Here is a 141418-nt window from a genome sequence, read left to right on the forward strand (position 1 = left end):
ACAAAAGTATACTCATGGCAGAAGGCACCCGTCTGTCACAGCTGCAGGAGAGTTTCACCTCTCTAAAGAAAACTTCTGAATCCCAGTTCAAGAGCTTGGAGATAGAAATGCTGGCCTTGAAGAGACAACTTTCCTTGCTCACTGTGGAGTTGCAGAAGAAGCATCAGGAGGAAGTTAAATCTTCACATGCACCAAAGGGGCAGCAGGACCTCCAACTAGTTCAGATGGGAGAAGTGCAAACCCGTTTGGTACGACTTGACTTCCCTATGTTTACTGGTGATGATCCCACGGGCTGGCTGTACAAGGTACATCAGTTTTTTAAGTTTCAAAATACTCTGCCACAACACAAGTTAAGGTTAGGATCATTTCATATGTAGGGTAGGGCATTGGTGTGGTTCCAGGAGATGCATGAGACTGGGCAGTTGGTTGATTGGGAGTGGTTTGTGAAAGCCTTACTTATTAGGTTTGGTCCAAGTTGTTATGATGATCTTATGGAGGCCTTAACCAGGCTTAGGCAATTTGGTTCAATAGAGGACTACAAAACTCAATTTGAGTCCCTCTCTAATTGGCTGAGGGGTCTATCCGATAACTATAAACTAAGTTGTTTTGAGTGGGCTTAGGGATGACATTCGTCTTCCAGTACGCATGTTCAATCCTACATTCCTTATTTCAGCCTACAGTTTGGCCAAATTCCAAGAGGAAAACTTGTCCCTCACTAGAAGAATCCATAAACCATTCACTTCCTATTCTACTGAAACCACCCTACCCAGAATTAGCCAACCACAACCACAACCTGAGAACCAGAAAACCTATCCAAAACTCACCTTACCAGTACAAAAAATTAGCTAAACACAAATCAAGGACAGTAGGGATAAGGGTCTGTGCTATTACTATGAGGCAAGATGGACACCGAGGCATAAGTGTCAAAAGCCTTGATTATATTTGATTGAAGAGATTTGTGAGGTGCCTGATGAGGAAGGGGCTGTGATGGGGGATTTGCTTGAGAAGGAAAATGAGCCTGAATAGAGGCTGGTGGAAGTGATTAAAACAAAAGGGGGTCCAAAACTATCACTCCATGCTATCACTGGTTCAATCAACACTAAGCCCATGAGAGTCAAAGGAAAAATTGGAGACTGCTGGATAGTCATTCTCATTGACTTTGGTAGCACCCATAACTTAGTTGACCCAACAATAGTCCATAAGACCAGGTTGCGAGTCAATAGGGAGGAAACAATCCAGGTTAAAGTGGCGAATGGGGAATTAGTCTCTAGTGTGGGGAAAGTGAAAGACATATCACTGGTAATTCAAAATGTTCCATTTTTGGGTGAAGCCTATGTGTTGTTGTTGGCGGAATGTGATATGGTCTTAGGAGTGGTTTGGCTCCAAACCTTGGGGTCTATCTTGTGGAATTTCAAATAGCTAAAAATGCAATTTTCAGTGGCAGGGCGACAAGTGCTACTTAGAGGCCTGACCAACTCTAAATTGGTGGAAGAGGGCAGTTTACCTAACCCTAGCAGCATGGGCAGCAAAGGGGTATTATTGCAATATTTAGAGCCTGAGCTAGAAACCCCAACTTTCCTTTTAAAAATAATCAACCAGTTCTCAGATATTTTTGCTGAACCCAGAGAGCTTCCACCACAAAAGTCCCATGACCATTCCATTCCCCTACTTCCTAGAACAAGCCCAATTTCATTAAGACCCTATAGGCATCTCTACTACCAAAAAGACAAAATAGAAAAGATAGTGAAGGAGCTACTGGGTACAAGGGTTATTCAGCCAAGTCAAAGCCCATATTCCTCACCAGTGTTGTTGGTTAGGAAGGCTGATGGGTCTTGGCGCCTTTGTATGAATTATGGGCCTTAAACAAGGTCACAGTGAAGGACCGATACCCCATACCAGTGGTGGAAGAACTTTTGGATGAACTTTGTGGTTCTACTATTTTCTCTAAGTTGGATTTTCGATTGGGTTATCACCAGATAAGGGTCAAAGTTGAAGATATTCCAAAGACAGCCTTTCGTACCCACGAAGGCCACTATGAATTTTTAGTCATGTCTTTTGGCTTCACTAATGCTCCATCAACTTTCCAAAGATTGATGAACCAAATTTTTAAACCCTTTCTAAGACATTTCATACTTGTGTTTTTTTATGACATTTTGATCTACAGTAAAAATGAGGAGGAGCATGGGCAGCATTTGGAGATTACACTGCAGATACTCAGACAACATCAACTCTTTGCAAAAGGCTCCAAGTGCATGTTTGGTTGCTCAGAAATGGCTTACCTAAGGCATTTAATCTCAGCTCAAGGAGTTAAGCAGATCCTAAGAAGCTTAAGGCCATGGGGGAATGGCCCATGGCCCCATACCGACTACTGTGAGGTCCTTAAGAGGCTTTTTGGGGCTAAGTAGATATTACAGAAGGTTCATCCAAGGGTATGGAGGAGTAGCTACCCCCCTTACAAAGTTGCTAAAAAAATATGGGTTTAAGTGGACAGCTACTGCAGAAACAGCATTCCACGCACTCAAGGAGGCAGTGACTAAACCTCCAATTCTAGCCCTTCCTAATTTTTCATTCCCATTCGAAATTGAATGTGATGCTTCAGGGAAGGTTGTGGGGGCAATTCTTATGCAAAAGGGACATCCCATTGCATTTTATAGCCAGACTCTGAAGGGTAGAGCCTTGGATATGTCAACCTATGAGAATGAGCTCTTTGCACTGGTTTCTGCAGTACAACGATAGAGGCATTACCTCTTCGTTGTGAAGACAGACCATCAGAGTTTGAAGTTTTTATTAGACCAGAAGGTCGGCACTACTATGCAACAAAAGTGGATCAGCAAACTTCTAGGTTATGATTTCCTGGTGGAGTACAAAAGAGGGTCTGAGAATAGGGCAGCAGATGTCCTATCTAGGAGGGATGAAGATGAGAGTCCTATAGTACTCTCCATTATTTCAGTTCCCACTTGGAACTTGCTGGAAGAAGTGAAACAGAAGAGCGAAAGGAATCCTGAAGTGAAACTACTATTGCAAAAGGTGGAGAGTGGAGAAACAAAAGACAATAATTCCAGCTTTTTGAAATGGAGCCACTCGACTACATAGCACCACGGAACATCTACTGGCCAATTGGAAGAGCTGCAACTCAAGATGCATGAGCTACATTAGCATAATAAGACATCAACAAGCACTAGGAAGGGGAGGGGGAGGGGGAGGGCGAGGGGGAGAGAGAGAGAGAGAGAGAGAGAGCCATTAGCTTACAAGCACTTACATGTTCTTCGAGTTCGCTATCAAGAACATAAACAAGGCTGGTACCATCAGTAATCAAGGCCACTGGAGTTGAACCAGCTTCAGAACTTCCTCCAACATCACCTGCAACCCCAGCAATGACATGACAATGGCATCTTCCAAACTCCTTCTACATGACTCTTTAGAACTGCTATTAATTATTATCTGGGTCATCTTGCTTGTCAGGAGCTTAGAGGAGTAGCCAATTGATATGGCAGTTTCTTGCTTGTCCCCTGTCAAAACCCATACTTTGATACCTGAGGTTCTCAGAGATTCTATAGCTTCTGGCACCCCTTGTTGCAGTTTATCTTCAATACCAGAGGCACCTAGTATGCATAGATTGTTTTCAACACTGCTAGCAACCTTTCGAAGCAGAGCCGCTCTACCAATTAAAGCAGTGCTTGCAGCCTCAAAGGAAGAGTGTCATTGTTCAAATTCTGAAGCACACAGTTCCCGCATCCTAACAACAAGGGTTCTCAAACCAAGTGAGGAATAAGTTTGAAGATGGGCTTCAGTTGCCCGTATTATGCTCGTGTTCAAATATTTATCCACCACGCTGAACATGGTTGAGTCAGCACCTTTTACAAAGACTCTCACAGTCTTGTCAGGGCACCCCAATATTACTAACATCCTCTTTTGGTCACTATCAAACTCATGCAAACCCATTACATCAAACCTGCAATGCCAATTATGAGGGAATTCATCAATAAGAAGAGATTCTAAAGCTCACATCTTTTGAAAGAAGCCACATATAAAGATGATAGGTAGTCATTTGGAGTAATCAAGTATGACTACTCGACCCACTGCAACTACATTACCCAACAGTTTCGTAACTGATACTTTAAAACTATTAAGTATAAATTAACTCAAAATTATTCAAACCATTACAAGCCACCTATTACTTCTGTTTGTATATTGATTGATTATGACAAAGGAAAAATAATTGAATGTCAATTGTTACTGAATCTGAAAAGAACGTACAGGGATAGGGATAGGGATATGGATAGAGGGGGAGAGAGAGGGAGAGAGAGTTCTAAGAATTCTGAAACCACTATAGACTAACCAAAATTTCCTTCTACTAGTAAAAAACAAATCCAGCAAGAACAGTTGTAGCCACTCTGTCAAAGTTGTTCTAACAATGGTGTGGTCATCATAAATTCGTAATAGTCCTAGTTAGATAGAGAAGTGGTGATGCAGAGGAAGGGGAAAATGAACAATAGCACGTCTAATTACCTTTGCCTCTCTCCTTGAATATCAATAACTATATGGCTAGAGGTTCGTTCTATAAGCATAAAACCATAGGTGGCAGAAGCATACACCAATGCTTGTTCATCTGGAGACTCCCCTTGGTAATTTATTATCTTCACACTAGGATCAGATGTGTCGACAAGCAGAGGCACTATTGTATTGCAAGCTGCCAACGCAAGGAAGAAATCACCGACATGTTTACCTTCCTTTGTGCCATTTCCGCACTTTGATATTTGTAAAAGCTCCGAGTCAGGCTTTACCTTCATTTTTGGCCTTAGAACTTTCCCCTCCACTGATACCAAGTAAGGCAACATAAGATGAAAACGTTATGCCAAGTAAAAACAAATTCAGAAACATTATAGATTATATTACAAGATAACAAAATGGTATTACCTTGAACAAAGTATCCTACTTGCTCAATTTTTGAATTCCCACAACTATAATCTTCTCCCCGTACGCTTGCTCATTGGAATTCCATCTTGTTCTCTGTAAGCATGCCAGTTTTATCTGAGAATACATACTTTACTTACCCTAAATCTTCGTTTATATTCAATGTTCTGCGCTGAAATCTCGAATGCAATGCCTCATCATACATTTGGGTATCTCCGATCATGAAGTAAGCCTAACCAACCCGAACAAGCTCCATGGAAATGTACAGAGAAATGGGGATCATGATCTGGAAAACAATAACTGGCATGAGGAATGCGAATAACGTCTCCATTCCCCACTCGTAATAGTTAAAGTCTTTCCGTCCTCCCTTGGAGAAGTCTTGTTTTCTATAATAAGGCAAGTAATCCAACTCTTCCCTGTGGTTCAGCAACCAAATGAGGGCACAGATAGAAACAACCACGCATAGAGCAACAAGAAACATAGAAAGTATGATGATCTCGGAGTTCATATGGGTCTCAAGCCGACTCCTCTTAGATGGAGCTCCTGAGTTGTTGAGCATGGCTTTGGTGTCACGACCAGCATACACTATAACCCCAATTGCCCAATTAGTATTCTTCAGCTGACAGCCTCGAAGGACAATATTGGAGGGTCCAAGTGACAGCTTTTTTCCATCAATTTCCATGTTTGCATGAAACCCATAGATATTCCTATTTGGTTTTCACACTTGATCAACCCACTAACTTTTCCTTCATTAGGCATCTTCAAGAGGGTCTCTTGTTTCGCATAGCGAGTTTTCAAATTTGACTCCCCATCCAAAGTAATCGTCTGCACATATGCGACCCCAGTTGGGTCGCTAGTCAAGAGCAGCACCATATCACAAGGAAGTGTTTCCTTTGCTTGACTTCTGATCATTTCACCAACTTGGAGGTCCTTCCATTTTTTTGGTTGGAACTGATCATTAACCAAAACTGATGCCAACATGTTGTTCTCAATTCGGTCTAACCGGTGCCACCTATAGTCCTCATGTGCATCCTTCACAGCTGTAACTAACAGCACAAAGTGATGGGCACCAAGATGGACCTAATCTTAAAGATGTTTTGCAAGTTTCAGATGGGTCAATTACAAGGTCAAGAGCCAAGAAGATCAATGAAGCAATGCAAGGATTGGTGCAATCCACTTGAGACGAGTCTAGCAAGAGCCGAATATTCAAGATGGGCTTTAGAGAATGAAATCTAGTGACCATCCATGTGATACAAGCTATGGAAGAGCTTAACATAAACTAGGGCCTATTATTATGATTATGTGATTAAAGGTCTTGGACTTGTTTATTTCATTAAATGAGCTTATGTTATTAGTTATAGGAATTAGTCTAGAATAATTGGGTTTGAAGACGTTTGGTCCCCATACGTCTTATTTCTTATGAATTATGGATTTTGTACAGGCTTTGTATTTTGGCCAATGGCTTATTTGAAAAGTTATTTTTTAGGAACTAGGGTTTCAAAATGTTACTGTAGCCGAGTTACTGTAGTGTTGTACTGCAGCTGCGACACTGTTCACTCAGATGTATTTTTGGAAGATAGGGCATTATTTTGGCTAAGATTTTAATTAGGTTTTGGTTTAAATACTCTTTGTAGCCTCATTTTAACAAGTTTATAAAATTTAATGAATTTATTCATTGTGAGTTAAGTTTTACTCTTCTTATTCTTGATTGAACTTTTGTACTTATTAAAGGTAAATCACAATATCTGTGGCTTTCCTCCTTGTAATCTGGGTTCTTGAGACGGGTTCTTCAACGGGTCTAGATTTTAATATAATCTAGATTCTTGAAACGAGTTTTTATCGGGTCTAGATTCTCCATCTATTGACTTGATTTTAGCTTTCTTGGATGAATTTTTAAATTAATTGTGAATTTAAGAGATTTCATTCTTGCAGGTTGATATCACTAAGGCTAACAGCAAAATTGAAACTCCCCGGCCAAAAACGGCCAGCTGTGGGAGCTGATTCAGCACAACAATTACAAGAAAATATCTATGAAATTGTTCAAACAAATTTCATGGCAAAAATGAAATAATCGAATCCTTTGCAGTTCTTAAGAGTTTCCCGCAAACTCATACCTCTCATTTGTCTTCGCAGGATCATTTATATAAGGAAAATGCTACATGCCCCGCTGGGGGCTCCCGCTGGGAGCTCCCACTGGGCATGTAACATTTTTTTATCTATTTATTTTAGTTTTTTTAATATAAATATTATTAATAATTTTAAATATTTTAAAAAATAAAATAAAAATTATAATATTATTAAAAATATTTTTTTAATCAAGAAATAGAATAAAAAATAATATTTATTTTACTTCGTGATTAAGGAAGTATTTTTTAATAATTTTTTTTTACTTTCTGATTAAGAAAGTGTTTTTAAATGATATTTTAAATTTATTTTATTTTTTAAAAGTGTAAAAAAAATCTATATAAAAAATAAATTAAAAAAATACACATAAAAGAGTACATATTAAGCCCAGCAGGAACCCCAACGAAGCTGTAGCATGTCCATTTTAAATATTTAAAAAAATCATAATATTATTAAAAATATTTTCTTAATCATGAAGTAAAATAAAAAATTATAAAAAAATATTTTTTATTTTACTTCGTAATTAAGAAAATATATATTTTTTTACTTTTTGATTAAAAAAATATTTTCTTAATAATATTTTAAATTTATTATTTTTTTAAAATATTAAAAAATGTTAAAAAATTTAGATAAAAAATTATTTAAATAAAAAATATATAAAATAACCTACAGCCCCCAGCGGAGCTCCCAGCGGGAGCCCCCAGCGGGGGCTGTAGCATCACCCTTTATATAAATCAACCTCGCATCCTCATCACTGATTTGCTTCTGGGACATGCTAAGCAGCTCGGAATCAGCCCCTCTGGACCCATATCTCACGGGCTTCGACCCCAAATCACCAAAACTCACTTCCCTGATAGAATTCCCCGCCGACTTGGACTGAATGGAAAAAACACTTCGTTGGGATGAGGAATTGAAATTTGGTTCCACATTAGAGGAACTCTCAAATGGGTTTTTCGATTCCATCTCGGAAAAAGAACCTGGGCGGCCAGAATTTGGTTTAGCTAGATCTAACAAGACAAGTGCAGTATATATGTCTCGGGAATTTGGAATTCTCGGATATGGGATCAAAAGGGGACGCTCAGAGGCCATGATCTGACAATTTGAGGCCTCTTGAACAGCACAGAGTTAACGATCACCAAAGTCATGAAATACCAGAAAGGTTATTTCGTTTTTTCATTCTATTTTCGATAAGTAAATAGCTCGAGGTGATTCGACCAATTGCCACGAAAGTTTACAACAACAACAGAAATTTAAGACAAGCAGCAAACCCAGGACGAATAGGAAAAGATCGGCCTAGTTAAATATTTAGCTGGAGATGCTAGTATTTGTTTCATTTGTGGATTTTTATTGATTAATAAAGAAAAAGAGATGTTGTCCTCTTCTGTTAAAGAAAATACAATATTTGATAAATATTTTTTAAGAAATTCTACTTGAAACATCCATTATCGACACGACAAACAATCAAACCAATCATTTTTGTAATTGATATGATAGGCATATACATATTTATCAAGTCAATAATATTACAAGAATATACACTTGGGTGACGAAAATAGCAAAACTCATATTTTTTAGATTGAATAAGATGGATAAAGACTTATTTAAACACTAGCTAGCATTTAATAAAATCTCAGTTTTTTATTTTGGCTTTAAGTTAAACATATATAGAGTTTTGATTCCATCAAGGTTCATCCCCATCGAAAAGTGACAAAGTGATGGCATCTTATGTAATTAAGGATATTAAAACAGAAGGATATTTTTTCTCAGTTTCAAAATGCCATATTATGGTTTACATACAAAGATTTTTTGTGTATTTATAACTTTATATATATATATATAGAAAAATAATAGTTACAGTTGTGAGTGCGCAAGTACTGTATAATTATTTTAAAAAAAGTGAATAAATACGAGATCCACATGAAAAGAAATTAATTTTTTAATAATAGACCACAATATTTTTCAAAGCGACTGTACCGCGCTTGTATATTCACGACTGTATATAGCATTACTCATATATATATAGGTACGAGATGACCCAAATTATCGCAATTTTAGTGAATTCTTGTTATTTTTTATTAGTATAATTACCCCTCTTTTTGAAACTATTAGTGACTTTTGCTTGTATGCATTATGATACAATTGTTTATATCCCATTAGAAAAAACATGAATTATTTGGACTTAAAACGCACAACACACACCTGATATGCATTCCACTTATTGAACATGATTAGGTTTTGATATAATCAAAAACATGGCAAAGGGCTTACCGACTTCATAAATATGACTAATGTTAAATACAGTTTTAGAGTGTACAAGTCTGAAGCATTTATTTGAAATATATGAATGAAATTTTTCATATTTATTCTAAATTTGACTATTATTAAAAAGGTAATGCGCTCGCTTTTATTTGTATAAATTATTTTTTCATAAAAATATCTATAAAATGTTTTGTCATGTTATTTTTTTTATTTTATCAACTAGCATTTAAAATATAGTGAAATAATCTCGTGACTACATAATGGGTTAGGTTTACTAATTAGATTGGTGCGTGATTCGAATGCACGTAGAATAAGTTATTTATCTTTTATTTGAACAAATAATAATGGGTTTTTCAATGAAGAGGATCTTTTATTTTTGAATTAATGATAGGGAAGAATCGTTTAGCTTTCTTTAATAAATGATTCGTATCTTTCCCACGTACATAAGACAAAAAGTACTTAGATAATTAACCTAATACACTAATTAAAGGAAAAATAAATTACATTTTTATATGATTAAATGAGACAACCATTGTTTAGGAATACAATTGTTCTAAGATATTTTCAGACTACTTTATTATTATTCACTACTATTCATAAATCAATAAAGACGATTTTAATATCTAAACGGAACCATAATGTCTACCATATAGTTCCATAGAAAATTTCGAAAATGAAAAATATTATTCTTTATTCTAAATCTCATCGTTCTCAATTATATCAATTGATGTGTCATATTTCAAGTGACATTTTATTCAAATTGCATAATTATAAAATCGTCTAAATGAAAAATAGCAATGCCATATATATATATATATATATATACACACTAGCGGTTGGGCAATGTGCGAGGCACATTTGCCCGGTTGAAAAATAACTTATTTTGTAAAATATAAATATGTTTTGGGTTAAAAAAAAAAACGTAATCATTAGTAAAATAAGTAGTATATAGAGAATTTTTTATGAATTTAATTTCTGCACCTAACAAGTGAAAAGAGATGTAGAGAATTTTTGTGATAGTGATAGTACTTCACTGCATAAATCGAAACAATCCAACCGAAGAAAAAAAATGAGAAGTGGTAAAATGAAGGGTTGGATTTAAATCTTAAAAATTTTAATGTACCAACAGCAGCCTCGTCCTTCAAAAAACAACACACGTAGACATCATATCCTTAGATATGATTTGGATCGATGTATTAATAGTAGTGATATGGTTTATGAATAGTAATATATAAAATTATTTGGATTAAGATGTTTTATTTGATTTTAGAAAATGACAGAAAAAAAAATTAAAATAAAAATATTATAAAAGTTAAAATATTATTGGAATATAATTTTTTAATGTAGTTTTTGTTTTAAAATTTAAAAAATTTATATTTAAGAAAATTGTAATGATTAGATTAACAAATTAAAAAATATTTTATATTTAAATAATATTTTAAAAAATATATAAAAGTTTCTGAAAACCTAAGAATCTATTAATCTCTTCCTCGAACTCAATAATTTTGTTTGGGAAGAAATAGATTGTCAATTCCCTCCTGACCCAATGATGTTGTAAATTTTTTATTTTTTTAAAAATGTTTATGATGATTAAAAAAATACATGAAAAAAAGAAAAGAAAAATAAAAAAATGAAATACATATTCATGACATATTTTCAGGTTACTTTTTTATTAGTTGTAGCAGTTCTCTTTAGTTAATTAAGAATATTATCATATTTAAATTATGTTAAAACTCTAATTATTTATATAGTTATACTTTTTTAAAAATATTTAACAAAATTTCATTATTTATTTAATGATGAAATATTAGTATTTTATAAATGGCTTGGTTATTTTGAAATTAGTGGTACTTGTATAAAATCCTGTATGGCGTAAGATTTTTTAATTGATAAAAAAAAGCAAGTTTGCCACATCTGTCAAATTGAAGAAAAAAATAAAGTGTAATTTCAAATATTAAAATAGTCTAATGTATAAGAATAAAATTATTATTTATTTATGTTCATCATTTATTATGAAATTTAAATTATATTAAAAATTCAAATTAATTAGATAGTTTTTTTCTCTTAAAAATGTACAGTAAAATTTTATCATTTATTTAATGATAAAAAATTAGTATTTTATAAATTAAAATTGATTTTTAGTGTATGATATAATAAACAGTAATAGGATATGCGAAAAAAACATGCGAAGAAAAAAAAACAGCTTCTTTATTGATCATTTAAAACTCAAAAATCAATATTTTTTCCACTTTTTCTTTCTTCCTCTTTCTCATTCCCTACGCACGATTGTGGTATTACGTCGCACATTGGCATTCACACAGACAAAAACAAAAAACAAAAAAAAATCTTTACTGTTCATTAATGTTCATCATACTGTCGATGAACAGTAATAAGATATGAAAAAAAAAACGGCTGATTTAGATTTACTATTCACGATGAATAGTAATGAACAATAACGTTATAGGCGCATTTAAGTAATAGGCAGATATATATCAACTTCAATTCTCTTGGATGGAAGACGTGTTTATACATATGTGCATGTATGTATAAACAAGTCTTCAATTCAAGAGAATCAAAGTTGATGGAAGGTAAGAACAATTGCACTTAAAACACGTTTTATGTGCATCTACAAAATAATGCTCAAGGCAAAAGGGTATGGACAAAGCTTGATTATTCTATTGCATCATTATTTGGAGGAGAAGGAGATCAACTTTGACCATTTCAAAGAAAGGATAACGTGTTGTTAAGGTGTTGATCTGACCGACTCTGACCACATCTCTGTAAATAAATATGTTTTGAGTGCCTCCACAGTAAGTATTTCAATTCCCCACAATAAAGCTATTATTTCAATTTCCCACAATATTTAGGTTGTGTTTAGATGTTGAATTGAGTTAAGTTGAGATGATAAAATATTATTAGAATATTATTTTTTAATAATATTATTATTTTGAAATTTGAAAAAATTAAATTATTTATTATATTTTGTATTGAGATTTAAAAAAATTGTAATGATGAATTGAGATGAATTGAGATGAGTTTGAGATCCAAACGAAGCCTTATTATTGTCCATTCCATATCTCATCTCATTTAATATAATAAAGACATAATTTACTACCATCTTAATTACAATAAATTAATAAAATAAAATGAATATCATGATCTCTAATATAATATTATAATTTCATACAATAGTTCAAAGTTACAAGAGTGCAGTCAAGAATCTGATGGCAGACGGCTCCATTTTTTTTATTTATTGATTAAGAAAGTGATTTTAAGTGTATTAATATATTTTTTTATTTTTTAAATATATTAAAAAAATGTGAAAAGAAAAATGAAAAAAAAATAGAAAAGTAACTAGCGGTCAAAGTGAGCAAACTACTCTGGACGGCAGAGTAGCCCGACTCTTTCTTCAAATGTAAAACATGAGTAACTCACTCCCCCATTGTGTTAAAAAAAAAAACTACAATAGTGTAGATATAAAAGCCAATAATTGTCAAAGGTCTGTGGCCTGGTTGGCATAATCCTCGGCTTTGAACTTTCAAAATAAAAGTCTAAAATTCGAAACTCCAGTCCCAGATTAAAAAAAAAAAAAAAAACCAATAATTCTGTCTAGTGGAAAATGAAGTATGCTAATTAGAAAGAATATCCAAAGTAATCAAGAACATATTGCTTAAATGACACTCTTATTTAATTCTCTATCATATGCCATTCTCAAAATCATATCCCACGAACAAAAATATTATTTATCATCATCCTATTAATATAAAAATATGATAATAAATAATTTTCTAATTATTAAAAATCAGATAATAATTTAAAAAAATTGATAAATATCACTTCAAGCCCACTTTGAAAGTTTGATCTGGTCTAACCTATAGCCCTGTTATAGAATTCATTGTTAGTGGATTGGATTTAATTAAATCTTCCAGTTGGGCTTGATTTCATGCCCATACCCAAATTCATGAACAGGGTTTTATTTTTATTTGGTGTTTTTGTTAAAAAGAGAGAACAGAAATGTGAAATCCCTTGCTTGATTCCTTCTCTAACGCTTTTGCAAACCTACTTTGAGTCCATGGAAGGGAAGGGAAGGGAAGGGAGAAGAACGAGGAGAACAAAGTAAAGCATAAAATGGACATATATAGCAATTTAATACCCATCATCTCTGATGTAATCTGTCAAAAAGTTGCTTGCAAAAATGTTTCAGTTACCGTACAATGTGACCTCTGAGTCTCTCAAAATGGAGCTTATGCAAATTCCCCAGGCCCACCTGCTCAGGATAGCCATTGCTCTATCTTTGGTGGCCATACCTGCTGCCTACTTATATTTCACCAAAAAACCCAAAGGTATGATTAAGTCTCTTCTAATTATCCATAGATTGATAAAAAAAATAAATATAAAGTTGTTATAATGTTCTAACAAAGTAAGTATTAGGTACTATCACAAAATGTCATCTAAATTAAATCTGTTTATATAAATTAAAAGTGGTACTTACATAAGTAATTTTAATTATATGTAATAATATATGCATGTAGACATTTCTCATTACATCTTGGCTCAATGATAAAGTTGATTCCCTAGAGGTGTGGATAGGAGGTGATGGGTTCAATTCTATCCACCAACTTATAGTTTGAAACTCCAAACTCCCAGGAAGGGAAGTGTTTATTTCATAGATATTACTTGCACTCAGGTTATTTACTAAAGAGAAATGATAGTTGCAGTCGTGAGTCCGCAAGTGACGCGCAATCACTTTGAAAAAAATGAATAAATACGGGATCTACAGGAAAAAAAATAATTTTTTAATAGTAGACCCCACTCTTTTTCAACCCGACTGCACTGCACTTGCGCACTACACGACTGCATGTAGCATTACTCTTTACTAAAACAGGAAATTATCAATTTATCATTACCTCTCTAATACCTACAAATTGGCAACCATTTCATATGTAAAACAACAAACCTCCATTAATCATTTTTCCTAAAACTTGTCACTCCACTTCACCTATCCCTACAAGATGTCAAGTGTCAACATCTAACCACTACTTTGAATTAGTTTACCAACACCACCAACATTACTTACCTCCTTTTCTAAAATATTGTTATATATGGAAAGAAATGGATATCAAATTTCTGAAATATATTTTCGTGCACGTAGAAATTGTCAATCATGAAGGATCCATGCATTTGTCAACTTAACTGAAATTTGATTATTCCTGATACTTGATGATCAATAAAAAATGCATGTGAACTTCTTTATCAAGCAAGTTTTTAGGAAAACTACTCTCGAATTATCATTGCTTTTCAACTTGCATGCTAAAATATCAAAATTGTCAATGTACACGATAAATTGTCAAATTTTAACAAATTGCATACTCATTATGATCTAACTGTTAAGATTGTGCTATACATGTACTATTTTTCATCGAAGTGACTGGTCAGATTTTGAACAAACGTGTAAATTATCAAGATTTGATGGTCTAAGGCTGAGATTTGACAATTTTGGTAGTTTAGGATGCAATTGAGATAGCGGTAGTAATTCAGATGTGCAAAACATAATTTCTTGTTTTTGTTTTTCAAGTTTTCTTATGGTCTTAAATTCCTTATTTGCCTGCCATATGACTGTTTTGGTGATGTCTGTTCAGGTTGTTTAAATCCTGACAAGTTCAACGAATTCAAACTTGTTAAGAAAACTCAGCTAAGCCCGGATACTGCAAGGTTTAGATTTAGTCTTCCTACACCCACTTCAGTATTGGGCCTTCCCGTCGGACAACATATAATTTGCAGGTTCAAGTAACTGATTCTATCGGTGTCAATGATTTCAGAATTGCAATGCATTTGTCTTCTGCATAACTCTGATGTTTTGTTGTTGTGGATAAACACTTCAAAAGTTCTCTGAGGCTTTGAAACCTTCTTGAAATATAGATTATGGGTGCATAATGTCTTAACTACCTTTTGATAAATTGAGTTATTTGTTTGCTCATTTTGTTAATTTCTCCAGTTAAGCTTATTGAATATGATTGTTCCAACAGTTTTTTGAACTCTCTTTATGTTGCTTTTATCAATTCCCCCAAAACTAAGTTGTCTGTATATACAATTAATGGACATCTAGTTGATGCGACAAGTGACAAGAACTGAAACCTAACAAGTGTTCCCTGGTTAAGCAGAGGAAAGGATTACCAAGGTGAAGAAGTGACTAGACCATATACACCAATTACTTTGGACTCTGATGTGGGTTACTTTGAACTGGTTGTAAAGGTATATCCCATCATCCCCCTTTCATATCTAAGAACATGTCTTTGCTCATTCATTTCAGTTTTATTCAGCAGAACTCGGTTTCTCATTTTGATTTTTCCTGTAAAAGATGTATCCCATGGGAAAGATGTCCCACCATTTTAGAGAGATGCGAGAAGGCGATTACCTGCCTGTGAAGGGCCCCAAGGTACATATTCTATCTTATGGGGGATACCCACTTGATACACGTGGATGTTGGTCTCTATTACAGATATTAGTGTTAGCCATGGAAATGCTGATAGATTGTTTAGAACTTCTGTTATGTACATGGGCTTGGCACCTTGAAGTTGGTGATAATATTAGGTATGAACTCCAGTTACCCTTCATTGCAGATTCCTGTAAAATATGGTTGCGAGGACTATGCAAATCATTGCAAAACCTTTCATAATCACACTGTTGACTATTGAAGTGGAACTCTTACCATATGTAGGTTTTAAACAACTAGTAGTGATGAGTTTGCCTTCAAAATGTTGTGAACAAAATCATTTAAGCTACCCATTTTGGACCATGTCCACTTCGGTTCTACATTAGATCCTACCCTATTATCTTAAGCAACAGTGGGAGCTATAAATGTATGCCGAAATCAGTTGGTATTATGTATTGCATACTCATTAGAACCAAGATTTCCAAATTCTCTGTTTTTTCATTTTATGACTTAAAATTTTCGTGCTTAAAAGGGGCGCTTTAAATACAAACCTGGCCAAGCTCGAGCTTTTGGAATGCTTGCAGGTGGCTCTGGCATAACCCCAATGTTTCAGGTACATATGTGAGCATTTAAAAAGCAGAACTTCTTCTTCTTCTTCTTCTTCTTCCTGTTTAGTGTTCTAATTGGTATTATTTGATCTTATCAAGCCTTTTGTGATTGCAAGGTTCTTATTTCTACTTCTCTCTTTCTTTGTTTCTTTGTCATTCTTTTTGTTTCCAGCTCATTCGAGCCATACTAGAAAACCGGAAAGATAAGACCAATGTGCATCTTATCTATGCCAATGTCACCCTAGATGACATTCTGTTGAAGGTAATTTGCTTGCTTCATTTTTTTCCCTTATAGATGAGTGTGTAGTGCACTAGTTTTTCTTTACTGGATGAATTAGAAAAAAATTGTTCAACCAAACAGATAGTGCACCTGTCAGAATCATTTACAAGACCTTTGTACTAGGGCACTCCAAACGGCATAAACATAAATAAGACAAAGCAAATTACACAGAGAAAGACATCAATGGAAACAAACTAAACTTTTCTGCAATTCTTGCATATAAAAAGAGGATGTACCACATATAAAAAGAAATAATACGGGTCACGGAGTTTCACTTTAAGTTACATATGATAGACATGAGGGTCCTTATCATTCTACCATTTTTTCAATATCAGACACATCAATCTCTTTCTCCAAGTCTCTTAAGTTAACTGTCTCTTGATTCATTATTTTCTCTGATGTAGTAATGATGAGAGTGCATTTTTTTGTGGACTTTCTGCAGGAAGAGCTAGATGCCTTTGCTAGAAATTTCCCTAATCGTTTCAAAGTCTTCTATGTCTTGAATCAGGTCAGTTCCTTTGGTATAACATTTCCTTCAAATTTCTCTCTTTTTAGATGTGCTAAGGGAACAGTTGCAAAAGATATCCTCTTGATTTAAAAAAAAAAAAAATAGATATCCCCTTGTGTAAGTATGTGCCAAATCTTTATCACTGATGCTCACTCTATCTCATAATTGCCAGCCTCCTGTGCCATGGAATGGTGGCGTTGGGTTTATAACCAAGGAAATGATTCAAACCCATTGCCCAGCACCAGCCCCAGATGTTAAGGTTAGTTCCCCAATTTTTATATTTATTTCAAACGAAAACTTGCACATTCTCATGACACTTGCTCTCTAACTTGCACTCCTCACTCGGCTAAAACATTTGCAGATTCTGAGGTGCGGTCCACCAGCCATGAACAAGGCCATGAAAGCTCACCTTGATGCACTTGAATACACATCAGACATGCAGTTCGAGTTCTGATTTACTGCCCTTCCTTTGTTCTTTCGTTTTCATGTGTTCTTATGTACAACCGACACTTTAACTCGTGCTTTGTCACTAAAAAACAGCATCAAATAAAGGATTATTACTAAGTGTGAATTGAACAACTCGTGGAATAAGTTTGCAATCAGATAAAACTGTTTCTGATTGGAAAAATACACTGTGCTCGATTGGCACAGGCGACAAAGGGAAAAAACAATACCAATTCTGATGTTTTCTGTTAATTATATTCCAAGGGATGATTGACTAGAAAATCTAAATCTACTTGGTTAAGTCAGCAAACATGAAAATTAAGAGGCAGTTTGAGTTCCAAACCACAAAGAAAGCCTAAAAATTATGAGAAATGATAGTTGCAGTCGTGAGTGCGCAAGCGCCGTATAATAATTTTGAAAAAAATGAATAAATACAATGAAAAGAAATTAAATTTTTAATAGTATATCCCACTCTTTTTTAAAGTGACTGTACAACACTTGTACACTTCATTGCACATTCCATGACTGTATGTAATATTACTCAACAATTATAGAAACTCCAAGTTCCAAACCACCAAGAAAGCCTAAAAATTATGAGAAATTATAGTTGCAGTCGTGAGTGCACAAGCGCCATACAATAATTTTGAAAAAAGTGAATAAATACAATGAAAAGAAATTAAATTTTTAATAGTATACCCCACTCTTTTTTAAAGTGACTGTACAACACTTGTACACTCCATTGCACATTTCATGACTGTATGTAATATTACTCAATAATTATAGAAACTCCACGAGTTGTACTTTTTCATTTTTTCCAAACCATTTCTCAGAAAATGAACAAAGGTCAAGATTCAAATGCCATCTATTACAACTTGAGCTACCCAATCGACTTGATACCAAGCAGCTCACTAGTTTTTTATACATAGAGAGAGTAATTCAAGGTCTCATCATTTCGTGAATACACAATTTTTTTATTTTTTTTTTTTGTTCTTTTTCTTGACAACGCAATATTTATATATAAAGATGCAAATGCAGCCACAACCATTGGACTATACCTCTTGATTATTCAGTTGACAAGATTGGAGCGTTCATCTTTTTTACGTTTACAGCTTTCTCGTTGAATTTAAAGAAAATAAACGCTATCAAGAGCATATATTGTCACTGGTTTGAGTCAAGATTGATGGAGCCTTTTTCAACACAAAAAAGGGAAGAAAATATGATGTTCCGTTTCAATTGGAATGCATGCTCTGAATCCTACATTGAAAACTTGATAGATATAAACTACCTAATCGTCTAGCAAAGAGATTATAAATGCTTGATAAATGTAAGATTCACACTTCTGTGTCTCTAATGTGGGAAGTAGCTTTTGATATGCAAACTCTAATTGATAAGAACCACCTCCATCCAACAATCCTATATATCGTGCAGTGACAGCGAACTTCGTGATAAAGGACACGCTGCTGATATTTTTCAAACACATACAAACACACAAGAAACGTGTCGTCTGTGCATCCATATATACACAGAAAAGGGGTAGCATTCTTGAGGCAGATTATGGGTTTGCTCCAGTGCATGCTATATTTTTTCATCCCCAGTTCTATTACATTCTTAACGGTTTAAGACAACCTGCACTGGACATATAGCAGTACCACGCTCAAGAAGGAAAAGAGTCGATTCTAGTCAATGATTTCACCCTCTTCTTCCTCGGGAATCTCAATTCCCACACCAATACTACCTTCTCTCCTAACAAAGCTGGACACTTCTTTCACTTCTGCATCAATTTTTACATCAGCATTGTTGTTGTCTTTGTTTTCATCGTCATCACTATCTTCACTCTCACCACCATCATCTTCAGCATCTTCACCATCACTCTCACCATCATCATCTTCAGCATTTTTACCCACAGCTGATGATTTCTCTTCAATTGCATCATCCTCACACCAACTTTCATTCACTATTACCAAAGGAAATTTGAGTGGCTTATCTGGCCAATCTTTGAAGAAAGAGTTCATCACCATGAACCTAAAAGCCTGCAACAAGCGGCGTTTATCTCTACCTATATCTGCACTCAGAAGCTTCTGCAGTAGCGTTGGCATTCTCTTGTTCAAAGAAGGGACGTTAGATGAATCCTTGTCTTCATTGTGAACAACAGATGAAACCTTCTCCTCTAGCCTCTGCCTCTTAGAAAGCCGATCTTTTTTGTTGCGTCTTCCCCTTTTATTAAACTTGTTTTGGAATCTCCCCTTCTTATTCAACTGCCTTTTGTTCTCTTCCCTTCCATGCTCTTGCTTCTCTGTATCTGACAGATAGTGGGATGGTACCTCTGCAACTTCAACTCCCAATTCAGCTTGCTTTGCTAAAATCTCCTTGAGTTGCTGGAAATTAATATTATAAGACATTTAATTCTATAAAGGAAACAAGTTTATAGAAATAAAACTAAAACTAATAGTAACCAGAAATAGCTGAAAACTAACAGTAACCAGAAATAAAACTGACATAGACCAATGAGAAAATGAAATGCCAAGGTAAGTAGGGATGTTTTAGACATTTCTCTCTTCTTCCTTTTCCCCCTTTCAGGGAGAGAAATATAGTTTCTCCACATTTCATGAAAAAGCAATATACATGTCATTTTCTGGGCTCTCTAATTAAATTGACATTATCAATAGAGGGGGAAAGATTACCTGGGGTCTTCAATCTGCCAAGGACCCTTAATATTACATTGTTATTAATAAAGCTATTACTTATCAAAAAAAAATCTTTATCCGTAAAATGACTATAGGTTCTACAATTTTTTAGGGAACAAAAAAAGAAAAAGCAAACAAACATTAACAGCATGGTAAGAACCTACTTCAGAGTGAGACTGGAGATTGCCAAAGGAAACCCTTCAGTATCATCTTGTGAGGCATAAAAACAAGTTCCCTGAGCACTTATGGTTTGATAATATACATACTGGTAGTGAATAATTATAAGGTATTAAAGAAACATAGCTATGATCACTATAACTCTTAAGCACATCAAGCTCCAACACCAGTAACTAGTTATTCTCCAGTTTCTTCTTTTCATGAATTTCTTTTAAGATGTTAAACTCTTTGGCCAGAGGGAAGGAAATGGAGCAGGATGCAAAGAGGGTGGAAAGGAAACTACCTTTTCTTCATGAGTTTATTGTCCGCACAAAGAATAATATTAGAGAAAGTAATTGGTGGGAATACACTAAAACAAATTTTTCTATAAGCATATATGCCAAAAGAGATTTTAAAATAAACTCTCTTCTCGCAAGCCTTTCTTTCCATCCCACCAAGACCCTTCTCTCATTTACTCATTCCATTTCCATCCAACCATAAAAGGTAAACACCTTTCTCTTCCTCACCCATTTCCCCTGTCCTTCCTCGCACTCCAACCAAATGATTACGATAGATGACACTTTGTCTGCTCAGTGTCTCATTGAATATTTTTTATTCTTTCTTTTTTTGATAAGTTGAATATATTTTATTTCTTTCAAGTAACTAGCTCTGTTTTAGTTGGCCAAAGTGTCATAAGGTTACGTTAAAAGACTGCTCAAATTTCATGCAAAGACACCAGAAGGAAAAGAACAAAAGAAAGATGAAAAGTAAGTTATTTTACCACTTTTCGTAGTTTGGCATCTCTATCAATGCCCCCAGAGTCTGATAGCTTTGCGGCCTGCTTCTGCAGATGATAAAACAAACCGTCAGAACATTGATATCAGATGGAAAAACATGGCAGGGAGGTCCTGAATTAAATTAAACCTTCTCTATGTTGGATTTTGATGGGTAATTCTTCTTTCGTGCTTCACGCCACAGCTGGACTTCTCGTTTTGAGTAGGTCCAAGAAAGAAATCTTCTTGTTTGAAACATTATGGAAAACACGCCCATGCAAAGAAATATGGTGACAAGTTAGATATTTTTTTTATCGGCACCGGGTGGGTGTCCGAGAACAACGTCCCGACTAAACCTGGGGGACAAGTTAGATATTTAAGAAACTGTATAAGTAGGAACTAATTCATTTTGTATGCCTGCCCCCCACCCCCAAAAATAAAATAAAATAAGAAACAAATAAAATGAAGGAATGTAGGGACCAGCATATGATCAAGCAGAAATTTCTTAGTAGAACCACAACCATCTACACAAGCTTAAAGTCTAGCATCTCCATATACAATAACGTCTACAACTTGAATGGCTGATTTGTAATGTGTTATATAGCAAGATGAAGCAGCAATTTACCTCTTTCGCTCCCTGGCTTGGTTGGTAGAATTAGCTATACCAAATTGTCCAGACCTCTCATTGCTCAGTCCTGGTTTTTTTTTTTTTGGTTGGGGGGGGGGAGGAGAAACAATCAGTCCATAGTAGAGAGAGAGAGAGAGAGAGAGGATGGTTGTCAAAGGCAATATAATAGATCAAAACTAGGGTTGAACAAATGCATGTGAATAAAATATTCCAAAAGCATAGAGAGAGAGAAAGCACCATAATAATAGATCAGTTTTTTTTTTTTTTTCAAATTGAGCTTCATCCAACAAGCTCTTTTGCAACCCTACTGGCACTTTTGGTGGTTTAGACTTGTCAAAGAATACATGTCAGACAACATTGCAGGGTCCAATGTTTTATTTATAATCATCCAGTTGTGGTTAACAAAATTGAAAGTCGGTCATACAAATTTCAAGATGAGATTTACTTGACAACCATAGCCACCAAAAAGCCATATGGTAAGCATACGCTAATGGCCCTATGATGTAGGAAACCAGGGCTTTGCATTGCAAAAGCCTTATTCATATGTCTAGGTGGAGCATTCGTTTGAAAAGTGCTTTTGCATGGGAAAGAAGAATCCCTCCTGAAGCACACAGCCACAAAAGGAGAGACAGGGGGGCAGGTAGGAGGGGGGAGAGATATTGATCATCTTCAATAATCTTGGACTGCCTAATATCTCTCACCTTTGGATAACAGCTTGGATTTCAAAACTGCTCTTCACATGCTTTTGCTAGTTTTCTAATATAGGCTAATTTGATAATCTCTAGATAAAGCTAATCTTGTCATCCTATGCTATTCACTTGTACCTCATAAGAATACAAAAAAAACTTAACCTTATCAAAAAGGATACAAGAAAGCTTGAACTATTCCCAACCCTAGGGGGTGTAGAGAAAATCTGAACATAATGTATAGCAGCAAGGTATAAAAGCACAAACCTTTTCCCTTGTGTTCGTAAGGAAACCCAGACTTTTTCTTTGCATTTTTCATATGATGAGACTGAGACTTGTGAGATCTGCATATATTAAATCGACACAAACTGTAAGCAACCAATCCAGGACTATGGAAGTAAAATGATGGAAAAAGGTAATCTACACAAGAAAAAAATATATATACCCCACTTGAGAGAGTCCATTTTTTGAATTCCTTGTGAATTTTTTGTTGGGTGAATGTTTCCAGTTGGAGCTCGGAATATTACTCCCACCCTTATCAGTAGGATTGCCCTATTATAATTGATAAAACTGAGTGCATTAAATATTTCAAAAAGATACCACAAAATTACTCTTGCCAAAAAATCATCCATTAATTCCTATATAGAGTGCAACATAAAGATACCTGTGACCATGTGAAAACAGGAGTTTGCAAGTTTTTAGTATGGGGTGGTTGAACCGGACATCGATTAAGTGGTGCGGACGAGTTCCCTTTCAATTGCTGAGCTGCAACAGGTCCATTCATTGTAGGTGGAGCAAAGTTTTGCTGATTCTGGTTATCTTGTTGCCCAACCTGATTACAATGTACAGGACCAAAATGCATATTCGGAAAAATAGAAGGATTTTGAGAAACTATTGCCTGGGTTGGTTGATTGAGGCCACCAAACATATGTGGAGGGCATAAAGGGATACCGTAAGGACCAACTTGAGAAGAAGCTGGCATTTGCAAGGGCACAAGTTGGTTCACATTTTGCAACATATTTGGAAAACCATACTGCCCATTCAGCAAACCCATATTTTGATTGAGTTGTTGATGTAAATTTGGAAAATTATGGATAAAAGGAGGCTGCGACGCATTGACTTGATTTGCATTCTGCATCAAATTGCAGAATTTTCCATTACCAGGAAACCCTGCAACGGGGTTCATATTGCATACGCTGTTTTGTGAAGCAAACCCCACATGGGATAGGCCCTGTTGAGAACCCAAATGGGGCATACCCAGATGATTATTTTGCAATGGAAGAACATGGCTAGGTACATTCATGAAACCAGGTTGAGTAATGGAAGGCCGCATGTTGGGGTTCAAATGGGCATTAGAATTACTCGGGGGGACTTGAATTTGAGAATTGTTCATGCCAAACTGGCGTTGAAATTGCATGGTGTTTTGCACTAAATTACCCGAATTTACAAGGGGAGGGTTTGATTGCATAACCTAATGAACGAACAAATTAAACACAAGAAAATAAAAAGAATTAGAAAAGAAGAATCAGTTTGAGATTGGATAAAAGCATTAATTTATAGATACTGTCTGAGAGCATCCCTAGAGAGCGTGATAAAGAAGGAAATAGAGTTACCTGTTGAGAAGGTGGAGTGGAGAGAGCATTAGTTTGCTGGCTTTGGTTGGGAAGGCGAGGGAAGGAATTGTAGGGAGGTAGCATCCTTGAGCATGGAGATCAAAGTAAAAGTTCACGGTATTGAAAGAGTGACTATGTTTAGGGTTTTAGGTTGTCAGTGGAATCAGGGTTTTAGGTTTTCTGATAGCGCAAAAGTCGTACGCAATAAGAGCATTCGCAATGGCATTTTATGAAGAGTAATTTTATATAAAAATACGTAAATATCATATAATTATTTAAAAATAAATAAAATTTATTATTAAAAAATTAATTTTTTTATATAAACTCACGTTATATTTATTTTTATCAAAATAATTATACGATAATTTTCACGATTATAAATATATTTTCTCTTTTATAAAATATAAATAAAATTGTCCAAAATTCCATTTCAATAGATTTTATATTTCATCTTTATTATATACTTTGCTATAATAATTCCGTTAGACGTAGAGGATATTGTTCACCATTCTAAAATATTTTAAATTAATTTTTCTCTCCTCTAAGTTTCTTTTCTCACTACTAGAGGGTTATCATATTTTCATTTTAACCTCTCATTTCATGTCATAATACTTAACATTTCATAGCATCATTGTAAAAAAATAAAAAGTAAAATCCTGCACCTTTGAGTGTAGCTACATTCTATGACTAGCGTTTTTTTCTTATTCGAATGAGAGGTGGGTACACAGTAAAATGGTTGTTTTGTGTATTATCTTTTCTTTTTTTTTAATATATTTTGAGAATATTCTCATAAATATAATCTCCTTTTTTTTAATCAATTTATATTTTAGTTTAACTTATAAAATTGGGTTAATTTAAAATAAAACATAATTATATGACATTGTATATGGAGAGACATTGCAAATATCAAAAGATATGAAAATATCATTGATAATTAAAGAAAATATTTGAAATGAATAAAAAATATTTAAATTATATAAAAAAAAAATAGATAAGCTAATATATATAGTATATTGTAAAAATTATTTGTAAAATAGAAAAAATAGATTTTGATATATATTTTAAAGGATAAAATGAAGAAACCATTGAGAATGCTCAAGGATCAAATATTTTTATTTATATTGCAAGTTGTAAAGTAATTAAAAGAAAAATATGATTTCAAAAAATATTTTGAGAATTGTAAAAAGGTATTCTATCTGTATTCTATCTGTATACTACTAATTACTAATGGGTTTGCTTAAAATCCCACAAAAACAATTACAAACTCGCTCAATTTGGTACATTTCATGAAAGGATGATAATTAAGAAAATGATAAATAGTAATTTTAATTTTTTTTAAACGTCAAAACTTTGGCCTAAAAAAATTCCAAAAGCCAATATACACACATACATTGACACACCATATGGCCTCGTTTGTTTTCAGAAAACATCTCATTTCATCTCATCTAATAATTACAACTTTTTCAATTTTTAATACAAAAAAAATAATAATAATTTAACTTTTTCAAATCCTAAAATAAAAATAATATTAAAAAATATATTTTAACAATACTTTATTCAACTTTTTAACTTTAATCTCATCTCATATCTCTAAAAACAAACGAGCCATAGTCCCGCGCAAGAAACTAATCTAAGACTTGACACTCGATATGCTTTTATCATACTAATGAGATATCACAGTATTATCAAATGCGGCAATTGAGAAAAATGAGCCATCTATCTCAATGGATATTAGTAACACAGATTCGTGCCGCTCTTAACCAGGAAGTCCCTCTATAAATCTCCAAGATGCTCTGCTTCATTTGATACATTAACCACATAGGATAAAAAATGAATATACTTCTCTGAAGAAATCACCTCCTTCCAATGTAATCATTGCTTCAAATTGCTGAGTTTTTCACTATATATCACAATAAGCAATTACAAACAAAACAGTTGCATCGCCCACTTCCCCAAGTTTCTGTAAGTTGATCAAGTTTACAGCATGTAGAAGAGGGCATTTGAGCATGAAATCCTTTCCTTTTTTTTATCTGCCCCGTCCATGGTTCGACAACCTTGTTCTATCCAATCGTTCCTAACCAGAACTTTGAAATTAACTAATTGGAACATCAAAACAAACAAAAAAAATTATGTCAGTTCCACGCAAATTCATAAAACTGAACCGGTTGTAATTTCTTTTGATTATTATTGCATATAAAATTAGTAAAGGATTGTTCGAGAAAGGGTTCCTTACCTAGAAGCAGAGGCTACCCTAACCCATGAAGCATACATACTATGATCTTTGATCCTGCAAAAATACATCAGACACGATATTAAAGAGAAATATGGGAGAAAAATAATAGTATCAAAAAGCTTCAGTGATATGACAGTGGAAAGAAATTTGACCACAAATCCTCGTCCTAACTATAATTGAAACAAAAACTCATTATTTATGAACATTCATCAAGGTGCAGCCTAGTAGTCGAAGGCCGGACTGGGGATGAGCTGTAGACTCAAATATCCTGGGTTCAATTTCACTCTAGGAATTCTCTTGGATTATCTAATACATGGTTCTCCAGGATTTACATTTTTTATCATATGCATCCAGGATTTAATACATAGGGGTGGGTCTAAAGGGCCTTGCATCAGTAAGCTTCCACGTTATAAAATATATATTTATAAGCAATAAACAGAAGATGGTAACTTAAGTTAAATAATTTAGTGAAATACCCCACTAAAGCAACTTAAGGTACAAACAACGATAAAAGGGGCCAGATCAAGAAAGTGAAATTGTGGTTTAGACAAGAATAATATAGTTTTTATCACTCAGTTTAGAAGGCTGATTGCTCAATTTTAAGGTTCTCTCAACTATTTGTTTTTTTAAGAAAGTGAGTTTATCTCACTGTTTCTAGAAATATCTGATGGAACACAATTCCACAACCATGCTAGTTTATCCTGTGTTGAACTGTGCCAGTTTATCTTTTTTTTATCAGTAACCAAAGGCATGCACACAATATACTGTAAAAGAGAAAATCAATTAAAAAATTGACTATGAGAACATGTAGGCATATTAAAAGTCAACTCAGTGTTGTGGCCATCGAGGGGACAAATAGTATCCAAGAGATGAGGAGAAAGATCATGAAACAAACTCAAAAAAGGAATATTTCACTTACAAGTAAACATCATCCGTATTGATGTCAGCGAAGAGGTTGATATAAAAGCGAAAGCCATCAGGACTTATGTCTCTGCATAGCAAACCTGCCATGTAGAATGGTCGGTTAAAGTACAACTAAAACAGTAACATCCCTGCAAATTTTTTTGCAGTAGCTTACCTTTGCTCTCAGCAGTTAGAAGATGTTCCTTTGCCATGCCAGGAGCAATTCCTAATGTCATTGCAGCATCACTTGGACTTATCCCAGTTCGGAGGGCATCCGGATTTGTCACAAGGGCCTTGATTCTTGCAAAAACCTAAATGTTATAGTACAAGTCGGTTATTTTGTCATGATATTTCAAATAGCGTCTGACATTGTGCAGAACACAATGAAAGAAAATAAATTTGATGAATTTTTTTTGCCAAGTGTGTATATTAAATACAAAAGCAGCAGTACAATTAATAAATTTGATTTTCTTGATTTGCTGCATGCCTTGTTTTGGGGAGAGGGGGGGTTCCCTTCAACATGTGTTAAGATGATATAGAAGCACATCCATTTCCATATACATTTGTCAATTACTCAGGGATTGAATTCTTAAAATAAATTTACAAAGAGAAATATTAGAAGTCTTTCGTTTGAATAAGTTATCAATGTTATAACCTTACCCACTTCCATATACTTATTTAATTTTACATGAATTTTATTGGCAGCTACCTCTGTATATAGATATGTTCAAACATCAAAGACGGAAGTGTCAGACTAACACAGAAGTACAATGGCATATCCAGAGATCAATTTATTCAACTTATGAATAGAAGTGAAGCATGGGGGTGTTCACCTCCTCGTCACTGTGGGACTTATTCTGGATGACCATGACTCCACTATCGAATTTCCGAAGCATCACCTGGCTGTGCAAGAAAGATATTTTTTATACCAAGTAAATAATTAAAATATCCAAAGTTATCTAGGAAAGGAACAGTAAGAGCTACATAAAAGAGTGTCCATTTCCCTCAGAATGTTTCGGTTGACTTGCTGACAAATTTACTTGAAATGTTTATGGATAAGTTTAAAATAAATGAAAAGGAACTCAAGGGACAACAATCTATAAAACATTCTTTCAGATTTTGCACCCTTTTCACAACCATTCAGCAGATTGCAACAAAAATAAATTCTATAAATGTTCAACATACACATCAAACTTCTCCCAGAGAGAACATGCCCGCAACAAATCCTCTGGTGAGATCAACTCTGTGAAAAAGGGAGATACAAAAACATATTTCACATTCTAAAAAGTGGACAATATATCAGTAACTTTTTAAAAAGGACCATGCTCCTAAGAAAAACAAGATACAAAAAGTACAACTAAGCAAACCTGTGCCTCGAGCACGGTTGAAGTGACAATAGACATCTATAAGATTCATCATTCCTCCAGCTCTCTCAAGTGGAATTCGGACAAAATCTGCCAACTAAGTGTTAAAAGATAAAGGTTAAAATTTTCTTTTCAAGAGAAATAAAGCAGAAGGTAACCAATATCAACACAAGAAGTTAGCAACTCAATGATAGAACACAATAATGATCTCTAATGCTCTTTACCAATGGTATACGACAAAGAAGTAGAATAGAAAGACAAAGAGAGAGAAGTAGACAGAGATCCATCTTCTGTGTTGTTTCACTTTTGTTTATCATTCTTAAAAAAATGATTTCTTCTACAATGGCATAAAAATAGAGAAGATTACATTATTTATTAAGCATCTGGTATGATTTTTTTGTCTATAAGTCACATACTACACGCAGATTGTTAACAGCAAATGGATGGACTAACATTATCCCAAAGCCCATTTTTTCATATGAGTAAAAAGTATTAATAAGTGCAAAAAGCAGAACCCAAGTACAAAGGGATAAATCCTGAGACACGTGTTCATGAGGTTTGATTAAAATAATTGAAAACTAAAGACTGCAATGAAAGAAGTCAAAGTAAGAGCAGTGTCCATACATTTCTCCCTTTCCCTTTCATTCTGTTAAAACTCGATAACAACTTTATGTAGTTTCCAGCATCAGCTCAGCTTTCAACATATATATTTATTATTTACATTCAATTCACAAAAAATGACAGGCAAGTGCTGAAGTTGACAATAGGAATGAAAAAGGAATCATATTTCTAATTTAAATCCTCGATTCTATTTGTTTATATCACACTCTTGATACCATCCTAATACAATCAGAAAGTTTTCAGATAAAAGGATACTAATAAGACTATCTACAAATAACACATAATGCAGAGAGAATACAACCTGACGGGACAGCTGTTGATGATATAGCGCACCAGCAGACTCTTTCGTAACCGGGGATATTATACCAACACTCAATAGCCAATCTTGCATCTCTTCTTTGGAACCCATCTCTTCATCATTTGTGGTGCCAGTTTGAGAATTTGAGCCAGTCAGAAGTTTTTGCCTCATTTTCTCTGCTAGCATCACCATCTCTTTAGCCTTACTCTGAAAATCCAATATGGTTCTAATACTTATAATGGAAAAAGCAAAGAAATTAAACGATATCATGGCAACAACTACTAACTGCTCCATCGCTCTTAAACTCAGAATTCGAACTATTTTCTTTTCCTGTATTTTCTCATGAATTTAGGAAAGAAAAGCATACTTGCATTATTTGGTCTCCAATAAATATTTACTGAATAATTATAATAATAACTCCACAAGAATTTTCCCACATAACCACGTCCAACAGTTTTCGTGCATTTATGCGGATTTTCTAAGCAACCAAAGAGACACATATCACAGAGTGTGACAAGCACATAAATCGTTAATCATAAATATAAACGAACAAAGACACAGAGACACATTACCATGAGAGCATTCAAATCCAGGAACGCCTCCTGCAGGCTCTTGTCCGTACTCTCCCACATCTCCTGCTCCTTCCTAAGTATCCCCGACACGCCCACCATCCTCAACGCCCCTTCCCTCGTATAAAACCCGCCAGAAACATTAGCCGATCCAGACTTAGACTGGGAATCCCCTCCCCTACCCGACCGGGTAATCTCGCTCTCGCTCTCCTTCTCCCACGCCCTCGCCCTCCAGTTCTCCCAGAACTTCCCCAGAAACGCGTCGCAGTCGCCCTTTCCCCTCATGACGATGGTGATCGCCACCGATCTCGGACCCGGGTTGAGGGAGGCCTGGAAGCGGACTCGGGGGGAGTGGAAGATGGACTTGAGAGACTTCTTGGAGGAGTGGATGTGGGAGACGGAGGAGAGAGGAAGGGAAACGGCGGATGATGGGGAGGAGGTGGAGGAATCTGGAGGCAGCCAGAGGAGGCGGTGGGTGGTGAGGATTAGGAGGCCGGACTTGAGAGAAGGGAAGTCGGAGAGCTCATCACATTCGAGGTCAACGGCGGAGACTAGGGAGCACTCAATTTCGTTTTCTAAGAAGACCGGCCGCCCGCTGCTCGTTTGCTGCACCGTCGCCAGCCACTTTCCGGCCATTGATGTAGCAGTGGACTTGCGCTCTCTCTCTCTCTCTCTCTCTCCACAGATGGCTCAAATTAAGGTGTTTTTTTATTTTTATTATTATTGTTGTACAATAAAGGCTTGATTTATTTATCTTCTTTTAATGAGGCTGTGATTATTCAAAAAATTAGAGTAAGTTATGTATTTTTAATTTAATTATTCTTTAAACAAACTCTAGATCAAGATGATCTACATATATATTGGGCGTTATTTACGATATTTTTTTAATTTATGCTACACACACGGAAAATCACTTGGGCATTAGCAATTTTGTGCCTTTGTTCACGTAGTCTTGGTGCACTTATTTTGTGCATAAAGTATTTTTATATTATTTTAGAGAAAAAATGCTAGTAGAACTCCTCAAACTTACTGCTCAATCATACCTTTCATGCATTTTAATTTTTTTATTTATTTTTTTACTTAATGATTAAGGAAATATTTATTAATAAAATTATATATTTTTTATTTTTTTCTTAATGATTAAAAATATTAGAATAATACTTAAAATAACATCAAAAGAAAAAGAAAGAAAAATTTATAATTAGCGTTACGCCTAACAATAAAAACTACCGGCCCGCTAGCATGATTATTTTTTAGATTGTTAGATACAATTTTAAAATATGTATAAGTCAAGTACGTGCTTTTAAAGAAAAAATGAGATTCCCTGTAAAATAAAGTTAATATTTTATATTGGTCTCGAGTATTTTTTATTTTTTTCAAAGATATTACACAATACATTTTAACTGAATATATATTATATTTATCTATTTTAATTTTAATTAATAATTATTAAAATTGTTAATTACGTGCTTAAGAAATAAAAGTTTGAGGAAACAAATGTCAAAAACTTCGAAAGATGCATCCCAAAATTAAAGTAATGTTAAGATATAGAAAAATCGAGAATAATTTCTTATAAAAACATCAAATCATGGTATTTGACATAGGATCCCAATTATAATCTATAAACCATTGTGGAATACGTTTTTTTTATGTGTTTTTACGCAAAATGAGAGAAAGAGAAAAAAATTATTGCCTAGTTTATTTTTATAAATGAGATGAGATGAGATGAGTTGAAATTAAAATTAAAAATTGAATAAAATATTGTTAGAATATATTTTTTATTATTATTTTTATTTTAAAATTTGAAAATGTTAAATTACTTATTTTATTTTATGTAAAAAATTAAAAAAAATTGTAATACTTAGATAAAATGAATTGAGATAAGTTGTGAAAATAAACTAAGCCTAATTTTCTACCATCTTTTGTTCGGATTGTAAATAATTTAGAAAGATTGTGAACTTTTGATTGAAGGATAATTCTTTAATTATAAAGAGATTTTAAAAAATAAATTTATAAATTAATGAGTTTGATATGGTATCTTAAATTGTAAAATTATTTTTATTATAAAAATTTAATATATTAATAAAATTATATTAATTTATAGATTTAACTTCGTTTGTTTTTACAGATGAGATGAGTTGAGATAAAAATTGAAAATTAAATAAAATATTGTTAGAATATATATTTTTTAATATTATTTTTATTTTAGAATTTGAAAAAGTTGAATTGTTTATTTATTTTGTGTGAAAATTTAAAAAAATTATAATAATTATATGAGATGAGATGAGTTGAAAAATTTTGTAATAACAAATGAATTATTACTAAACACTTCCGAAATTATATGATTTTTAATTAAATTTTCAATTATTTATATATAGAATATTAGCAGAAAATATAATGTTTAAAGCTATTTTCTTTCGTTTAATATCGTTTGTTAGCTTAATTAGCGTAATATTTTTATCAACTCCGCCGCTCATAGAAAATGAAAAGAGCTTTGAGCAAACGATGCTCCTATGTAGAGCTGCAAATGAACATAGCTGCTCGTGAACAGTTTGAGTTCGACTCGTATAAACTCGATTTGGATTCGGTTCATTTGATAAATGAGTTGTTCGCGATCATTAATATTGGTTTGAATATTAAACGAGCTAAATTTGTGTAATCTCGACTCAACTCATTGTAGGCTCGTGAACAAAATTCGTATAAACTTGACTCGATTCGTTATGAGCTTGTCACAATACTCGTAATATTTATATATATATATATATATATTCTTACACATATTATTTTATTGCATATATTTTATGTGTTATATGTATTATTTTTTATAGTTTGTATAAGTAATATATTTTGTTACTTTATGTATAAGTAACATATTTTGTTACTTTACAATAATAATGTATTAAGTGATTGAGCTGAATTATTACATATTGTATACATCTAGAACCAATATATTTCAATTATTTCATGACATTATTATTAGTTTTAGATGGATAAATGGTTAAGAGACATAAATTCGAGTTGTGACTTAAATTGGTTGATGCCATGATTTATGCTTAATTTTATAACTTGTGATTTAATTGGGTAATATTTCTTCACATGCACAACACAGATTTAATATTTTATTATTCCATTTTATTTTACCGGTTTTACTCTTTCATATAGGCTAATACTAGTAAGGGCTACCCAGTTGACCAATTTTATTATGTTTCAAATTTTTAATTATAAACAGACATAAATTTATCTCTATTTTTAGAATTTTTGTCCTATTTACAACACATATAATACACACGATTTGTATAATGTTTATAATTATAATACAACGATTTATAATAACCAAGCCACAACTATGTACATATATTTTTAAGTATAGATTACAAGAGCGATAAGTTTGAAATGAGATATTTAAACCATTCAACTTACTGTCTCGGGAGCAGCATTAACAGAGAGTACATTCAACTTGTTTTGGCACAATCGGCCGTATTCATTTATCAATGCGCCCAACATGATCATTCATTATTTAGTTGAAATTTGAGCAAATGGTATTAGTATAATAGTATTAGTATAATGATTATACTAATACTATTATATAGTTATACTAAATTAAAATCACTATAGCAAATACTAATATATAATTATATTAATAACTATAACTAATACTTATTTTATTAATAAGTTACTTACTCCTAGTTAAGATTAGTGGATTTAATATTAGGTATTCTGACAAGTTGAATTTAGTAAAGATTAGTGGATTTATTAGTATTTATATATTTTTTATTCTCTTTAAACTAAGACCAACTTTTACACACTTATGTAGCTATCAAATGTAGAATTGGCTCTTATATTCAAATGTGAAAACCAACGTATTTACATTGATTTATTTCTAATAAGAATGTTGGCTCATATGTCATATATGCATAAGAAGTGAGGTTGAAGTGAATAAGAGTTGGTGGACTTTTCAGTTTGTAAATCTGAATCTGTGATTTAGAAGTTGTTATTGTGAATCTGTGATACCTTAGAAGTTGGAATTATTTACCTATTTCAGTTTTTAACTATATTTTGGCAAGTGATGAATCATTGATTTATTTGCAATAAGAATGTTGTGAGTAAGCAATGCTATGTAATGTGTTGTTGTGCATCAAAGTGACTCAAGTGAATAAGAGTTAGAGGACTTTTTTTCTACCATTTATTTAGTTTGTTTTCCTAGTTGATGCTATAATTAGTGTTCTACTATTTGAAATTGTAATTTATTATTATACCTTATAAGTTGGAATTATGTATCTATTTGTAACTATATTGTGGCAAGTGATGAATCATTGATTTATTTGCAAAAAGATGTTGTGTAAACAATGATTTGTCATGTGTTGCTGACTGATGTGCATTAGAAATGGGGCTGATTTGGCTGAAGTCATGAATAAGAGTTGAAGAATATTCTTCTACCATTTTTTTAGTTTGTTTTCTTAATTGATGCTATAATTAGTGATCTATCATTTGAAATTGTAATTTATTGTCACGTTTTAGAAGTTGGAATTATTTAGCAATTTGTAAGTTTGTAACTATATTGATTATTGTGAATGTTCTGTATAGTTAATCTTTTCACAGGAAGTAAACGATTAAAAAAAAAGACTTATCAATCAAATGAATCTAAAGCAACCTTTGGATTAAAGTTGAAAAGATTCTATGTAGAAAAGAGAACATGAAAAGTTGTCGTTAGCAGCATTGGTTTCTCAGTACTTTCAAAGAAATAGCAGATTTTGAATCGTTGATTTATTTGCAATAAATATGCTATATAAGCAGTGTATAGTACAATCTAATATTTATTAATAAAATTATAATTAAAACTTATTAAGAGAAATAATGTTATTTATGCATCATATTTAGCTCGAGCTCGTATCAGCTCATTTATTTTTAGTATTCGAGTTCGAGTCAAGCTTGATCTTAATATATGTTAGGCGAGCCGAGTTCGATTAGAAATCTCTAATACTTTTCGAGCTCGAGTTGAGTTCGAGCAGATATATATGTTAATTGAGCTCGCGACCCCTAATTCGAATTGGACTCGACTCGATTCGTTTGCTATGTATCACTATCTATATGTCAATGGTTATTTTTATATTTTATATTTATATATATTTACATATTAATATATGTATTTAAATAAAATATAAAAATAACAAATTATATAGTGGTGTAGAAAATAATAATTAGAATCTTTCAAAGGAAAAAGGGTGTCTCAAATCCTGGTTCTGAGATTATTTATTAGCTTCAAATCTCAGGAGAAAGAATCACAAAGGACAATCAAGGAAGATCTCGAGAAGAAGGTCTTTATTACAGAACCAATGGAGGCCGAAAATACTGTAGGTTGCTCCGATTCTTCCAAAATCCTCCATTTGCTTCGCAGGTTCCTTGCAATACAGCAGCGCAGAGCCGAAGCCTACACCAAGCTCAAAAAGTACATCTCTTTTTCCCTGCTGATTTTATCTCTAAGTTACTAGAAATAGGGTTCCGATTATCTACTTTTTTTCCCTTCATGTCAATGTTTGTTTGATTTTCGACTGTTGGTTTGCTGAGTATATGGATTCTGGAAGGGAATTAGCATATCAACAACTTTGCAGTGAGATAACTGTAGAGTTCAATGACTACTCCAAACAAGTACTTGTTTTATTCACTTTTCCACTCCATGTAATTATAACAACAAATAATCTTACTGGGTTTTCAAATGCATATTTAGGTTCTTGAAATGGCATCGCTATTACTTAATCCTTATCTTTGCCGAGTTGATCTAGCTCAGTTGCTCAAAGTTGTTCAAGAACAGGAAAAGCAGAAATTGCATCTGGTATGCTCCATATCTCATTAGCTATGTCCTTCAATTGTATTTTCCTGACTCAAAAGAAAGTTTTAAATTCATAAGCAAACCCAAAACGCTCTTGCTCCCTTGCTTTATTGGTCAGGGTATATTATTTAAACAATGTGGTAGTTAGGAATTAGGAGTGAAATGCATTTCCATAGACCAAATTTTAAACGAGTCGCTCCATTCCTTTGGACTACTTTGTACTAAGATTCTTAATCTACCGATGGCCTTCTTCATTTTCCCTGTCTAGTAATAGGAAGAGCTTTATGAAGCAAGAGGAAAAAAGGGTGGGGTATAATCGTATAAAGAAGTCCCCCGTGGACCATCATGAGAACTTGTGATCCCTACTTGCTTATAATTATACTTTTACCAGTCTCTTCCAAGTCTGAAAATGTAATAATTAATGCCGATATCATACCCTAATGGAATGATAGTTTTGATCAATCCCTGATTGGGAGACGGAGATCTTCTCTTCATCTATAGCTACTTAATTGTATTGTTTTATATGGAGAAGAGAAAGTGAGGATCAAATATGTTTGGATCCCATCTAAAGGACGGATCATTGAGATTAAATCCCTCATTTCTTGGAAATGTGTTTGGGGGAAATAAAGCACCTTCATGGGGAGCAATATGACCAAATCTGTAGTGTTTATAAGCCCTCAAAAAAGGAATAAGAGAAGGAAAGGTCACATCCAGCCACAACAATATGGAGAAGAGGCATAAGTAGAGGAGATTTTCATCACATAAAGTTTAATTGAAGGCTACGTCGCCTATCTCTGGTTGTTGAGTCAGGAATGAGTCTAGGTTCTCCATCACAGTGAGAAAAAACCACTGCTTGTTACTTTTTATTTGAAAATGAACCTTGATTTCACTCACATAGTGAACTCATAATTGTAAATACTTGCGTGGGAGTACCAAGACTGGACCGAAGTTAAAATTATGATGTACCTCTAGGCTCTATTGAGCAACTCAAGTGAAGACACGTTCTTTGGACGTAGTAGCTTGGTTTTGATATTGACAGATAAAAACAATTAATGGGAAGTACCCACCCGTGGGTAGCCAAGTGGTAAGGGTGAACTTGTGTGTATGAGCCCCATGTCATAGGTTCGATTCCTCTTGGGATCAAACTGTGATTTAAGTAGGAGGCCATGACGGTGGGTTGCTGTGCTAGTCTCTCTGGGAGTTTAGGTTCTATGGGTGAGTCATAAGGACTCTGTCGTGGGGTGGTTCCCCTATCATTAAAAAAAAAAAAAAACAATTAAGGGGGAGCGAGTATGCATTTGAGATTTGATCTTGCATAATTTTAGTTTGACAACCCCTTGGAGATTTTCAAGTGACTATTAACTTTAATGTATACTTCTCCTTTTTTAAAATGAAAGGACATTTGAAAGTGTGAAGTCTTAGCCTTGTTTGGTTTCACAAACTTTTGAAATCATCTCATCCAATCCAATCTCATCTCAACATTCAAATACCATTCAAGCACAAACATTTTTTCAATTTTAAATTTTTAACTTTTTCATCTAATCATTACAACTTTTCCAAACTTTCAAACAAAAAAAAAAAAAAAACAATTCAACATTTTCAAATCTCAAAACAAAAATTATATTATAATCCTTTTTTAACTTTATAATTTTTTTATTCTACTTTTTCTCTTTCATTTTCTAAAATCTCATAAAAATCTTAACTCAAACCATTTCACTACTATTAACAAATTATCTAACTACTTTTCGCAGATTTCTCATCTCATCTCATTTGTATAACCAAATGTAGCCTTACTCTACTGATCCCTTGTTTTTTTTTCATTGCAGCTCATAATCTAGTGATGCTTATTTCTATTTTTGCTGAAAACCACAATTCTTTTTCCAGACAGCTACAATTCAAGTGTTGAAGAAGGAAAGTCGTCCCTTAGAATGTCCAGTGAGTCATGATAACTGCAGATGTGAGAAGCCAATGGAACATGAATGTATCCACGTCCATGAGATAACCGAAGCAATTGGAATTGAAGAGGCAGAAGCAAATGCTGAGTACGATAATGCTTTCAAGGAGGCCATTAGTGGTGTGCAAGATGCAATGACCGCCATAAATGAACATTTAGAAGAAGTTAGATACAAAATTGCTGCTCTCAAAGCTGAGTCATGACTAATTCACATCATTCACATGATCTTTGTTTTGCAATTGTATTGAACTTCATGTGATGAAATCTAACAGCTCCTATTTATTTGGATCAATATGAACGACAGGTCTTTTAGCCTGGTGTTGTGGTAACATGGGTGCAATTTGGCTTGCAATTGCAATTTTTTTTGTTCAAATCCTTTCAATTAAAGGAATTGGTTGGTCATTCATTAACAAGTGTATATTATAGTGTACATAGTCTTCGATGAAAGAAAGAGAACAAATTCATGAAAATAATTAGAACAATCAATATTCATGATGCAAGTATTGTTGTATCAAATCCAAAGCTTTTTCTTGACCTAGCTATAAAAATGGGACCATGTGTAATATTGAAAGAAAAACTCAAGTTCAATTTGATTCTTTTATTATACGATCGAGTTATTCATGAACATAAAATTATGATTTATTATTAAATGATACAATTTGTATAAAACTTGAAAAGTATGAGATAGTGTACATATCACTATTTTGTTTGACTATTTAATTTGTACGTGGAACATATATAAGGTTGTTTCAACATATATAATATGTATTACCATGGTTAATGATACATCTACAATTCTTTTACAACTGCTTTATGATTCATTTCATAAACAACCAATACGATAAACATGACTATAAATGAATTTTAATTTTACAAAAGTACCATTTCATTTAATATGTAGTTGTAAATTGATCATTTTACGTACTACTATATATTTATGATCAATATTATTGTTGTGTCTATGATACTCTGGTAAGTTTGGTTTAAAAGTTTGCCATAATAATAAGAATCAACATATCTATGCATGATGTGAAACTATTTTTATAAGAGTAATGTTAGATATAGTCTTAAAGTTAATAATGTTAGACCAAGACACAGAGAATGAGAGTGAGAGAGAAGAGAGAGATAAGAAAGTGGCGTGGGAGAATGAGAGAAAGGAGGAAAGCTTACTTTAGTGGTCGGTCGGATGTTGGAGATGAAGGTGGTGACTAGAGGCTAGAGCATCAGCGATGACAATAGAGAGAGAGGAAAATGGAGAGCGGGAGAACAATAGTGAAAAACAAATGAATGAAGGAATAACTTGTTTTATTAAGGATTGATTTTTGCAGTGTTATTTGATAAATTTACAATTGAATTATGTTTGAACAACAAAAAGTTTGATTACTGCATTTTTTTAGAGCAAATATTTTTAGGGACGAACTATTTTGTCTTTAGATACTACCGTTTGAACTATAAAATGGTAGTTCAAACTATATTTTCAATAATTACAGTTTTTGAGACAATGTTTACATTTTGTCTCAAAAAATTACTTTTAGAGACGAAACAAAATTTGTCTCTGAAAATCAAATTTGTTGTAGTGATAACGTTTTATAGAAAATCTATTTAGAAATCTTATTTTTTACACACTCATGCAAAACACCACTGATACTGTGGAAACTTTCTACATCAACTATACTAAGAAATTTTTGATATTTTGATTTTTTTTAAGTTATAAGGGATTAATTCACTATAAGGGGTGTGCTAGCTAACATATGACCAACTTTTCTATTTATCAAAACTCAACGTTTTATGATATTGTCTCAATCGATTATGGTGTCTGATTTTGGCATGAGATGGTTTTTGTTTTTATTTTTCCAAACAGTATACACAAAACAGATGAAGTTGAAGTAGAACATACAAAAAACATCAAAAATAAAATCAAATAATGAATTTTTATTTTTGGCCATATGTAAAAATAACCATTATATAATATTCATATTCTCAGACAAATTTGATCCTCGTCATACCAATTAGCATTAATATTACCAACTTGATCATCAATTAATCCTGCTCGATTCTTGATGATCTTCTTCAACTAAAAAAGGCCAAATTCTTTATTCAACTGCAACCCTAATTCATCTCCCAAACGAAAAAGCTTCTGCTTTTCCACCAGATCTTTGCAGCATCCAAGAGTAGGAGTAATCATGATGATCATGACCATGGCGGTGAGCTGGCCCTCTCTCAAAGAACAAGTTCTCGCCGTGCATGGTGCGTCAAAGGGTTATTCCCATCAGTAATATCCATTATCATAACATGCAACTTGTTACCACTCACTACGTGTTGGGCCATATCAAAAGTCCAGTGTCGGAAAACATGTTCTAATGTTTCTCTGTGAGAAAAGAAATATGTCCCCGCCGCCGACGACAGATGCCAGTCTCTGATTTCTATCAGAAGGGGATCAACGAGATGGTGCAGCAAAGTACTACGCGCGAGACTTGCTGGCGGCTTCTTCTTCACCGGCTTTGGTTGGAAGAAACTTGTAGTAGAAAGTTTTCTTCATGACCTACGTACGTACGTATGTAAAGCTAGGTCCTGAAATTAATGAAGGTTTTGTGAAAAATTAGGGTTTGGGGTTTTGTGATTTATAGAGAAAACCAGCTTTCAATATTGCATGATGACGATGTTGAATAATGGAAAGCTTTAGGTTTTGGAAATATCCTCGCAAAGGAGGAAAATTTGACTTGCCATATATACGTATTAATGAATAAGTTGCATGCATGCGTACGTACGGCTTGATTGATGTTGTTCCTAACACAAAATCATGATCAAGGATCTTAATTTGGTGGGTCATGGTTATTTTATCATGTCGATATTCCTCATCATCATGTAAAGGATTTTTGATTGATCAATGATGATCAATGCTTAATTACATTTTCAAAGAAAATTTTCCTTTCTCTTTTGATTTTATTTATTTATTTATTTATTTCTTGAAATTAATCGAACAAGCACGCTTGAAAAATGCAGTATGCCGAATAGTTATAATTCTTCAAGCAACTTGATAATTTATATGTATTGGTATATTTATTTTTAGAATAATTATTTTCATCAGTCACTATTTATTATCCACTCTATATTTTATAAAAGAAAAATTGTCAAGTGTGGAATGTAAAGATGAAATAATATTAGTTAATGTATAATAAAACCCATATTTTTTAAGGTAGTTTGTTTCGTGAGATTATTTAAATTTAATTAGTAATTGGTTTTAAATTAAACAGATGGGATTTTAAAACAATAATGGTTTATAACTTCTAATAACCAAACTTTGATCACATTGATATTTGCATTATCTAATACATTTTACTTTTAAAAATAAATTATTACTAATTGTTAATTTGTTGTTTATGTTATTTCAAACTTTTTTAGTGCTATATATACGTGGAGCACATGTGGACCCGTGGTAATTTGTTAAGAGTTATTCTGGGCATCAGTCCATAACCGCAGCACACCCGTGTTGTGTTTTTTTTTTTTTTCACTCAATCAGTGGAGCGTGCTGCGGCTACAGCACACAGTAGGCTGCAATATATATTTTCTCATTTGTTAAATAATTCAAATTGTTTATTGGTGTTGATGCGGTGTTTCAAATGACTTGCTAATAAAATTCTGACACAAAGTAACTGTTTGGATAGTAGGATAAAAAAATGATTTTAGATAAAAGTTAAAAATTAAATAAAATATTATTTTTTAATATTATTATTATTTTTAAATTTAAAAAAATTAAATTATTTATTATATTTTATGTAAAATTTAAAAAAATTATAATAATAAGATAAAATGAACTGAGTGTTTTTTAATCTAAACGAGTCTTAATTTCATCTTTCTTGCAATTATAAGAACTATACAATACAATTAAAAAGTATAATAAAAAGTAAATAATTATGTCTATCTAAAATTGATAAATATTCACGTCCCAACAATTTAATTTGAAATAAATTGTTGAGATTTGAAGAAATCCACCTCATCATACATTACTTTGAGAATTTTTTTTTGGGTAAGCATTACTTTGAGAATCTTATCAATGTTCTTTTTTTGAGAATCTTATCAATGTTCTTTTTCACTTATTTAATTTTTTTCAATAACAAAGTGTCCCTTAAGATGCACTTTTTTTAAAAGAAAAATTGAATTATATAAGTTTTAAATAGATAAGTTATATGTAAGTTTTTTTGTAAAAAAGTAAATTTATCTTGAAAAATTGTAAAAAAAAAATTAATTAATTTTTTAGTTGGATTCACTTTTTTACAAAAATTTTATGTGAGATTTGTCTATTTGAATTTGTATCTAGCATTTTTTTTTTTTTTTAAAAGCCCATACTTTGAACATGCTCATGAAATTCTTAGATTAACAAAGATAATTGTTTTAATAAGAAATAAACATGCATCTCACATGCTCAAATAAGAGTTTAATAAATTGATTCAACCATTAAATGTATAAAAAACAATTTAAAAAATTAAGATAATTAAATTGTCTTTATTAAATCAATGAAGTTAATTTATCTTTTAACCATTTGAGTCTAAACTCAGACAACTAATAGTCTAATTCGAGCGTTTGCTTGACGGAAGAAGAAGGGACCAATGATTCAGATATGGCGGAAAAAACAATAATAGTTCTACATTTTTGTCTTTATGTTGATTGATTTAGATCAAACCCCCCCCTTTGGATTTGCAGATTTCGAGTTTCGGATCGCATAGTTCAGTTGGTCTCATATTTGTATGATCTCGAATGGCGGTTGCGGCCTTCAAATCCTCCTCAAGAAGAGGGCACCTAACGACTACAACACACCCTGCCGGGAGAGAAAGCTCGGACAAAGAGAATCCACCAAAGAAAGCCCCAATACGAAGATCGAGGAGCGTCAGTGCTTTTCCGAGGAGGACCAACGCCGAGATTCCCTCCATCTCCGACGATTTCTTGAATAAGAGAGATAACCCTCTCTTCTGGAGCGGTGGTTCTGGCTCGCCGCTTGAATCCACGACTACGAATACTAATGCGAATGCGGATACAGGTGCTGTGAGCAATGGCGGTGTGGATAACAGGAGGGGGCGCTCGGTTGCGAGGACTGCAGGTGTTGGGAGTAACAAAGGTCCGGGAAGTGGGAAGGAGACCGCTCGGAGTCTGTCGAGGGTCTATACGGGCCGCCGCGACCGGTCGGTGTCGAGGCAGCATTTTGCGACTTCTGAGGTTAGGCCTTATTTTTTTGTAATGGAATTATGAGTTATCTTGGACTTGTTTTTTACCTATAAAAGATTATGAGCTATCTTGGACTGCTTGAGTCTTTGCATTTGTTGCTCGTATGTTGGCTGGGTTCCTTTGTTAATGAGTTTTTATCATAATGTTGGGAATAAATGAAGTAGAGATGAAAGTAAATCGGGATTTTTTTCGTTTATTGTCTGGGCAGAGTGAAGCTGAGCACGACCGTGGTTTATCAGAGGATTTCAAGATCCGGAGTGACCGGAATGTAGTCTCTAGTAATGCGAAAAAAGGCGGCTTAGTAAGAAGTGGTTCTGATATATGGTCTGGTCAGAGTGAAGCTGAGCCTTCGGACGGTTTCGCTACAACTTTGGTACAAACTGGGTAGACTCATTTTCTTTCGAGATACGATATGATGTTGCAGGAAAGGAAACACATTTCATTGATGATTTTTCCCTTTTGCATTTTTCTCTGTCAGTCCTGTTGGCAAACTCCTACAAATGAACGTGTGTCGGTGGCGAGTTCTCTATCGGAAGCTGAAGATAAAATCATTAAGCCAGTTTGTGAACAGATGAAGGTGAGGTGTGGACTGTATTTTGGTCATATATCTGGATATATATGTTAATGGAAGCTTTAACGTGGTGAACTAGTTAGCAAAAAAATGAATGCTATTGTGGAAAATAAGTTAAATGAAGATGATGAAAAGTGATGTTGCAATATAAAGTTGGTTTGTACCTCATTTGCAGTCAGTCCAAGGGGATAATGTGGAGTGTGATTCCTCTGGCGGTGGCATATATGAAACTGTTCGTGCTGAAGTGAGGCGTGCTATCTCTGAAATCCAAAATGACCTTGAAATTGTAAGTCATTTCGGCTGTGATTATGATAAAATAAGTAGTTAATATCATAGTGCTATAACTAACGAAATTATTGTCAAAACGCCTATATTTAACATAATTTATGCAGGATATGATGGAAATTTGACCTTCCCTTTCTCATATAAACTGGGTTCTCTAGTTAATAATGGCACTTGATTGCATTTGATTCCATTCAATGAGCATAATCAACAACAAACTAGTTACAGAATAGGATGCTGTATTTTCAGATTACCAGAATGTCATCTAGCCTATTCATGCTCACAAGGATAATAATCTGTGGAAAAAATCTTTGTGGAAAATGGAAATGCGAAGAAGGAAAAAGATGTAAAAAATATCCCAGAGACATTTGCAGAAGCTACACATTTTATGCATGTGTTTCCATGTTCAGATTTTCAGTCATATAGTTTTTCGATTGAAAAAATTTAGGAACTTAGACTAAGAAGAGAAGTGCTCAATGTATATTCAGCGTCTCACTTTGAAATCCCGGCATATGTCTAGTTCTTTTGGAGAGAATCATAATAACCAAGCTGATACATTTGTAAGGGAACGATAACCACCAATTTATGGGTTGTGTGTCAAGAATTCATTCACGGCTTCAATTTACCAATTTATGGGGCAGTTGTAAAATGTGGGTAGCTACAGCTGCTTGTAGAAGAGGAAGAGGAAATTGTGGACTCTGACATTAAGCAATAGCCACTTCTTTCTTTGTGTTTGAACTTGAGATATCTTGCTTATTGTTTATACACATATTGTTGTATTCATACCCACGTAAGCGCTCTATATATCTTGCAGTATCTTTGAATTTGGATTTCTAGCTTTGCTCCTACTCTTAATATTGGTTTCTTATGACAATGCCTACATGGCTAGTGTTGGTGCAGTCAATTTTGTTAACATCTTGTGCTTGTTTGATTTTAACTGGCAACCACAGTCTTTTTAGCTTGTAACTTGTTTGTTTTTTCTTTTAAGTTCAGGCTATCCGAAGGAATAATGCTACTGATATTGCAACTACCAATGTAGCTGATATCCCTCCTGACTTGGTAAACCCAGGTGCAGTTGAATTGGTTCTGAATTACAGAAGAGAATATGCCAAAAAGCTTGAGCAGGTGAGTTTTCCTTGCTCTCAGTGTAGATGAGATACAGTTTAACCAGAGTTGTCTTGTCATGCTTAGTAGTCCGGATACTCGCCACATAGCTTAGTTTATTGCCTTCATTGCTGTCCAAATTCTACACATAAGTGTCAGTTACAGATTCAGTCACTTTCTAATCCAATGTATACAACTAAATGTTGCTTTCATGCCATGAGATTTTGAAGCAATTATGATTAAAACAAAATTGGAAACTGGTCTCAATAGCCTAGTGTTTAGCTTGTCCAGTAACTTCTCTGTTGCTAATTGTTGAAGGTTGTTTTTCTTGGTCCTGTCACCTGTGTCTCGAATGCCACTTTAGAATAAAGACAATTCTGAATTGGCTTGCAAGCATTTGGTGTCTAATCATGCTTGGTTGTTAAATTTCCTATTCTGCCTTGTTTATCTCCTTTTTTTTTTTTATTATTTCTTTTCTCCATTTCATTCAAATAAGAGTAGTAATAGACCTTCACTTCAACTGGCAGTCCCTGGAACGAGCCAGAAAACTTCAAGCAGACTTGGCTGTTGAGGAGCACCGTGGACATGAGCTGAGTAGAATTCTGAAGGAAATACTGCCAGATCCTAAGACCCCTAGTGTGCAGAAGTCTCGTCCAGGGAGAAAAGTAGGTTTTTTTTTTTTTTAATCATACTCCGATGCACTTGAAACTTTTTACACAATCTGTGAGAAGTACTTGGGATTCATTTGCCTCATATGAGGTTAAGTTCATTCTTATAGAGAGAATAATTCACTAGCAAAAGTTCACCTTATGTATGGAGTTTGGAAATAAATAATTTCATTTTGTTTAGCGTGACTTCAGAATTGAGTTTATATAATCTTTATTGTCTGTACCGTAATATTGAGTGTAATCTCACATGATCCTCTCTCTCTCTCTCCATGGTAATTATCATATTTAGTTATGATCTTGTGACTTAAACAGGTTTGGTCTAGTCCATTGCCCTACTGTAAATAACGGGCTTATGCGCACAAATATGGTAGAAATAACCATTTCCTTGCAATGAACGCTGTGGCTTTTCTGTATAGTTACTGTCTAGATAGGAGTCAATTGCGCCTTTTGATTGGTCTCTCTAAAAGTTATTCCAATGACACAATGGCAGTCTAGCATTGAAAGAAGAAAGATGTCCAAACGTCTAGAAGAAGAAGCCATGGCTTATTTCGATGAGTGCATCTCACTGTCAACATTTGACAGTTCTGACTTCTCATCACCAGAGGACCCACCTCTTGATCTTGCTACCCCGGTAGGTAACAGCGTATCTCTACCCCAGGCAAGTTCAAGCGCTTCAACCACCAATTTCACAAAGAGTTCTTTCATCAATACTAAACAGGTCAATCTCCTCAAAACTAGTATTTACTTTTCCTATTATATTCTTAAACTGTTGTCTAGATATGTCAGTAACAAATAATTCTTCTACTTAATATGATCACTGATTTGAATAAGTCAAGCTGCCGCAGTGTACAGCATTTGAATGGGAATATATATGTTGAAGTTTTTAAACACAGATCCTAAGCAAGTATACTGGTTGCAGAAATACACGCCCACATATATATAGAACATTCTATATACTACTGGCACTGCGTTTCTGAAACAAAATTTCGAATTCACAGGATTCATACATGCAAGGGCAGATGATGAATGGCCGTGATGTACCAGGACTAACAGCCGGCACCAGCAGTAAGGAGCCCAACTTAGATCTAGCTAGTCCAAACAGTGCCATTGCAGAAAGGAGTTGGAAATTTCAGTTCTCCGTTGCTGGAAAGACAGCAGAAACTGTTGAGCTTCAACAGGACATCAGAAAGTACATCAGAAATTTTAAGAAACATGACTTTGACTCGGAGATTGCAAGATCAAACCGTTACGATGCAGATGAATACAATCTGCAGGCCTCAGAACAAAGCTTCTTGTGTGATAGGGTCAAGTTAAAAAACAGAATCGAGTCTGGTGGTTTGCTTTTGTGCGGTGGTGGTATCACAATTTCATGTTCTTCTCCTTTTGCTTCTATCACCTGAATGCTGTGGTTATGGGAAGTTGGGGTATCGGCTTGATCTACTTTTGTGCAGCCTGGCCGGACAATGTATCTTACTTGAAACTTCTTTCATGTTTAATACAAGGATTTCGAACCCAATTTTTGTACTCATCGAGCTAGATTTAGCCACTTGAGCTCCTTTTTTTTTTTTTCTTTTTTCTTCATAGCCACTTGAGTGTTGGCTTGATCTTATTATTATTATTATTATTTTTTTCTAGTCCTTCCTTTTGTCCATCTGGCCATCATCAATGATTATGTCAATAAAATACATCAGGGCTTCTCCATCGAAATATGAGCTTGAAATAATGAGATGAAAAATGCTTCTTTGTCCACTTAATTTGTCTCTCATTTTGACACTATGTAATTTAATTTTTTTATTTAATAGTTAAGAAAGTGACTATTAGTGTATTGATATATTTTTTTTATATATATTTTAAAATATATATATAAATTAAAAAATAAAAAATAAAATAAAAAGACTAATTTGGTCTAACGGTCACTACTTAGAGTGCTACTCAAGCGGCAGAGTAGCACCGCTCATAATGAGATATGGCACTTTCTTTTCCATCCAATCTACAGTCATGGTGATCCCGAATGAGAAATAGGTGCAAAAAATGCAAATACCCAGATGGAATCTGAATGATAATTTGCTTCAAATGGCTGGAATTTCTCAAAATTCGGCATCTCTGTCCAATAGTAAGGAGTTGGTAAATAATTTACTATAAAGATTACAACAGGATATTTACATGAATAATCTTATTAACTTGAAGCTTATTAAATGATTTCTTAGACTGACCAAAGTGAATAAGATCGAAGTCGTTAAGCACAAATTCAAGTATCATCATCTTGGGCTCTCAACAAGACCGTTGCATAGTACTCAAATTAGTTAAGACTTTCTCCCAAATCAAAGAAATTTCAACAGAGTCATACCAAACCATGGGCCGAACCAGCTGCCTCCAATTAAGGTCAGTCTGGTTTATTTTCTATCGGTTAAAATATGATTGATTTTGTTTTGTTTTTTGCTGTAATTTAGTCGAGAATTCAGGTATATTCCATTTCCACCCCACTCTTTAAGCGGCCTCCTCACACGTTCTTAAGCAATTCACAAGCCATAAAATCGCAACATAACTGACGTATCTCAAATCCAGATGTTTAGTCACAAATAGATTAAATAAAAATAAATTTATAAATTGACGTGATTTGATGTAATACGTCAAATAGTAAAATTATTTTTATTATAAAATAAAATCTAACGAATCACATAAAGTCACGTTAGCTTATGAGTTTACTTTTGTATAATCTTTTTATATCTGTATCAATTCTCAATCCAGATAAGCCAGGTAAAAAGTTTTTTTCTTTTTTTTTTAAATGAAAATATTGTAGATACAAAAGAATTACACAATAGTAAATTTATAAATTAATGTGATTTGATGTGATACGTCAAATTATAAAATTATTTTTATTATAAAATAAATCTAACGAATTCCATAAAATTAAATTAATTTATAAATTAATTTTATATAATTTTTTTATATACGTAACAATTCTCTTTTAGAAAATGAGGCGGAGAGATTTTTTTTTTTTTTTTTTAAACATAAAACTTAGAAAAGGCCAAATATGAAGCAAATCTCATTGGTGGCATGGCTGCACCTCAAAGCCAAGTGTTGGGCATTTAATCAATTCATGGTTAATTAACCAGCTTCAGCTCTAACCCAAGGTTAAACCCTGTCTTCACCCACATAATGGTTTTGCTGTTTTTTTTCTTCTTCGCCTTCTTCTTCTTCTTCTTTTTAAACTGATATCCTCCATTTCCATGCTTCTTCCTCTGTTTCTTCCTGTTTTGGTAAACCACTTTAGGTTACCAAGACGCTGCTACTCTTTCTACTACAAGTCTCCATTCATAAAGAGAAGAGATAGAGAGATATAGAGAGAGAGAGAGCAACCCCTTTTCTTCTCATCAATAAGCAAATTGATCTTTTCTGCATTGTGCTGTTATTTGTTGGGGACAGATTGAAAAAAACCCAGATGAAGAGGTCTCCTCCTACTTCTTCTTGTTCTTCTTCATCTTCCTGCGTTGGCTATGATTTCCCACACATATCAGAGAAGAAGCCCAAGGCCAAACGTACCAGAAAAAACGACAATCCAGAGAAATGCCAGGATGCCAACAGCCCAACCTCTGGCAGAAGAAGTTCAATTTACAGAGGAGTCACCAGGTCTCCTCTCTCTCTCTCTCTCTGTCTCTCATCCTTTCTCTCTCTAGCCTCCCTTTCTCAATTTTTCCTTATTGGGTATTCATCTGCATGTATGAAATTCTTGCTTTTTTGATCCAACAGGCACAGATGGACTGGGAGGTTTGAGGCTCACCTCTGGGATAAGAGTACCTGGAATAACATACAAAACAAGAAGGGACGACAAGGTAATTTCCTCTTTCCATGAAATATAATATAATATAATTAAACAAAACCAAAAAAAAAACAAAAAACTGAGATGATCAATGCCGAGATCTGCAATATTAAATTCCTCACCTTTTTTTTTTTTTTCAATTTATTTATAATTGTTCTTCTGTGTTCTGACCATGTTTCAACTTTTTATTCCTTCCTGATCATCCCCATCAACATTGCAACGTTCATTTGCACTTTTGCCACTGTTAAAAGTTTATTTGGGTAAGTCGCCATCAGTACTCCTAATCTTTGCTTTCTTTCTTAAAACTTTCTATTCTCATCTTGAATTTTCTTTTTCCGGTTAGGGAGAAGAAAAACAACAACATATTCTTTTCGATTTAAATGATGTGGTCATATTAATGCACGTAGCATTCACAGCTTGTTACAATTAATGTGTAGGGGCATATGATAATGAGGAGGCTGCTGCTCATACCTATGATCTTGCTGCTCTTAAGTATTGGGGTCCCGAGACAACCTTGAATTTTCCGGTACATTAATTTATTATTATTTTCTTTCTTTTTAATTTCATTTACTTATTAATAATGTATTTAATTTTCACATATATATATGTATATATATGTATGATATAGATAGAGACGTACACAAAGGAAGTTGAAGAAATGCAGAAAGTTTCGAAGGAAGAGTACTTGGCATCATTGAGACGGCGGAGCAGTGGGTTTTCCAGAGGAGTATCTAAATATCGTGGGGTGGCTAGGTGGGGATCATTCTACTTTGAAAATAAAAAATAAAAAAATATTACACTCATAAAATAAATAGAAAAATATTTTAACCACAAAATCATTTCACAAAAATAAATTTATAAAATAATGTGGATTGATGTGGTTAAAATTATTTTTTATTATAAAGTAGATCTAACAGATTCTATAAAACTATATCAGTTTGTAAGTTTATTTTGTATAATCTTTTTATGTCTGTAATAGTTCTTAAATAAATATTTATTAATTTTTTTTAGTTGCAAAATTAGCCCCCCATTATTGCAAAATTTTGGAAAAGTAATATTAATTGGAGAGTTGAATTTTGACAGGCATCACCATAATGGACGGTGGGAGGCAAGAATTGGAAGAGTTTTTGGCAACAAATATCTGTACCTGGGAACCTACAGTAAGCTCTATTTATTCCTTCTCCTTTTTATTATAAAAGACTGAAATTATGGAGATTATGATATACATAATTAAACTATATATGACCTTCAACCCCAATATTTCATTTAAAAATTAGTTAATAAATTAAGCTTCTTAATTAACCATTGACCGTTTCTTAATTCGTTTGAAACTTTTTTATTTGATTTTTCTCTTCCCAATCAATTCCAAAAAGAAAAAAAAGAAGAAAAGAATATTAAGTTATTACAACTTTTACTGTCATTCATGATTCACATACCAATATATATCTTCATTTATTATGATGTTAAAGTATAATATTGTGATATTTAATATGAGTAGTATTTAATATGAGTAGTGTTATATGTACTTATATTTTTAATTACAATTTTACTTAAAAGACTTATTCTGTTAGTTTTTTTTTTTAATTCAAATTTTATGATTTTCAGCATATTAATAACTGATACGTAGAAAATTAAGTTTTTTGTAATTTTTTATCAAGTACATTTAGCATTTTTCATTTAATATTAATTTTCAAAATCAAGTTTTAGGTGGGTTTTTCTTTTTTATTAAAGAAAATCAATTTTTTTTTATTCACTCCAAATCACACTACTTTAACATGAAAGAGACACAAAAATAAAAAAAGTCTGGAAGGAAAAAAAAAAAACTGGTCATGCTCACCCAATAAATTTTCATTGAAAGAGAAAATTTTCATTAAGAGTATTAAAAGTAGAAAGAATATATATATATATATATATATATTATATATATAATGCAGAAAGAAAGAAAATGTCATAAACTGGGAGCATTAGTGGTTTGAATTCAGATATGAGTTGAGATGGGTTAAAATAATTTGTGAATATTTGAATAAAAGTTAAATTATTTATTATATTTTATGTAATAATTTGATAAAATTGTTTTGAGATTTGAAAATGTTGAATTGTTTATTATATTTTATGTAGAAATTTAAAAAAGTTATAATGATGAGATGAGATGAGTTGAAGTGAGTTTTAAATGCAAACAGTGAAGACACGTGAGACCTCATGCTTGTCCATCACCAGAAAAGAGGTTGCAGATTGCAGTTTCTACTCCAACACCTTTTAGAAAGACAGAAAGTGACAAGCACGAGGGCTCGTGTGTGTGTGTGTTTTTGGCAACAAGGAGTTTCAGGGTATATGTGTCTTGCTTTCTGCTAGCTTCACGCCTGGCTAGCCGTTGAAACTAGTCATGAAGTACATGAGCCGCACCTTTTTATTGCTCATGTACAATTTCTTCACGTCTTCAACACCTTAGGCGGTGGCTGCTCATGATTATTACTCGGCCTTTGTTGGCCTTTATTCCAGGGCTAGAATCCAAAACCTTTCAAACTCGTGGACCTTTATTCTAGGGCTAGAATCCAAAACCTTTCAAACTCGTGGGATCCAAGGAGAAAAATAGACATATGCAGCATTAAAATGGTGCAATGTATACTCATTTGAGCGGCGCTGTATTTATCATAGCGCTTGGATACTAACGACTACAATTATCATTTCTCATCATTCTTTACATTAGATCATCCAATTCAAACAGGCAATTGGAAAGGATCTCAATTCTCTCGTTTTTCATATACTAAATGAACTAAATGCATATATATATATATATATATAATATAGTGCTCAAGTCATTCAATGGATTAAAAATAAGATTGGGTGCTAGTCCAAGATGTTGAAAAGTAAATTAATTTATTAGAATGAGGCAGATCAAGGCATATTGTGGTTGGTTGAGTTGGGTATGCAGCGTATGCTGTTCATTTTGATTCGATATGTTGACAATTAAAGCTACAGTTTCAGCTAAAAAACTGGGATGTAAACTTGATACCCAGACATGAAACTTGGTACACTGTCATGGACAAGTGAATTCCGATCCATCTTGAGCTTTTTTAAAGCCATCTGCTTTATTATATTCTGTGTCAAAAAGTCATGTCTTTGTTTATCTGATTAACAAATTGATTCACAGCTTATCCGATTGATCTCCCTTTTGTTTTTTAATGCTGGTTTTGAATCTTTTGCTTTCAAAGACACGCAGGAAGAGGCGGCAGCAGCATATGATATGGCAGCCTTAGAGTACAGAGGAGCAAATGCAGTGACCAACTTTGATGTCAGCAATTACATTGACCGCTTGAGGAAGAAAATCCCTGGCTTTAATCTCCACAGCTACACTCAACCAGAAGCAGCAGAACTTCCCAATTGTTGCAGCACTCAGTCAGAAGTACTAGAAGTAGATCAGCAACAACAACAACCTCAAAAAGTTGCTGCAGATCATCTTAATTTTAACCAACTCCCTCCATGCAGCATGGAAACGTCAACAATGGTGGCTCTGGACCCTGCCAACGAGCAGGATCCTTGGAGCTTCTTCGACACGGCCTTTGCTCCCCTCCGAGTTCCTGACCTCCCCCTCGAAAAACCATGCGAGTTGACAGACTTGTTTGACCACACCGTGTTTGAGGATGACATCGATCTGATATTCGAAGCAGCAGCAGCGTGCAATACTGACGCAGGCTGTGGGGCTGAGCAGGTTGTTGGGGTCTCGAGGAGAGTGGAGGGTGGGGACAATGGGGAGCAGAGGTTGTTGTCTTGTTCAACTTCTTCTCCATCTTCAACAACAACAACATCGGTTTCTTGTATCTATTGATCTGCTCAAAGATTTTGGTCTTTTGTTTCAGCATGCTGTTTGTGGGGGATTGTTGGGATTTGGTTTGAGTTTGTTGGTGGGTTCTGTTGTGGTTGGGTGGATCCAGAAAGATTCTGTGCGTCTTTCTTTGGCCTTTCTTTCTTGTTATGGTCATTTCTTTTATTCAAATGTTTTTTTTTTTAAAAAAAAGAGAATAATATAATAGAGTGGTGCTACTCTGCCACCTGCACGTGCTCTCTATGTGCCGCCTAATGTAAATTGTCTTTTTTTTTTTTTTTAAACATTTTTTAAATATGCTTAAAAAAATTTTAAAAATAAAAAAATATAAATACACTAATAGTCACTTCCTTAACTATTAAAAAAAAATTAAAAAAATAAAATGAAATGCATAAACGATGAAAATGAGATGATAAATTGAAGAGTTATAGTATCATTATTCAATTTAATATAAGGGGATACAAAGTAGTATTTTAACAACTTGCATCCAGCTCAAAAGTTTGATCATTGAAATTTGAAAGCAAGGTTTTTCAAGCTTACCAGGAGACTATTATAATTTTATTTATTTTAGGTGTCCATGATCCATACTGTTCAGTTGGGCCAAGCCCATAAGTCTATGGGCTTGGCCTGGACCTGAGGTTTAGGTCTATACAGCTGGGTTCGGCCACCTGTTTTCTGACCCTTTATGATTTTGAGACTTGAGTTGAGCTCATGGTTATTGGGTTCGGTTTTGGTGGTTGCTTTTAATTTTTAATTTTATTTTTTCTACAAGTATTGTCATGAAGAAACGAATTATTATATTTTGACCATGTTAATTACCTACAACTTCTGTGTGGCCCACCGGAAAAAAAAATCAAAATTTATTTTTCAAAATGGTAATGCTACTATATATATATATTAAATATTTTTTAAACATTTTCTTTTAAAATACTAATAAATTAATAATTATTTCTTTAACTATTAAGTAAAATAAATAAAATATATAAACATGTCAAATTGAAAGGACAAACTTAAGAGATATAGTATCATTTTTCTTTTAAAAATAATAATTTTTTTTTAATTAGAAACAAGAACAAGAAAATAAATTATTATTGTCCAACATCTCTTATGCAACCTACTGGAATTAAATTCGAGGGGTTGTAAAATCATTTCTAACAAACGATTATTTTTCATTTTAAAGGGAAATTCAATTGACAAGTCGAGTCTTGACAAGTGTCCCGTACAAAATAAATCAAAAGTTTTAAAATCGACACAAATAATTTTCTCGACACCATCTTCAAATCCGACATGATCATACAATTATTTTGTACGTGTTAAATAAAAAGATTACTCACAATTAATAGATTAATTGAGGCAAAAGTAATAATATATACAGTCTTAGATTTAAAATATAAAAATAAAAATAATGAAATTTATTATTAAAAAATAATTTTTTTATATAAATTTTAAATTTATTCAATTTTATAAAAAAAAAAATACGCGGGACTTGCAGAATTGAAAATATTATTTAGTTTCAAGACTTTAGTAGTTTTTTTTTTTTTTTTTAAATTTATTTGAAAAAAAACATGTATCCGACCCGGACTCGGTAATGAAACGATAAATACGTGTAAATAGTAAAAGTATGGTGGTGAAAACGTCAACCGAAAACGAAAAGGGAATTAACAAACGAGAATAGAGTTGTGCCTTTCTGGCTTCGCATTCCTACTACTCTCTCTCTTCATTCCTCGGCTGCTCCGTGAGATCGGAGCTCCGACCCCACAAGTCGTAAACCCTAGCACAGCTGACGTACTTACCCACAAAATACTGAACAACAAAGCAAGCGTTTCATACAAATCCCAAAACCGGGCTCAATTGCGCTCTTACCCGGCAACACGCAGGTGAGTTTTTTTTTTTTGTTTCCTGGATTTCTTGGGAGTTTGAACCCATTTTGTGTCTCGGAATCTTAGCAACTGGGATTCTTTTGTTTACTACAAGCTGAAAGACTTTGTTTTGGGCAACGCATTCGTTTTTATTCCTTTTTTCAGAACTGAAGGTAGGGGGTGGGAATTGTGCTTTTGGAAATTTTGGAAGCAGAAGAAACGCGTTTGTGAAAACAAAGACTTGGGATTAAGTGCCTTGATATTTCATTTTTCTCGTAGACTTCTTGGGGAAATCTTTTCCTAGGTGCTGTATGTTTCGACTGTCTGAAGTTACAATGTGTATGTGGAAGCATTTAACGTATTGTAATTAATTAAAGCGGAGACTCGGATAATGCTTACTTCGAACTGCTGAAAATAATTATTATCAAGTATAAATGTTCAGGCCTTGGTGCTACTGTTCATATGGTTTTGGCTTTTATCAATTTGGATCCAATTGTAATTCGAAGGTATAGAATGAAATAAGTGTGGACTTGAAATCGGTTCCTCATATTTTCATATCAGGGTCCCGATTATATATATATGTATACTTATATGTTTTTGTTGTCATTTGTTTTTTGCTCTTCCTCCTTAAAGTATATCCAAAGACAATATCAGTCATCAAAACTGATTTCTGGCCTTTTTTTCTTTAGTTATTTTTTAATTATGTCCCAATGAAAAAAATATTTCTTTGGCCAATGGTTTTCTTTACATTAATATTTTGCTTTACTTAATGGGGTACTGCAGGATGCTTAAACTTTTACCTCGTTGGGGATAATCATGAGGACATGTTTGTAGTCTTCCAGAGGAGACTACATAAGTGCTTATATTATGAACTCAACAAACATGGATATTGAAGAAGTACATATTGATGGAGAGAATGGGGTAAATCATGTTCCTGGAAATGCTGAACCCAATAAAGATGAGAAACAGAATGTAACTCGGAATTCTACAGGGATAGAAGTAATAAATCAGGATGATGATGCAATTGGTAAACCACATGTGGGCATGGAGTTTGAATCAGAAGATGCTGCAAAGACTTTGTATGATACATATGCCCGGCGCATGGGTTTCAGCACCCATGTTGGTCAGTTCAGTCGGAGTAAGCCTGATGGGCCAATTGTAACTTGGGAATTTGCATGTTCCAGGGAGGTTTTTAAAAGGAAGAATGTAGAAAGCTGCAATGCCATGCTTAGGATTGAGAGGAGGGATTCAAACAGTTGGGTGGCGACAAAATTTGTTGAGGACCATAAACATTCCATGTTGTCTCCCAGTAAGGTCCATCCCTCTAGGCCCCATAGGCATTTTGCTGGTACTACCAAGAATGTTTTTGATACGTTGGATGCTACTAGTGATGTTTACGTTTCTGCGGATGGCAATAATGCACCTTATGAACCACATCGAGTAGTTAGGAGTGCCTCCCCCGTAGAACCAAATCACCCAGCCAGGGCTTTTGGGCCTGTAAATTACATTAGACCTTCTACCAGAAGGAGGACCCTTGGTAGAGATGCTCAAAATCTTCTAAACTATTTCAAGAAGATGCAAGCTGAAAACCCCGGCTTCTATTATGCGATACAGCTTGATGATGATAACCGCATGACTAATGCCTTTTGGGCTGATGCACGATCAAGGAATGCTTATAATTACTTTGGTGATGCAGTAATTTTTGATACAATGTATAGACCAAATCAGTACCAGGTCCCATTTGCTCCCTTTACTGGTGTAAATCATCATGGCCAAATGGTGTTGTTTGGTTGCGCTTTACTTCTGGATGAGTCTGAGTCTTCCTTCACATGGCTGTTCAAAACATGGCTATCTGCTATGAATGATAAGGCTCCTGTTTCTATAATCACAGACCAAGATAGAGCAATACAAGCAGCAGTTGCTCAGGCTTTTCCAGAAACTCGGCACTGTATTTGTAAATGGCACATCTTAAGGGAAGGCCAAGAAAGGTTGGCTCATGTATACCTTGCTCATCCTTCCTTCTATGGGGAGCTGTATAGCTGCATCAACTTGTCTGAGACGATTGAGGATTTTGAGTTATCATGGGACACTCTCCTTGATAAATATGATCTGCGAAAAAATGAGTGGCTTCAGGCAGTGTATAATGCTCGCAAGCAGTGGGCCCCAGTATATTTCCGTGGCACTTTCTTTGCTTCTCTTTCTTCAAGCCAAGGTGTTAGCTCCTTTTTTGATGGTTATGTCAATCAGCAGACTACCATACCTCTTTTCTTTAATCAGTATGAAAGAGCTTTGGAACATTCATTAGAAAAAGAAATAGAAGCAGATTATGATACAATTTCCACCACACCAGTACTGAAGACACCATCACCAATGGAACAACAAGCAGCAAACCTCTATACCAGAAAAGTTTTTGCAAAGTTTCAGGATGAATTAGTTGAGACCTTTGCATACACTGCAAATAATATTGATGGTGATGGGATGGTCAATAAATACAGGGTTGCAAAATATGAGCATGATCACAAAGCATACATAGTCAATTTAGATGTTTCTGAGATGAAAGCAGGTTGCAGCTGTCAGATGTTTGAATACTCGGGCATACTCTGTAGACATATATTGACTGTCTTCACTGTAACAAATGTTCTTACCCTTCCCGTGCATTACATATTGAAGCGATGGACAATAAATGCCAAATCTGGGGCTGGATTAGATGAACATAATGCAGATCCGCAAGGTATTGAGACTCTCAGCTTGCGCTTCAACAATTTATGCCAGGAAGCCCTTAAATATGCAGAGGAAGGGTCAATTGCTGTAGAGACTTATAATGCAGCGTTGAGTGTTCTGAGGGAGGGTGGGAAAAAGATTGCTGTTGTAAAGAAAAGTGCTGCTAAAGCCGCACCTCCTAGTTCTCATGGCAGTGGATCCATACAGGAAGACAGTAGCAAGAAAACCCCCAAGTTAATTCCTGAAATGACATCATCATTATGGCCTTGGCAAGAAGCAATGCCACATCGCTTCAATCTGAATGATAAGGGAGTTCCTGTTGATGATTCGAACCAGCCCAGTATGGCTCCTGTCTCCATTCAACGGGATGGTGGAAACCCTGATAACACGGTATGAATCACCTGAGATCTACAGAATTCTTGTTTGAAAGGAACCTTTTAGTATACTCTGATGATAGGTATATTTAAATGTCAATTATTTATATAGGTGGTTCTGACTTGTTTCAAGTCCATGACTTGGGTGATAGAAACCAAGAATTCTGCACCAGCTGGTAAAGTAGCTGTCATTAACTTGAAGGTACTCTTCTCACAACTTGTTAATATATATCTGTCACGCTTACAGTCTTAGACTGAAACTGTACCTGTAAAAGATAGTTTTGGGAATTAAATGTATCCTTTAGTTTTGGAAGAGATTAGTAATCTTGAAGAAACTGTTTAATATTTTTTCGGTCTCCATTAAACCTTAAACCTTTTAATGAATATTTTTTGATTTTGCTTTCTTTACTCCAAATGCAAAATAGATGAACTATTATATGTTGCTCTTAATGTTAGTCTTTCTTTTTGTAATTTCAATTTACCTATGCATTAGTTGCAAGATTATGGCAAGAACCCTTCGGGAGAGACAGAGGTACAATTTAGGGTAACAAGGATCACACTTGAACCCATGTTGAGATCCATGGCCTACATTAGTCAGCAGCTGTCAGCACCAGCCAATAAAGTTGCCGTTATAAATTTAAAGGTACCAGTTTTTATGTTGATTTCTTTCACCACTCTGTTCTATTAAATAGAAACTCAGTATACACTATGAGTTGCAATTCGAAATTGCTTAGTTTCAAATTGCAGTGCTAACGTTCATTGAAAATGTACATGGTCTAGACAGTGGTTACAATCCTATGTTACCTAGATTGGGAATGGTAATGTAATATGCCATTTACCCCATAATATGGTACTGTTGGGATCGGTTTGTGTACAGTTTACATAGATTGTTTATTTTAGAATGTTGTAAGGTAGCCTGTAGTTATATTAACTTGAGTTGCATCTTCTTCTTCTTTTTTTTTTTCTTTTTTTTTTCCAAAGAACTTTGTAACCTTAAATGCTTTTAAATTACATTTAATATCATACCTTCAACCAAGCAAACAAAGGGAGAAGAAAACTTTCAGATGGTGAAATTTCATGTCCTGTAATGAAAATGTGTCTCATTTTAATGAGAGGATCTTGATCTGGCTCCCAATCACAATTGGCCAGGTAGTTGTGAGCTGTGGCACCACCCATACGTAATGGGATTCTAAAGCCATACAAGCTAATTGTTTCTTATACTTTGACATAATACTTGTAATCACATGTGAGAATATGTATCTTCTTGTTTAGCATTTTGCTACACATGATGAAATTAAGAAAAGAAAATTTTGGTGAATTTCACCGCTTCCAATGGGGTTGTGTATCCGTAGCTATACTTTGGTGAACTTGCAAATCAGTTAGAGGCATCATTTCCACAAAGGCACACATATTATGCCTTCTAGTGTTCTTTTATTGCTTTAGGATATACCGAGTTCATAATCTTTCACTTTCTCTAGTTGTATGTCAGACTACATTTTTTTCCATGTTTTAGAATAGTTGCATGACTTTCAAGTGCTATGTACTGTGTGAAATCTTGTTTTTGTGCTTGATCAGCTCCAAGACACAAAAACAACTTCTGGGGAAACAGAGGTGAAATTTCAAGTGTCCAAAGATACGCTAGGTTCCATGCTAAGATCAATGGCCTATATACGTGAGCAGCTTTGAATGCTGTAAGCACATTCTTCTCAGTACTCTTAGTGGTCAAATAAAGAGCATTACTGTTTAGTTGTCCCAAAGGATGCTTTGGAGTTTGTCTCTATGGCTTATTCATTTATGATATACGTAATTTTCATGAACTAAATTTATTGCTAAAAAACTAAAGTTATTAGAGAAAGATAATGAGTTCCAGAGGTGTTGGATGCATCATGTACAACATTGGGGATGACTTGATGGACATCATCAAAAAAAATTTACCAAGTTTAGCAGTTCCAGTTTTAACAAACAACACATTTTGACTCAGTGCTTCTCTAATTAGTGCCTTATATATAACATAGTGCAATGATATACTACCTGGAGCGAGCATACATCATCATACAGTATTGCAGTTTTTTTTTTCAATATTCATTTGCCATGACTTGCTTTGGATTATTGTTGGTCCATGTCACTGTTGTGCCTTCTCATTTGTTCATGAGGACTGTTTCCCAAAAAAGATCATTGTATCTATCAGATTGACCGAATGCCTCTCACCATTGTGAGAATTTCATTAAATAGAAAATTCTGGTAGCTATACATGGAAACTCTATATATGGAAAACTAGCTATACATGGAAGCTCTATATATGGAAACCTAGCTATACATGGAAACTCTAGCTATACACAACCATACAATTACAGCTATACACGGCAAAGCTAAGAAAGAAAACTAATATGTACAGCTAATGTAAATAAGGTAAGAAAGATAGAATCTTCCAATCATAAAATCTGCCGATCCCATTGACATCCCCCCTCAAATTGATGTGGGCTGATCAAGAAGCATCAATTTGCCAACTAGAAACTGATGTCGTGGTCGGGGCAAAGTTTTGGTGAAGACATCAGCAGTCTGAATAGCCATAGATATATGAGGAAGAGTAAGTATTTTCTCGTCATATGCCTCACGAATGTAGCGACAATCGACCTCTATGTGCTTGGTACATTCATGGAAGACCGGATTGCCAACAATCTAAATAGCACTAGTGTTGTTGGTATAAAGAAGAGTAGGCTCGTTCTAAGTGAAACCAAGCTCTCCCAACAACCCACGAAGCCAAACAATCTCAGAACAAGCAGAAGGCATGGCACGATACTTGGAAACCTGAGTCTATTTCTTACTTTTCCACGATATAAGTGCATTGCCAAGAAACATGCATCAACCAGTGACTAAACGACGATTATTCACACAACCCGCCCAATCAGCATCACTATAAGCCACCAACTGAATTGGTGATGCTGTAGGAAAGTAAAGACCACGATCAGAAGTACCCCTTAGGTACCGGACAATGCGACGAATAGCAGCCAAGTGTGGAAGACGAGGGAGTCTGTATAAACTGACTAACCTACTAAACTGCAAAAGAAATGCCAGGCCTAGTGATGGTCAAATAGTTCAGGCTATCGACCAATTGTCGTTAGAGAGAAGGATTGGGTAAAAGCTCGCCCTCATCCTTATGATGCTTCACATTCACCTCCATGGGAGTTTGAATAGAATTCCCTTCCTGAAAACCTGCCAATGTAATCAACTCTTGAGCATACTTGTGCTGATGTAAGAAAGTACCGGCAGGAGTAGATTTCACTTCAAGACCTAAGAAATACTGCAGAGGGCCTAAATCCTTCATATGAAAAGAGGCTTTGAGATGTTGTTGGAGCTGTGAAATCGATACGAAATCGGTCCTTGTAATAATGATATCATCAATATAAACCAAAAGCAACACAATACCACTTGCCGTCTTGCGCAGAAATAAGGAAGAATCGTACTGACTCTGGAGAAAGGAAAAATCAAGTAAAGTAGACCGGAACTTATCAAACCAAGATCGAGGAGCCTGTTTCAACCCATAGAGAGACCTTTTTAACCAGCACACATCTGAAGAAGAAGTAACAAACAAGCCTTGCGGTGGGAGTCATATAGATTTCTTCCTTAAGATCACCATGCAAAAATGTGTTCTTGACATCCATCTGCAGCACCACCCCATACTCCTGCCGGTTGCCAAGTGCCACCAACCGTGCTTTATACCTGTCTAGAGAACCATTAGACTTTAGGTTGATGGTGTATACCCATTTACACCTAATGGGCTTAACACCAAATGGACTAAGAAACAATATCCCAAGTATGGTTCTCCTACAAAGGTTGTAGCTCTTCATCCATAGCCTTTACCCAACAGGCTTGCGTAGCTACCTTAGAGTAAGAATTGGGCACATTGATCTGAGCTAAAGTCGCATTAAGCGACGTGTGGGAAAAGCTATACCTTTCGGGTGGATGAGAAGGTCAGGAGGATCACCAAGGAGCAGAAGCTTCAGGAACAGATGCCGGATCAGAGTCGGGAAGGGGTGGTGATAGAAGTGGAGGTTGCCGTCTCTGATAAACAACTCTTGGTTTAAAGCGCTCAACAGGCCGAGATACATCATCAAAATTAGCAAGCATAGCCAGATCAGAACTAGAAACAACATGATTTTGAAAGAAATATTAATTCTCAAAGAAGATTACATTCCTAGAAATGCGAATGCGATCAACTGCAGCATCAAAGCACACAACTTTTTTGAGGCACACTATATCCCAAGAAAGCACATTGAACAGATTGAGCAGCAAGTTTGTGACGTTCATGAGAAGGTAGATGAACAAAGCACACACATCCAAATGTATGCAAGGCTTGATAACTAGGATGTGAACCAAATAGACGATAATATGGTGACTCAAAGTCCAAAATATGAGATGGCAGACGATTAATTAGATATACAGCAATGGACAAAGCTTCCACCCAAAACTTGGGAGGAACAAAGGACTCTAAAAGCAAAGTCCGAACAATATCTAACAGATGACGATTCTTGCGTTCAGCCATATCATTCTGTTGAGGTATATAAGGGCAAGAACGCTGAGAAATAATGCCTTTCTGATGCAAAAATGCTTGGAAAGCATGATACATATACTCACCACCATTATATGATCTCAAAACCTTAAGACATGTAGAAAACTGGTTCTCAAGATAGGCAACAAAGGTTTGAAAAACCTGAAGCACCTCCCCTTTAGAACGGAGGAAATACACCCAAGTAAAACGGCTATAATCATCAATGAACGTCACAAAATATTTATAATGGGCATGCGAAACAATTGGTGTAATACCCCAAACATCACTATCGATAACATTGTACGAAGGTAAGTTTTGTGTAACCAAACAATGATGTTGGGCATCTTTATTTCATCTCAACCTTCTCTAACGTTCTCAACGAAGAAAAGAAACCTGACATTAGAATAGTAAAAAGTAGGGGTGGGCAGCGGGGCCCCACCCTTGCTGCCCCGCCCCGCTTCCGCTCCACCCCCGCATGGCGGGGCGGGCAACCCCGCTCCGCCCATGCCGGGGCGGGGGCCCCTAGCGGGGGCGGGTGGCAGGGAGGGCCCAACCCCGCCCCCATTTTTATATATATATATTATATACATATATGTAAACATAAATATATATTTATATTTTACAAATTGTGTATATATAAATATATATTACAATTTGTTAGACTTGTTCACAAAATATGCATTGGCAAATTTAAAAACTACATAGTTTAAAAACTAATACACTACAATTTACACAAAATATGCACTAGCAAATTTAAAAATTATATAGTTTTTAAATTATAGTCATATTTACAAAATTTAAATTTATAATTTGAATCTAAAAATATATTTTTAATTACTTTTACACTTATAAATAATTTTTAAATCAAATAAATGCAGTGTTTTTTTTTTAAGTGAAAATAGGCGGGGCGGATTCCCAATCCTCCCCACCCCCGCATCTCGGGGGACGGGGGTGAAAACCCCACCCCCTGTCCCATGCGGGGCGGGGTGCCCCCGCCCTAGCACCCCTAGTAAAAAGTAAAGTGTAAACAATGAAAAGCCACTGTCTTCACTGAGCCCGTTAGTCTCCTCTAGCATTCTTTTGTTTTTTTTTTTTCCTTCTCATTTTGAATCCACACCAAATGCCATTTTCGAACCCAGCCAACATACATTTTATTTGGAAATTCGAACCTAATTAATTTGGAAAAAAAAATCTACAACACTTTAATACATATAATTATCTATTACAATAATCAAAATTATTGTAATTTATAATTAGAATAAAAAATTCCAAATTTCCTATATATAGAAAAATAACTAGGTCATAATTAGAATAATATTCTAATTTATAATTAGAAAACACAAATTTCGAATTTCCTATATCTTAGAAAAATAAATAGCTCATAATTAGACTAATAAATTTTACAAGAGAATTTTATTTTGGGATATATAGCATAATTTCGTCCATTTTGGGATTTAAATTGAATTTTTATACATTATTTTAATACTACTCATCAATATTACTTTTTTATTAATATATTCATTATTATATAATCAATAATTATTAAATCATATCCAATCATTGGTGGGATCCACCACTTTATCAAATCCTAAAAAGTTAAAACTATCTCATCTCATCTCACTATCCAAACATACATTTTTTTACAAACTATCTCATATCATATTAACTTATCTCATCTCATTACTATTCAAAACATCTCATTTGAACTGTATAACCAAACGAGGCCTTAGTAGCGCGACTACCATGCATAGGGAAAGGAAGAATTTTGCTTTTGCCAAGTTTGCAAGAAATACAATCAATAGACAAGCCATGAGTAGAAATCTGATTTTTATTGCCCAGAAAACCATGCTTAAACAAATGATGTAAAATGAGAGAATTGGGATGGCCTAATTGCTTGTACCAAACATCACTTTGATTGCTTACAGTACTACAAGCCAAAGATAAAGCGCTAGGAATAGAAAACTGCAGAGGAAACAATCGCCCCACTTTAGATCCCCTTTGCGATCACCTTCCCCAACACCTAATCCTGCACAAGACAACCACCACGAGAAAAGGAAACGTTACAGTTATTATCCACTAGTTCTCCAACTAAAATCAAATTAGCAGATAACCCAGGAGACACAAACACGTTCTGGAAGGGAGGTCCAATATCACCAACTGCATTAATAGATAGGTGACTCCCATTTGCAATCTGAATGTATTTAGGACCATTATAACTCCGAACATTAAGCAATGATTCGACTGACCTGCAGTCATGTGATTGGAAGCTCCTGAATCAACAAACCAAGGAGATGAGACTGTCTTACCATTATTACCATTACCTTGAAGTCCAAATGCAGAAAAGGCTTAGGAGTGAGGACAGACTGACTAGTACTTGTTGTAGTGACTGTCGGAGCTACAATAGGTGAAGATTGGACAGCAGCTTGAAAGGCCTGTGTGTGCCGATTTTGAGGATGGATTGAACACTCTTTAATGATGTGCCCTGGTTTCTTGCAATAATTTCAATATGGCTTTGTGCAATTGGTAGCAATATGGTCAAATTCTTTGCAACTATAGTACTGGATTTGACCTTTTCCTCTTCCTCGGGCTGCATAGGTGACATTCACCATCTCTGAATGCAGCCTCTCTTGTCCCATTCCTGCCTGAGTAGCCAATCTCTGTTCTTCCAGCAACAACTCTCCAAGACAAGCATCCAATGTAGGAACTGGATTTCGGTTTAATAACCAGCCCGTGTAGCCTCATATTCTGGCCTCAATTTCATCAGAAATTGATCACATCTACTCTCCTCATGAACTGTCTGAAGTGCGGACAGCGCCTCCTTGGGTACCTTAGCATGTATAATACCCAAATATTTGCTCCACAAGTTCAAGAAACCAGAATAATGCTGCTCAATAGAAAGGTTACCTTGACTGAAATTTGATATCTCCAATTCCAACTGAAAACGGCATGCATTGTTGTCTTGATTATATATCCGCCCTAGATATTCCCACATCTCTTTAGCTGTAGAAAAAGACCTCAAGTTGTTCACCATACTAGGTTCAATGGAGCCCAGCAGCCAAGAGACAATGCGTGCATCCTTTGCCTCCCATGTGCCGAGTTCCTTGGGGTCTTTAGAGGCTGAAGACATCCCATCAATATGTCCCCACAACTCCTTTCCTTTCACAAACTTCTTAAACCGAAACTCCCAACTAAGATAGTTCTTGCCATTGAAACGAATAATAGAGTTTTCTCCAAACATTATGAAGACAGAAATAGCCCAAAACAAAACACCGTAAAAGAGCCTAAAAGCTGATAACAAACCTCCAAATAGTCTAAGAATATCGAGAATCAAAGATCTCCAAGAGCCCAGCAGCGAAGAATCCCAAAGAAAATTCCAAGATAGCGCCACATATGTGCTGCCACAACCACCAGAAACACAAGAACCCAAAAAAAAAATCTGGGCTAGAGTCCCAGAGCCCCTAGGGCTAAATCCGAGAAACCAAAAAAAAGGGAGGAAGCGTGTATACTCTAGGTTCAGAACACAAGCTCTGATACCATATCAGATTGACCGAATGCCTCTCACCATTGTGAGAATTTCATTAAATAGAAAAGTCTGGTAGCTATACATGGAAATCTATACATGGAAAACTAGCTATATATGGAAACTCTAGCTATACACAACTATACAATTACAGCTATACACGGCAAAGCTAAGAAAGGAAACTAATCTGTACAGCTAATGTAAATAAGGTAAGAAAGATAGAATCTTCCAATCATAAAATCTCCTGATCCCATTGACAGTATCCAGCAACATTCTGGCATAGGAATTTTGATTATTAAAATAATAATATCAGAATTTAAAAAGTGGTTACTCAAATGACGTTTGGATATTCCAATCCTAATTAGAATGGGGTGTTAGATGAGGTCTCTGGTTCAAGTTTAGCAGAGTGCTCGAGTTACTTACCAATCAAAAAGTTCTAAGCTAGTTGACTTCTCTTCTATTTTCTCGCCCAAAAGAACAGATGTGGATAAGGCTAGTTATTTTTACCCCTCTATATTAGCAGGGAATCAACAGGCCTGAGCCAATTCCAGCCCTCCAAGATGTAGTACCTTCTTTTCGATATCCCAAAAATAAGGAGTCTTGAACCCTTATGAAACACGTGTAAAAGCCTGCATTGGACCTGAAATCACTTTTATGACAATTAGAGGTTACATTACTAAGGTGGGTTTTGATAAACTATACAACAAGATTCTGCAACCATAAATGAACTGTCAGTCCAGGGAGAATAGGGAAAAAAAAAAAAAAAGACCAAGTGCATCTCTCACTCCCTCCCCCCACCCCTTACCCTTTTTTTTTTTTTTTGGGAGACTGGTGTAATTACTCTTTTCTGGTTTAGAATTATTTGAATTTGAACTACTTATATGAGCCAGTATGGAGCAGGTGCAGATCTGTTTTGCTTTGCTCGAATATCTAAATTTTTTTTTTGATAAGTAATAGCTTTATTAATAACAATGTAATAGGCATAGCCCGAGTACACAGGGAGTATACACAAGAAACACCTAATACATTCTAGAACTTAGAAAAACGAAGACAAGAACGCGTTTAATGCTCGAATATCTAAATTACCCATACTCTTAGGTCACGAGACCTTCAAACTTGATTTTTGCCTAGTTAAGCCTGTTTGGTTAGGTAGGCTGGAGTTGCCCCATAATTTGGCTGATTTAATGGTTGTGATTCGTGCCAATTCTCTTGAAGGATATCTTTTCTGCTCTTTTTCTCTTGCTTGGCAAAAATAATGTGCTTGTTTTTTATATGTGCACTCCACTCTTTAATAATATGCCTTTTCTTTGGGCCTTTTATATGTAGTTTGAAGAAGCAGGTTTTACCTGGTAAGATGACTAATTTCGTGCCATGGCTACAGTGCATCATTCCAACGGCGGCAAAATCTTCACCACGGGTCTGGAAGTTCCCTTGAGACCAATAATCATTCCAGACCTATCATTCCAGACCTATCATTCTTTGAAAATGCGGTAGAAATAGGAATGTTGAAAGTGCTCCTTGTTTATAACATTCATGTACCATGTTAATACCATCTAGGTGTTCCATTGAAGGAATTGGTTTACTTGTAGTTAGGGTTTGTTAGATCTTTTCCATTCACCACATTCGGATTTGAGTAAGTTAGGCTTAGTAAGTTATATCCCTAACTAGAAGACACACGGTTTCCATGTAAGCATGTGTTGGAAACTCACTTGTATATGTAATTATGAACATCCAGATCTTTACCCAGTGAGCATTGCATATATTCTGTATTTCGGCTGCTGGAGACTTTTTAACATGTTTTTCTCGTTGGAACGAACCTGTGATGCTTCAACTTCACTTCTTCAGATAACCTATAGCTCTAGAAGGCTTGAGATGTCAACTCTTTTATTCCAATTTTCTCAGATATATAGAAACAAACTAATGAATAGGGCATCTGTGAAGTTTGACCGAAATGCTTCGAATGCTCTAGAAAAATAATGGAATTTCAATAACTTGAAGAAGCATAGTTTATATTCAGAAAATTATATGTAAATATATCTCACAGTCAAGACTGCAACTTCCAAAAAATCAGAGTTCTCAAACAGTATTAAGGACCAGACAAATATTTGTGACGAGGAAAGTTTTAAAAAATGCACATTTAAAAAAATGTCTTTTGCGTGCACATACCCCTATGATAACTTCATTTAACGAAATTGCTGGTTTCATTGGGGGCCACTCTGAGTATGATTGGGAGTGAGTAGGACTTCGAAAGTGGTTGCCATTTACGGCTGATGTTGCTTTTGATTATTCTACCCTCTCATCTCAATTCTTCATCTGTCTCCCGACATGACACCAAAGGATTAAGGATGGGTAGAGAACTTAAAAGAGTAAAGAACCCTAGATTGTATCAATCCCACTACGCAAAAAAAATAATCACACAATATACAAAGCTCCTCCATTCACAAATATCTTCATTTCTGGCCAGACATTCACAAAAATTTTTGAATTCAACTTGTATCAACTGAAATCAACAAACCCTGCTGGTGCAATACACATTGAATAATCTATAATGTTCTTTATTTACCAGATAACATGGCAAATTAAGAAATCTAACGGCCTACAATCTGGAAAAATCTGGTAGTATATGTTAAGTCATCAGCTCAGGTCCCCAAATACTGTAAGTGAAAGTCAAAACAAACAGAAGCGATAAATTATTGGTACAAATAGGAGCTACCACTTTCAGATTGAAGCCACACAATTCTAATGTCAAAAGAAGATCACTCTATAATTCGATGAAGAGATCCCAGGTAGTCCTGCACTTGGGGGAAAAGACTAATCTACTGAGGCTTTACAAACTCCGATAGTCTATCACTGTGACTTCATCCTCTGGCGCATCCAAGTCTTGATAACTGCACCACCACCACCGCAATCATGTAAAATACAAAGAAGCACATCCTCATGGACCAAGTTACAAATCACGGGCCACAAAAAAAAAAAAAAAAATATCTATTTTTTTAAATTAATGGACTTTACCAATCTAGTGGTGCCATCCCCAAGTTCTGCACTAGATTCATTGGCAGCAACATTAAGAGCCAAGTTCTAAAAGAAGAAATCTAAAGGTGCACAAATCACCAGTAGTGGCTTCTTGCCACTGGTGGTTGACGCCAAAAAGTTGTGAGAGAACACTTTCTTCACAAGTATGAAACTGGTCTTGGCATTAATTTAATTATTATCCCCTAATCAATTAATTTTCTGACAATAACATAATACAACAAAGCATCACTTGCATTCATACAGGAGGGATTGAGCAACGAAGTTATTGGTTTTATCGGGGCTAATTGACAGCCCAGAAACATAGAAAGTCCAAAAAAATACACACCTTCGCATCCGGCGAGGATCGGGTCTAAAAGCAGGGGGAACAAGAATTGGTGTTGGCCCTCCAATACTAGGACCAGGCCGCATTTTCCTACCGCTTCCATCATACGAGGATGGGCCCCCCTGCTCCCGTAACATCTGCATTGCAACTTCTGGGGGAGCAGGAACAAAAGGTCCCAAAGGCCTGCAATAATTCGTTCGTGTAAGGTTTAAGATAAATTGCAACATTAAATATAGGTTTTTCGTAACAAGAAGGTAAAGCATTGTATCAGATGGCAACCAACCCGGCACCAGGAACAGGCATAAATACTGGTGGAGTAATATCTGAGGGAAAGGGGCCAACAGCATTCATGCCCTGCCCGCTGAATGCATCATACATTGACTCGTCATGATTCCCCACTTCGAGGATGCCAGGTTTAGACTGTCGATCACGGGAAGGGGAATTCTCAGTCCTATCAAACCGTTCGCCATCATTAACCCTATCAATCCGTTCATGATCCCTCCGATTGCCACGATCATCTCTCAGTCGACCCTCCAGACCCAATCTCCGCCTCTGTGGCTTGTCCTTCTGAAATCGTACATGTAATTCATGATATAAGGTAAAGAAGCATTTGGTCAATCACACAAGACATGAATAATATATTTGAGGTACTTTTATTGGGCCTAGATAAGAAACAGCCTGGGCAAAGGATACCTGAGGTTGCTGCATGACAGGTGTTCCACCCGGAGCATCTGGGTCACTGCATATTAATGAAGCAACATCATCTCATTGATAAAATACTGCTGACGTATAAAATCAACCTAAAAAAAAAACTTAAACTTACTTCATGTAGTTTTGGAAATAAAGATCCTCACGCACTTTTGAAGTCAATTCCATCACAAGTTCAGGGTGCTTAAGCTTCAGATGTTTATGCACAAATTCAGCAGCATGGAAAAGCTTTGTACAGCCCTTAGCTCCACAGCCATACTTCCATCCATACTTCTCATCTCTTATTTTCCTTACATGTGGATCTAAAACTTCAATAGCTGCTGCATCTATCTTCTCCTTTGCAGTCATTACTTCCAAGGGGTCCAGACCTCTCAGCCTTTCTTGCCAAAATGAGTCCAGTTTCTTTTCCCAGTCAGCCCAAGATTTAGTTGTTTCTTCATAACTCTTTCCTTCTGGCCTTACATGCCTAAAGCCCTTGGCTTCATTAGTTTCAGCCATGCCATAGTAATCTAAACCATGTATGCGCCAAAGATACGTAATGAGTGTGTCCAGAAGCTCAACACCCTCTAGGCCCTTAACAGATGCTAAGCCTCGTATAATAATAATCGGACCAACAGATCCACCGTGCGACTTATCACTGCCGGTTTTATCATGATCCATACTGCGTAACACATTCTCTTCAATTCCTTTCTCAGAATCGAGCTTGCGCACAAGGGCCTGGGCTTGTTCAATATCTGCCTGTATTCGTCTAGGCTCAGAACTGACAGGGGGGGCCTTTGGAGCAGCTGAAAAATCATTTTCTTTAACTGGTCCCCTACCATGTCTTCTTCGTTTACCACCAGCCTCTGCTTCATCATCTGAGTTCTGATCACTCGCTAGCCCTGATTTGTTTGATGACAAAGCATTAACACCAGGATTTCTGCATCACAAAACCCAAAATGTATATCATAGTTAGGAGGATGCAAAATTGCTGTTTTCTAACATTTTCTTTTCTTTTTTAAATTCTTTGAGGGGGGGAGAGAGAGTACAGGTCAAGTGTTCCACTCTGCAGATCAAGCATAAACTCCTTTGCTACCCGTCGAGCAGATTCATTCCTCCTATAAGGCATAGAAGTTAAAAGACCAAACAAGACTGTTGAATGAGTTTGCCCCGATAAATCCCTCTACAGTTATTAAGCCCACAAATTATTCCATTATAGCCAATATACATGTATGCGCATGCAAATGTTAATACCCATGCAGAGACAAAAAACCTTTACACACACATACCCTTTAACCAAACTAAGATCACTTTTTTATGTCATTCCAAGATAAATTGATGACAAAAACATTGTGCTTCTCCTTGTTCCAGTAGCACTTATAAAAAAAAAAAAAAATTTGTTCCAGTAGATAATTAGTATGACTCACCTTTCAATGACAGCAAGTAAATTCGTTGGATGATACTTGTCTTTCAACCTTCATCAAAAGATAAATTTAATTATTGAAAAAATAATTAATCTATAAACACAGTTGACATTGGAAAGCTAGTACACGGATGAACCAAAATGGTCAAAAACGAACCAGCTAAAATCAATCCCACAAAAACAGAACCTACCATTCCTCATCTTTATGAGCATCGAAGAAAGCACGTTTCTGAGTAGAAATGTACTCAGATTTATATTCTTGATACCTAAATGATACAATAAGCAAATTATTTACCGACCAAATCAACAGCCAATTAATTAGCAAGTGCTCAGATTAAAAAACCGCTTCAAACTTATTTACTTTCCAGAATATACCTACGCTCGGCTTCGGCAGGTAAGATATCATCCTCAAGCTCCTGAATGAATTGCTTATAGGACATCAACCCTTCCCTGAAACAATTTGTATGTTGTTTTTTAGGAGTAATCAAATATTTTCTTAAAAGATTAAAAGGCAGAAACAATATTTATATAGCACCATATTGATATATAAATCCGGCCAACTAAAATCTTCATTAACCTAGACCACATGAAGTGCAGGCCACCATGTTGGTTCTAGAAGTTAAAAAAATTCAGTCAGGTCTTGGGTACTCCCGCTGTTTGAGTTCAACAAAAATAATTCACAAAGTCTTTGAAGACAGGACAGACCAGAGGAAAGTGTCTTTAAAATTCCAATGCAGCTATATACTTACAGTTTTTAGGGGACAAAAAGGTTATATGCAGACAAGTTACAAGTAAAATAAAAGGTCAAATTTTCCAAAAAATAAAAAATGCAACCTGCCTGCCACCCAGTTGAGAAATCCTATCGAATGCATTACCTTAAAGCAGTGAGGGGCAGCTCAACTTCTGATATCAACCTAATCTTTTTACCATTAGAATGTTCACATCTAATGCTAGTATACAATTTCAGTACAGCTATACATTTCAACTTCCTCTTTCTGATTCCAACTAATTCAACAACTGTCTTCACATTGCTGAAGGCATGTTGCATTTGCACGGTATTCGGAGTTCCTCGTCATTGAAATTAGACTCTTGTAATGCACCCCAATACATTTGGGGCCTATGATTCTTTTTTTTTTTATGGAAAGAAATATTAAACCCTAGAAAATCATGAGAATAACTTTTTTTGACCGGTAAACAAAATTTTAATGATCATAAGAATGTGGACTATAATAACTATATAGAGGAAAGGAATATTCGGACTTCTAATAGAGCAGAGCTCACTATTTAGACGATTGCTTTCGGCTGTATTCATAGTGCTTCTCTAAAATTTGTTGTGCAATTTTTTTGTATAAAAAAAAATTTGTTGTGCAGTTTTATCTTTTAATCCTCAGGATTAATTTAGCACACATTCAGTGTGCCATATAACTCAACTTTTCCTAATAAATCTTACAAATTTTCATTATTTTTTTTTTAAAAAATAGAACAAATGATGTTGAAATCATCAACAAGTGCCTTCCTTGGTTCCTCCCCCACCCCCAAAAAGAAATGACTAATTAGGTTCCCAAGTCCCTTGTGTACTTAAGTCTAGCACCCATATATGCCAAAGTCTATGCCAACACCTTCAATAGCTCCAAACCTCTATTTAAGAATCATGCAATGCAATTTTAAGCCTGACTCGGCGGCTCAAGGTAGCCGCAAATATTTCCAGGACAATCACTAAAAAAAGCAAATAAACTAGCATAATGTGGCATTCAACCATTTTTTTTTTTATTTATCGGTATTTTTATATTTTTTTGATTGCCTCAGCCTTTCTGTCAAAACAACACAAATGGGTATAGCATGACATAGATCAATGCCAAGACTTTCTTAATACAAAGCAAAACAGGAACACATCTAATCGAGCAAAAAAAGAAACACGGGAGCTAAATGTAGTTTCACTCAATGTTTTGAATATCGTACCGGACGTCGTACCGGTCAAAGCACTGGAACGAAATATTTCGGTACCGGTATCATTTCGGGATAGCATTTCGGGATAACGTTTCGGGATAATCGATATATAAATAAATTATATATATAAATATATATATAAATTATATTCTAAAATAATAGTCTATATATAAATAAATTATATATGAATATATATATATATAAAAATTATAAATAGTCTAGTCTGAATTAGGGGTTAAAAAATAAGTTTGCAGTTTAAAAAAACGAAAAAAAAAAAAAAAAAACACCTAGGCCGAAATATCGGCCGGTACCGGCCAAAATATAGGCAGGTACGGGCCGATACAGACCGAAATTTAGTCCGATATGGCCGGTATTTTAGCCGGTACGAGACAGATATAGTACCTGTACCGGCCGGATGGCCGAAACGAAAAATTTCGGCCGTACCGGCCGGTACGGTACGAAATTTAAAACACTGGTTCCACTAATGATCAAAAGCTAACATATAGAAATCTAACCGTTGTGTACTCCCTGTGTTTGATGAATCTGCATAACCAGCACGGTTTGATTCAAAGTCTGCCCAAAAAAATAAAAGAAAGAATAACCACATAGACACACAACACAAGGACATGAGAACATAATATGATAAGCATGACAAAACAACTGATACACGCACAAAGGTTATTTCTTGGAATTTCCATAAATCCAGATTGGCTTTTTGTTCTCTACAACTTATCATTGCTTTATTTCGATATTTACACTTTAGACAGACTGCACATTTTTCATATTGGTTTTGACTTGGATATATGTGAACCAGAGATTTTCATTTTCAAGAAGATGCATAAACTACATTGATACCCAAAACTTACATACCAGAAGGTCCATTTTGATATGTGCCTACTGAACGATTCATAAACCGACCATGAGATTTTTCGTCAGCGTACCCAGGTCGTCCTCCCATCCCACGTTCATATCCACCAATATAATCATAGCCAAACCTGAACCATCATTAAAATAACCAAATAAACTTTTCAAAACATTGGTCCACTTAAATTAAATATTATTTCGTAAGCTAATTTATTAAAAGCTAATTACATGATTAAAGGCTGATTAACATTCTAAATTCTGCAAATCAATCCTGAAGAATAAATGATGAGCGCCATAAGAATAGAGAAGTTCAACTTGTCTATGGAATAAGACCTCAAATAAAAAAAATGAAGTGGGAAAATAAGAAAACAAGTGATATCACAAGATTGTAGGAAACAACTCAATTCCACTATGTGAAACACGTGAACTTTCTCAGTATACTTGAACATATACCTGAAACAAAGGGGATGAGAAAAGGGAAGATGCTTAGAACTTTCATGATTTGCTTTTAGCCCACTCTAGTTCCTAGCTTGTATTTAGGTATTTTCTCTTGTATACTTTGTGTGTACTTGGGCTATGCCTATTTACTTGTCAATAAAGTTTTCTTATTACTTATAAAAAATAACGCCCATGTCTGCTCATCTGTTGCTGTGGTCATAACCAATCTATGTTAGCAACAGTGCCTTATGGCAATGCATGTGCAAATATTCCGACCCCTCCAACCCCTTTTTTAGCTGTAAGCAGGGTTGACATTTCCAAAAGAAAGTGGAAAGCATTGTGTTGTTCTTACAGTCAATGGGCACATAATGATAGATCCTAGCTCTCACCAACCAATATGACAAGGATAATCATGAATCATAAAACGAGAATACGTTCCTACTGCCACTTTGCACAGACTGTCCGTTCCCGTCCCTAAGGACCCTGAACTGTTGTTAACATATAGCAAGTAGGCCAATGGTTGTAGCTAACGTGGCACTTCGAGCCCTTTGATATAGTATGATGGGTAATTTCTATTCAGAAGCATAACATATGCAGGAACGGAGAAAATAATCCCCAAACACGAACATTAAAAAAAGCAGCACATAATCACTCAAACAAAACGATAATCAAAAACTGAGGAAGATGAATACAAGGGAAAAAAACATTTAATGTCCTACCTATCGTCCGGTCCATAACCGCGGGGGCTCCCACGCCTCGAGCGCTTAAAAGGCGGAGGAGAACGTCGAGGAGGGGAGTACCGGCGGTCGCGGTAGGGAGTGGGGCTGGGGCTGCGGCGGCGCTTGTAGTCCCTGTCTCTCTCCCTCGGAGGAGGCGGGGGCGGGGGCGAAGACATGTTTCGGTCGTGGTAATCGCGGCGGTTCGGGGGGCGATCCAGGTCCCTCTCGTCCCTCCTGTCCCTCGAATCTCTCTCCCTTCTACGAGCCGGCGGGGGAGGCGGGGGAGGCGGCTGCTCCTCATTGGCGGAGGGCTTGGGGGACTGGTCGAGAGAGTCGTGGGGCATGTTCATGACTTCTGCCATGGATGAAGGATTTGAGGAGAGAGTCTAACCCCTAGAAAATGAATCTAATTCATTCAAAGATGAGAGGAAGGGGTCGAACTGGGAATTACAGATTTGGGTTAGGGTTTTTGGGTGAGAGAACGATTTGAGATCCTGGGGCGAGAAAGTGTCCAAAGTGATGTGAGAGCTGAGGCTTATATATAAAATTAATATAGATAAATATATAGATGTAGTTTTCACAAAATAAATTTCTTTTACGCAATAAAAATTAAAAACAACGCATTACTTCTATTTATTGATTTTTTATTTTTTTATTTCTAAACTTCAAATTTTAGATTGGACATAGAACAACAAATAAAATAAAAGGGTGTTATAACATTTATTTGTTATTAAAATACTACTTTTATTAGAAGATCTTGTATTTATTTACTTTCTTATTTTATTTTCTCGTTCTCTATAAATATACTCTCTTGTTGTTCATAATATTCATTACATATAGAAACCTATTTTTATTTATTTTCAACAAAAATAATAATAATAAATAATACTAAACACACAAGAAAACATTGAGAGAAAAAAAAAAGATTAATTTAAGGTTCATTTGGATACAAAAATCACATCACCTCACATCACTTCATCTCATATCATAATTACAACTTTTTCAAATTTTCAAGCAAAATTTAATAAATAATTTAACTTTTTTAAATATTAAAATAATATTATTATTAAAAAATAATATTCTAATAATATTTTATTCAGTTTATCTAAACTCATCTCATCTATTCTCAATATTTTATTCAGAAACACCTCACATCCTCTTCTACGAGCTTCTACGTGTCATTAGTGCTGTGATTTAGTAAGTCTTCGAGCTTCGTTGTCGTCAACGGCACCATTGCCTGAGCAACGCCGGTAAGTGGTTTTGCTGCTTCTCCCACCCCCTCGGATATATTTCACTCTGCCTCATCGTGCCTCCTCACAATATCTTTGTAACACCCCCAAAAATACTTGATAAATAAATGCATTGAAAATGATTCACTTCGAATGGAGGACCTCTAGAAAATAGAGATAGAATATGAAGATGATGGAAAAGAAAATAAGGAATTTGATTTAAGTTTTTGCCTACTGATACAAGTGCATCCTTCTACTATATATACTGACTTCCCTCTCTAGCTCTTAGGTCACAAGCCAAATTAACCAAACAGTAAAGAGTTTTGCTACTCATTATCCTCACGCACCATACACCACACTTTTTTTTTATTTTTTAATTTTTTTAAAATTTTTTATTTTATTTTATTCTTCTTAAATTTATTGAATTATTCAACTTATTATCCATATACCACACATTTGATAAGGGAGAAAAATAAAAAAAAATATAGTATTTGGTGTGTGGAATTGATGAATATAATTTTTTAACAATAAAAGTAAAGCAACTAATACAATTCCAACAAACAATAAATAGATTGATCGACTCAACAAAAACATGCAAATAAAAGAGGTGATGACTTTGGCCCACAAGCTTAACCCAACTACTAAACTCTTATTATCCAATCTAAGCCCACTATGACTTTGGCCCTACTGTCACTAATTAACAGACGTGTGACAACCTTATCTCTCTCTCTCTCTCTCTCTCTCTCTCTCTCGCATATTACCCCATTCCTTTAACTCCCTCCATTCCCTATACCTCATTGCCTCACACCCTCCTCACAAAATTATATCTTTCACGCATAGATCATCGCTCCCTTTCACCACGCCATGCATCTCCACTGTGTTAGACCCCTACGTCGAGTTACCTCTAGAGATGCCGCACATGCCTTAGTCATGGTGGGAACATACACCTTGGCTAGCCCACAACCATGCCTTGGCTCGTGGGAGGTCACGCACAGGGCGCCCAGCATGCATGCAGGCCTTGGCCAGCACGATGGCACTCACGGGGCACCCAGCATGCGGGCTAGTGAGGGTCTGCCCAGGCGCACAGCCAAGCACTACACACCCATGCGTGCGGCACAGCCCGTGCGCATAGCATAGCCCATGCGCTTGGCATGGCGCGCAACAGCGCGCCGCACGCCCACGCACATTTCGGTGCACAGGCCCGTGTGCACGCTAATGGGCCGCGTGGCCCTGCGCGCGCCCAAGTGCCGCAAGGCCATGCGCACATCCATGTGTCGCACGGCCAGCCCAGTCAGTGCGCGCGCGCACACTCCCATGCCCACCATCCAGCCGCACGCCAGCGCACACCCATGCCCACCATCCTACCGCACATCGGCGAGGTTAGTGGCATCAATGTTTTGAATACCGTACCGGATGGCGTACCGGTCAAGACACTGGAACGAAATATTTCGGTACCGGTACCGTTTCATGTACCGTTTCGGGATAGTCGATATATGAATAAATTATATATATAAATATATATAACAATTATATTCTAAAATAATAGTTTATATATGAATAAATTATATATAAATACATACATACATATAAATTATAAATAGTCTAATCCAAAATTGGGGGTCAAAAAATAAACTTGTAGTTTGAAAAAACGAAAAAAAAAAAAAAACACGGGCGAATAGTACAGAAATGCAGTCTGGCGAAATTTAGCAGAACGCAATGCAGATATCTTGGGTATATTGGCCGGTGAGTATATATCTAGTACCTGTACCGGCCGGACGGCCGAAACGAAAAATTTCGGGCGTACCGGCCGGTACGGTACGAAATTAAAAACATTGAGTGGCATGCCATCCAGTGCATGACTTCAGCCCATGCCTTGCGGAGCAAGCCAGTGGCATGCCCACCAGGCATGCCATCTAGTGCATGGCTCCAGCCCATGCCTTGCAGCCAACACCTAGGCCACCAACCTAGGCCATGCAGCTCACCGCCATGGCTCACCATCAGTAAGCCATGCCGCACCACTTGACCATGAACCAGCCCGAGACCACCATGCACCAACCTAGCTCATCATGGGCCATGCATGCCACGGCTAGACTTGGTCCATGACCACTATCATGTCATTTACTTTATTTATTTCATTTTATTTATTTATTTATTTTCAAGGGACCTATTGGGAGTTTCCAAATTGTTTTGCTTATAAATAGAACCTTATGCAATTGCCCTAGGATCTTTTGACAAAACTCTTAGTGATAGAACTATTGTTTTAGAGATAATTTTCGATGTCTTTGCACTTGGACTTTTTGGATGAAATTCGTGAATTCCAAAGAGAGGATTACACCTTGCAATTCATTGAATACGTGTAATCCATTTATCTTGTTTCTTTACAACTTTGTGAAATTCGTGAATCAAAGTTGTGTTTATCAATACATGAGGTTTATTCAATTCTTGTGCAATTCGTGAATCAAGTATTGGATTGTTATTGTTTATGCTTTTGTTCATTCAAGTTCATTACTGTTTTGCACTTTGTTCTTGAATGTTCATATTTGTTCTTGAGGTTCTTCACATTTTTGTTCTTCCAAATCCATTTTACCCTAGCGGTCGACCAACATAGGTGTTAGTCAACTTTCCATAAATTGATTGCTCATCATATGCTGCCCTAGCCGAAACCACTACTTGCCATATTAGGGTTCCTCTAATTTAGGAACTCTAGTTGACCAAGTTGCACACTCCATAGCCGGCCACCCTTTCCAAATTTGAATTCCTAGATTATAGGAATAACTTCCTAGAATCTCTCCATAGCTTGTTCGGCCAACCCTAGCCGACCACACCTCATCCAAACTTCCCAAAACCCTAAATTGAGTGTTCAAATTCTAGTCCCCACTCCAACATTTTACCCCATTGAATAAATTTAGCTTTTGACATTGTTGATGGATTACAAGGCAGTGATTTCATTTCTAGGCAGCGTATATTGCTCTCTAATTCCACTGGTCACCGCACTAAATTAGGTATAATAATTTTGAGTATTTCTTTTACACTTTGTATTGTACTGCTGTGACTGTTAGATTTGTAGGATAAATCTATGATTTATGTAAAGTTATGGTGTTTGTTTGTGGTAGTTATATCGGTGTTGGACATGAGAAAATTGTGGCTGTTTGTGTTGCTGGTTGGGTTGATTTGTTGGCTCTTTGGGTCATTATGTAACACCCAATTCCCGTATAATAGAGATATTACTAACATTCATAACATAATGTCTGATAAAGAGATTCATATCTTGAAATATCTCATTTATTGCAAAGCATCAAAATATTAAAACTAAATTGAACATGATTGTTTTGAAAACTGAACGTAAAATAAAAGAACATAAACTAATCATATGAATGACATAAAAGAAATATAATTATTGTGTGAATATCACTTAGTCCTTCCTACATCTTTGTACTAGATCTACTCCTGGTCATCCAACTCTGCGTCATCATAATCACCATCTGTAAGAATTAGACATAGAAGAAAATAGAAGACAAAAAAAAAAAAAAATCGAATATTCAGTAAGTAGTACATCATACCGTAAAATATAATTTAGCTTAGTATGAACTTACTTTCTGAAGACTCCTCACACCATATATACAACATCACAAATTCACAATCATACACCTAACATAACTTTTTGAAAAACTTTATATACATACATATACTGTCACAGATTCATATAACATATATATTCATCATTAATATGAGCAAAAACATACATAATCATGACAAACATGTAACGTGAATACATAATAACTTGTTTATCTTGTCTTAATATGGAGTAAAACATACTTGAGTCTGTGTTTTCACTTAACTGGCATAATATGGAGTAAAACACACTTGAGTCCGTGTTTCACTTAACTTGTGGTTAACCACGCTTGAGACCATGACATTATTTTAAAACTTATTATCTTTCTTAATGCATGAGAATTTATTAAGCTTCATGAACTTTTCTAATGTGACATATTGTTATTCATGACATAACATAACATGACATGTTCTTGTACAAGACATAGCATAACATGACATTTTCTTGTACATGACATAACATAATCTGAACAATCTATGACATTCCATGGCATACATGACCTGAATACTACATGAATATGACATATATGATCTAAGTACTACATGAACATGACATGCATAAGCTAAGTATTACATGAACATGACTTGCATAATCTGACTATTCTATTACATGGCATACTTGACTTGAATTACTGCAAGAGCATCTTATAGCTTCCATATGATTTTAATAATATTCAATCAATCAAACAACAAATTCATTCATTCAAGCATAATCTCATATTTCACAAAGATTGTGAAAGGGAATCTAACATTGTCTTGTCTCTCAGCGTAACGTAGAAACTATCATAAGCACATCATATTTTCATACATAACAATAATATTCATAGTACTTATACATTTATATGATTATACTATTTACCTTTTAGCGCTATTTCCTGATTTCTAATTTATAGCGCGTTATCTATACAAAATACTCGACGTTACTAATTTTCTATATAAACATGTCGTGGTTGTTTACATGATTAAAACAAAATTAGAATTTTAACATAGTAGTTTATTTTGTTTCCGTGCAAAATTAATAAATGCTTGTAATATAGTTAATAGTGACTAAATATATTAGTAGGGTAATTGGGTTTTTCTGTGAAATACGAGCTCAGATTAAACATCAGGCCCACCATTGATTCCGCCCACTCAGAAAATAAGGAGGCATTCGACCGACTGGGCTTAAGGCCCATTCCTAGATTAAGAGGTCGAAGCTCTCTGGAAGGCACAAGGCCAAGACACAAAGCTACTGATTATGGGAGGGAGTCGGGCGATAACAGGGGACTCACCGAGGGAAGGAGGCTGAGGCGACGGCGGTTCCGGGTGGCTGGAAGCGACCGGCGACGTGACTGGGTCCTCTGGCAGTGGTGCGACGCGAGAGAGAGAGTGAGGGAGTTAGACTGAGAAGTGAAAATCAAGGGAAGAGAGAGAGATCTCGTCGGGGACTTAACGAAAAGGAGTGGGTTCAACGGGGTTGGGCTGGTCGGAGATTTATGGGCAGCCGGGGTAGTGCTCCGACGTCCTAGGGTGGTCGGCGGTGGCTGGGCAGAGTATTAAGCTTATGCGAAAGTGAGGTCTTCCTCCAGGTATTTTTGTGTGTTTAAATCAGAGGGTTTCATGGGATTTTATAGACGATGGGGAGGGGAGTGGCTTGAGCCCTCAGGAGACATGCTAGTGTTTGAAGTTGGCTACACTTAGGAAATTATTCCTATGAGGATACGAACACTGAGGACTTTTGAAGAGTTTGAGTTGGAGTTTAGTTTTAAACTAGAAACCTATTTCAATATGGGAACGTAATGGATGACTATACGAAGATTTTGATAGGGAAAATCACTGTTTTAATTTATCTGTTCACATTTTCTAAAATAATGATAAATAAAATAAGAAAAATTTAATACTAAATTTAAGCCCTAAATTTGGACCCGTATGTTACACATTATGTGAATGTTCGGGTGCTGTGTTGTGGTTTGGAGTTATGTGACTGTCCGGGATTGCTTGTTGACTGTTTTGGGTTTAAATATTGGTTGTTGAGTTGACGTTGGTTGTAGGTTTATAAGTTGCTGTTGGAGTGGAGTTATATAACTGTTTGGGGTTGAATTGTTGTTGTTTGGTTGTTGGACATGTCAGGGCAAATGTAAATTGGTTATTGTTTGGGTAAATGTTACACGTCTAACCATGGGGGCTGTGAAGGTTGGTGAAGGGCGGCGGCTTGAAGAGAGAAGTGGAAGGAAGCTTGCGAAGTGGAATACCGAAATGATGTAAGCCAAGTCTAGGGTTAGAAGGATAAGATGCTGGAGTGTTTTGGGCCGTTGATCTGAGGAAAGGCTGAGATGGTGCCAGCACGATTAATTGAAGATGAAGATTAGGTTCTAGAAGATGTAATCCGGGAATAAGACGTTATTCTCTTTTAAATGCTATTGGTTGTGCCTGAGGGCTGTATTGTCTTTTTACTAGAATATTGTTATGCTTGTCAGATACTTATTCCGTTTGGGGAGTATCATTTTGGTTATGCATTTTGTTGAATGAAATTTCATCGTCTTCCTATTATTCTCTGGAGGTTCTCACCCTTGAAGTGAGTCTTTGTTTCCTTTCTGGGTTCCTGGTTGTTACAGTAAAGCGAGGGGTAATTGTTTTTGAATGTGTAGTTTGTTGACATAGGTATTGTGAACGGTGAAGTAAATCTAAGGAGAATGGGCTAAATTGTTGAGTATTGTTTGTTGGAGGTAGTTTCATGTATTTAAGAACTGAGTTATTACGATGGAGTTATACGTGCTGAAATTGTCATTCGGGTTATGGATTTTTCGTTAGTGGAAGTTAGACTTGTTCTTGTTTGGGATTAGTTCGTAGAGTTAGTTGTGGTGTTTGTTTGGTTATTAACACTTAGGGCCCGTTTGGATACAGAGGTGAGATGAAATCATCTCATCTCATCTAATTTCAACTAATAATCTCACTATTATTCATAAATTATTTCAATTCATCTCATTTTATCTCACTATCCAAACAGACCTTTAGTGAATATTTTTTGATCTAGGTGGCGAGACTATTAGAGGTCGGACTTAAGACTTAGATAATACGCTGCAAGAGTCAGGTAAGCAGGGTTCCTGTGCTAAACTTTGCATAAAAAGAAATGGACCGATATTGATTTATGAAAGTATGCACGTTTTGTTATGAAAAGAAACTTGAAACAACCTCGATTATTTTTTTGATCGGAATAAACAACCTCGATTATTTGATCTGCATTACTCATGAAATATGTATAAAAGAGAGAAGTATTTTCTATTATGAATGGTGTAGACATGAGCAAATTTTTGACATTCTGTTTTCAGTGGTATAGAAAGAGAGAATTTGAAATCTGAAAATTTGTGCACGATTATGTGAAGATGATATGATTCTGTTCAATACTCTGTTTTGATTTGATGTGGCATCTGTAAATTTTTGGCATGATATTTTGATTTTGTATATGGCTATGTTTTTGCTCTGCTTTGACCTTACCACGGGTGTAAAACTGTGGTCCCTGTTTGGGTTGGTATCAATTTCTTTGTTTGATTTGAGGTACTAGGAAGTAACTCTCCGACCCCATTCGGGTGCGGGGCATTACAAAATGAAGACATAGCCTAGTTTGTTAAAATACCCCCACCCCCCTCTCGCTCTCATCCATACTCGTGAGCATAAAGTTCTTTAGACTTTAGTGATGCAATACGAAGCTTAGGGTTGCATCAGGGTAGGTCTTAGTTTCAAATCTTCCTGAATAACAAAATGGGTTGCGGAAGTGGAAGTGGTTCCTAACTAGCTATCTTTGAAAAGGAGTTAGCAATAAAGCAGCTGTAGCTTGTAGGGTAGAGTCCACTTGCAAAGGCGATTGAATATCTTTTCCACCAACTGTGTTTGTACGTGGTGATCACACAGTACACAAAGTCTTATACCCATGTATGAAGCATTTGAGTTTTTAAGGTTTTTTATTGTGTTCTCTTTTATTCATCCTATATAACGCTTTTTTTGTGTATTTCAATTGCTTTTTATGTATTACTAGGGGCCATCCAAGAATTGTTTTTTTTTATAAGTAGGGGCCATCCAAGAATTAAGTGGGACAATGTTATCCAATTAATGCAAAGAAAAAATATGTACTTTTTTTGGAAATGAAAAACATGAAACAATCTTATGTGTGAATTGGTTGGGCCTAGGTTGGCGACTGATTCAAATGTGAATGTTGACAGTTCATGCAATGGTTGTAATTTAGGAAATATAGGTTGTTTGTGATAATACAATGAAAGGAATGCAAGGGGGTGAGATGTTGCTGGGGTATCATTTTTGTCATTTTTTGTTATTTTGTTAGAATGTTCTCGGCATTGTTAGAGGAATGTTTATTTGTTTAAATGATGTTTGGAGATAGCTTAAATCAATAACTAAACCCAGGTTAGTAAGTGATCTTGCATTGTTTTGGAGAAGAATGTTAAGAAAGTGAATATAAAGCCTCAAAAGCATACTTATATAAAAAAAAAATAAAGCCTCAAAAGCATAATTACCCCCGATCCTATCATACTATTCAAATTCACAAACTAACCCATGATGCAGATTTCCTACGTACAAACTGAGGAGTAGAGACTCAGCAGCACCAAGAAACAATGTTAGCAATAGAGAGAGCAATTCGAAGAATCCACACTGCTGTGGATGCTCCACGCCTCACTAGATTTGCTCTTCATGCTCCTAAATGTGTAAGCTTTTTCTCTTGGTGTCCCTTTTTCTTGGTCCATTTTTTTTCTAATTCCATATTGTGGTTCACGTGTTTCAATATTGTTTTACGCACAATTTAATTTTAATTTTATTATTTATTGACATGCCACACACACATTGTGATTGTTCAGTTATAACTAAAGTATATATTCAAACTTTAACTGATTTTTATAACTAAAGTCTACATGAGAAGTTTTAAGGTTACAGCAGATTCTACTGATGATTTGTGACTTTCATTTCTAGTGGCAAAAACAGGGTAGAGTTTCTGTGGACAAAAATATAACTGCGTCAGTTTTATCTGTTACAGCAAATCCTGTTTGATGTTCAGTTATTATTTTCCAGTTCGTGTGGTTTTAAAACTGTTGTGAAATTCTCCCGGTTGGTCCCGATTGATAGATACTGCAGTTGGTGTTTTGTTTTTTGCTTTCGAGGAGTTACTGGATTTAAAGAATTTTCAATAAAAAAATGAAATATTATAAAATTTTTAATTACGGACATACTTCAATGCTAGGTATCACTCTCTTGAATGATGAATTAGCAGTTTTTTTTTTTTTTTTTTCTTTTAATGTTGGGGAACCTCTCCAAGGCAGGGCCCTTCGGACCCACCCCTACAGAGTTAAAAAAGAATTCTAGATTTTATAAGATGATGTGGGAAGTTTGATAATATCTGGAGTGCTAGGCTAGGATGGCTATGCTAAATTCTCTGATGTGTTGAGGCTCGTGATGAATTATGTTACTTTCCGTTATTTAAGTTTCTGAACCTTTATTTCAGGTAGAGGTGGGATTTGCTGATGGTAGTGTGTTTAATTTGGCAGCTGAATTTCTAAGAGTTAACAGCCCAGCTGTTGACGGAAAGATCAGGTCTGTTGGGGGTGAAAAGGTGATTGTTAGTACCATCTTCATCTTTATACTTAAATTGTGTTGTTCCTTGACTAGTATAAAAAATAGAATTTGTGCTCCTCTACTGGTCTTTCCCTGTATTGGTGGAATTTTCCAAATGAAGTGGCAGTTATAATTTTACCTTCTCATTTAAAATATCTGGTGTATTAAAAAATGGGATAAACTACAATGGGTGACATCCATTTGACATGTGGGTCTCATCCATAAAAGTTATATCAAAGTGGAAGTTTCGAGTCAAACGCTCTTTTATGTGGACTATAGAGTTGCTCTAGTTTTGTCCTTGTACTTACGTGCCAACATTTAAGTCCAAGAACAAATATAATTCATACGGTTCCACTAATTCAAACCAAATTTGGAAGATGTCTATTATTTTTTATTTTAATGGTTTTGATCTATAACTAATCTCACCAATATATGTGAATATGGATGAACCCTATCAAGAGCAATGAGGTGCCAAATAATGCGGTTGATGCATTAGTCATGTCAAACTTGCTCTCTTGAAATGCATATCCTGAAGCAAGGCTCCTTTCACTGAGGGAAAGAACCTCACTTAGAAGGTCGTTTTGATATTTTCTTATGGCTTTGGAGCTAGACATTTATATGCTTTTTGGAGTGCACCACTGCAATGGAGTTTTCTTTTTACTTTATGCTGATATTTCCACACAGAAACATGGGAAATTTCCAAATGAGCTAATTCTCACATTTTATGTTTCATCCATGAATACTACTTTACCTGAACCAGGTAATATCAGGAAGGCGTCATGTGGGAATCATGTCGGCAGAACCTGTAGGAAACTATGGGGTAAGGTACTTCAAGCTTTGGCATTACTCTCTAAACTTTTTTCTTCAGAGATATATCTGTTAGCATTTTTTTCATGTTGATGATGTGATGCTTTGATAATTGGGTGGATGTTTCAGGATTGTCTTCGATGATTTGCATAAAACTGGAATATATCCGTGGGACTATTTCTATCATCTTGGGAGTAACAAGTTTACCCTCATGAAAAGTTATATCAAAATATTAAAGAAGCATGGACTCAGCCGGGATCCGCCTAGAAGAAAATAGTATACATATGTCAGACAATCCTGTCTTGTTCTTCTATTGATGCCTCCGAGGATCACAAAGTGAACTGACTTCTTATCTCAAACTTGAAGATTTCCATTGCTTCTATCAACCTGGAAAGCGTGGAGCCGGGTCTTGGGACATAGTGGATACGATTTGACTGCTTTGTATATCGATCATAAACACAGATTGATTGCTTGAGACCTTAAAAAGAACGAGTTCAAGAATTCACTAAACATAGTTGGTAACATGAGCTATTTTGTACCTGCAGTGAATTGTGTAAACCAGTTGACAACATGATCGATTTTCTTTTTTCCCCTGCAAATAGTGAAGAGTGGCCTCAAGGGAGAGCCTTTATAATATATGCATAGCAGCAGCTTTAGGTTACGTTTGGATGTTGAGTTGAGTTGAGTTGAATTGAGCTCTTTATAAATAGTAGTGAGCTGATGTGGTAGAGTATATTTTATGGAGTCCATTTAAGATAAGTTTAGATGTATTTGGATGTTAAAATGAATTTAGATATATTTATGAGAATTTAAAAAAGATTGTGGGTCTCACGTGTAAATATGTGTTAAGTTGAAAAAGATTGTAGGTTATACATGTAAAAAGGTTTGAATTGATATGAGTTTAGTGGTTTAAGAGTTGAGTGTTTGAATATTAGACTTAATTTAAAATTAGATTATACTGAATTGGTCTCAATGTAGTCCTACCAAACGGGGCCTAAAGAAAGAAAGGAAGAACATCAATGTTGATCCCGAAATTTTGCTGGTTTTTCTCTCTCTTTTTATTTTTCCTATTGAGATGTGTTCCAAAATTATTATGTATTTTCTTTTCAGATTTTTTAAAAATCTCTAAAAAAAATACATTATGCAAGGAAAAAAGAAACAATTATATATGAATTATGTTTGTGAGTTGCATATAATTTAAAAATGAAGAACAATGCCACGTGTACAAATCATCCAAGAAAAAAAAAATGGTTTCTATGTGAAGTGTCGGGGTTGGGTGATGTCTTATCGAGTGGTAAAGCTGTTAGTAACAATACAAGAAGGGGCTAATAATATTCCTAATTTGTTTGATGTGGAATATATAGAAAGGAATAAATGACTGAATTTCGGGGCAAAAAATATAAAAATCATCGAATATCTTAAAACTTTAATTTTTTTTTTTATATGTTGGATAAGAGCCAATCTCTGTCTCTCTAAGTTTTAATTTTCATAAATAAAAATTATATTAAACCCCATAAAAATACTATTTCTAATGAAAATAAGAAAAAGGGAAAGAACTGTTGACCGAATCAGTTTAGTCAAATGTCGTACGAAACGAAACGGCACAAAAACAGTTGTATTTTTGAAAAGCGAAATTATCAGCAAAGGTGGTGGTTTTCTTTTTTTTTTTTCAGCTCCACTCTCAAGCCGACACGATTTGCCGACACGCTTTCCGATTGTAAAGATAAAAATAAAAAACCCAAATTTCGCTTATCACTAAAGAAACCAACGCCGATCCTGAAGTTCGGATTCTCCGAAACTGTTCTAGTCCGATCAGTCTCTCTACTGGTTCGGTTCTTCTGCTCGTGTTCGCTTCTGGTCCTTTTGTTTCCAAGCTTGGGATCTGATGTCTCGGACGACGATTGCGATATTTCGGCACTTGAGTCTTGTACCGGTATTCGGAAATTTTCCGAGTAAGATATTGCATCGATTTCTTAGTTCATAACAACATCGAGTCATTTATTTTAGTTTAGACAAATCAGATTAAGGCAAATCCTTTTATTTGGGGTTAATTATATGACATTGTTCAGAATTTTCATTTTCTCAGGTTTTAGTAATTGGTCGAGTTTAGCTGTTGAAGAACTTATTTTTCACGCGTTGTTTGGTTTCAGAGAAAATGAGAAGGAAATTAAAGTATTAAATGTTAAAATTCTGATTTTCTTGGTACTATTGACTCACTAAATTGTGCTTAACACAATATTTGGTCTGCCTTGGATATTCTCTCTACTCACAGGAATTGAGATATACGTATATAAAGGATATTTTCTCTTTTTTTTATTTCATGTATATTGTTTATTTTTTAACATTTTCTCTGCTTTTGCTTTTCTGGTCAATAAAGCAACTAAATTCTTTGTAATGGCTGGTCAGTGCACTGCATGTAAATACATATTGACTTTTTCGCCTCACCTTACCTTAAAGAATTCTGTTTTGACTGACAAACAGAAAATAATACAGAAACACTTTGTTTCGACGGTACTATGTTGGTGGCAATATTCTGGAAGTCAAGAATCAAGCAGCTTTGAAAATACAGAACTTCAGTATTCCTGCTATGCTTTATTGGTTTATTGAAGAAAGGGAAACAGTTTGTGGATTACATTGCAAAAGAAATATGTAGGCGTATTAGAGTTGAGGTCCTATTTTACATGGTATTTTTGGTTATGGATGTTCAGGATCTTAAAGCCCTATCCAGGGCTGGATGGTTAAAGCCCGCCCCCAACTCTGCCTGTTCTGTTTGAGTTAGAGATTATGAATTACTTATGAATGCATTTACCCACATTTGCAATAATATTATACTTGTAAGAATGATCTGTCTGTTCGTTTGAATGCTCAGAGTAAATGACACAGAAAAAAAAAAAAGTAAGGTTATTTTAAGTCATTCACCGAATTGAAATGATGATATAAATGATGTATGCCTATGAACGAATTCAATAGTCAGACCCTGACTAAAGTGCAAGTGCCGCTGGGAGCACGCTGATAATGAACAAGGGTATATGCTAAGTCATAATTCTGCAGTCGACGAGTATCCCTGAAATGGCATTGTCATCCACTGTCTGGCTTAGACTTTGCTTTCCATATGCATATACATAAAAGTTCATGGTTTATCTTTGATGTGTAGTTAAATAATCTTTCAAGTTTTCTGGTTTGGACTAGCCTCCCGTATGTTCCCCCTCTCAACAATGTAATTATAACTTCCAATTCTTTATACCCTTTTGCAAATTTATTGGCTCTAGTATATTTGCTCGTTATTCATGTAAATCTGTGTTCTTGTGTTCTCATTGATTATGATTTCCAACTTTTTTGGTTTTTTGGTGACATGGAAATAGAGTATTGACAGCTGATGGTGAAAACTGAAAAGTCTTTCAGTACGTTCCCAGTTATGCAACACAAGGAAAATCAAGTATGTATTATATGTTTGCATTTCTTTCCCGGTTGTCCTATTATCAATATATTTCACAACTATATATAGATTTATTCTTTGTGTTTAACTGCTGACTGCACATATCTCTAACTAGGTTTTGGCACCTCCCCGAGCTTCTGATCCTGGTTGGGCCCATGGAATTATGGTAAATGGGGGTCGCCAAAAGATTAAGTGCAAATACTGTCACAAAATTATGCTTGGGGGTGGAATTTCTAGGCTGAAGCAACACTTAGCAGGGGAAAGAGGAAATGTAGCCCCATGTGAGGAAGTACCCGAAGATGTTAAAGTACAGATGCAACAACATCTAGGTTTTAAAGTTTTGGAAAGATTAAAGAGACAGAAAGGACTGAAAAGTAGCAAGGATTCTATGTCATACAGTCAGGATAAGGAAGAAGGAGATGATGGAGACTCAGTGCAGATTAAGAATATGGTTTCTGTTCAAGGCAGTGGTAAGAGAAGGGGAAAAGAGGTTGTGGAAAGAATCTCCAATCGATCTAAGAGACACAAGAAGCAATATTTCTCAACTGTTGCACCTGTTGTTGCTCATTCGATACACCAGAGTCTTGCTTCCCAGGAGAGCATGGATCAAGCTGACATGGCAGTTGCAAGATTTTTATATGAAGCTGGCATACAGTTCACTGCTGCCAATTCCCAGTATTTTCAAGAGATGGCTGATGCTATTGCTGCTGTTGGCCCCGGTTATAAGATGCCTTCTTATCATTCTTTGAGGGGTAAATTGCTTAACAGGAGTGTTCAAGATGTAAGTGAATATGTAGAAGAGCTAAGAAAGTCTTGGGAAGTGACAGGGTGTTCGGTAATGGTTGATAGGTGGATGGACAGAACTGGTCGTACAGTAATAAACTTCTTTGTTTATTGTCCAAAGGGTACCATGTTCCTAAAATCTGTCGATGCATCGGACATCACATCTCCTGAGACACTTCTGAATTTATTTGATGGAGTTGTTCAAGAAGTCGGGCAAAAGAATATTGTCAATTTTCTGACAGATACCTCACCAAGCTATAAAGAAGCAGGAAAACTTTTAATGGAGAAATACAAAACCTTCTTCTGCACTGCCTGTGGATCACATTGTATTGACTTAATCCTTGAGGAAATTGGAAAAATTGATCTAATAAAAGAGGTTTTGGCAAAGGCCAGACAGGTAACTCAGTTTATATATAACAATGCTTGGGTCCTCAATTTAATGAGGAAGAAAACGGGTGGAAGAGATATTATCCAGCATGCAACCACCAGGTTTGTTTCAATCTTTCTGACGCTACAAAGCATTGTATCTTTGAAGGGCCATCTCCATCAGATGTTTACTGGAACTGCTTGGATGAACTCGAATTTCTCTAAGCAAAGGGTGGGACTTGAGGTGGCAGAAATTATTGTGGACCCACTTTTCTGGTCAATAGCTGATCAGACTCTAAAGGTGACAAAGCCATTACTTTCTGTTTTACAGCTTGTGCACTCTGGAGAGAAGCCATCTGTAGGATTCATATATGGTGCAATGGAAAAAACAAAGAAAACCATCATGGTTGCTTTTGAAAACAAGGAATCTGACTACTTGCCATATTTGGAGGTTATTAATCGTATTTGGCAGGAGGAATTTCATAGTCCACTACATGCAGCTGCATACTACCTGAACCCTTCAATATTCTATAACCCCAGTTTCTCCTCTAATAAAGTCATCCAAAAGGGCTTACTTGATTGCATTGAAACCTTAGAACCTGATTTAACAGCTCAAGTTATGATTACAAGCAATGTGAATTTCTATGAGGAAGCTGTAGGGGATTTTGGTCGACCTGTGGCATTACGAGGTCGAGAGTCATTGGCTCCAGGTTACCGTCTTATCATTTATTCTTTCAAAATCTGTAGTCCTCAATTGTTCATAATTAAGAAATGACCATTCTCCTTTTGCAGCTACGTGGTGGTCACTCTATGCAGCTGATTACCCAGATTTACAACGCTTAGCTGTCAGAATTTTAAGTCAAACTTGCAGTATCAGCCGATGTGAGCGGAGTTGGAGCATGTTTGAACGTATCCATTTAAAAAAAAGGAACCGTTTGGAGCATCAAAGGTTAAATGACCTCATCTTTGTCCATTATAACTTGCGTCTTCAAGAGAGGTAATTTATCAAATCTTGGCAACCTTTTTCCAAGTATATCTGTAATACTATATGGCTGGAACTATGGACTCTATATAGTTCGCTATTCTATGTTGTATGTTCAAGGAATGAACTTTATTTGACAATGAGGCACGATTAAATTTTCAGCATTTTTCTGTATTTAGTCATTGAGCAAGTCTTGATTTGACTGATCCAAATGATACTTACAAGAATCGCCGGATTTAATTGTGCATTGTGGCTGGTCCTCTGCCATTATTCGTTTTGAGTCAGAATTTGCTTTATTTGGTAAGGGCTTTGGATTTTTGCCACGGTAAGGAACCATTGTTGGAGGATAGTGGACATGAAGTTTGGGTTGGCGTGGGATCATTGCTGCTCTGATGAAGTTAGATGCTCGCAAAGGAGTGGGTTTGTAGAAGATACATTGTTGTGATTGGGAGGAGTATCTAATATTTCGTATAAGACTGTAGGGATGTTAGTTCTGTTCAATTTTTGTGTCGAAAGGCTCCTTTGGAAATTTTGTTTCTAAAGCTTTTTCTCTACTGCAATGTACTTACGTTTTGACTGGCAAGTTGTTTGGGTTGGTCTGATGGTATTTTCATCTCACGGGAGGCTTGAAAGGAAGGTGATTAGTCACCTTTGCTGTCGTCCTATCTTGGTCTCCTATACTTTGTGAAATTTTGTGGTGATGGAAATGATAGAATGGCATGGTTGTTATCATAGACTTAAAGCTTGCATTCAGATCTTGTTATTGGGTATTGAGAGGAGATTTTGGTCCCTTGTAAAACCATCTGGCAACTCCTAGTGTAGTTCCTTCTTACACTTATTACATTAACTATCATATCCTTATGGTCCTTTGGAAATAATCATTCCGGGCTGAATTGGTAAGAACAAAAAAAGAGAGGAGCAAAGGACTCAAATGGCTCCTCCTCCCCCTGGTTAGAAAGAGGATGGAGAGCAAGGTTATTGGTTAAAGTCACTTATAGAACTTAACAAAAAAATGGTTAAAAGTCTGAAAGCTGGCTAAATCTTGAAACTCATACAACATAGATGGTGTAATCTAATTGCAAATCTTTCTCCTCCGTCTGTTTCTTATGGATCTTCTGAATTTGAGAAATCAAATTTGAGTGACTGTCCTCTGCAAATTATTCAAGCTATTATAAAAGGGAAGTAAGGCTTATAGATGAAAACTTCGTCCCTCTCCCCCTCCCAAATAAAAACAAAAATAAAATTATAAAAATCCAGTTTTGATAAGAAAAAAAGATGGTATAAACGAGACACTGTTCGATTACATTCTAATGCAAGTGTATCTTTCTTCTGTACTTTCTCCCTTCGTTATATGTAGCACTTACCATTTATGCTCTGAGCATGTTATGCTGCAAATGCTTACAACTTGTTCCTTTGGCTTTTTCTGTGCAGTAGGCGGCCAGAAGCAAGCAAAGCTAGGATTAGAAGAGGTACTCTCGACCCTATGTGCTTAGAAGCTATGGATGCCAACATGGGAGATTGGGTGGAGGACCCAGGAGTATTGGAGGGTGAAGACCTGAGCTGGATGGATGTAACCGTCCCCAGCGAGACTTCTTTCGTGAGTCACAAACTAAAAGATCTGGATGATTGTAATGACAGCACGGATGGTAGAGATAGTGATGACATGAGAGGTATGGATGACAATGATGATTTGTAGTGTGGATGTATTGCTCAAAGATATAAACTTGGCATGTCAATTGATAATTAATTGTACTTTCAAACTGCTTGGAATCGGTCGATCAACTCTCTTCTCTATATAGATCAGTATAATCTACTAATATGGACAGTCTTATATCGTTTAGCAGAATTCTGAAGTTAAAAATTTTGCCTATTTGTGTTTAAACATGAGACAGCTGGCTAATGCAGCGTGGGCTGAAATTTCTATGTGATTATACCCTTTCCATACACAAAGTTTTTGTTCTTCAACACAGAATTCAGCTAGTTCATTATCAAGCCTTCCCCCTATTAAAAGAAAATGTAGAGGATAAAAAAATGGCTTTGCACTCCACACTTATCAAATGAATGTTGGACCTTTCTTGATCAGGATCTTCTCTCGCAACAAATAATCCAAATATAGATTTTCATGTTGCTTTCCTTTGGACTTGGCTAGCATTGGCATTTTGATGGTAGTGGTTGACACGTGACACAAGGAATATCACATGTGATGATGATCCTAAATTTTATGTGTTCGAATTTTGAACTCCCTAGTTTTTGTTTAAAGAAATATACATTCTCATATGGTTGATTACATTTACATGGATAAATCATCTTTTTTTGGCATGATAATTGATTCATATCTTCTGATAAGTGATATTGCATGTAGTAAATATACCCTGTCCCATGAGGCTGTGAAAACTGGTAAGTGTCTTTTTTATTTTTTCAAGTAATTTGAAGGAGTGTGAAGAAGGTTCATCAAGTATAACCTCAAGCCCACTTTACTTTATCATCCTTGGGACTTCCCCATGGAACATCATGCATTTTTTTTTTTTTTTTTGCTAAATAATTTGAAGGAGAAAAGTGAATAAGGTCGTGGAGATCCAATAGCCAAATAAGATTCTCGCAGGCCTGTTGGCAAGACCGCGCTGGAAGGGTGCTGTATCAGGCTCAGCCTGGTTTTACTCATTTCAAATTGTGAAGTACTTGGCTTCCCTTGTTTTCCTTTTTTAGGATAACAGTTCCTAATAACATTTGAAGGCAAAAATTAGAGATGCATTATCTCCTCTCCTCATTGGATCATTTCTGATTTGTATGACATAAATGTTCAATAAAGGAAAAAAGAAGTCCAGAACTTTATTTGGAGAGTTGACAGGAAGTAGGAAAACTATAATGGGCGAAGAGAGGAGAGGACTACATCTTGGAGAGAGCTATCTCTCTGCATGGCAGCTTTGAACTCTTCAAAGGTTACTCTTCCGTCGCTGTTGGCATCCATCAGATCGAATATCTCATCCAGTTTCCCGGGCTCGGTGATATCCCCTGGAAGACAGTCATCGGGCAAAGCCTGCTCAACGGAATCAATGGGTGATGAGAGTCGAGACTACTACATTAGCAGATAGAAAAGCGAGGTACCAGGTGAAATATACTAGGATAAAAAAAGATTGAGAGCCATTACTCTAAGCATGGATGCTACTTCTTCCTTGGTGATGCATCCAGACCGATCTGTATCATACATCTGTTTGCCAAACAAACAAGAGAATGAGCTCAGTTCTAGTTTATAAGAGATCATCTGTTTAAGCATTCCTCAAGACTTTCCAAATTGCTCTATCTGTCTCTCTGAGATTTTTGTGCATTTCCCAGAAGGTAAAGGAAAACAGGAGAAAAATTGGATTTTCAAAATGTGCATTTGGGATAGTGGGTCAACCTCTGCTCCGTTGAATGCTCATGTCTACTGTGATGATGTGATATTATCCATCAACCCTTATATCTATTATTTTAGAAAATAATGAACTGTTTGAAGTAGAGGGTAATGCCATCTCGGTATGATACGATGGAAGTATGATGAGAGTGTAACATATAAAAAAAAAATGAAGGAAGTGCACCTGGAAGCAGAGACGAAGAGCATCATCCCCTTGAGAATTCCGGAGGCTGGATAAGCCACACAGTATCTCTCTCATGTCAACTGTTCCATCGCGGTTATTGTCAAATAGGTCGAAGATGCGTGGTGCTAGAGGGACTAAAGACGACATCTTCATTGCTTTCAGCACCTTCTCGAATTCAGATAGTGTGGCATTGTCACCTTTTGCACATCTGCACTTTGTCAATTACTAATGAGTAGTGCTTCTAATGTTTGTCAAAGTGTTTAATTGGGTCCACTCAAAGGTAGAAAATTTATGTGCCAAAGTGTTTTTATGGCCTTTTGTGAAAAGTAGTTTAGTTTTTTAATTGTTTGTTTTTGAGAAGAGATGGGTTAAATCTATAAATTTTATTTAAATAAATTAAAATAATGAAGTAATTTTATATAATATGTTAGATCCACGATTACTGCTATATTTACAAATAAATTATACAAAAATAATTTTACAAACTGATGTAGTTTTATCTTATTCCTTAGATTTATTTTATAATAAAAATAATTTTATAATTTAACAAATCACATCAAATCATATTAATTTATAAATTTTTTTTTATATAATTCTTTTACCGCTAGAGTATTTCTCTTTGAGAAAAACAAAAGGTCAAAGAAGGTGGATGTATGATATTGGATTAGCGAACTCACATTTTGGTAAAATGTAGTCTGAGGTTCTCGATTTCTTCCCGAGAAAGGTCATGGGACCCAAGTAAAGATCTCAGCTTTTTTGTCCTAAAGAAAAAGGTACTGGTCCACAAGCTTGCTATTGCTGCTGCACGTAGTTTTCGCCGCGCGTTGAAACTCTGCAATCGTGAAACTATCTCTGCATCCATTTGATCTTGCTTCGCTAAATCACCAACGACCCACGGATGATCCAGAAGCTGTTTTTCCATGCATTTGATTTTTTTTTTTTTTTGAAAAAATATTAATTTACATGCTGATCAGTAACGACCAAAGGAATTCAAGAATCTGATACTGTTTGGTTGCCTAGAATTATAAATCATGGGAAAAAAGCAGTAGACAGAGAGGAGTGGACCCAGAATGGTTGTAAAGTCAGCTTGTTGCTATTAGCTAGAATACTTGTAATCATATAATAGTTTCAGTAGTTCTCAAATCTGTTTGAGTGTGCAGTTACCAAACCAAAGGTGTTGGCTAAAGCTTATTAAATGAAAGGCGTTTGATGCATTTTTCGAGTGTATTGGGGCCTAAGATCAGTAATGGAAGATCCCTCTGATTGTGGTGATCTCTGCCCTTTGTGATGATCAACCAGGACAAGCATTATAGGGTGGTTCATTTATCTCGTTTCTTTTCTCTTAGTAAAATCTCATTTTTTCATTCCAAACTGATATCAAAATCTGCAGGCATGACAAGCACAATTATATATTTCCAAGCTAGGGAGGACTCAAAACTACTTATCTCACTTGGGTTTTCATTTGAGTTTAATTAGGAAGAGAGCAAAATACCTCTTGAGCACTAGGTCTCCTATGTGGATCAACTGTCAGGAGACTTGAAATCAACTGCTTTGCTGATGAAGTAATGTTCTTCCAAGTCTTCTCATAAAAACTGAAGTCTCCCTGCACACACAAGCATTTCTCTCGAGTTGGGCAAATAGATATAAAACAAAATCCCCTTGTATGTAGGTATGAGATTGCCAGGGAAAGCCACTTACAGCCATTATAATCTCTTGCTTTTGCCTATTTGACTGAGCAATGAATGGTGGATACCTAAAACATAACAGAAGAGGGTAAAAATTCCTGATTTGAAAAAAAAAAAAAAAGTCAAGAATCTGACAGGCACATATATGCACTTTAGAACGCCTGATATAATATTATTGCAGCCCCTTTTTTGAGTTGCCAAGAGAAGTCTTGTCTGTTTTTGTCTAGTTGAATGATTGAAGCTTGTTGCACGAATGTATCATATTCATGGCTATAATGTTGGATTTAGAAATGATGGTAACTAAGATCAAGATCAAGAAATAAAATTTAGTTTGGCCTGAATGCTGCAGCTAGCAGGTTGTGGTGGAGTACTGGCAGTCTTGCCATTTTCATTGAAGGAAAAGTAATTAGCAACATACCCAGAGAGCAGGATATACAAGATGACTCCCAAAGACCACATGTCACTCTTAGAAGTAATCGTGCCCTGAGAAAGGGCCTCCGGGGAGACATAATCTATGGAACCAAACAATCCAACAACTGGGTCTGTGAATTCCTCCACAGAACTTAGTCCAAAATCCATGATCTTCAAAGGGGAATCCTCACTTTTGTTCAGGAACAAGCAGTTTTCTGGCTTCAAGTCCCTGTGGACGATATTCGCATGGTGAAGAGCCCACAACCCTCTCGCAATCTGCCGCACCACGGCTGCAGCGCCAGCCTCCGTGTACCTCTCCTGGGCCACAATCCGGTCAAACAGCTCGCCACCCGAACAAAGCTCCAGCACAAGATGAACACCATTCTGATCCTCGTAGACATCGTAGAGATCGATCACGTTTGGATGAGGCGAGACGTTTTCCACTATTTTTCTCATAACCAAGATCTCGTTTGTTAGCAAAGCATCCGATACAGGAACCTGTTTCCACATTGGGAATCCCATTGAAGCGCCTAAGCTTTTCTGGCCGCCACGATTAATATTCCGTGGGATTCCTGCTGGTGTTGAACTTGACAGGCCAAACCTTTTCAGGGTTTTGATGGCTACATGGGCCTTTTCATCACCGCTTGATTTCCTTATACCCCTTCTTACAACCGAGAACCCTCCTCTCCCTAAAATATCGGATACCTCGTATTCATCTGAGAGTCTTTTTGTTTCCTGTTTCATGGTGATCAGCAATCACAAACTCGTGAACAACCGCCAAGAGCAAATAAGAGAGATGGAATATCGACAACCGAGGGAAGTTTCGGGGAAAAGGAATATATGACGGAGAATGAAGACGAGTAGGTTTAAAGTTCAATGATAGGGAAGCGGAAGTTGAATTGCAGACGGAATGACAGGGATTGACATCAGCATCTGGACAGTTTCTGCATTAGTTTATACCATAAAATATGAACGGAATTCGGATGGAAACGAGAGATAAAGTATTAAGGAAAGGCGCTGCGTGCAGAAGAAGAGACAAAGACACGATAGTCAACTAACATTTTGTGTTACTAGTTTCCAAGTCTCCAGCTTTAAATATTCCACCATAAAAATGCATGGCAGCTTTCTCTCTTCCTGATCTCCATGATCAACCTTAGCTTCTCTTATATATTCTCTGATCTCCTCATCTCAATCCAGATGATCACGGCCTTCAAACACCATCGAATTAATTATTTGAGTTTGTATTAATAATTGGAAGCTACTTCATCTAGTATTTCATGTACTGTACAGTACTTCAAGAACAGAAACTAACCCCAATGGTCAGATACGTACTGCATGTCGCCAAAAACCTCTGCCCCATAAATTAAGACCAGATCACATTAGTTTAAAACAGCTCGATCGATCGTTGGCATGCATATATATACTTTGAAGTCTCCAAAGGACATCTTTTGAACGTACGGATGACGATTTTTAAAAATTATTATTATTATTATTATTATTTTTATTTATATGAGTCTTATATTTACTCATTTTTTTAAAGAGATTGAACAGCTCTTGTACATTCTACGGTTGCAAATATCATTTCTTATAATTATAACTAAACGACACGCATGAAAATAATTCTAATTATATCAACAATTAAATATATAATTAATTGTGCATAAATACACATAATTTTATGAATTCATGAAAGATATCCCGTTAGGTTAAACCTTCACATGAACCCACCCTTCAATTTGCACGTTTAAAAGAAAAATGATTATTTGTATTGAGAATAAACTCATTTTGATAGGATCGAAATGTTTATTTTCGTCACAAATAACTGACCATATATAATCATTTTCTACTGTGTGCACCTCTATGCATGGGAGGTATTATAGGTCAAGATGAGCTGGTTTTCTTCATTAACTCGATCTTATTTCAATGCAAGATATATAATTTTTTCCATGTCTCTCTCTCTCTATATATTTCTATTAAGTTTTTGCTTCTATGAAGACACATCATCATGAACTATTCCACTACGTTTTAATTATTAAAAGTCATCTCATTATATTAAGATTATTAAATAAAAATTACTCCTATCAAACTACATCAATTGTATAAGTCTTATTAACTGAGAATAAATAATATATTCTATTAAGTTAAAATTATTGAATAAAAAAAATTAAATTACTGATTGTCTATAGTAGCGGCCTTCTAATTTTTCATAACTTGTGTCTTTTTGGTTATATAAACTTATGTATATTTAATTATGTAACCAGAGAATTTATGAACGTTATTAAATTTAACAAAAAAAAAACTTTAAATATAAAAATGAACATGAGAGGGAATATAAGTTTGAAAATCTAGTTATTGATTCATGGACTCCTTAGGGACCCAACAAAAAAGTTGAGGACCTTTTTTCGTCTAGGCCGGGCCCAATTTTCTTCAAAATTACTCGAATGAAACTAAGATTGGGCCTTTGCTACTGGGTAAGGCCCTACTAGGCACTACGGCTTATACTAGCCATGACACAATTATATTAGGGCCCGTTTGTTTTCAGAGATGAGATGAGATGAGTTGAGATTAAAGTTAAAAAGTTGAATAAAATATTGTTAAAATATATTTTTTAATATTATTGTTGTTTTGGGATTTGAAAAAGTTGAATTGTTTATTTTATTTTGTGTGGGGATTTGGGAAAGTTGTAATGATGAGGTGAGATGAGATGAGATGTTTTTGGAAAACAAACAAGGCCTTAAAGAATAATTTTTCTCATCAGCTACTATTCACTATCTCACACTTCATACCTTATGAAAAAAATACTGTCAGATATGAAATGTGGGGTTGAATAGTAGTTGATATATAGCAAAACTCATGCTACTCATCATCCGAACAAACCACACTTATTTTTATTTATTTTAAATTTTGTTTAGTTTTATTCTTCTTAAACTAATTGAGTTCTTCTACTTATCATCCATTCATCATACATTTTGTAAGAGAAAAAAATTTAAAAAAATTATATGTGCTGTGTGGTGTGAGCACTATGAGGATGATGAGTACAATTTTTTTCATATTAATATATGAGTAATGTCTCATGAACTTTGTAAAATTATACAAATCATTACTCAAACATCTCAATTTCCCAGAATTTCACTACACTCTCTCTTATTACTGTTAACATTCTAAATTATTTAAAGATACTGAAGTACTCAAAATGAAGAGTGAACATTACTCTCGTGTGACGTTTCATCTGACGGTAACTTTTAAAGATTAGTGTCATGCTTTCTTTTCCCTCGCTTCTCTATTTATTTCTTTTATATTATATATTTTTTGGGGGTGAAAGGGAATTTTAATCTGCCAGTGATTATCATGAAAAACCTATATATGGTTGATCTTGAGTTTCACCCTCCCACAGATTAGGTTCATGGTGACATGATTGATATGTAAGTACTTACCAAATGAGGGTTGGGTTAGGTTAAACGTTATTCATCAAATAAGAAAACGTCTTGTTAAAGGAAATGACAAATTAGTAATAATTTGTAATGTTATATACAGTTGTAGAGTTTACAAGCAGTATAATCGTTTTAAAAAAAATAAAATTTATTATTAAAAAATTAATATAAATATCTTATTTATTCATTTTCTTACTATTATAAATACTATTTATCTTTATTACCATATCAGTACGTAAATGTGTAACTATCATAGTGAACAACACCAAACTCATGACCTTCGTGTCAAGGTTTTGGGGTAATTAATCCTTGGAAACGGGTTTTGCAAAGTACGTTGAGGTTGAGATCAAGTAATTAATGCGATCTTTTCAAACTGATTGACAGACCAAACGCACTGCTGACATAAAAGTTTAGCATAAATTAAATATTTGTGTTTTGACTTTTTTTTTTTTTTTTTTTTTTTAAGGTCATTGGATATGTGGCAAAAAAATACATTATAGATTTTTAGTAAGAAATTTTTAGATATTTTGTGAATAATAATTAAAAAATAATAAATAATAATGAGATATTTTTAAGATATTCTATAATATATTGCCAATAACCAAATTAGGCTTAAATATAGGGACTTTGATTTGCATTGAAAATGGAAGTATCTGTTGAGAAAGTTGGAAGAACGAAATGAGAATCGACAATGACAAACACTTTCAAAGGCTGCCTAACTTCAACCGAACCACTATATTGACCACTTTCTTTTTTCAGGGTTGTCGTTTGTGCTGTAACGTATTATATATTATTATATAATTGTTCAGCATTTGTCGAGTTTTCCCCCATGCCAAACGTGGGTACCACTTTGAAAATCTAATGACCAGTCGTCAGAATATCCATAAGCATCAATAATTGCAGCAAACTTACAAAACCTTGACGAGTTTAAGGAGTCTTCCCGGTCTGTTTGACACCGATCTATCTTCACATGATGGAAAGAAACTTATCCATTTAGAAATCACAAAAAAAATATATATCTATTTCAAAAACATAATCTAAAATAAGAATTAAAGCTATATATATCTATTTTAATTTACTAAGGATCAAGAAAATATAGAAATCATTTTTTTGATAATGTTATTCTTGGATCTTATCTAATTAGGGGGAGTCACTTTCCTCTTGGCTTTAACACGATGAAACTGTTTCCACCGCTAGTTTAGGCGGCATCTGAGGCAGTTCTTATCACAAGAAGAAGCATCGAACCGCGTTGGGACGTTCTTGTCTTATTTTTCTCTCACATTTGATTGCCCGAAAACAGAGGGAACTTTCAGTACCTGGACATTGCAGGAACGTGACAAAAGTGATGGGTCCAGAGTCCAGACTTCTTGTGGGGGAGGGGGCTCTAAATGCAAGATCTTTTTTATTTTTTTTTTCCCTTTAAAGCCACATCTTTCTCATCTTTCCCAACTTCTACTACATTATCTTCCCACTGCTGGATGCTCGAGATGAGCATGAGGTTCATGCAAGCAATTTAAATTAGTATTTGAGTTAATTTCTACTTTAGATATGTAGTGAACTACCAACATGGTCGAGACAAGCTAGCCTCTGCAGCATATCCGAAGAACAATGCCCAAAACAAGCAAAATGCATCTTAATGAATTTAGCAACCAACAATCTACATATATATAAAGATCAATATGACTGTAACAATATCAACTTTTGCAACAGGAAGATGATTATGCTTCTAAACATTTCAATAGCAGTACAGTATTGGATTGGTCCTTCCCAGTTCTTTATTGGCCCTTTTCAGTACTGCACTGAAAGCATATCCTAACACCCTAGCATTGCAGAACTAGCATCAAGTTCAGGTGGGTTTTAAACGTCTCAGTAAAACAAGCTTAAATATATTACAAAACTAGAATCAGAAAAGGAAGAGGCTGCATCCATCCAGCCTGTGGAACTCAAAAGATATAAGCTCCGTCCTTCATACATCCTTCCATATCTACTAGCGGTGTCGACCAAAGAAAGCCTAAGATACAGGTTCTGATTTTTTCTTCAAAGGTACCACAGGGAGATGTCTTGCTTTGGCATTGAATCCACTGTATAATCGACAGAGGGAAGGCTAAATGGAGAGCTGAACCTGAAGTCGGCAATATTATTGGGGGGGTTGTTATCAAATGGAGGATCAAATGGCTTGCACTGATCAAACTGAACTTCTGCTGTGGGGAACACCGTGGGATGAATGGGCATGTTGGTTTCTTCAGACATGTTTCCCCCCATAATAACCCCTTGGTTGTAATAGTTATCGTCCATCTGAAGTTGAAACTTCTGCTGCTGGTTGTGATCTTCTGTAGCCTTGAGGTTCCCAGGATTCATGCTTTTACCACGCTGAAGATTAGTATCATAGAATGATATAAGCTCGGAGATCATTTTCTGCCCATCTTCTGGAAGTCCAAGTCCTGAAACACTGAAAGGAGTCTGGTTTGTCTGGTTCATAGGTGGAGTGGCTGGCTTAGGTTGAGCAAAGGGCAGAGAGAAGACCGTTGGCTTGTCATTATTGATTTGAGAGTTTGATGTTCCAAACACTTGGGCAAAATTACCACGGTATGGACAAGTCGTTTGGTGATTGTTTCTAGAGTTCCTGTCCAGAAACCCCAGGCGGTAATTGTTATATGGGCATTGGGGGTACTCACAGGTATATATCTTTTGATCCATCATGGTGTGCGGCTCATCAGCCAGCTGCTTCCTCTTTTGAGTAAAATCTGAGTTGATTTCAATGAGCTCACCCTTAATTTGGTGATCTACTGGTGCCATTATAAGCCTATCTCTTGGTCCAGCAGCCCCAATATTGAAGAGATTAACATCACAAGGCTTGCAGTCTTCCACTTCAACATTTGGTTCATCATCCACCCCTTCAACATCATAATCGCTAGCATCACTGACGACAAAAGACCCACTCCCACCAACTGATAAAGGTGGACATCTATCAGGATATAACTTTCGGGCCATAACTTCTTCCTGGTTTATAATAGCCAACCAAGTGGCACTCTCCTTGGCGGTCATCTTGTCCTGCAAGCATTTCGACTGCCTAACAAGCTTTCGGATCTTAGCAATGTCAGGGGACATGTGCTTAATCACAGCTGTGAGAACACTTACCTTCCAAGCCTTCTTCAGATCATGAGGCTTCTTGTATGGGGGAGGCCCCTGATCTTTAGGCAAACCCACTTGAGACCACCACTCTTCATTCCCAGTGGGCCACCATGGTGGTGAAACACCCTTTTCCAATGGGAAACGCCTCTGGGGTGGGTCACAGTGCTGCATCAGAGCTGACAAAAGTGACCCAAGAGTCGTGTCCTGGAGCTCCTGCAAGGTGTGGGGAGTGGATGCCACTGCTTGGCAGTCTTCATTCTTCCCATGGATCGAATGATCAGCCTGATACTTGGCAATTGCAGCAGGACCATTACGATCAAACCTGACTTTTTCCTTCCACCACGCCCGCAGATTGTCAGAGGCTCCACTCACCGGCTTGCCCTTCTCAGGAATAATCCCATACACAAAACCTTGTGCTTTACACACTTCCATCATTTTCAGCATATATTTCAGGATACCATCTTGGGCACGAGACATCTTCTTCCTTCGAGCTTGCTCCTGGGATTGGCGCTGCTTTGCATTGTCAGTCCCCTCCTTTCCTTTATTCTGTTCTTTGAGCCGCCTCAATAGCATTCTGTCTCTCCACATCCTCCTCTCTAACTCATCAACGTCCATCTCATCATCGGTGTAATCCTCCTCCACTGTCACCTCTGCTTCACGCTCAGGCACTACATCTCCTTCCCCAGGAGGAGCTGAAAGAAATTCTAGATTACCAAAAAAACCCATGTCTTCAAAGGTTCCCATTCACCACCAGCGCACAAAGATCAGTGCAGTTGTTCTCTCACTCTGTAATCAATATCCGGACTCTATGAAAATATCAGTTGAAATCCTTGGCCTTTCCAATATTGAACCGAGTCAGGCCGATGAACTCCAATCGATGTCTGCCTTGATCAAAGAAGGAATCAAAGTAAGTTGAGATAATAATAACGTCCCATACACCGCGTGCATTGAATTGGAAATAACTGAACTTAAATGGAAAGGTAATAGGGTACAAAAACATAAAATTCATTAAATAGGTGAGTACAGAAAACAAGGAACCATTTAGATTCCCAAAAAATAGACCGAAATAGCAGGAATCCTGAATTCATACAGCCACCGATTAGCATGAACAGATATCCACCAAGGCCTCGTTTCTTTTTGACATTTAAGAAGTGCAATAACTCGGGCTTCCCCAATTACAGAAACAAACCAATAAACAAACTAGGAGAAAAAATTTTCAATAATCCGATCAGATAATTACCATAAAAGCCATTAATGGAAAACCCTCATAGAGCAATTTTTGCAAAATAATAAATAAATAAACAACAAACGAAAACAAGCAGCAGCCCTCAAGATCCACAACACTAAGACTTATTTCATTGGTTCCAAAAAGCATATATTTGTAAGCCCAAGATTCAGATTTCTCCGTCAAAACGACGCCACATACGATCTGAGTTAGCTTCCAAAACAAAACTCAACCAATTTTTCTCCTACCCAAGCAAGAAAAGCTACTTTTTTTTTCCTCCTTCAAATATTCTACCGCAATATACTCATTAAAGGAACAAAAGCTGAAATCATAATCAAACAAAATTTGATTATACTTCATGGGTTTGAGCACTCGAAAGGTTCCGCAGCCGCCTTTACTAGATCCAGAGTCTCGGCCATCCACCACATCCCTTTTAGACAAATAACGATAAGACCCAAAAACAAGATAAGAACTATAAAACGCAAAAAACTGAAAGATGAACCGAACTGCCAAACGACAGGAGCAGCTCTGCGTAACCGAAATGAAAAAGAGCAGAAAACAATGCTTATCAATTTGAAACACAGCAACCCAAATCAAGACCCAAATAAAATATTCATTTGTAATCCTCTTTCTTTCGAAAAAAACTAGTACGCAGAAAAAATAAACAAAGTACTTGTACTATTTCTGTTCTTTAAGTGAAGTGAAAAAAAAATATCAGGAGAGTATTTATATTACCCGAATGTTTATTTCTTCGCGTCGGCCATTGAAGGTCCTCTGTCGTGTTAAAAACGGAGAGAGACAGAGGGAAAGAGAGAGGGAGAGTTGTGGTTTCTCTTTTCCTTTTTACCAGAAGAGAAGAGAAGAGAAGAGAGGGTGGTGGGTCTGAGATGACACCTGAGAGAGTGGAGATGGGATAGGAGGAAGGAACAGTAAAACTTTATTTTTTAGGTGGTCGCATTTAACCATGGTCAAGTTAAATACTTAACCGTGGTGAGGCTGTGGTCAAGAGTTAAGGTGCTTTCGAAAATAAGATGGAATAAAAATTTTATAGTTAATAATAAGATAATTTATAAATAGTAATAAAATTTTTGAATAATTTTTGAATTTTGAGAAATAAGATAAAAAAATTAAATAAAAAATATTATAAAATTAAAATATTATTAGAATATAAATTTATAATATTATTTTTAGAATTATGTTTTACAGAAATTTTATATTTTATATATCACTTAAAAATATGTGATTTTATTTTTTTTATCTTCATATTTTTGAAATATGAGAGTAAAAAAATAAAATTATATATTTTTGAGTGATGTGTAAAAATGTGTGACTTATATTTATAATTTTTTTATTTTTATTTAGAGATTTAAAAAAGTTCAAATATTTTTTATTTTTTATTTAAAATTTTAGATAAATTATAATAATTAAATTAAACAAATTTTAATGATTAATTTAAAAATATTTATATTTAAATTATATTTAAGAAATAAATGGAATGTATTTCCTAAATTGAGAGGGGAAAGGGGGCGGGGGGTGATTATTCTCTCCTCACCTGTCTCATAACCTCACAGTCTGTCGTTGTTCTTACGACCAACACGTGGCAACGAGGAAAGTTATTCCTGGTCATGATCTCATCATTTTCTGTGCTACCAAGGAATCTGCACATAATAAAGTTCAAATGGCCAGACATGAAAGAAAGACACATCCCACCCTCGTGGAACCACCCAACTTCTAATTTCCTCTTAATAAATTTATTCATTAATTTTTTTTAATATTCTTTCATTATCTTATAATTTAATATTAAATGATAAATTTATAAATTAAATATAATAAATAGTCTCTAATCATTTAATATCACATCATAAAATAATAAAAAATAACATAATAAAAATTAAGATGATGAATATCATTAATTTTTGACTAATTTCCTCCTTTGAACTATTCATGTGGGTGCCCTAGTTTTTTTTTTTTTTTTAAATATGTACTGTATTTAATGTTTTCTATCAAAATCTTTTTCTTATTTTTAGGGAAAATAAAAAGTAAATATATAAAGTGATTTGTCCACATTTATTAAATATATGATATTATCAAAAAGATTTTTATTCCCTCTTAGTTATTATTACATTTCTTCTCCAATTGCAATTACTTATAAGTACGTTTTAGGTAACAATCCTTCCTATCTGAAAGAAAATGATCTCGTGATCATGAATCGATCACAACTCATTTCCTGTGATTGGTATTATAAACATGTGAAGGGGTGTGAGTATTGATTGGTGGAAGAGAGCAATTAAGGAAGGAAATGAAAGCCAGAATGTGTGGAAGTCATGACTCATTTCCTGTCATATTTATTCATAGTAATGGAAAATAAGTGTTTGATTCAATACCCTTATGACCATTCAATTCCCAATTTTGTACCCAATTCCAGATATATAGAAGTAATTAAGGACTTCAAAGTCGATCTCTTTCTAGGTTTTGTAATTATTTTATTTTCATTTTTTCCAAAAAAGAGAGAGAGAGATTGCCTCGTTTGGATTGGAAATTCAATTCAACTCATCTCATTTCATTATCATAACTTTTTAAAATTCTCACGCAAAATATTATAAATAATTCAACTTTTTAAAATTTTAAAATAATAATAATATTAAAAAATAATATTTTATTCTACTATTCACAAATCATCTTAACTAATTTCTAAATTCAAATGAGACATTGTGATTTAAATCAATGTATATAAAAATGAGCACTTCGGATAATTTTTTTCAGATTTTTTAACACACGCATAAAAGAAAAAAAAAAAAAAAAAAGTCTTACCATATGAATTTATACCTTTCTTTATTTGCCTATCTATTACAAGTCTCGATAATTTTGCAAAATAATTATGTGTCCTTTAAATTGTGAATTGAAATAAAATAAATTGAGATAAAAATAAAAATAAAATAAAATATTATTTTTTAATATTATTATTATTTAAAATTTTAAAAAATTATTTATTAAATTTTATATGAAAATCGTTACTTGTGTACTTGGCATACATCTCATAAGAACAATCAAAACAAAATGAGTTTACATTAAACAAGAATAATCATGATTAGGAAGTCGAGTGTCTACTGTCTGACTTTAAACACCAAGACATAAAACAGTATAAAAATAGACATATAAAATAAATCTTACAAAATTTTGCAGTGCAATTAATAAATTTTAAAAGATTAAAAAACGGTAATAATAATAAATATTGTACAACTCACTTTACATCTTATTCATATCTTAAAAGTGATCGTGTTTAGATTTAGACATAATTTTGTCTAATTTTATCTTATTATTATAATTTTTTTAAATTTTTATATAAAATATAATAAATAATTTAAATTTTAAAATAATAATAATATTAATAAATAATATTTTATTCAATTAATTTAAAACTATCTTATCTTATCTTATTATTCAAATAAGCATTTAACACTATGGATAGACCATGGAAAACATAATTAATTTATATAATAAAACGATTAAAAAGTCAAAACTGTTCATTATCGTAATTTTAAATTATTATTTATTAATATTCCCCCCAATATTTCTAAGAATGAAACCGACTATCACTCGAAAAAAATAATTTAAAAATACTCATGAAAAGGAGTTCTCTCGCACTGCCTTTTCTTCTTTGCCGAATTATTTTACGCACGTGGGCATTAGCATCTCCCCACCTTTTTTTAGTCACTCTGGAGCCTTTGACGCAAATCAAGGGTCGTCTATTGACAACTATTTGATACACCGCCTCTTTTCTTTTTGTTATGAATTATTTTATTTTTAACTTTATGCTCATAATATGTTATTTATATAAAAAATATTCTAATCACAAAAAAATTATATAAAAATAATTTTATAAATTAAAATAGTTTAATTTAATTTATCAAATTATAAAATTATTTTTATTATAAAATAAATCTAATAAATTAAATAAAATTATATCAATTTATAAATTTATTTTTATATAATTTATTTACGAAAGTAACAATACTTTAAAGTATTGATGGGTGGGAGAGTCCGAGAATGCAGCCGCCGGGATGAGAGAGAGAGAGAGAGAGAGAGAGAGGCGTACAGTCGCAGTGCTCACCCCATGTGGTGCACCCAAATTAGTCTTCTCTGTCCAACAGCTAGCCATCTGTCCCATCGTGGGTCCCACCTCTGTCGTCACATTGTTGAGAACACGTCACCTCCATACTAAGAGAAAAGCGACGCCTCGCTTTGCTCTATCTCGTCTCCATCTTATCCTCGTCCGCCGACCCAGATGGAAAATTAAGATTTTTTTTTAGAAAAATCTTAAATATATTTACTAAAATTTATAAAAAATTTAATTTTAAATTTTAAAATTTTAAATTTTAAAAAATAAATTAATAAAAGAAATTTTATAAATAAATTTATATTTAACATATAATACTACTCTTTTTTTAACTTGAGAGTTATTAACATGATAATGATTAATCTGTAAAAGAAAATCTTTTTAATTTTTTTAATCTGACACAATAACCAAAGTTTTATTAAATAATTATTTAAGAAAATTTTCAATTATAATAAATTTTATAAAAATAAATTTATTATAAAATAGATATAATATATCGTATGAATCGATATCAATTTATAAATTTATTTTATAAAATATTTAAAATATTTTTTTAATGATTTAATTTATAAAGAGCTTTGGTACTCTACCGTATGCTTTTAACAGCTTAATATGCCATCCAGTGCATTCTATTTTTTTATTTAAAATAATTTGTAAATATATTTAAATTCTTTAAAAAAAATATACTAATAATCAATTCATTAATCATTAAGAAAAACAATTAAAAAAATATATTAACAGTTAAAATAAGAGTATAAATTAATGAGACATAATAATATTATTTATTTATAAATAATTTTATTTTAATTTGATTATTTGAAACTTTTGGTCTTTTCTAAGTTTGATTAAATTATTTAAATATTTTAAAAAAAAATTGTATGGAACTTTTGACCTTTTCGGAGTTAAATTGTGACAAGACAACACTTGTCTTAAAACTCCTAAAAACTCTGATACATCGGATCTACCCATTATGTTATCATTGCTATGCTATATCTGCAGCTCTTTGGTATCCACATTATATAGATGCTTTCTTTTCGCCAAGCTCTTCTTCTGTCTCAAACCCCCCCATATCATATCATTGCTTGCTTTCCACTTTCGTCTTACCTTTAATTATTATTAATTACTATTTTTTTCTCACACATGTGGGAACTTCTCAAGCATGTGAGATGGGTGTTATATAATCACACCAATGCCTGGATTCCGAGCTAGCATGTGTGTTTTTGGACTATGTCCATGGAATACTTCCTATCACCATTCATTTCCTTCCATTATTTGGGTTTCCATATGCATTGACATGAACGCAAATCACACACCAAAATTACTCTGCTATTAGATGTTTCTTCTTTGTTACAAAACTCGAGAGCCTAACCATTAAAGAAAGAGGAGTGATACAACTTTAAAATAATTTCGTAATCTCGTAAACTGATACGAATTTAAATATATATCTATTTTATAATAAAAATAATTTTATAATCTAACAAATTATATCAAATAACGTCATGTCAGTTTGTAAAATTATTTTTATGTAATCTCTTTATAGTTAGAGTATTTCTCTCGAAGAAGTAGAAGAAAACTTGTTAGCTAGAAGGTAAATGGTCAACGTCGGTGATGAGAGAAATGACCACAAATGACTTCAACATGTCATGTTGAACCAAGGAAGAAATGGAGTTTCATATGTGCATGTGTTGAGATTTGATTGGATTATATAATATAAGAGTTTCAAAATATGATAAATTCTCTTAAGATTTAAATCATGTGTGAACTCATGTTTTTTTTATGGAATATAACAATATATAATTAATTATTAATCATTTTCATTTGGTGATTAGAAATTCAACCCTAACCCTTCAAGTAGTCTACAAGAAAACAAGTTAGATTAATGTAAATGGTCAATGATGGAGGTGAAAGAAATAACCTAGAAATGATTTCAACATGTCTTCTTGTTAAACCAAGAAGAAATAGAGTAGTTGGTTAGCTTCCCATCTCTCGAACACTACCTTAATTCTTCATGTCCGGTCCAATTCAACACGTTAAACCGCGTGTCTATTTTTGACAGGTCAACATCTCCTACAATATTAAAAAATACTTACAAAAAATCAATAGAAAAAAATAAAAAAATTCTAGCATGACATCTACACATAATAATCATAAAACACTATTTACTTGGTGACATTAAGTCAAAATAATAGTTAATTTTAATCATTATTGTAATATTTATATCAATATCTATCACGTCAATAGTATTACATCGATATTGTTACATTGATGTTGGACACATAATTCTTAATTTCTTTGGTATCTATTTTGTGTTCAATCTCAACAAGAAGCAAACTCAACTAAATCTAGATTATTTGCGACGATAACGATTATTTGTGATAAAAATAGAACTATTTTGATAAAAAATAATCATTTTTATTAAAAATAACTAGTCACAAATAAACAACTTTTTTATGGTGCGTGATCCTTTGAAATACACAAGCAACATATTTTTTTTAAGAGAAAAAAAAAAGAAACAAAGAAAGAAGAAAATGTTACGTAGTATGTCATGCGTAGCAAAAGTCCTATTATTAGTTTTCTTCTTGTTTATGTAACCATGCACACGTTCAATGGTATATATAACAATCATATTAATTTCCTGAACCGACATCTAATTAATTTATATATATATATATATATATATATTTATATGTAAAATTTTCAACTCGGCCCACAGTATAATATTATATAGTATATACGGATTCACCTTTGACTCAGCCCACAACACGACCCATGGCCCTAATTGCTAATTACACGGATTCACATTTGTGTAATTCATGGCCTCAAAGGCTAGGAATGATTTTCACGCCCCAAATTGAGCAGTGTTTTTCTTGATTGAGAAGATGGTGAACAATTTCTGATGATAATATTCATATCATGCAGTACTTTTGAAACATAAACTCGGATACGGGTAACTTAAATTTTCTTCGAATATTTACATTTAGGATCTAAAATCTAGGGTGTATGAAAACAAATTACTACAGACAAAAAATATATATATATATATATATATATATAAGTAAACACATGATAAATTGTTGTGGCTTCCTATGATCCATTAGATCTATTTACAATAAAATTAATTTTACAATTTGAGGTATCATATCAAGATCTGCTAGTTTGTGAGTTTACTTTTATATAATCATTTTATGATTGAAGTATTTTTCTTGATGAAAATGACTAATTCGTTTTCGCTGACATGTGAGTACATGTACATATATGTGAGAAGAGTCATTCTATACAACTTCTATACTGTAGCTCAACCTCCCCACACCAGGTGACGTGGATTTTTTTTTTTTTTAAGTAAAAGGTTGAGAATTAAAACTAAGAATTTGCATTTCCTCCATCCCTTACGTTCCCCCTTCACCCAGCGTTCGCTTTTCTCCCATCCAACTCGAATCCCTTCCGTAAGGCGCACAAGCCAAACCTTTCCATAGATCCATCTCTCTCCATAAATCCACGCACATCCCGCATTCTCTTCTCACCACATGTGACAAATCACTTCTGCAAGACTTCGTCGACAAGATTTCCTTTTCTCACTACTTTTGTCTGGGTTATTTACAGATGATGAACCAATCCGCATTAAAACGTTTTTTCATCGTCTAGGATATTAACAAAAGTTAACATTAGATATTAACAAGTAGTAAGCTTTCCATTTTTTCATCGTTTGAGATATTAACAAAATCATTTAGCACCATACATTCTAATGCTTGATATTCCTACACAAAAAATTTACTCAAAATCAACCAAATAAAAAAACCCTCATGTAATCAGTGTTACCGTGAAGTGAACAGCAGATCTGGGAATATGGGTTCTTTGCTTCGTCTGGGTTTCTCTGTGGTGCTGGGGTAAGGGGTGAGGGAGAAGAGTCTGGGTCTAAGATCTAAGGTGAGGGGCATCAGGGTGATGGGAGAGGGTTCGAGTTTGAGAGTTCGTTGAGGATATGGAGGATTTGGGTGTGAGGGAGAAGAAGGAGAAAAGGGAGAAAAGAGCGTTGGGGGTGAGGCCGATGAGGGAGAAGAGGAAATCGAAAGCTGGGGTGAGGGGCATCAGTATGAGGGAAGCTCAAAGAAGAACCGTGACTTGGGCGATGAACTAGATTCGCCAAGTGAGGAGTGTGGTGTGTGATCCGCAGACCAGGGGTTGAGTAGATTTATTGATGCGAGAAAATCTAATTAACACACTTTTTTGAATGCACCCAACAAATTGTTGACAAAAAAGGTCTTTCACATCAATTTTGCTAAAAAATAATTTGTATTTTAATCTTTTTAAAGTTAATTGGTATGTTAAACACACATACTTATACGTAGCAAAACTCATATACAATGTAGCACAAGAGTTTGACTTTAAACAGGAGTCCAACCTTTTATAACGAACAAGCCATATATATTGCACAAGAGTTTAATTTATTTTTTAAACGAAAGTTTGACCATTATACTGACAACGACTATGAGAAAACATGTATTAATCAGCTTAAAAAAATAGATAATATATATTTATATATTTAGGCATATGCATAAAGGGCCTCGGGCCTGATCCGTCCAAAATACCCGACTTGTCCAACCCGTCAAAGACGGGTTCATTGGGTCAAAAATACATATCAGGTTTAAACGGCAGCCAGTTTGGCAAACCCATGAAATGGATAATTTCCTTTCAAGTCTCTTCACCCACTGCAAAAACCCTAACCGTTCTTTGTCGCCCTTCTTCGTCGCCTTTTGCCATCTCTGTCGTCGTCCTCCATCTCCGAAAATATCTCTATTGCTGATCCCCTGGCTTTCGATTCCACTCCACTAACAAATAAATTGTCCATTACCACCAAATGCAAAGTCTCTTCCAATTCTTTCTGCTTCGACCCTATCTCTGTTGTCGATATCTACAAATTTGAGTCTTGGGATTTTCCAAGTAACTCCTCTCTCTTTCTATTGTTTTATGTAGTGCTTTTATTTTTTTTTTCATTTTTTTGTTTATTTTGGATTGGTATTTTTTCAGTGCAATGAACATATAGCAGACATATAGATGTGACAAGTTGCTTTTCCTTTTATGTGGGTTTTGATGTGGATGTTTAAATTTGTAATACAGACCCAATTCCAAAATTTTGTTACAACTTTAAATTTTGCATGATGAAACTCATCTTTGGGCTTCTTGTGAGATTTTAAAGAGAACAAAAGGTGATGCAGACATCTACAAAGGCAATGAGAAGTAAGAGAGGCAAGGAAAGGGAAAGTGGGTCATTTTGTCTATACTTTTATCCCCGTGGATTAGTGGAAGATCAATGAAATAAAGTATCATCTTTTTACGAGAATTGCACGGGATGCGATGACCATTCTTATTTCTACTGTTTCTTCTGACTTAGCTTTCAGTGCAAGGTGTCGTGTGCTTGACCTATTTCGTTATTTATTATTTTCAAGAACAGTTGAGGCACTCATTCGTACTCAGAATTGGTTAAAAGATCCAATACCTATTGATCTTCGTGCCTCATTGAACAATATTAAAAGTTTTGAGACATAATTGGATAATTACTTACATATTTATTAAACTTTTTTATAATATTTATTTTTATATCATTTAATATATTTTTTTATTTTCAGAGTCGTGTCCTGGAGCTAATGCAAGGTGTGGGGAGTGGATGCCACTGCTTGGCAGTCTTCATTCTTAATTCCCATGGATTGAATGATCAGCGTGATACTTGGCATTTGCAGCAGGACCATTACGATCAAACCTGACTCTTTCCTTCCACCACGCCCGCAGATAGTCAGAGGCTCCACTCACCGGCTTGCCCTTCTCAGGAATAATCCCATACACAAAACCTTGTGCTTTAACACACTTCCATCATTTTCGGCATATATTTCAGGATACCATCTTGGGCACGAGACATCTTCTTCCTTCGAACTTGCTCCTGGGATTGGCGGCGCTGCTTTGCATTGTCGGTCCCCTGATCCTTTCCTTTATTATGTTCTTTGAGCCGTCTCTATAGCATTCTGTCTCTCCACATCCTCCACTCTAACTCGTCAACTAAAGACCCATTTTAGACAATTTTTATTTAAAGTTAAGTCAGACAGACACTCGACTTCCTAATCAGACAATTTTTATTTAAAGTTCCGTTTGGTTATTAGACTCAATTGAGATTAATTTATTTTAGTCTAATTTTAAGCTGAATTTATCATTTAAATACTAAATTCTTAAATTACTAAACTCATATCAACTCAAAATCTCTTTACACGTGAGACCCATAATATTTTTCAATTCAATATTTTTTTACACGCGAAATCCATAATCTTTTTCAACTTCTCATAAATATATCTAAACTCATCTTAATATTTAAAAACATTTAAATCCATCTTAAGTAGACACTACAAAACTCACTCTACTATTTCAATTCATTACTATTTATAAAAAATTTAACTTAATTCAACTCAAAACGCAACCTTAATATAAAAGTTTTTTTGGATTGTTCGTATGAGATGTACGCCAAGTACACAAGTAACCACACCTAACACGATCAATGGACCACGTAAAACATAATTAATTTTTTATACTAAAATGATTAAAAAGTCAAAACTGTTCATTATCGTAATTTGAAATTATTATTTATTTCCCACAATATTTCTAAGAAAGAAACCGACGAATCACTCTAAAAAAATAATTTAAAAATGAGAAAATATACTTACAACCGTGAATTGCATAACCGCCGCGTAATCATTTTGAAAAAAATAAATAAAACATGGGATCCACATGAAAAAAATTAATTTTTTAATAGTGGACCTCACTCTTTTTCAAAGCGATTACGCGATGGTTACGCACTTCACGATTGTATGTAGAATTACTCTTTAAAAATACACATGAAAAGGAGTCCTCTCGAGCTCGCACTCTAAAAAAATATTTTAAGCACGTGGGCATTAGCGCCTACCCACGTTTTTTAATCATTTTTTTAGCCTTTGACGCAAATCAAGGGTCGTCTATTGACAACTATTTGATTCTGATACATAGTCTATGACCTTTTTGTTATGATTTATTTTATTTTTTAACTTGATGCGCGGAATATACTATTTATATAGAAAATATTCTAATTATAAAAGATTATACAAAATAATTTAATAAATTAATAATTAACGTAATTTGATATGATTCGTCATACTATAAAGTTATTTTTATTAAAACTTAGATCTAACTGATTAAATAAAATCACGTTAGTTTGTAGAAATATTTTATATAATTATTTTGTGGATGTAGCAGTATTTTATTTATATTATTTAAATGACAAAACTTGATTTGTAATATTTAAAATTTAAAATTTATTTTTAAAATAAAATTATATCATGTAAATAATTTATTAAATGTGTTAGTCACACTGATCTATACATATAAATTTTCTTTTTTTCCCCATCCGTCTCTCCCAGAATATAGAAAAAAAAACTTTAAGACTTCATTTAGATAGTAAAAGTATTTTATCTCATCTCATCTCATAATTACAACTTTCTAAATTTCTACACAAAATATAATAAACAATTCAAAATTTTCAAATCCGAAAATAAAAATAATATTATCATAATATTTTATTTAACTTTCAACTTTCATCTAAAACTATCTTATTCATCTCACTATCTAAACTGTATATAAAACTCAATAAATACGGTTTAAAGCAATAAATATAATATTAAGTAATTTTTTTGAAGTAATTATTCTAACGAGGGAAAAAAAGTTGATCAAAATGGTATATTTCTTTTAATTTTCTATCTGATCAAGTTCTTTTTCCTTCCTTTTTATTTGGAAACGACACAATTGTTAGATTTTTATTCTCAATTAGAAATCGATGAATATATTAATGGCTGATTATAATAATTTTACGCGAAGCAATTAAAAGAGTATTTGGGTGTATATATTTAAGGGATGCTTTTTATTAATTTGTTGATCATTAATTAATTAATAAATAAATAATTATAATAAAGTATTGATGGGTGGGACGGGATGTAGCCTCCGGGATGGTAGAGATAGAGAGAGAGAGGTGTACAGTTGCAGAGCTCACACCGCTTGTGGTGCATCCGAATTAGCGATTTGGACAGTGAGATGAGATATGGAGATGATTTTAAAAAAAAATTAAATAAAATATTATTATTATTATTTTAAGATTTTAAAAAATTAAATTGAAATTTGAAAAAGTTAAATTATTTATTATATTTTATATTAAAATTTAAAAAAATTATAATGATGAGATAAAATGATCTCATCACACTCGAAGAGTTGCATGCATGTTGTAATTAAGTTTGTAACCCCTCGCAAGTCGCTCTTATTTTTTAGACGATTGACGACAAATATTAGAGAGGTACTACTCGTGTGTATTAATGATCACATCTTAGGCGATAATTAAATATTCTGATCACGATTGATCTTCTCTAAACACGGCGTCGTTTCCTCATGAAGGGTTGGGCTTCCAGCTGATCTGGGCTTGGGTTTCACTGTAGGCATGGGTGTTACAATAATGATCAAGCGTTAGGGGATTATCATCATCTTTGTTATATTGAATTTATTGAATACATAATAATATATATATCGTTATTTATAGAAGAATGAGATTAAAAAAATTATAAAAATACAATCAATCAATGATACTAATTAGTATTAATTGATTTATACAATAAATTAAATATAATAGAGAATAATTCATATTGTCATACTCACTAAAATATTACGAATATCTTCTAAGTTTAGGAATATTCTAACATTTAGACAGCACTACCGACTACTACGCATAGTCAATCATCTATCTCTTATAAAGAAAAAATCTGTACAATATCTTATTATTTACACAATTATTATATATTATATTTTTTTAAATTTTTATTATTTTATTATTAAATTTTAATATATAAATAATGAATTGAAGAATTACGTTTTATTAAATTAGTAGCTGCTAACTAGGGTTTTATTAAAAGTGAGCAGAAGTACCCTTAAAAGAAATAGTTTTCTAACTAGCTAGGGTTTTCTGTCTCCTAGAAATAGTAGCTCCAGAAAGCCCACTCACGTCGTTGCACCACGCAGCCACAACCACTGCCAAGTTCTCCATGCGAGCCACTTTGCGCGCTCCTCCTCGCAGCAACGCCGCGCGACCTGTCAAGCACCCTCACGATCTCTCCACTGTCGCAGCTAAACCACACCCCCTCAAGGTTGCTCTTGCACCACCACGCCACACCAGCTTCGTCTATCGCGCATCACCCATAGCCCACTGTCCAGCCGACACGAAGCCGTGGTAGCCATCCATACATACGGCTACACCACCAAAAGCCACCGTAACCCAACCGTAAGCCCACTTGGAACACCGCGGGTCATCACCGAAAGGCCCCTGTTTTCGGTTTCTCAAAACGAGGCACATTACTTCTCCACGGTAAGCACTGCAAACCACCACCACCGAGAGCTCCACCACGCGCGTCGATACCCCACAGAAACCGCCGGAGAAAACTTGCCGTCACCTCCAGTCCTCCGCACGCCACCTCAGTCTCATGGTGAGCTTCATCTCTCTTTCTCTCTCTCTCTCTCTCTCTCACGTTTTGCCTGCTCATTCCGTTACCTCTCTCTCTCTCTCTCATCACTTGGTTTCTCTCTCATCACTCTCTCTCTTTCAGTGCTCAGCCACCAGCTCTGCCCGTGTCTCCGCCACCTAGCAGCTGCTCTCACGGTGAGTCTTCGCACCAGTACCCTGGGTCTAGCGAATACCCCTTGCAAATTAACCAAATTATGTTTGTTTTTACATTAAGGCCTTTTACGTAGGAGGTAGGAAGGATTAGTTCTAGGGAATTACAATTTTGCCGTCAGTTTTAAAACATGCAATTTTAAAGTTATATTTCAGTAGGTTACTTTTACGTTGGGTCTGTATCTTATTATAGAAAACTATTTTTTTTAAGGCCAGGTACTTCTGCTCACTTCCGGCAACCTTAAAGACATCAACTCCAGTACCACAACCATCGACGGACGTACACATTTTTGTTCATGGCCATGGCTACCACATGCCAGAAAATCAAGAAAATCACTCAAGGCAGACGGAAGATTGAAATAAAGCAACTCGAAAATAAAAGCACCAAGCACGTCACATTCTCCAAGCGGCGGGCAGGCCTCTTCAAGAAGGCGAGCGAGCTGTGCGTGTTGTGCGGCGTCGATATAGCCATCATAGCTTACTCTCCTGGAGAAAAGGCCTACTCCTTCGGCCACCCCAACGTCGACACGGTCCTCAACTCTTATCTCACTGGAAACGCTCTCCCTGCATACTCAGCCGTGAATCCTTGGCCGGTGGAAGAGTTTAATAAAGAGTACGCGGAGTCGCTCAAGGAGTTGGATGACGAGAAGAAACTGTTGGCAGATATTGATCAGGATCTGACGTCGAAGAAGAAGATGGGGAACAATAATATTGGGTTCTTGTGGGACGAGCCGATCGACGAGATGGGGATAGAGGAGCTGGAGCAGTACTTGGCAGCCATGAAAGAGATGAGGGCAAAGGCAACAGATCAGTATTTGAGGATGCGAAACTCAATAAACAGATTGCAGACATCAGATTATAAGTATAATGGGGGACTGGGTTATTATAATGATCAGGGGTTAGGGGATTATAATCGTCATGAGTATGGTAATAATTGTCTGAGTGGAATTAGCGGTACTGGAGAAGATGTTGGAAGTACTAGTAGCGGTGGTTTTGGGTTAGGGATTAATAATTATCAGTTTGGTAATCCAAGTAGTGGGGGTCAAATTGGTGGTGATTTTGGAGCAAGTAGTTGTACTGGTTTTGGGTTAGGGAATTATCAGTTTTGTAGTAATCTGCAGATCAGTACTACTGCGCCTGGGAGTAGTACTGGTGGCTATGGTGTTGGTGATTATGAGCATCATGCATGTCGGAAGTAGTGGTAGTGCTGGTTATGGATTTGGAGTAGAATGAGTAGACCTGCATCAATATTGATGCAGTTTTGGTGTGGCCTAGTATTCCTTTGATAGTACTACGTACGTAGTGATCAATGATCTCTCTCTTAGAAATTGGTAGCTGTTAACTAGGGTTTGATAATGATGATCATGAACAATTTTGTACGTACGTGGCGAATGCTTTCAAGTTTCATGCATGTTGTTTTGGAAGCTAGCAATATTAATTGTGGCTTGATCTTGAGTAATTATATATATGCTCGATCGCGGAGGGATCGATGATCGATCCAAGTTACTCTTGTACGTTCGTTCGTTCGTTTTAATTTTGCATCTTTTGAATATATCCTTTCTTTCTTAATTTCTTCCTTTATTTGCACCAAAGTACTGCATGCAGTAGTCCAATTTTTTTTTTTAATTTAATTTAATTTAATTTAATTTTGCCTAAACTCGAAACAATAAAAAAAAAAAAAATTGGTTGGAAATATTTATTACAAATATTTTATAGTAATGCTTGATCAATCACATTAATTGTAAAATCCAAAATTTGGATAATAAATAAATTAAAAGGAAATTTTAATATTTGAAAGGAAGGAATTAGGAAGGAAAGTTGAAGAATCAAAAGCTAGCGTTGGGGAAGTGGCCGGTGGAGACTAGATCAGAGGACGGATATATCATAGATGATCGATGATGGCATGCATCCTAGCTAGCTGGGCAATCACAATCCCTTATTCCCATAATGATCGAGAGAGAATAATATCATATCTTATTCAGTACTCGATCGAGTACTGATCATAGCCCCTTGATGCTAATTATAACCCAGCTCTAGTACTTTAACGGCCTGTTCGTTCCCATTAATCCACGGCCTATAGCTAATTGATTCATCATATCTCTCTCATATATTCTCTCAATCGCATATATACCCGACTCCTGAGCAAAGATACCACGAGTCCACGAAACCTCCAAAGAGCTTCCATGGATCGATCCGTGCTCGTTTGTGCGGGTCCTCGTCGGCAACCTTGCCCTCAAGTTTCCCGTATCCTCCAAGCATACCCCCTTCAAATTTTCTATAATTTAGCTAAAATCTATATTTTCTAAAAGTTTTTCTTATATTTTACGTACTCATATTTCAAAAGCGCTTTTTTTTTTCTATTAAAATAATATTTTTTTATTACTTTTTTCGCTCACTTCTATTTACAAACTTAACTACTCAATATTTTTTTTTAATGTTTTGAACTATTACTCTAGTGAATATTTTAAACAAAAATTTAAATTTTGTTTTTTTTGCAGGTATTATAATATTTTTAAAATTATTTTTTTCTATTTTCGTAATTATTTAAATTATTTTTAAAATTATTATTTTAAACTATAACAAATATGAGTATGACATAAAGTATAAATGATTGGAATAATAATTTATTTTATTTATTAGAATAAAATATTGATAAAAAATGATTTAAGGGATTCGGATATAGGGGATTTTAATCAAATCCCTAAAATTTTTCACAAATTATAGGGAAAAGTCTTCTTTACAGAATCGGATGAGAATGCTCTTAGACATAGAGGTTTATTTTTTAGATTCTTTATGCCTGTTAATCTGCGATTTGTAGAGCTATTTATTTATTTGTATAATATAAGGTTATTTTACCGATCCACTTGCTCTAATATTTATTTTGGTAAAAAACATATGTTGTTGTGATTTAATAATGTAAACATGTATTGTAGATCAGGCTAAATATGGGTGGTAATGTACTTTGGTGACAATGCTCTTTTGCCACTATGATCATCACTACTATGATCATCTCTGTGCAGTTTCGGATTATTAAATATTTCCAATCATTATTATAATAATGTCTCGAACTATTTCATGCTTGCACTGCAAAATGGCATTCACGGAAGCTCTTAATTTCTTTCATCTTTAAAGAATGACAATCTTATTGAAAACAAAAGAGCATCGTAAATAAACAGAAATGAAATTTGAGATAAAATGTCAATGCAGGTGGTAACAAATCATTCTCTAGTGTGAAAGACATCAAACATAAGATGAGAAATCGGTGACTAAATAGTTTGAGTTATGATTTTTTATTAGAGTTTAGGAAATTAGAGAAAAAATTGAATAAAAATATTATAAAATTAAAATATTATTAGAATATAATTTTTTAATATTATATTTATTTTAAGATTTAAAAAAATTAAATTATTTTTTATATTTTATTTAAAAGTTTAAAAAAATTATAATGATTAGTTAGTGATTAAATAAAAAAGTTAAGTATTAAAAATTAAGAAATATTTATTTTTAAATATTTAAGAAGAAAATGAGATAAGATGATATCCCAACAATGCCTTCTTCTCCGTCCAACAGCTAGCCATCTGTCCCATCGTGGGTCCCACCTCTGTTGTCAAATTGTTGAGAACACGTCAACTCCATACAAGAGAAAGCGATGCCTCTGTTTGCTCTATCTCCTTCTTATCCTCATCCTCCGAACCAAATGGAAAATTAAATTTTTTTTTAGAAAAATGTTAAATATATTTACTAGAACTTATAAAAAATTAAAATGTTCAGATATTATTGGAACTTTGAAAATTATAAATTTTAAAATTTTAAAAAATAATAAAAATGAGTTTTACAAATAAAATTATGTATATAAATATAAATATATTTAATACTACTTTTTTTAACTTCTGAGTTATTAACATGACAATAAATAATTTGTAAAAAAAAAATAATTTAATTTTTTAATCTGACATAATAGTGGGAAATTTTGTTAAATAATTATTTAAAGAATATTTTAATTATAATTTTTTTATAAAAATAAATTTATAAATTGATATAATTTAATGTGATATATTACAATATAAATCTATTTTTTTATCATAAAATAGATCTTATATCATATGAATCTATATATATTTTTTGAATTCACTTTTAGATATATTCATAACGCTTCATTAATTATTTAATTTATAAATACTTTTATTTTAATTTGAATTATTTGAAACTTTTGGTCATTTCTAAGTTTTATTAAATAACGGTTTATAAATAGAACGGTGTTATTGTACTGCTTGCATCTGCCTGCTAGGTAAATTTTCATTTTTTTCAAATTTTTTTATTATTTAAAATATTTTTAAAAAATATAAAAATATATTAATATTCATTTTCTTAATAAAAATATTTAAAAAAAATAAATGCTCAAAATGAATAGTCAAAATGAATAGATAAAATAACATTATTTTTATAAATATTTTTTTAAAAAAATAAATAAATTGTATGGGACTTTTGACCTTTTTCTGAGTTAATTTGTGACAAGACAACACTCGTCGTAAAAGTTACTCCTAAAAACTCTGATACATCGTATCTACCCATTATATAAGGAGCTCTTTGGTACCCACGTTATGGTATAGATGCTTTTTTTTCGCCAACCTCTTCTTCTGTCTCAAACCACCCCCTGCCCACACATCATTGCTTGCTTTCCACTTTCGTCTCACCTTTAACTATTATTATTTTCTCACACATGTGGGAATTTCTGATCAAGCGTGTGAGAGGGGTGTTAAATAATCACACCAATGCTTGGATTCTTAGCTAGCATGTGTTTTTTGGACTATGTGCATGGAATAGTCCTATCACCTTTCATTTCCTTCCATTATTTGTGTTTCCATGTAAATTGACATGAACGCAAATCACACACCAAAATTAATTACTTTGCTATGAGATGTTTATTCTTTGCTACAAAATTCGAATTAAAGTAATTAAATTGAATTTATTTAGTTTATTAATCTATCTTATCATTAAAGTAACTTAATTTACAATTTAATAAATCATATATTAAATTATATCAATTTGTGAGATTATTTTTATGTAATTTTTATTTTTATAGTTACATCAGCATTTCTAGTGAAGAAGTTGAAGAAAACTTGTTAGCTAGATTAAGGTAAATGGATAACCATGGAGGTGAAAGAAATTACCACCACAAATGACTTCAACATGTCGGCCTGTTAAACCAAGGAAGCAATGGAGTTTCATACGTGCATGATGTGTTGAGATTTAATTGAATTATATAAAATTAAATTTCAAAATATGACAAATTCTCTTAAGAATTAAATCATGTGTGATCTGTTTTTCATGGAATATAACAATAATAATTATTCATTTTCATTTGGTGATTACAAATTCAACCCTAACACTTCAAGTAGTCTACAAGAAAACATGTTAGATTAATGTAAATGGTTAATGATGGAAGTGAAAGAAATACACTAGAAATGATTTCAACATGTCTTGTTGTTAAACCAAGAAGAAATAGAGTAGTCGGCTAGCTTCCCATCACTCGAACACCTTCTCATGTACCTTAATTCTTCATGTCCGGTCCAATTCAACATGTTAAACCGCGTGTATCTTTTTGACAAGTCAACATGATCTCCCACATTAAAAAATACTTATAAAAAAATCAATACCAAAAAAACAGAAAAAAGTTCTACGTACCCATGACATCTACACGTACGTAATAAATAATATTTTAGCTATAAAGGAAATACACAGAAATAATGTGACTTAATGTGATTTATCAAATTATAAAATTATTTTTATTTTAAAATAGATTTAACAGTTCAAATGATGTTACGTTAATTTGTAAAATTATTTTTAAATAATTCTTAATTTGTGGACGTAGCAACACTCTATCAATATCTATCAAGTCAATAGTCGAATTACACGGATCGATGTTGTTACATTGATGTTGGACACATAATTCTTAATTTCTTTAGTATCCATTTTGTGTTCAATTTCAACAAGAAGCAAACTCAACTAAATCCTTTGAAATATACAAGCAACATTTTTTTTTTTAGAGAAAAAAGGAAACAAATAAAGAAGAAAATATAATTAATTTACTGAACTATCTAATTAATTTATACATACATATAACATATATACACATATATATATATGTGTGTGTGTAAAATCTTCAACTCGATCGGCCCACAGTACAATATATACGGATTCACCTTCGACTCAGCAGCACATATATATATATAGCAAAACTCATATATAATATAAGATAAGAGTTTGACTTTAAACAAGAGTCCGACTTTTTATAACGAACGAGCCATATCATGTATTGCACGAAGAGTTTCTATTCTAAATGAAAGTTTGACCATTAGTATATATAATGCTGACGATCGACGACTATGATAAAACATGTATTAATCAGCTTAAAAAATAGATAATATATATATATATATTAATTAATCAGAACATAATACCGTACTAGGCTAGCTAGCTACTAGTTATTTGCTTTTTTGCCAAACTAAACATGATCCTTAGCAATATGTCTACAATATTAATTTTATCGAATTAGGTGATCAGATGAATTCATGACAGCTGGCTAGCTAGCTGAAGATGTTATTCTTTTTTCATTATATATATATATATATACACGTATATTATATCCCACCTTGTCAACCCTATTTTCTTCCTGCCTCTCTAGCTGAAATTTGATAACAATTCACAGCTGAACATATATACCGTACGTGCCTCACTAGCTCACTACTGTTCTTCTGCTGCCGCGCAGAGATCAGTTTGTTGGATAAGGTTTTGATATTATGTAAAAGTTTATAAACTGATAAAAATGGATAAATTTATTTATTTATTTTATTTTTTAATATATAAAGACGTCAATTTTTCGGAAATTGGTACTGTTATATTTAATTTATAAATAATAATGGTAATAATGATAATTTATACGTACTCGATCATGAAGAGTAAAGCCTAGGATAATGTTGATCATCATTAATTAAATAGTATTTGGTTTCTTAGAAACATGGTTGTTCATGAATCCATCCAGCCAAACGTTAGCAATTTTGTAAATGGCACCATCAAACTGTTATGTTTGGGGAATTAAGCAGGCTAATGATTCAATGAAAGCCACCAATGGAGAGCTATTCCTAGTGATCACCATATCATAACTTTTGATGTGGCGGTTAGAAGTTCAGGCAGTACAGCAGCTGCCATTTGTAGATCAGAAGATGGATCACCAATGTTTGTTCAGACTGAATTCATTCCCAGTCAAGATCATCCATGCCACGGGGAAGCCACCGCACTGCTTATAGGATTGAAGGAAGCTAAGGACAGAGACATAGGAAGAGTTGTTATGGCAAGTGACTCATTGCTCACAATCCAAGCAGTGAATGAACTACAGCACACTACTGTTCAGCCTATAATTAAGGATATTAGGACCCTCCTAAACAATTTCGCTACAGCACACTACTGTTCAGCCTATAATTAAGGATATTAGGATATTAAGATCCTCCTAAACAATTTCCAAAGTTGGCATATTAAAAAAATTAATAGAGATCATGCGCGCATTCAATTGCATAAAACAGCATCCAATAACCTTTATGGAAATATACCCCCTCGATCATCTTCATCCCTCATTGGCTTCTAAACTTTTATGGTGACAAAAATCCCCTTGGTGTTTGAATTTTTTATGGCTGTATAATATTACTAGGTTAAAGAAGTGCTATAACATGACAAGCACTCCAACGAATGAGCCTTCGAAAAGTCTAGGCTGCATCGATATCTATCCTCCATCGGGGTGGTAGTGCCTCGCACGCAGATCGCCCGAGTTAAATTCCCATTGTTTGTGCTCGATCTCCTCATGCTTGCTTTCATATATATATATATATATAAGATCAAAACCCTTGTTGCAATTGCAGAGACAAGAACAGAAACCACGCAAATATGTCTTCTTTGAGTCCCTACGCCAAATTAAATGAAGCCGAGCAAGCAAGGCTCGAGGCTCGCCGGAAAACCCGAAAGAGAATAGCAATCGTAAGCTTATCCTCCATAATCCTCGTCGGAGTTGTGGTTGCTACGGTACTTGGAACTGCTTCTAATCGTTCTGATGCCAAAAAAGCTGCCGGCGTAGACCACCAACCACTTGCCTCTTCTATAAAAGCAATGTGCGATGTTACTTTTTACCCGGATTCATGCCAAAGGACCCTCGGTTCTCTAGAAAACTCCAAGGAGATCCAGCCGGCGGCGGTGTTCAAGTTGGCAGTCCAATCAGCCATGGCTGAATTGTCCAATGCTGCTCTACATTTATCTGAGTCCGGCATTCTTGACGGAATCTATGAAAACATGACGGCCACGGCTCTCGAAAACTGTCATGAACTTCTGAGTCTTGCGTTGGATCATCTCAATGGCACGTTATCGGCTGGTTCTAAATCGTTGTTTCAAGTTATGGATGATCTGAAAACATGGCTAAGTTCTGCAGGTACGTACCAACAAACGTGCTTAGAGGGCTTCGAGAGTGCAAGTGGAGCGTTAAAGACCGCCATTACTAATCACCTCAAGAACTCTACTGAACTAACCAGCAACAGCCTCGCCATCACCAAATGGATGTCGGAAGTCTTTGGCTCTGTGAAGCTAAGACGGCGGCTAATGAGTTTCCCTGAGCAGCACGGCCATGATCAAGAGCCAGAGTGGCTGCATCCAAAAGATCGGAAGCTGCTTCAAAGTTCGGCCGATTTCAGAAAGATTGCCAACATAGTTGTGGCGAAAGATGGATCTAGTAAGTACAAAACAATTACAGCAGCGCTCAAGGACGTTCCGGAGAAAAGCAACAAGAGGTTTGTGATCTACGTGAAGAGTGGAGTTTATTACGAAAAAGTGCAGGTGGACAAGAAAAAGTGGAACGTGGTGATGGTTGGCGATGGAATGACTGCAACAATTGTATCTGGGAATCTCAACTTTGTGGACGGGACGCCAACTTTTTCAACTGCAACATTTGGTAAGACTTCTTGTACTGATCATAGCAATCATTTATATCTTACACAGATAATTTAGCGTGAAAATGGAAAGCGCTGATTTTCGAGTTTTTGTTAAGCTTGTCCGTTACAAAAGTTTAAATTGATAAAGAATAAATAAATTTTATATGATCTTAATACTCTTTCTAATGTGTGAGTTAGACTTTTGCTCGGCACGTAGAATATTTAATTAAATGAGATTAAATATAAAATTAAAATTCTAACTTAAAATCTAGATCTGCTCTAATATTATATATGAAATTATTATTTATCTTAAAAATTTAAGTTGATGATAAGAGATAAATTTTATTATTTATTCTATATGTGAGATATATATTTGCAAAATAATTAGCTAGGAATATTTATATCTTTATTTTTCTGTGCACAAGCTGTGTTTGGCAAGGGCTTCATTGCACGAGATATGGGGTTCCGTAACAACGCGGGTGCAATCAAGCATCAGGCTGTGGCTCTAATGTCAAACTCAGACCTATCAATCTTCTACCGATGTCACATTGATGCATTCCAAGACACCCTCTATGCACACGCCAATCGACAGTTCTACCGAGAATGCGACATTTACGGCACAGTTGATTTCATCTTTGGAAATTCCGCTGTTGTGTTGCAGAACTGTAATATATTCGCCAAGGTTCCCATGCCAGGCCAGAAGAACACCATCACAGCTCAAGGGAAGATTGACCCTAATCAGAATACTGGAATCACAATACAAGATTGCACCATATCACCTTTTGGAGACTTGAAATCTGTCCAGACATATCTTGGACGGCCATGGAAGAACTACTCCACAACTGTGTTCCTCCGAAACAACCTAGGAAGCTTAATCGACCCCAGCGGATGGTTACCATGGATAGGGACATCAGCCCCAAGCACCATATTTTATTCGGAGTATCAGAATTATGGCCCCAGTTCTTACACAAAGGACAGAGTCAAGTGGAAGGGGTTGAGAACCATTAACAATCAAATAGCCAGCAAATTTACAGTCGGTTCGTTCATCCAAGGGAACTATTGGATAGAGGCGGCAGGTGTACCCTACAAATATGGCCTGTGATTGTGATAATTTTCTTGCAGTCTTTCCATCGTTTGGAAGAGATCATGTTTGGTTTTTGGTCTATATATATTTCTGTCTTCAGCTCTCTTTTTTCACCCTTCTTATAACTCATGTTTTATTTTCGGTCTTAATTGTTTTATTTCTTGGCCTCTTACTATATGATTCATTGATTGAAAAGAATTTGGAATAAGATCAATACTGTACAATCTAACTTAGTTTTGGTACTTTCGAATGAAAATGAAATCCACAGGCCAGAAATCTTAAGCTTTCATCAGAATTTTAACAGAGGAGATCGATGCTGCTTTCCATGCTATATATTTGATAATGCAGAATATATATCATTCTGTCTAGCATTGCTAAACTATATCAATGACCATAAAAAAAGAAATCCACAAAACAATGGGGCGAAACAAACAAATTTCAAAGAAGAAGTATTACAGATACAAAAGGAATTACACAAAATTAAACTCATAAAATGGCGTGATTTCATACGTACAATCTGTTGATCTATTTTATAATAAAAGTAACTATATAATCTAACATACCATATCAAACCACGTCACTTTGTAGATTTTTTTTGTGTAATCTTTTTGTGACTAAAACATTTCTCAATTTGAAAACAAGCAAGATTCTATAGACCTCTAAAATATGAGTCCAGTAAGTACTCTTATTCAAGTCAATTTTGAAGGATAGAACACTTGAAGACTTCCATTCAAGTCAAAAAAATCATTGCAAAATTACAGCACATGAAGAAAAATGAATGGAACTCTATCTAGTTTTTAATCTCCACAAGCCCTGCTGAAAAGGGTATATCAGTACCAGGCAACCAAGTATACCCCATTGTGAAGTTATACACAGTAAAATTCAAAGCTTGTGAAGCATTCATCAGACTATAACCAGGCCAGTGAACTCTCATACCAGTATCTGCACCTGGCCCATAATTCTCAAACTCTCCATAATAGAGTGTGTCTATACCAACTGTTCCATTCCATTCCAACCACCCAAGTGGGTGAATCAAACTACCAATATAGGATTGCATGTACACAGTCCTGGAGTACACCCTCCAAGGTCTGCCCAGATAATTTAATGTGGAGTTCAAAGCCATGGCCAAGTCTGGTGCAGCTTCAATTGTGCAGTTGTGAATGGAAATACCAGTGTTCTGATTTGGATCAGAACGGCCTTGGGCTGTGAGGGAATTCTTTTGGTTAGCCAATGGCTTTCGAGCATATATATTGCAGCTTTGAAAGACAGCAGCAGCATTCCCAAAAATGAAATCTACAGTCCCATATATGTCACACTCCCTGTAGAACTGTCTAAGAGAGTGAGTATAGAGCGTGTCCTGGTAGCCTTCAAAACTACAACGATAGAAGGTGGAGAGGTCAGCATTGCTCCTCAGAGCTACTGCTTGGTGCTTTTCTGGACCCGCCGTGTTCCTGAACGTAACATCTACTGCTACAAACCGATCTCCAGAAACAGCTGCATCACCAAGCATGCAATTCGTTTGAGTCAACTCGATATAAAGAATTAAGTACTATTTATTGAAAGATATATGAGATCATGTTTGACGTTATAATTTACTTACCAAAGGTTGAAGAATTAAAGGTTGTCCAGCCATCAATTACACTATGGTTTCCTGTGATCACAGTGCGATTGATACCGTCTCCAATCAACATTATATTCTTCTTATGCTTGGGTACGATTACATACTCCTGGTAATATCCTTCTCTAGCATAGATAATGAAATATCCATCTTCAGGTTTTGACTGATTGGGAGCAAATGCGATGGCCTCAGTGATGGAGGTGAAGTTGTCGGTACCATAAAGGCTGACAGTCACAGTATCGTTCACAAGAATTCCACCGTCTTCCGGCATTAATTCACCAAGAATCCGTTCCTTCGTGGGGCAATGCTGCTTTGATTTTTTGCAGGAGTTTTTCCGCAGTACCTACAGCAATAAATTAAAGTATTGATTCACTTTAATTCTTTCTAATCTAAAAGAAAACCCAAATAAATATTTGAGTTTGTTCATGTATTCGCTGTAATTGGGCGCGCGCATGAGTAGTAGTACTGCACACCAATTCATCTACGAGGAATGATACTTGCAGTTGTGAGTGTGTAAGTGTCGTACAATTACTTTGAAAAAAGTGAATAAATATGAGACTCATATGAAAATAAATTAATTTTTTAATAGTAGACCTCACTCTTTTTCAAAACGATTGTACGATATTTACGCATTTTACAACTCTATATAACATTCCTTTTCATGTATATATCCACGTAGAAAGACTGACAATGATAATAGCCAATTAAGGCAAGCGAACTGCGCCATCATGCATGGCACAAATCACTATTAACATGTTTTATTCAAAAATTTATAAATTTTTGGTACAAATCAACTCTTGTCATGTCAAGATCGAGTCTCGTCCCCACAAGTTTGTGATGAGTAGAATACCTAAAAATATAGGGATCAAGAGTAATTAAATAATGAATAAGCTGCATAGATAACTGGGATTTAAATAATGTAAGAAGGTTTTATAAATTAATCAATATCATAATATGATCATTTATAAGTACTAGATCATCAAGCGGTCATTAATATGAACATGACTAAATAGTGGTAACAATTTTCTACTTGTTTTAATTTATTTTTTGGGCTAAGCTGCATGTAGACAGAGACGTAGAAGTTGCAGCTTCTAAGCCAGTCGGAATGGGGAATCTGAACAAGTTGGCTAGTGTGCAGGCCGGGCACGTTTCGATGTCCCTTTCTTGTTCTCGATCGTCTAATATTCCGATTTTCTTTTTTTCTTTTTTCCTTTTCCGAAGGGTCGCATTGTCCCGATCCAACGTTCATAAGATACAAATGGTCAAAACTGTAATTAACTATATTCCCCCATCGCCCACCAAACCCTATACACACACACACACACATATATATATATATATATATATATGTTTTTGGAACAGATTTCTGAGACATTGCCCATACGCTAGCTATTAAAAACTTCGTTGATTTTGGGAAAATAAATAGAAAGAGGTTTCGCTGTTCAGAGAAAATGACCAGACATGTACAGGTCATGATCAGCTAGCATGAGGAGTTAAATCAGATTATCAGACGTTTCTAGAACGGATATGGGTAAATGATCATATCCTGATATATCCTTACTGCATCATCATGTGTTTGTATTATTCTGTTTGGATTAATATATATGTACGTTAGGACAGGAGATAAGACATCATGAGAAGTTGCGACTCACAGCCAATTTAGCTACACATATACGGCTTTATTTTATCAACTTAACAATGTTATATATATATATATATATATATATATATATATAATATTAGTCCCTTCCTAAACGTATTATAAATATTCAGATCGAAGGTGACGTCAATCCATCGGCGGCCTCCGGCAGTTCTGCTGGCTGGTGGCCATAGATATTAATCTTTCCCCACCGAACGCAAATGATCTTTAAACTAAAGTTAATTAATATAGTATAGTAAGTAATTAGTAACCTTTGAACGCAGCAAGTGTACATTATGCTCACTGCTCAAAGCCCTACAAGAACCACATTGTTTGACTTTTCAGTACCCGACCCACATTGTTGACCATTATTTTATTTTTTAGGTACGTATTAATTAAATAATTACTAGCTTCTTTTATTACTAAATTCTCGAGCTTATTGGCACATGCATGTGCCAAACTAGCTAATTTAGGTGGGAATGTGACTGAAAGGATCAACTACTGGGCCGTGATATCAGAGCAGAGCTAGCCTACGTATACGTTTAGGTTTTGAACATTCTCAATTAATATAAAACATTTAATTAAGTAAACTGTGTATATATGACGTACTTATAATTAGCTCAAATCCTATGCTTCAAGGTTTTCATATTTTTACTGAACATAAAAATAATTAGCCAAGCACTCAAGCAGGAAGAACAAGATGATCACGATCAGCATGCGCAATATAATTAAATTGATTACCTTGATGAGAGTTTCAAGTCGTTCTCGATCGGGGTGTGCCTTGGTCGACGTAAATCCACCATGAGAGCCCTTTTTCCGCTTGTTTCGTTTCAGATTTCGATCCAATGCCTGTGTCACCAACCCAAGTGACACACTGTACAGCCGAGTCACGTTGTTCAGCGGTTCCGACAATGCGCCCACAATGCTGCTCTCGGAATCCTCGAGCCCTTCGTAGCATGTCTGCTGGTTCGTCACTATCGCACTCAGCAGCGTCTGCACTCTCTCCACCAGCTCTTCGTTCACCGACTCTGCTGACTTGAGCTCGGCGGAGATGGACTCCAGGTAATCCACGTTGAGCTGGGAGAGCTGCCGGCAATCCTCAAGTGCTCCAGTCTCAGCGTGGCTCATCGACGAGCGTCGCTCTTTGTGGGTGAGGTAGTGGCCGATCCGGTCTGTCATTTTACGTGCTTGCTTCAGACATTGCTTCACGGAAAACTTGCCGTAGCCGTAAGCGTCGGTCGGCGAGGAGCGGATGGTGGAGAGGATGGAACGGCAGAGTTTGGGGTAGAGAGTAGATTTGCATGCAGCAGAAGGCGACTGTGGAGAGGACTGGGCCAAGGTACTATATAGAGCCAAGGAAAGTGAAAGTAGAAAAAATAGGAAGAGATTAGACGGGAAAAATGGTGGCTTTGGCATTGTGTTTGTGAAGATAGACTCTGCCCAAGACTGCTAGCTACCACTTGGTTTTGGGTTTGGAGGACAGTGAGTAGTAGTTGTATATCGAAAAATCTATGACATAAATTTTAGATTTGGTCAATCTACTTAAAAATATATCATATATTATTTTATTTTTTCAATCACGAAATAAAAATAATTTTAGATATATTTATTAGTAAAATAAAATAAATAAATAATATAATATATTTTTAAATAAATGTATAGAATTTATGAGTAGCGATCTTTTATTTATACTAAATAGATAAATTTTATATAAATTTTTATAAAAAAATAAACTCTATTTTAAAAAAATATAAAAAAAATATTATTTATTAATAAAATTTATTATTTTATAAAAAAATTATATAAAATTTATCTATTTAAAATTTATATTTAATATTACTCATATATAGAGAGAGATATAGTATAGATAGGCCAGAGAAAAGGACGTACAAATGCGCGTGAAAGTAGTAGCGGGGAAGAGAGGGGGGTTGTCGATTGGAATTCAAAGATGGGACAGTCAATAATGTAGTTATGGCAGCAACTTACAAGGACAGCCATGGCCAGAAATTAGGATGATGATAGTAGGGACTAGATCCATCAGGAATTTTTTTTTTTTTTTTTAAGCAAGTTGCATAATATTAATAAAAGCAGAGTACATAACATTTTAGAAATAGGAAATTAATAAGTTACATTAATGGATAGATCCTTTTTGCTATGAAATTGTAGTAATAAAGATAGAATTTAGATTAGAGGGATGTTACCAAAGGCTTGCGTTACTGCTGTCCATTGCGTTAAGTTATGCGCGCATCGATTTTTGAATCGATGTATTTTCTTCACCTTCCATTCCTTAAATAGTGACTTGTGAATCTCCTTTGAGGATTATTCTTTCCAATTTCAACTTTTCAACTTCTTTAATAGCTATTAATGCAGCTGATGCTTCTCCTACATTTGAGTTTACCCTGCTGATGAGATCAATTTTAGCAAATAATAAAGTCCCATTTTCGCCCCAACAAAGAGATGCAAGGACTTACCCCTCTTGTTTAGTTGTCACATCAAAAGTTAGTAGTTGATAGCCATCAGGGTGTCGTTCTTCAGTTTCTTCAATCTGATTCTCTTGTCTTTCCCATGCTCTGATATGCTGATTAGAGATTTTAATCACTGATTCAACATATGCTGAGATTGAGGGTGTTGCTAAATTATGCTCAAACTGATTCTTAGGAACCATAACTGATCAATTGCAATTGTAGCAAATATTTGAAAATCATGCTGCTCTTCCTCTGGGATTTTCAGTGTGGGTGTTGGATTAATGATGATGTTGATCCAATTAGAAATTGATTGACTTGCAAACTGAGAGATATCCAATGGCCACTTTGATTGTCTCCATAGCACTCTAGAAAAAACACATTTTAAGAATAGATGAAGGAGATATTCAGCTTCAATTTTGCAAAGGGGACAACATATTTGGTCTTCATCTAGTGCAATGGCTTTACTGATCTTTGTTTTTGTGGGGAGGATACTGTGGCATATCTTCTAAATGAGCATCTTTAGTCTATCTTGTAACTTCATTTTCCAAAGGGCCTTCTAGTTAATGGGCAGATTACTGATAGAAGCTGTACCATTCTATTGGACCAGGGCGGCATAGGCTGATTTTACCGAAAAATTACCAGAAGTATGATGAAGCCATTGAAGTTTATCAGGTATGTGTTGGAAATTTTGGTTGGCTAATGGGATTTTTTGGATCTCTCTGATGGTGGTTTCCGAGAAGAGAGTATTGAGAAGAAGGGTGTTCCAACGTCTTGGCTCTTCTAGAGTTAGCTCTGATACAGTTATAGAGTGATCCACTACAACATTAGTGGGATCCAGTAGAAGTGGATTGACTGATAAGGTAGGTATCTAAGGGTCTGTCCAAACTCTTGTGGTGGCTCCATTGTTGATCTAAAAGCAAATACTAATATCCTGTATATTAACTAATACATTTTACGAGATTAATTCACTTAAAAAATATATTCTATTAGAGTAATATATAGCATGATGAGCTTAATGTCTATTAATAATCATTCACTTCCCAACATCATCATGAGGAAATTAATTAAATCTCAATCTCCAAATTAATAAAATAGTCAATATATAAATCCGTAGCTTAATTATCTGCTAAAGTGAATTAGTAATTTAGTCCTGATCTCCAGTAGTAGTACCTCATATATATACATTATATATAAATTATATATAATAATCTCTAACCGATCGAGAGAATCTGAATCCCGAGCTTACACTAAGTACGATATATATTGTTGGTGAAATACATAATAATATAATAAAAATTACAATGAAATTAAAATTAAGACGAAGCCAGTTAGGATTGAGGTACGGAAATCTCACTCTCTTTAAGGAGATTTAAGTCTTCTGCAGTGTACAAAATCTCAAATTAATCTGTGCAGCAGAAATCTTCTTGACTTGACTCGACTCATCCAGGATACAACAGTCCAACTAATCGTCGTATAACTCAAACTTACTCTACACAAGTGGTTGAGCCCAAAGCTTCACTCAACAGAACACATTTCTTTTATCTAAAAATATTTTAAAAAATGTATACTCACTAAACTTATTTTTATCTCTCTTACTCTAAAGTATATGACTATCTCATACTAACCGCAAAACTACACAAATATATAAATTAGACAAAAAACGACTTGGACGTAGTAGACATAACGGGAAAAAACAATCAACTGAATTAGCCTCTTAAACGACCATTCGGCCTTTAAAGCAAACGTTATTCCCAGGCAACTAAGTAATCAATGAAAAAGTAAATTGACAAAAAATCTGACGTTTTACAAAAGGAACGGCAAAAAAGATCATCAAGGCAGCCAATCAACCGTCATTTTAATAAGCATTAAAAGCTAAACGGCTTACCTACAAGCATCCAAATTCAAGAAAAAATCAAACCAAAGCCAGCAACGGTAATGATCTCTTAAATGATAACATCCACGGTAGTGGTGTACACAATGCACACACTATAATCCACTAATTTCTTCTTTCCAGATGGATGGTTAGGATGATGCCACATAAGATGTGCAAAGTGGTTGCTCCCAAACAGTGGCTTCTCTCAAGATTATTTCTTTTTGCTGGGTTATCAGAACATCCTAGCTATAGGTGACAACGATCGAATTTGTGGCAGACGAGGTCTTGTCAACGACACACACACACACGTATGACGCAACTTCCTGAAGAACTTTTCAGAAGTTAAACATGAATAAATATAGATAGAAGCTACTATTAGGAGCATCCATTTTGTACAGATGATGTGGCATCATGCAGACCACACACCTCCCAAAGTGAGTGTTGGGAACAATTAACTAGAAGCAACCACGCAGTGAGTGCAAAGTGTGTATTGCTATAGTAGCTTATCTCTAAGATTACTCGTTAAACATATTGCTGATTACATTAGATGAATCATGAATACATAACTTTTCAAGTTACAAAAGCACAATATATAAGCTGCGTACGTACCTGGCTACATGACTACAAGCTATCTTACAAAGCATCAAAACGGCCTGTTGTTCCTAGCTAGCTAGCTAGGTGCATTGCTTTTGAAGATAATGTCATTTTGCATTGTTCTTTCTGTTGTTCCTAATCTTAATTATATTTCGCCTAGTAAAAGTAGTTATAGATAGACAGACACAGATAGCTAGCCTACTTCTAAACTAACATAACTGAATATAAAAAAAATAAGTGCATATTATATCTTGCATGCAGACCCATATCTAAGCCTTGACAGATTCAAGCTAATGTAAGCTGTCTTCAGCCTATTGTCTGAGGCTTCGGCCTGGGCCACCTAGAACAGAAACATGACTTGGTGTAAATTTTCAGATATATTGGAAAAAGCCATGAGCATACTCGCGAAGGTAGGTAAGATTACTTGTTCTGCGTGGGATTGGGAACACTAGGAGGTATTCTTCGAAGACTGTCAACCACAGGCCGGCCAGTTGTACTCGGATTCTTCTGTTCCGAGTGTGAATGTAGGAGGTCTTGAGAAGATGAAGGCAATGTTGAAGACATAGAAGATGGATGAACCCTGGCTTGAGTCATGTTAACTGCAAGTGAAAGCATCAATGTAATGGCAAAGATTACTACTGCACTCAATGATTTGAAGTTGGATGTCATGATTTGCAGACTCTAGAGGATATCTTCTTGCTGATTTGGGGAAATTATGAGTTGGGCAACTTCTAATAAAGCTTCCCAAGATAATTTCTTAGGATCGAGGAACTCTTATTAATTAAAAACAGAGATTAGTGCAGGCTTGTCATGTGATGAATCTTTGACTATTGCAGCTTCCAATTTCCAAAGCTATATTCCCATAGATTGGTTTACATTACAATCAATCATGTGATAATGCACGTGATTTAGTTACAAATGGTTGGTTGTCGACTTTGGATTCTACCTGCTAACTAATTTACAACCATTAAAATGGCATGCCAAGATATGGTGAATGACGCAGGAACAACAAAAAAATTTGACAGGGAACAATAAATAAATAATAATCTGACCAGTCCAACTTGCAAGTGACAGAGAACTTTGAAACTAAATGCTCTCATTCATAAAATAATCAATACTCGGTTCTGTTCACCTATGATTCAATTCAAATTGGGCAGATTCTTATTACTCTGACAATGAACATATTGTATTTACAATTAATAACGGTTCAACACAGATCAGGTCCAGTCAATACTTGTGAACCTAAAATCAAACAAAGTGAGGACAAGCATTTGAATTTTGAGTTGCACAAGCAGAGCATATATGCATCCTTTTTTTTTTTTTTTTTTTTTTGTGCTTTCATATCTGAAATGCAATGCAAATGATGAAAACCTCCTTGAAGCTTTCATATTTACACTAGCACAGTTTCAAAATGCTGTACAGGTTGCCCAACTTACAATGACTCCGCACCAATCTCTCTGCTTTTCTTCCTACTTAATCTCACATGATAAACAAAATTAGAATGTTACTTCAGTCTTTTGATGACTGTGTTAATTGCACCAGTACCTGATAAATATGAGAAACAATCAAACAACATTCCTAACACTAAAAGATCTGAAACTAACTAAACCATGCTATATAATTCTAATCTCAGAAAACAGGCTCCATCTCCATGATAAGGATTAGAACCCACAGAAGATACCAAGAAAATCGCACTTCTTTTTCTTTACCTATTGAGCCTCTTCATGCTTTTTCTCGGCACTGTGGTACCCCTCCTTAAAGTCACCACTTAACAGAACTAAAATCATAATACTTTGTGCATGAACTTGCACCTTATTCAATGAATAGATTTCTAGTTGGAGGTAAAAGCTCTTCAATCCTAACTTTCATGTTAGAGCCAGATAATCCCTTCTTTAATCCACCTGATACAACATCAACATCCACCAAAAATGTTGCACAAACAGGCCGGTGATCAGAAAACTTAGACTCCCCACGTATGTAAGAAAGCAGCCGTATCCCAGTTCCATGCCATAGTATTCTATCACACCTGCAATTATTAACTTCTCAGATTTTTGCACAAAATTCTTAATTATGCCGGAACAAATATTTTCTATACATACCAAGCGGGAGTTCTCCTTTTCTTTTTTGATTTTTTCGTCTCTCCAGCATAGGTGTCTGAATTGCAGGAGTATTTGTATGTGGGGGCAAAGTAGATCTTACCCTCTTTCCATCCCTTGAATACTCTCCCTGCTTCTCTTTCAATTTTTAGCTATAAAAGTAAATAAACAATAATGAGTAGAGCACATGAAGCAACAAAGAAAGCACGAGGCAACAGAGGCAGTCAAAAGCTCAGAGAATTTGTTTAAAAGTCCCAGCAAGCCAAGCTTTACCAGGCTGTTTGATCTAAAAAATAAAATACTTTGTTTTGTTATCTAAGTATTATATTGATTATCATATCATTTAAAGCCAAGTACTTCTCATTTTATAATCTTCAATATTCCAAGAACTGTTATTTTTTGAGAAATGAGTTCTTCATCCTATTCTTCATCATCCCAAGTCACATACGCTGATGTGGCACCCTTTAAGTGGTTGTCTATTTAAATGCTAAACATATAAAGCCACTTAAAATCTGCACATCGGCATGTGTGACTGAGGATGATAAAATTTGGGATGAAGTGTAGCATTGGTCTAATTTTTTTAGGTGTTTTAATGATACAAAAAAATAAGGTTCTGCCGATAAAGATTACAGAGAATAAAGTCATCTTCTTAAACCGTAATTAACAATGCATTTGAAGGAACGAGTTCATGGTTGATGATAGCAAAATGGAAATTATCAGAGCAAGGTGATGGAATGCAGTTTCCTATTACATGATATGACCTCAGATTTTCCTGGAAGATGTATTGATTACTAGCATATTCTATAATAGCTCTTTCAAAGGTAACGATGAATCAGAAACAAAATTGTAATATGAACTGCAAGGGGCTGTCCAAATTGTATAAAGCACATGGAAACAAAATTTGGACTTCCATATGTTGTCCAACCTCCAAACCAAATTCTTGTTGTATTCATATACCAAAGTCAACTACCTGATCTTTGTCCAGAAGTGCATCCCAGGCATTCTCCTCCAGGAGCTTTCTTGTGTCTGAGTAACTCAAAGCTATTCGGTAATTCAAGTCCCCTAACCAAATGACCCGACTGAGGCCATTTTTCCAAGTGGTAAAGAAAACATTTAGTAAAAAGCTTTGATATAAGAATTACCAAATACA

At 34.9% G+C, this 141418-nt stretch overlaps 16 protein-coding genes and 1 pseudogene across 27 annotated transcripts in view; 9 read left to right on the forward strand and 8 right to left on the reverse strand.

The window, feature by feature from the left end:
- Positions 1-3015: 3015 nt before the first annotated feature.
- Positions 3016-8127, reverse strand: LOC118344513 (annotated as a pseudogene).
- A 5352-nt stretch (positions 8128-13479) lies between these two features.
- LOC109020886 (NADH--cytochrome b5 reductase 1-like) lies at positions 13480-17784 on the forward strand. The gene is made up of 9 exons (XM_019003410.2): positions 13480-13640; positions 14937-15078; positions 15459-15549; positions 15656-15733; positions 16263-16343; positions 16511-16600; positions 17061-17126; positions 17299-17385; positions 17488-17784. The coding sequence occupies exons 1-9, from the start codon at positions 13493-13495 to the stop codon at positions 17578-17580; spliced, it is 876 nt and encodes a 291-aa protein (XP_018858955.1). The 5' UTR covers positions 13480-13492; the 3' UTR covers positions 17581-17784.
- Positions 17785-18916: 1132 nt separating this feature from the next.
- Positions 18917-24320, reverse strand: LOC109020885. The gene is made up of 8 exons (XM_019003409.2): positions 24111-24320; positions 23162-23968; positions 22943-23049; positions 22765-22841; positions 21809-21878; positions 21335-21425; positions 21192-21254; positions 18917-19945 (listed from the first exon to the last, which is right to left on the reverse strand). Exons 1-8 carry the CDS (start codon positions 24192-24194, stop codon positions 19247-19249), a joined length of 1998 nt encoding a protein of 665 aa, XP_018858954.1. The 5' UTR covers positions 24195-24320; the 3' UTR covers positions 18917-19246.
- Positions 24321-25982: 1662 nt separating this feature from the next.
- On the reverse strand, positions 25983-30817 carry LOC109020887 (vacuolar protein sorting-associated protein 36). The gene is made up of 9 exons (XM_019003412.2): positions 30102-30817; positions 29533-29736; positions 28614-28707; positions 28432-28489; positions 28080-28149; positions 27422-27557; positions 27263-27347; positions 26344-26397; positions 25983-26206 (listed from the first exon to the last, which is right to left on the reverse strand). The coding sequence occupies exons 1-9, from the start codon at positions 30732-30734 to the stop codon at positions 26203-26205; spliced, it is 1338 nt and encodes a 445-aa protein (XP_018858957.1). The 5' UTR covers positions 30735-30817; the 3' UTR covers positions 25983-26202.
- A 4614-nt stretch (positions 30818-35431) lies between these two features.
- LOC109020884 lies at positions 35432-38082 on the forward strand. Its single transcript, XM_035685351.1, has 4 exons — positions 35432-35543; positions 35650-35744; positions 35824-35928; positions 37810-38082. The coding sequence occupies exons 1-4, from the start codon at positions 35432-35434 to the stop codon at positions 38080-38082; spliced, it is 585 nt and encodes a 194-aa protein (XP_035541244.1).
- Positions 38083-42433: 4351 nt separating this feature from the next.
- Positions 42434-47252, forward strand: LOC108983553. Its single transcript, XM_018955227.2, has 8 exons — positions 42434-43090; positions 43308-43472; positions 43578-43676; positions 43846-43956; positions 44946-45077; positions 45584-45721; positions 46215-46442; positions 46723-47252. The coding sequence occupies exons 1-8, from the start codon at positions 42635-42637 to the stop codon at positions 47122-47124; spliced, it is 1731 nt and encodes a 576-aa protein (XP_018810772.1). The 5' UTR covers positions 42434-42634; the 3' UTR covers positions 47125-47252.
- Positions 47253-48927: 1675 nt separating this feature from the next.
- Positions 48928-53610, forward strand: LOC108983551 (ethylene-responsive transcription factor WRI1-like). The gene is made up of 7 exons (XM_018955223.2): positions 48928-49354; positions 49475-49557; positions 49796-49804; positions 49982-50070; positions 50173-50297; positions 50628-50704; positions 52757-53610. The coding sequence occupies exons 1-7, from the start codon at positions 49167-49169 to the stop codon at positions 53368-53370; spliced, it is 1185 nt and encodes a 394-aa protein (XP_018810768.1). The 5' UTR covers positions 48928-49166; the 3' UTR covers positions 53371-53610.
- Positions 53611-55036: 1426 nt separating this feature from the next.
- LOC108983552 (protein FAR1-RELATED SEQUENCE 3-like) lies at positions 55037-68162 on the forward strand. 2 transcript variants are annotated; one of them, XM_035685209.1, is made up of 6 exons: positions 55037-55244; positions 56010-58337; positions 58434-58523; positions 58815-58964; positions 59897-60012; positions 67717-68162. In XM_035685209.1, the coding sequence occupies exons 2-5, from the start codon at positions 56094-56096 to the stop codon at positions 60005-60007; spliced, it is 2595 nt and encodes an 864-aa protein (XP_035541102.1). In that variant the 5' UTR covers positions 55037-55244; positions 56010-56093; the 3' UTR covers positions 60008-60012; positions 67717-68162. The 2 variants fall into 2 exon arrangements, with proteins under 2 accessions (XP_035541102.1, XP_035541101.1); XM_035685208.1 differs by having other exon boundaries at positions 67772-68159.
- A 661-nt stretch (positions 68163-68823) lies between these two features.
- On the reverse strand, positions 68824-76360 carry LOC109013449 (serrate RNA effector molecule-like). Of its 2 annotated transcripts, none has more exons than XM_035685289.1 (12): positions 75824-76360; positions 74673-74797; positions 74318-74375; positions 72231-72305; positions 72047-72121; positions 71860-71907; positions 71482-71550; positions 70569-71372; positions 70439-70484; positions 70029-70312; positions 69749-69928; positions 68824-69278 (listed from the first exon to the last, which is right to left on the reverse strand). In XM_035685289.1, exons 1-12 carry the CDS (start codon positions 76183-76185, stop codon positions 69218-69220), a joined length of 2187 nt encoding a protein of 728 aa, XP_035541182.1. In that variant the 5' UTR covers positions 76186-76360; the 3' UTR covers positions 68824-69217. The 2 variants fall into 2 exon arrangements, with proteins under 2 accessions (XP_035541182.1, XP_035541183.1); XM_035685290.1 differs by having other exon boundaries at positions 74318-74345; positions 75824-76343.
- Positions 76361-81856: 5496 nt separating this feature from the next.
- LOC109012788 lies at positions 81857-87727 on the forward strand. 3 transcript variants are annotated; one of them, XM_018994601.2, is made up of 5 exons: positions 81857-82232; positions 85219-85358; positions 86150-86257; positions 87020-87079; positions 87196-87727. In XM_018994601.2, the coding sequence occupies exons 2-5, from the start codon at positions 85269-85271 to the stop codon at positions 87208-87210; spliced, it is 273 nt and encodes a 90-aa protein (XP_018850146.1). In that variant the 5' UTR covers positions 81857-82232; positions 85219-85268; the 3' UTR covers positions 87211-87727. The 3 variants fall into 3 exon arrangements, with proteins under 3 accessions (XP_018850146.1, XP_018850142.1, XP_018850145.1); XM_018994597.2 differs by having other exon boundaries at positions 81882-82232; positions 87020-87084; XM_018994600.2 differs by having other exon boundaries at positions 81882-82215; positions 87020-87084.
- A 998-nt stretch (positions 87728-88725) lies between these two features.
- Positions 88726-94427, forward strand: LOC109012789. Of its 2 annotated transcripts, none has more exons than XM_018994602.2 (5): positions 88726-89018; positions 90429-90502; positions 90618-92361; positions 92444-92648; positions 94065-94427. In XM_018994602.2, exons 2-5 carry the CDS (start codon positions 90443-90445, stop codon positions 94327-94329), a joined length of 2274 nt encoding a protein of 757 aa, XP_018850147.2. In that variant the 5' UTR covers positions 88726-89018; positions 90429-90442; the 3' UTR covers positions 94330-94427. The 2 variants fall into 2 exon arrangements, with proteins under 2 accessions (XP_018850147.2, XP_018850148.2); XM_018994603.2 differs by having other exon boundaries at positions 94068-94427.
- A 1011-nt stretch (positions 94428-95438) lies between these two features.
- On the reverse strand, positions 95439-99324 carry LOC109012791 (calcium and calcium/calmodulin-dependent serine/threonine-protein kinase-like). Its single transcript, XM_018994604.2, has 7 exons — positions 98312-99324; positions 97907-97961; positions 97701-97811; positions 96886-97118; positions 96209-96416; positions 95782-95841; positions 95439-95670 (listed from the first exon to the last, which is right to left on the reverse strand). Exons 1-7 carry the CDS (start codon positions 99046-99048, stop codon positions 95494-95496), a joined length of 1581 nt encoding a protein of 526 aa, XP_018850149.1. The 5' UTR covers positions 99049-99324; the 3' UTR covers positions 95439-95493.
- A 4015-nt stretch (positions 99325-103339) lies between these two features.
- Positions 103340-107007, reverse strand: LOC109012792 (ETHYLENE INSENSITIVE 3-like 1 protein). Of its 2 annotated transcripts, none has more exons than XM_018994605.2 (2): positions 106828-107007; positions 103340-105748 (listed from the first exon to the last, which is right to left on the reverse strand). In XM_018994605.2, exon 2 carries the CDS (start codon positions 105609-105611, stop codon positions 103773-103775), a length of 1839 nt encoding a protein of 612 aa, XP_018850150.1. In that variant the 5' UTR covers positions 105612-105748; positions 106828-107007; the 3' UTR covers positions 103340-103772. The 2 variants fall into 2 exon arrangements, with proteins under 2 accessions (XP_018850150.1, XP_018850151.1); XM_018994606.2 differs by having other exon boundaries at positions 103340-105752.
- Positions 107008-120232: 13225 nt separating this feature from the next.
- LOC109012815 (agamous-like MADS-box protein AGL29) lies at positions 120233-121129 on the forward strand. The gene has a single exon (XM_035685352.1). It carries the CDS (start codon positions 120233-120235, stop codon positions 121127-121129), a length of 897 nt encoding a protein of 298 aa, XP_035541245.1.
- Positions 121130-127868: 6739 nt separating this feature from the next.
- Positions 127869-130070, forward strand: LOC109012817 (putative pectinesterase/pectinesterase inhibitor 24). Its single transcript, XM_018994638.2, has 2 exons — positions 127869-128919; positions 129325-130070. The coding sequence occupies exons 1-2, from the start codon at positions 127869-127871 to the stop codon at positions 129999-130001; spliced, it is 1728 nt and encodes a 575-aa protein (XP_018850183.2). The 3' UTR covers positions 130002-130070.
- Positions 130071-130572: 502 nt separating this feature from the next.
- On the reverse strand, positions 130573-134751 carry LOC109012793 (probable pectinesterase/pectinesterase inhibitor 47). Its single transcript, XM_018994607.2, has 3 exons — positions 133982-134751; positions 131584-131944; positions 130573-131477 (listed from the first exon to the last, which is right to left on the reverse strand). The coding sequence occupies exons 1-3, from the start codon at positions 134654-134656 to the stop codon at positions 130774-130776; spliced, it is 1740 nt and encodes a 579-aa protein (XP_018850152.2). The 5' UTR covers positions 134657-134751; the 3' UTR covers positions 130573-130773.
- A 3342-nt stretch (positions 134752-138093) lies between these two features.
- LOC109012794 (type I inositol polyphosphate 5-phosphatase 10) overlaps positions 138094-141418 on the reverse strand; it is a 6684-nt gene continuing 3359 nt past the window's right edge. For 4 of the 6 annotated variants that reach the window (XM_018994609.2, XM_018994610.2, XM_035685014.1 and 1 more), the window contains 3 exons: positions 141239-141347; positions 140272-140420; positions 139195-140198 (listed from right to left, as the gene is read on the reverse strand). In XM_018994609.2, coding sequence (XP_018850154.1) covers positions 139985-140198; positions 140272-140420; positions 141239-141347 — 472 coding nt within the window. In that variant the 3' untranslated portion in view covers positions 139195-139984. Of the gene's footprint in view, positions 138513-138596; positions 138772-139194; positions 140199-140271; positions 140421-141238; positions 141348-141418 lie in introns of those variants that run through there. The other 2 variants (XR_004798256.1, XM_018994612.2) reach the window with 2 other exon arrangements.

The sequence above is a fragment of the Juglans regia genome, chromosome 14 (genome assembly GCF_001411555.2).
Source record: "Juglans regia cultivar Chandler chromosome 14, Walnut 2.0, whole genome shotgun sequence".
Lineage (NCBI taxonomy): Eukaryota > Viridiplantae > Streptophyta > Magnoliopsida > Fagales > Juglandaceae > Juglans > Juglans regia.

Coding starts and splice junctions, on each gene's coding strand:
- LOC108983553 (XM_018955227.2), top strand. CDS start 42,635: ATGGCGGTTGCGGCCTTCAAATCCTCCTCAAGAAGAGGGCACCTAACG. Junction 43,677..43,845: donor CAGTTTGTGAACAGATGAAG/GTGAGGTGTGGA, acceptor CCTCATTTGCAG/TCAGTCCAAGGGGATAATGT. Junction 43,957..44,945: donor TCCAAAATGACCTTGAAATT/GTAAGTCATTTC, acceptor TTTTAAGTTCAG/GCTATCCGAAGGAATAATGC.
- LOC109012789 (XM_018994602.2), top strand. CDS start 90,443: ATGGTGAAAACTGAAAAGTCTTTCAGTACGTTCCCAGTTATGCAACAC. Junction 90,503..90,617: donor TGCAACACAAGGAAAATCAA/GTATGTATTATA, acceptor ATCTCTAACTAG/GTTTTGGCACCTCCCCGAGC. Junction 92,649..94,064: donor AACTTGCGTCTTCAAGAGAG/GTAATTTATCAA, acceptor TTTTCTGTGCAG/TAGGCGGCCAGAAGCAAGCA.
- LOC109013449 (XM_035685289.1), bottom strand. CDS start 76,185: ATGGCAGAAGTCATGAACATGCCCCACGACTCTCTCGACCAGTCCCCC. Junction 71,908..72,046: donor GCTCATAAAGATGAGGAATG/GTAGGTTCTGTT, acceptor CTTTTGATGAAG/GTTGAAAGACAAGTATCATC. Junction 70,313..70,438: donor CTGTCATGCAGCAACCTCAG/GTATCCTTTGCC, acceptor GTACGATTTCAG/AAGGACAAGCCACAGAGGCG.
- LOC109020886 (XM_019003410.2), top strand. CDS start 13,493: ATGTTTCAGTTACCGTACAATGTGACCTCTGAGTCTCTCAAAATGGAG. Junction 15,550..15,655: donor ACTTTGAACTGGTTGTAAAG/GTATATCCCATC, acceptor TTCCTGTAAAAG/ATGTATCCCATGGGAAAGAT. Junction 17,127..17,298: donor TCTTCTATGTCTTGAATCAG/GTCAGTTCCTTT, acceptor CATAATTGCCAG/CCTCCTGTGCCATGGAATGG.
- LOC109012791 (XM_018994604.2), bottom strand. CDS start 99,048: ATGAAACAGGAAACAAAAAGACTCTCAGATGAATACGAGGTATCCGAT. Junction 95,842..96,208: donor CTCTTCGTCTCTGCTTCCAG/GTGCACTTCCTT, acceptor TTTGGCAAACAG/ATGTATGATACAGATCGGTC. Junction 95,671..95,781: donor AAGTAGCATCCATGCTTAGA/GTAATGGCTCTC, acceptor TCCGTTGAGCAG/GCTTTGCCCGATGACTGTCT.
- LOC109012792 (XM_018994605.2), bottom strand. CDS start 105,611: ATGGGAACCTTTGAAGACATGGGTTTTTTTGGTAATCTAGAATTTCTT.
- LOC108983551 (XM_018955223.2), top strand. CDS start 49,167: ATGAAGAGGTCTCCTCCTACTTCTTCTTGTTCTTCTTCATCTTCCTGC. Junction 50,298..50,627: donor AAATATCGTGGGGTGGCTAG/GTGGGGATCATT, acceptor GAATTTTGACAG/GCATCACCATAATGGACGGT. Junction 50,705..52,756: donor TCTGTACCTGGGAACCTACA/GTAAGCTCTATT, acceptor TTGCTTTCAAAG/ACACGCAGGAAGAGGCGGCA.
- LOC108983552 (XM_035685209.1), top strand. CDS start 56,094: ATGAACTCAACAAACATGGATATTGAAGAAGTACATATTGATGGAGAG. Junction 58,338..58,433: donor GTGGAAACCCTGATAACACG/GTATGAATCACC, acceptor TTATTTATATAG/GTGGTTCTGACTTGTTTCAA. Junction 58,965..59,896: donor TTGCCGTTATAAATTTAAAG/GTACCAGTTTTT, acceptor GTGCTTGATCAG/CTCCAAGACACAAAAACAAC.
- LOC109020884 (XM_035685351.1), top strand. CDS start 35,432: ATGGAGGCCGAAAATACTGTAGGTTGCTCCGATTCTTCCAAAATCCTC. Junction 35,745..35,823: donor TCAATGACTACTCCAAACAA/GTACTTGTTTTA, acceptor ATGCATATTTAG/GTTCTTGAAATGGCATCGCT. Junction 35,929..37,809: donor AAAAGCAGAAATTGCATCTG/GTATGCTCCATA, acceptor TTCTTTTTCCAG/ACAGCTACAATTCAAGTGTT.
- LOC109012793 (XM_018994607.2), bottom strand. CDS start 134,656: ATGCCAAAGCCACCATTTTTCCCGTCTAATCTCTTCCTATTTTTTCTA. Junction 131,945..133,981: donor GACTTGAAACTCTCATCAAG/GTAATCAATTTA, acceptor TTATTGCTGTAG/GTACTGCGGAAAAACTCCTG. Junction 131,478..131,583: donor CTTTAATTCTTCAACCTTTG/GTAAGTAAATTA, acceptor TTGGTGATGCAG/CTGTTTCTGGAGATCGGTTT.
- LOC109012817 (XM_018994638.2), top strand. CDS start 127,869: ATGTCTTCTTTGAGTCCCTACGCCAAATTAAATGAAGCCGAGCAAGCA. Junction 128,920..129,324: donor TTTTTCAACTGCAACATTTG/GTAAGACTTCTT, acceptor TCTGTGCACAAG/CTGTGTTTGGCAAGGGCTTC.
- LOC109012788 (XM_018994597.2), top strand. CDS start 85,269: ATGTTAGCAATAGAGAGAGCAATTCGAAGAATCCACACTGCTGTGGAT. Junction 85,359..86,149: donor CTCTTCATGCTCCTAAATGT/GTAAGCTTTTTC, acceptor CCTTTATTTCAG/GTAGAGGTGGGATTTGCTGA. Junction 87,085..87,195: donor GTAGGAAACTATGGGGTAAG/GTACTTCAAGCT, acceptor TGGATGTTTCAG/GATTGTCTTCGATGATTTGC.
- LOC109020885 (XM_019003409.2), bottom strand. CDS start 24,194: ATGCTACCTCCCTACAATTCCTTCCCTCGCCTTCCCAACCAAAGCCAG. Junction 22,842..22,942: donor AATGGACTCTCTCAAGTGGG/GTATATATATTT, acceptor TAATATATGCAG/ATCTCACAAGTCTCAGTCTC. Junction 19,946..21,191: donor ATGCCAAACTACGAAAAGTG/GTAAAATAACTT, acceptor ATTAATTTCCAG/CAACTCAAGGAGATTTTAGC.
- LOC109020887 (XM_019003412.2), bottom strand. CDS start 30,734: ATGGCCGGAAAGTGGCTGGCGACGGTGCAGCAAACGAGCAGCGGGCGG. Junction 28,708..29,532: donor ATCAACAGCTGTCCCGTCAG/GTTGTATTCTCT, acceptor TTTAACACTTAG/TTGGCAGATTTTGTCCGAAT. Junction 27,558..28,079: donor AGTCCCACAGTGACGAGGAG/GTGAACACCCCC, acceptor TATAACATTTAG/GTTTTTGCAAGAATCAAGGC.
- LOC109012815 (XM_035685352.1), top strand. CDS start 120,233: ATGGCTACCACATGCCAGAAAATCAAGAAAATCACTCAAGGCAGACGG.